The sequence below is a fragment of the Mobula hypostoma genome, chromosome 24 (assembly GCF_963921235.1).
Source record: "Mobula hypostoma chromosome 24, sMobHyp1.1, whole genome shotgun sequence".
Lineage (NCBI taxonomy): Eukaryota > Metazoa > Chordata > Chondrichthyes > Myliobatiformes > Myliobatidae > Mobula > Mobula hypostoma.
The window spans coordinates 6,301,280-6,436,713 of NC_086120.1; the positions used below are offsets into that span (position 1 = coordinate 6,301,280).

General features: G+C 42.0%; 1 protein-coding gene and 1 long non-coding RNA gene across 5 annotated transcripts; both read left to right on the forward strand.

The window, feature by feature from the left end:
* The first annotated feature begins 557 nt into the window (after window positions 1-557).
* LOC134337375 (E3 SUMO-protein ligase PIAS4-like) lies at window positions 558-121,485 on the forward strand. Of its 4 annotated transcripts, none has more exons than XM_063032334.1 (12): window positions 558-647; window positions 14,212-14,730; window positions 65,078-65,450; window positions 80,230-80,311; window positions 80,862-80,903; window positions 88,320-88,410; window positions 104,941-105,072; window positions 105,247-105,352; window positions 105,541-105,614; window positions 108,004-108,164; window positions 109,502-109,641; window positions 119,592-121,485. In XM_063032334.1, exons 2-12 carry the CDS (start codon window positions 14,224-14,226, stop codon window positions 119,669-119,671), a joined length of 1,788 nt encoding a protein of 595 aa, XP_062888404.1. In that variant the 5' UTR covers window positions 558-647; window positions 14,212-14,223; the 3' UTR covers window positions 119,672-121,485. The 4 variants fall into 4 exon arrangements, with proteins under 4 accessions (XP_062888404.1, XP_062888405.1, XP_062888407.1 ...); XM_063032335.1 differs by lacking the exon at window positions 119,592-121,485 and adding an exon at window positions 108,349-108,428 and having other exon boundaries at window positions 109,502-109,635; XM_063032336.1 differs by lacking the exons at window positions 558-647; window positions 14,212-14,730 and adding an exon at window positions 62,543-62,956.
* Window positions 24,729-36,610, forward strand: LOC134337376 (uncharacterized). Its single transcript, XR_010015976.1, has 3 exons — window positions 24,729-29,663; window positions 31,130-31,269; window positions 31,402-36,610. It is a non-coding gene; the product is annotated as an uncharacterized LOC134337376 (long non-coding RNA).
* Window positions 121,486-135,434: the final 13,949 nt, after the last annotated feature.

Consider the following 135,434-nt stretch of genomic DNA (forward strand, 5'->3'; position numbering starts at 1 on the left):
GCATCTGCAGATTTTCTCTTGTTTGTGACTGAACCCATGAACACTATGTCACATTTTATTTCTTTTTTTTTTGCACTACTTTATTTAGTAGGCATATATACTTACCGTATTTCAGTTCTTCTCTCTATATTTCTTTATTGTGTATTTCATTATACTGCTACCCTAATGTTAACAAATTTCACAACATGCTGGTAAAATTAAACCTGAAGTTGCTTTTCCCTGCTGAGTCACAGAGATTCTGCAGAGCTGGAAACTTGGACTAACACACACAAAACGCTAGAGGAACTCAGCATATCAAGTAGCATCTGTGGAGGGAAATGAACAGAGACCCTTCATCAGTTAAGAGTGAGAAGGGAAGGGGGAGGAGGGAGGAGAGGAGATTTTTAATGCACTCCCAGCCGGCGATGTCCCTCCTCGGGATGAATGCCTCGGCGAGGACCGGCCGAGGAAATTCGCGGCCCCTATGTCAACAACGGCAAGGCACGCTGTACCTGCGGCCTCCGGCCACATGGCGGCGCTGCGGAATCACCCCCCCCCTGCCCTGCCCTGCCCTCTCCCGTCACTAGGCGGCGCTGCCGAGCGCGGCCAACTGCAGACAGCATCCCACCCTCCTTCCCGGCTGGCTGGCAACCTGCATGTGAAAAACCGTAAGGAAAATTATTTAACATTTCAATCCGCTCCCTGGTCTCGGTCATTCGCAAAAGTCCCTCAAATCTGAAGCGCCCAACGGAGTAAATAGTTGGGCGGGGCTCTGTGGAGGTGCCGCCTTGGCCCAGGGGCCTGGGAGTAACCTGGCGCCACTGCTGACAGTGGCTGCAAAACTCTCGGATCGCCGACACCCCCGGCACCGGCTCCAAGGGGAAGAATAAGCGAGGGCCGATAGAACCGGGTCTACTTCCGGCAACAGGCGCCCCGGCCCTGGCCTCCGCCTCCGGAAAATAACCAAACCCAGCGGTTCCGCCCTCCCGCTCTGGGCGTCAACCTAACCAAAGGGTTCCCGCCCGCCCCACTTCCGACAAGAATAAAAACAGTGCCTCGTCTTTATTCGCCCCCCCCCCCAACAAACTTTACATTCTTTAGAGTTTTATTCTTCGGATGGTTCCTCTCCTATAATCATATTTTGAGAGAGTTTAAATTTAAGAGAGGTACATATAAACAATCAGTGTTCATCATGACAGAGTTCTGCGATCTAAAGTCGACATGATTGCAATGAGTAAGTTTTGCGGAATGGAGATGAGGTTAATTGGAAGGATTTCATTAGGTTCCCCCCCCCCATTTCCATGCTGCCCATGCAAATACAGGTTGATACATTATTGAGGAAAGTCCAAAATAGAAAAGACCCATCTAATTCTTGAAGACCGTTGATGGAGCCGAGTGTGGGCCATTGGATAGCACATTTGCCTGTTCATGTGCACTGTGCTTGAACAGTAACAGACCAGTCAGTTGAGTAATTTTTTGATTAGTGCACATTTATTTTAAGAGATACAGCATCATAGCAGGCCCTTCTGGTACAACGAGATCGCGCCGCATATTTGCATCCATTAATCAATAAACCAGTACATCTTTGGAAACGGAATGGCCTTTATTAATCAAAGTATTGAGTATAAGAGCTGGAATGTTATGATGAGGTTCTATAAGGCATTGGTGAGGCCGAATCTGGAGTATTGTGTTCAGTTTTGTCACCAAATTACAGGAAGGATATAAATAAGGTTGAAAGAGTGCAGAGAAGGTTTACAAGGATGTTGCCGCGACTTGAGAAACTCAATTACAGAGAAAGGTTGAACAGGTTAGGACTTTATTACCCTGGAGCGTAGAAGAATGAGGGGAGATTTGATAGAGGTATATAAAATTATGATGGGTATAGATAGAGTGAATGCAAGCAGGCTTTTTCCACTGAGGCAAGGAGAGAAAAAAACCAGAGGACATGGGTTAAGGGTGAGGGGGGAAAAGTTTAAAGGGAACATTGGGGGGGGCTTCTTCACAGAGAGTGGTGGGAGTATGGAATGAGCTGCCAGACGAGGTGGTAAATGTGGGGAGAGGGGAAGGGAGGGAGGGAGGGGAGAGGGGAAGGGGTTCTTTTTTAACGGGGGGGAGGGGGAGGGAGGAGATGGGGAGGGGGAGGGAGGAGATAGGGAGGGGAGGGGGAAGGGAGGGGAGAGGGGGAGGGGGAAGGGAGGGGAGAGGGGGAGGGGGAAGGGAGGGGGAGGGGGAAGGGAGGGGAGAGGGGAAGGGGGAAGGGAGGGGAGAGGGGAAGGGAGGGGAGAGGGGAAGGGGGAGGGAGGGGAGAGGGGAAGGGGAGGGAGGGGAAGGGGGAGGGAGGGGAGAGGGGAAGGGGGGAGGGAGGGGAAGGGGGAGGGAGGGGAGAGGGGAAGGGGGAGGGAGGGGAGAGGGGAAGGGGGAGGGAGGGGAGAGGGGAAGGGGGAGGGAGGGGAGAGGGGAAGGGGGGAGGGAGGGGAGAGGGGAAGGGGGAGGGAGGGGAGAGAGGGAGGGGAGAGAGGAAGGGGAGGGAGGGGAGAGAGGGAGAGGAGGGAGGGGAAGGAGGGAGGGGAAGGAGGGAGGGGAGGGGGGAAGGGAAGGGGGAGGGGAGGGGGGAGAGAGGGGGTTCTTTAATGTGGGTTCTTTTTTAACATTTAACATTTAAGAATAAATTGGACAGATACATGGATGGGAGGTGTATGGAGGGATATGGTCTGTCTGCAGGTCCCTGGGACTAGGCAGAAAATGGTTCGGCACAGCCAAGAAGGGCCAAAAGGCCTGTTTCTGTGCTGTAGTTTCTAGGAAACCCATGCAGTCACGGAGAGAACATACAAATTCCTACAGACTGCGGTGGGAATTGAACCTGGGTCACTGATACAGTAAAACATTAGGTTAATCTCTTCCCTACCACGCCGCTCCCTACCCTACCAACCAACATTCAAGGTGTACTGATGCCTTCATAAAACATGGCACAGAAAAGTGTTGACCTCAAATGAGCCATTATTTTCAAGGCAAATTTTTATATAGTAAAATTTGAAATGCTAGAATGGTTATAGAGTAATTGCAAATTTGAAAACCATCAATATATCAGGCAATAATGAAAAACAACAAAATTCCCTGCACATGTCAGACATGAGACTTATAAAAGAAAATTATGAAGCTATTCAGCAGATCAGGCAGTGTCCGTGGAGAAAGGTAAAACAGAGTCAATTTTTAAGGTCAATGACATTTTTCCCATTCAGATGCAAGGCTGAAACCTGAAATGTTAATTCTGTTTCACTCTCTAGAAATGCTGTCTAATCTATGGATTTACTTTTAAATTAAATCTTAGATATTTTTATGTTAATACTATTGTGCAATTAAATTTCTGTTGGTGAAATGGTTAAATTATTTACTTTTTATACAAGAAGTATAGTATGAATGCAATGGGGTATGAACGTATTCTATCAGTTATACTTCGCAGCAAGGAAATTCTGAAATGCTAAGAACTGTAATTGAGGTAATTTGTGAAAGAGCACCTGAATTCTAAAATATAAGGCATTTCACATTCACTGCATGCCTCAAAGCATTTCACAGTAAATTAATTAATTCTGCAATTTAATTATTGTTAATGTCTATCAGTTCATACCTACCTGAGAGAGCACGTCTGACAAGACACTACACGATTCATTGATATCAAAGAACAGCACATAACCCACATTAGAAACTCATGGGTTCAAGATCATCTCTAGAACTTCATAAAATCTTAGCTGATAGTACAATGGAGTAGCCAAACAAAAGCGAATCTATTGAAGGAAAGGGTGGCAGTTCTCTTTGTGTCTCAGCCATATTCAACAAAACATTAATTATTCATTCATTTTATTGCTGATTTGTTGGACTTTTCATAAATTTGCCTGCAAATTAGAGATATAAATATTTATTAACAGTTGGTATTGACAACAATAATGAGTTGAAGGTGTGTCTATCAGAGTATATTACAATAAATAATGTTTGAAGAGTTTAAAGAACACTAACAGCAATAACTTCTGTCAGAGAAAGTGAATGGGGTCATGTATAGCAGGGATAGATTTATCATCTCCACTGTGGCTGGCTATTGTTACAATTACCATAAAATAATCTGCAGATATTTTTGAGGGGGGAATTTGTGCATATACATTACATAAATTTGATTCTTATACCTACTTGTACATTCTAACACTTTGAAAACCTTGAAGTAAATCTTTTAGTGGAGCATTTTCTCTTCTGTATCCAGTAAAGTGGCAGCACATTTGGTCACAGCGACTTCTACAGGGTCAACAAAAGGTGTTACTGGCCTATTTAATTGTATTTTTTATGATTGCGAGATCCTGCTATACATTAAGAATTTAAAGTACTGCAGCTCTGCCACATCAGCAAATTGCTTGTTGGTGGAGAAAGTGAAAGAGCTGCGTGTTGTGCTGCTGCCTGAGTCGGAAGAAGCTCACAGTCTGATAGCGAGTGACTGCCCTGGTTGCTTTTCTTGTGATCGCAAACCCTTTTAGACGTTATTAATGAGGAATGGTGTAAGCTTGATTCACTGATTTATTGGCGGAGGAGCTGTGTGGGCTTGCTTAGAGTGAGGTCTTAACCTGGAGCTGCGGTGTCACCAGGAGAGAGGCGTCGAAGCTAATTTGCTCCGCTGGGGGCAGTGTGGCATAGCGTCCATCTGGAGTTTGTACTACTTCCCCAGTGTTCGCTCAGCAGAAGGCAAGCTGTACAGTGGGGGACTGCAGATTTATGCAGCATTCAGTGGATTCGGGGCCTCAAGCTGTGAATAACCCCTGTGGAACTCCACTTGCCACCAGCAGCCATCCAGAATATGCCCCCTTTATTCCCACTCTTTGTCTCCTGCCAGTCAGCCAATTCTTTATCCATGCTAGTATCTTTCCTGTAATACCACGGGCTATTATCTTTTTGAGCAGCCTCATGTGTGGCACCTTGCCAAAGGCCTTCTGAAAATCCAGATATACAATATCTACTGACTCTCTGTTGTCCATCCTGCCTGTTGTTTCCTCAAAGAGTTCCTACAGATTCATCAGACAAGATTTCCCCTTTAGGAAACTATGCTGACTTTGGCCTGCTTTATCATGCACCTCTAAATACCCCAAAACCTCACCATTAATATCTTGACTACCTTCAGACCTTTCAGCTTCCCGAGCACCACCTTCTGACCAATAGCAACTACACTCACTTCTGCCCCCTGTTACTCTTGAATTTCTGGCATACTGCTTGTTTCCTACAATGAAAACTGACACAAAATACTTATTAAATCTGCCTGACATTTCTTTGTCATCATTACTACCTCTCCAGCAACATTTTCCAGCAGTCTAGTATCCACTCTCGCCTCTCCTTTACTCTTTATATATCTGGAAAAAATCTTTTGTTATCCCTTGATATGCTTGACTAGCTTACCTTCATATTTCATCTTCTCTCTTTTTTATAGTTATCTTCTGTTGGTTTTTAAAAGCTTTCCAATCCTTTAACTTCTTACTACTTTTTGCCATATTATATGCCCTCTATTTTGCCTTTATGCTGTATTTGACTTCCCTTGTCACCCATGGTTGTATCACCCTCATTTTTGTATATTGGGATGGTAACATAATTTGAGATGTATCTATCCTGTGTTTTCTGAATTTCCCCCAGAAACTCCAGCCATTGCTGTTTTGCCATTATCCCTGCTAGTATCCCTTTCCAATCAACTTTGGCCAGCTCCTCCCTCATGCCTCTGTAATTCCCTTTACTCCACTGTAGTAGTGATATGCCTGATTTTATCTTTTGCCCCTCAAAAACTGCAGGGTGAATTCTATCATTATGATCACTGGCTCCTAAAGATTCCTTTACCTTAAGCTCCCTAATCAGATCTGGTTCATTATACAACACCCAATCCAGAATAGCAGATCCCCATGTGGGCTCAACCACAAGCTGCTCGAAAAAACCACCTTGTTGAGCTATTTTATTACAATAATGTGTTGCATAAACAGAAATGCTTTGTTATGTGGTGTCTAGCAGAACTTCCCAAGACACTACAAGGCAGTAAGCCGCTTTTTGGAGCCTAATAATAATTGTATGTAGTAACTTTGGTGGCTATTTTGCTTACAGTCCACTCCACAAACACCACAATTATAGTGACTAGTTAACCTGTTTTAGTGCAGTGGAATGTTTTATTTTCACCTAAGAGCCGTTTGTTATTCTATTCTTATCTTTTCAGCTCACCATTTAAGAGGGGTGATTGATAAGTTCATGGCCTAAGGTAGAAGGAGTCAATTTTAGAAAACCTAACACATCTATTTTTCAACATAGTCCCCTCCTACATTTACACACTTAGTCCAGCGGCCGTGGAGCATACGGATCTTGGACCTCCAGAAAGTGTCCACAGCAGGGGTGATTGATAAGTTTGTGGCCTAAGGTAGATAGAGATGAGTTAACTTTAACTTAAGAGAAGTGTTTCAACAATTAATGTGGAGATCATTATTTCAGTAGTGGAACGGTTGCTGTTAGAACAGAGGAGGAAACAAGTGGTCTAGAGAGAATGTAGGAATTGAAGCAAGGCCCAGTGATCAAACAGGATGCCTAGATTATTTCCCAAAATCTGATTCAAAGAACAGATACAGAAAAATGCCCATATCAAGGGACTATATTTTGTGCTAGGTTTTGATAACATGTAAATTCATTAGTAAGTTGCACCCTTTCAAACACAATTTCTGTTCTATTTAATATGTCAGGTGGTATTCAAAATTATGTAGGTATTGATAAACTGGATGATTCAGTAACTAGAAAAGTTAGAATAAAGATAATTATCATAAAAGTCTGGATGCGAGATGAGAAATATTTTTATACATGTGTTTTTATTATGTTGAATGTTTCTCAGGAATGGTGATGGATTAAGAGTTAGAAGTAGATTTTAAAGTGAAATTGAACATTGAAAAGGAGATATTTGTTGATCAGCAGAGAAAAATAACAGGGTGGCCACATTCATTGGAAAATTCTCAGTTGCTCTGAGTTTCACCTTTTACCATGGTGAGATATGAGGATTAATGTAAAGACAATGACAGAGAGGTAGTAAAGTGGTGAAATCTAGCAGCAGCTCAGGTGGTTGACAATAAATTATCGACTTCTCAGACAAACTTATTATAAGTATTACTGTAAATGTTAAATACATTTACAAATATCTGTATTTTTCAAATGAAATGATTAACTGCTCTTTGACAATACCATATATATAAAATCCGATTGATTTACTTGCAGTAATCTCGCTGCTATTTTCCCTTGCATCTGTCTTTTTTATCTTTGTTCCCACACAATGATTGCTATTTTCCATTCTCTCTTTTTAACTGTAAATTTCATAACATTATAGGGGCCATTTTACCTTATTATGATTTTGCTGTCAATAAATACATGCCTTTTAATTTTTTTTCTGGCTGCTACCTTACTCCTGTAAGGAGTTTGTACTTTCTCCCCATGACCATGTAGGTTTCCTCTGGGTACTCTGGTTTCCTCCCACAGTCCAAAGACATAACGGTTGGTAGGTTAATTGGTAATTGTAAATTATCCCGTGATTGGGCCTCCGTGCTGTATAATCAATGGATAAATAAATAACTCTTTAATAGACTCTGTATTCATCATTGCTATGGTAGAATATACAGTACCATTACAATCGCCCTTCTAAAAATATTTTTCAGTATTCCTTTAGTTCTATTTGTGACGATCTTGAATATATGTTCTAATCTATTTGTTGAGCATTTGAAATAGTTCCTATTCATATCATCAACCTTCATAATGTTCTGATAAGGAAAGGTACGTCGTATCCAGAGTTTCTCCGGTTAGCAGACGATTTCCCTCCACGCCTCTCTGACATAGTGGGGAATTGCGTACGAGGCAAGTTACAGCAGTGGTTTGCCATTGCCTTCTGCCGGGTGAGTTTCCAAAGAGATCACCAGCTCGTAACCCAGCACAGATGGAAAGCGGGCAGGGGAGCTGGCTGGCTGGATTCGAACCTGGGACCTTTTGTCCCAAAGTCTGACGCTGATGCCACTACACCACCAGCCGGGTCAATGTTCTGATAAAGACTATAAAAATTGTCTAAAATTACTGAAATGCTATACCTGCCCATTTATCTCCTCCCTCACCTCCATTCAGGGCCCCAAACAATCCTTACAGGTGAGGTAACACTTCACCCGCAAATCTGTTGAGGTTATCTACTGTATCCAGTGCTCCCAGTGCAGCCTCCTCTACGTTGATGAAAACTGACATAAATTAGGGGACCACTATTTTGAGCATCTTTCCCTGGTGGCCAGCCATTTTAATTCTTATCCCCATTCCCAATCCAACATGCCAGTCCATGGCCTCCTTTTTTCCCATGATGAGACCACTCTCAGGGTGGAAAAGCAACACCTCATACAGTATTCCTTCTCGGTAGTCTCCAAATTGATGGCATGATCATCGATTTCTCGTCTGGTAAACATTTCCTCTTCTATTCCCCATTCTGGCCTCTTACCTCTTCTCCTCATCTCCCCCTACTGCCTCTCCCTTTCTCCATGGTCCACTTTCCTCCTATCAGTTTCCTTCTTCTCCAGCCCTTCACTTTTCCCACCAACCTGGCTTCATCTATCACCTTTTAGCTAGTCCTCCTTCCCTTCTCCCACCTTTCTATTCAGGCATTTTCCCCTTTCCTTTCCAGTTCTAAGGAAAGGTCTTGGCCCAAAACGTCTACTATTTATTGACGTTGCCTGACCTGCTGAGTTCCTCCAGCATGATGTGTGTGTTGCTTTGGATTTCCAACATCTGCAGAAACTCTTATGTTTATCTAGCCGATTGATGTATCTAAAAATGATTGCGATATATTTCGTGTCTCTCAAACCCTTGTTAAGACTGCAATAGTGTCTTTTGCTAAGATTCAGGCACTTTTTAAAGCACGGTGTCTAAATTGTAAGTAATTAGCATTGCCTAAAACTTAGGAGGAGGAGTTGGCCATTTGATCTCTTAGCCACAAAAATTCATGGTTGATGTGATCTATAAATTTGCCTGCAATTTCCTACCCAATTCCTAAATCGTTGATTGCAGTATTGTGCAAAAATCACAATCAAAGGTGAGTTTATTGTCATGTGTACAGGTACGTGTGTGCCCACATGTAATGAAAAACTTAGTTGCAGCAGCATTGCAGGAATTTGGCATCATATAAGCAACATTTGGAGGAAAACATAAGTTATACACAATTTTTACAAAAAAAAGAACACAGAACAAAAATAACAGGAATTCTGCAGATGCTGGAAATTCAAGCAATATACATCAAAGTTGCTGGTGAACGCAGCAGGCCAGGCAGCATCTATAGGAAGAGGCGCAGTCGACGTTTCAGGCCGAGACCCTTCGTCAGGGTCTCGGCCTGAAACGTCGACTGCGCCTCTTCCTATAGATGCTGCCTGGCCTGCTGCGTTCACCAGCAACTTTGATGTATGTTGACAGAACAAAAATAGTCCATTTTAGGGCAAAATGATCAAAGTGGTTGTAGTGTTGCTAAACTATCTCAGCAGTCGATATATTTAATTTCTCGACATTGCAAATGGTCCACACTTTGTTCTGTGTTTAAGCACCCTAGTTCTCGACCCTCTCACAGCCTCAACTGTGTCAGCCCCTAAGAATCTTTTAAGTTTCAAGAAGATCACCTTTCTCTTAAATGTAAGAGTTAAAGGCTCATTAAATACAGAAGGCAATCTCTTCATCCTATCTATCAATCTACTGAACCTTTACTGATATACCTCTAAAACAAATATATGATCCTTGGGTGTGGTCTCATGAAAGCCCTGTAATTATAGATTCATCACTCTTGTGCTCTGTACCCTTTAAACACAGGCAGATTTTCCACATACCTTTCTAATTATTTGTTACACCTGCATATTAGATTCCCTTGTCCTTTGCCCACAGCCCTGTGAACCTCAACATTAAACTGTCTTTGCACTGTTTAAATATTGTTTTGCTTTTATAGATGATTTGCTAATTTATTAATTAATATCCTATCTCTCTTCTACCAGTATTACTATTTTAAGTAACACACCAAAATATGGGAATGGGAAGTGGAATTAAAATGGGTGGCCACTGGGAGATCCCGCTTTTTCTTGCGGACAGAGCAGAGGTGCCCGGCGAAGCAGTCTCCCAATCTGCGTCAGGTCTCACCAATATATAGGAGGCCACACTGGGAGCATCAGACCCAATATATGACCCCAACAGGTTCACAGGTGAAGTTTTGTTTCTCCCAGAAGGACTATTTGAGGCCCTGAATAGTAATGAGGGAGGAGGTGTAGGGGCAGGTGTAGCACTTGTTCCGTTTGCAAGGATGAATGCCAGGAGGGAAATCAATGGGGGTGGGACAACTGGACAAGGGAGTCACGTAGGGAGCGATCCCTGCAGAAGGCAGCAGTTGGAGGGGGGGAGGGAAAGTGTTCTTGGTGGTGGGATCCTGCTGGATATGGGGGAAATTGTAGAGAATTATATGCTGGACATGGACGTTGGTGGGGTGGTAAGTGGGGACAAGAGGTGCCCTATCCCTGGTAGTGTGGTGGGAGGATGGGATGAGAGCAGACGTGCATGAAATGGAAGAGATGAGGTTGAGGAAGAGAAGCCGTATCTCTGAAGGAGGAGGACATCTCCATTCCGGAATGAAAAACCTCATCCTCAGAGCAGATGTGGCCGAGATGGAGGAAGTGGGAAAATCGCTATTTTAAGTGATTGACCTGAATCTCAAAGCTTTTGCATCTGTCCTCCTTTTCGTATACATCCCATTCTGCATTAAATTCCTATTAATTTCAGAAGACCTGGTATCCTCAAGACATTGGCCTCTTCATACTATTTGCTAACTTTGTTATGCAGATTTTGTCTTTTTTTATATACCGATGCCATGTGTAATCCCTAAGAGTCACCTGGTTTATATCTTCTGGTCAAAATTAAAATTTATTGTTGTTCTGTTTTCCAGCATTTGATTAACATTCTGCTAATGCTTGTCACATTTCATTTAAATCCCTATTCCCTAACTTTACCCTCCCCACCTGACTCTCCTAATGATGCCTTATAGAGTACATTTCAAAGATCTGTGGGCACAGAGGCACAGTTTTACAACTGATTAATTTAGCTTAGTTCATCAGATAAAACAATCTGCTTATTTTTTCCTGCTAGCTTCTCAAAGTTCTATTTCTTGCTTTTTAAAATACCTTCCTTGTCATAACTGGTTACTTACTGGGCAATTAATAGGCCCCAGAAGTTTGGAAATGGATGGACAGATTAGGACAATAGCCAAAGAAATGGTAGATGAAATATAGTGTAAAAGTACCTGAAGTTTCGAAGCATGAGTGAGGATCTGAGTGAATTTTACCAAATATTGAAAGGCCTAGATAGAATGCAAACAACAGGAATTCTGCAGATGCTGGAAATTCAAGCAACACATAAAAGTTGCTGGTGAACGCAGCAGGCCGGGCAGCATCTCTAAGAAGAGGTGCAGTCGACATTTCAGGCCGAGACCCTTCGCCTTCAGTTAGTCCTGACGAAGGGTCTCAGCCTGAAACGTCGACTGCACCTCTTACTAGAGATGCTGCCTGGCCTGCTGCGTTCACCAGCAACTTTTATGTGTGTTGCCTAGATAGATTGGTAGAGTTTGGGACCAGAGGCTACAGCCTCAGAATAGAGGGACGTCCCTATAGAACAGAGACAAGGAGAATTTTCTTTAGCCAGAAGATGGTGAATCTGTGGAATTCATTACCACAGATGGCTGTGGAGGCCAAGTCATTGAGTATATTTAAAGTGGAGGTTGATACGTTCAATGGCTATTTTATTAGGTATAGACCATAAGATATAGAAACTCCCTTCAATTCTGCACCAAGGCTGCCCGCTTCTGCTTTTCATTAACTTTAATGTCAGAGAGAATATTTTTTTACTTTGTCTCTGACTTTTTTTGTGTTTAGTTGTTGGCCAGAGGTGAGGGGAAATTTTGAAAGAAAATCTACATGGCAAGTTTTGTTACACAGAGAGTGGGAGATGCCTGGAAAGCACTGGCAGGGGAAGAGGTGGGAGCAGATACAATAGCAACATTTAAAATATTTATACTGACACATGAACTGGCAGGAAATTGTGGGGTGTAAACCTCGTGCAGGGAGATGTGCTGATTAAATTGACATCATTGTCGGCACAGGCATTGTCAGCCAAAGAGTTCCAGTTCTGTGCTGTATTGTTCTATGAAATTTCGTCCACTTTTCTATAGTTTATAACAAAAAGTTTGCCGCAATTTTCCCAATTTTTGTTCCAATTCACCACTTCTACAGTCTCTCTGTAACTTAATTGTCATTGCATCACACCAGGATTCTTGTACTATCACAGCATCCTTGTTATCTATTTAATCATATCTCCGGCTCTGTCTTTCTTTATACAGTGCTTCTAGAAGGTCTGTGAGCCCTGTAGAATTTTCTATTTCTGCATGAATATGACCTAAAATGAGACCAGATCTTCAGGTAAGTCTTAAAACTAGATAAAGAGAACCCAATTAAATAAATAACATAAAAACATTATACTTGTTTGTTTATTTATTGAGAAAAATGATCCAATATTGCATGTATTTGTTGGAAAATGTATGTGAACCTCTGTGGTAATACCTTCTACAAAAGCTATTTGGAGTCAGGTGTGCCAATCAATGAGATGAGATTGGATGAGTGGGTTGTAGAAGTGCTCTGCTCTATACAAAAAACATACACAGTCAGGTTACTGACAGAGCGTGCTCTTCTCAAGAAAGATCTGTTTATGTGCACCATGCCTCGATCGAAACAACTTTCAGAGGACCTTAGAAGAATTGTAGAGACGAATGAAGCTGGAAAAGGCTACAAAAGCATTTCTGATGACCTGAGTGTTCATCAGTCCACAGTAAGAGAAATTGTCTGCAAATGGAGGAAACTCAGTACTGTTGTTGCTCTCCCTAGGAGTGGGCATCCTGCAAAGATCACCCCAAGAGCACAATGTGCAATGCTGATGGAGGTGAAAAAGAACCCAAGGGTAACAGCAAAAGACCTGCAGAAATCTCTAGGACTTGCTAAAGTCTCTGTTCATGTGTTCACTATAAGAAAAAACACTGAACAAAAATGGTGTTCGTGGAAGGACACCACAGAAGAAACCATTGCTCTCCAAAAAAAAATCGCTGCTCATCTCAAATTTGCAAAGGACCGCCTAGATGTTCTACAATGATTCTGGGACAATGTTCTGTGGATAAATGAGTCAGAGGCTGGATTTTTTTGGCAGAAATGCAGATTGCTATGTTTGGAGGAAAAAGGGCACTGCGCGCCAACACGAAAACTCATCCCAACTGTGAAGCATGGTGAAAGGAGCATCATGGTTTGGGGCTGTTTTGCTGCCTCAGGGCCTGGACAACTTGCAACCATTGAGGAAACAATGATTTCAAAATTGTATCAAGATATTTTACAGGAGAACATCAGGATAGCAATCCATCACCTGAAGCTTAGTAGCAGCTGGATAATCCAACAAGACAATGAGCCAAAAGACAAGAGTAAATCAACAACAGAATGGTTTAAAAAGAAGAAAGTTTGTGTTTTGAAATGGCTGAGTCAAAGTCCTGACCTTAATCCAATTGAAGTTTTGTGGAAGGACCTGAAGCAAGCAGTTCATGCAAGGAAGCCCACCAACATCCCAGAATCCCAGAATTGAAGCAGTTTTGTAAGGAGGAATGGCCTAAAATTCCTCCAAGCTGATGTGCAGGACTGATCAACAGTTACTGGAGACGTTTGGTTGAAGTTATTGCTGTACAAGGGGGTCACACCAGTTACAGTTACTGAGAGCAAAGGTTCATGTACTTTTTCCAACAAGTATGTGTAATATTGGATCATTTTTTCCAATAAATAATGAAGTATAATGTTTTTTGTTTCACTTATTTAATTGGGTTCTCTTTACCTAGTTTTAGGACTTCTGAAGATCTGATCACATTTTAGGTCATATTTATGCAGAAATAGAAAAAATTCTACAGGGTTCACAAACTTTCTAGCACTACTGGATTATTTTGCACATTATAGATATATGTGAGTGCGCATGCATTGCTATAAAATATATCTGGATATAAATGTTTTTTTACACTATATATATTATTCCCTAGATTTGGGGAGTTTTGGCTGTGCAAGTTGATAGATAAACTCAATCTTGGTTTTGTTCAAAGCTCCTAATATTTCTTTAAATAAACAGTTCTTTTTCAGAATGGATGTATCATTGTCTTCTGATCAAGAGATTCCATCTAGTGCAGAAGAACATGTGGAAGTTGAAGTATCTGTTTTCCAGATAGAAAGGGAGGAACCTGAAGATGCAATCATACGAATTAGACTGGGTAATCGATTACGGCAAAGAAGGCGACGTCAGCGTCTTCGTGCTGCTAGAAATGAAGCACAGAGAGTGGAACCATTGCAAAATGGATGTCAATTACAAGTTACTGCAAATGAAATTGAACAACCTGAAACTCATTCAGAGATTTTGCAGTTGAACCAAAAACAGCTTGCAAGCATTCCTAATGGTAACAATGCTGAGTCTTCCACTGTTGAAGATACTGCTAATCAACTGGAAGAAAATAGAGAGACTATCGCATTACGTGACTTTGAGCGAATCCTGAGACGTCGAGAGAGTATACGCTTGAGTCAACGAAGGCGGCGAGAACGTCTTCGTAACTTGAGTCGTAGTCTTGAATCTTCTGATCCACTTGCAAGATGTCGAGTGAGTGTAAAGTTATGTAAACAATGGTGCAAAAGTCTTAAATCTATAAATGCCTTTCATTATCTGCATGCAGGGCTATTTTTGGTTCAGTGAGTGCACATGCATATGTATAAAATATGCAATATATCAAACATTTACTTATATCAACGATGTAATTTTGACTTGGGGTGATGGTTGGAAGAAATATACAAGGAACATGTGATTTGACATGAATCATACACTGTTACTCAAAGTCAAATTTATTCCCTTCCATAAATATGATTGAGCTTTTATTCCATATTATTGTACTTAACTACTTTCTCTCTCAATTGTTATTATGGCCCTTCCAATGAGTGTAATCACACAAACAAAAAATCTGACCTTCATCTGCCACTGTACTTCCAGTTCTCTCAGGAATTTTCTAAATTATTCTCCCAAATTACACCAACTAAAAGTATCGGTTTAAACCATTTAAAAAAAGTTGAGATACACCCTGAACCATGTGATGATTAAACACATTCAGTGGGATGTCTCTTAACCCTTTCTTTCAGTGTCTTTCAACATCCTCATTTTTTTATGAAGGTCTCAGCCCCTTTTCTTGGCTGACCTTTTCTTGATTTACAATGCCTTAAACTGAACTTGGATTGTACAATGTAAGCACATAGAGCCAAGTCATGCAGATCGCCAGCTAGGAATTACCAGCCACTCCTGTATTTACCTGACTCAGAATGATGACTGATATTCTGTATCCTAAGATGCAGCTATGTGGTCTGGATTGCAGCAAAGAGGCACCAATGCCTGATAACCCTTGACATCCTGTGACAGTCAGTAAAGTTGAGGTTAGGAGTCCTGGCTGTAACATTTTTAATTGGTCTGAATAGTTTTTGAGAATCTGTAATATTCAGAGACGTGTATTAGAACATAGAAGAGTATAGCACAGAAACAGGCCCTTCAGCCAACAATATTGTGTCAAATCAATTAAATTAGCAATCAAATGGCCAACTAACTAATCCCCTTTACCTACACAATGTCCATATCCCTCCATTTTTCTCACATTCATGCACCTATTTAAACATCTCATAGAAGTTTCTATTATGTCTGCCTCTACACCACCTCAGGTAATGCATTCCAGGCACTCTATGTGTAAAAAATTTGCCCCTCACATCTCCTTTAAAGTTACCCTTCTCTCCTTAAATGCATGCCCTCTGGTATTAGACATTTCAACTCCAGGAAAAAGTACTGTTTTTCTACTCTATCTATGCTTCACATAATCTTATAGAACATAGAACATAGAATAGTACAGCACAGTACAGGCCCTTTGGCCCACAATGTTGTTCTGACCCTCAAACCCTGCCTCCCATAAAAGCCCCCACCTTAGATTCCTCCATATACCTGTCCAGTAGTCTCTTAAACTTCACTAGTATATCTGCCTCCACCACTGACTCAGGCAGTGCATTCCACGCACCAACCACTCTCTGAGTAAAAAACCTTCCTCTAATATCCCCCTTGAACTTCCCACCCCTTACCTTAAAGCCATGTCCTCTTGTATTGAGCAGTGGTGCCCTGGGGAAGAGGCGCTGGCTATCCACTCTATCTATTCCTCTTATTATCTTGTACACCTCTATCATGTCTCCTCTCATCCTCCTCCTCTCCAAAGAGTAGAGCCCTAGCTCCCTTAATCTCTGATCATAATGCATACTTTCTAAACCAGGCAGCATCCTGGTAAATCTCCTCTGTACCCTTTCCAATGCTTCCACATCCTTCCTATAGTCAGGCGACCAGAACTGGACCAGTACTCCAAGTGTGGCCTAACCAGAGTTTTATAGAGCTGCATCATTACATCGCGACTCTTAAACTCTATCCCTCGACTTATGAAAGCTAACACTCCATAAGCTTTCTTAACTACCCTATCTTTAAAAAATTTTTTAATAAAAAAGTTTTTATAAAACTCTGATTTCCCCTCTGCTTCTGCCGCTCCAGAGAAAACAGCCCAAGTTTGTCCAACCTCTCACAATAGCATCTGCCCCCCAACCTAGGGGCAGCATCTTGGTGAACCTCTTTTGCACCCTCTCCAAAGTCTCGACATCCTTCCTATAGTGGGGCAACTAGAACTGTATGCAGTACTCCAGATGCTGCCTAACTGGAGTTTTATAAAGCTGCAACATAACTTCCTGACTTGAACTCAGTGCCTTGAGTAATAAAGGCAAGAATGCCGTATGCCCTGTGAACCACCCTATCAATCTGTAAAGCCACTCACAGGGAGCGATGAACTTAGACACCAAGATCCCACTGCTCTTTAACACTCTTAAGGGTCTTGCCCTTAGCAGTGTACTATTTCTTTATGTTTGACGTACCAAGGTGCAAAACTTCACATTTGGCCCAATTAAACTCCATCTGCCACTTCTCCACCCATATCTCCAACTGACCTATATCTTGCTTTATTCTTTGCCATTCTTCTACGCTATTACAGCACCACCAATCTTTGTATCATCTGCAAACCTACTAACCCACCCATCTACATTTTCATCCAGGTCTTTTATATACATCACAAATAGCAGAGATCTCAGTAGAAATCCCTGCAGAACACCGTTAAGCTCAGACCTCCAGCGGGAATAAGTCCCTTCGACCACTACCTTCTGTCTTCTATGAGCAAGCCGGTTCTGATCCAAGCGGCTAGTTCTGGATGAGCCTCCCATGAGGGACCTTGTCAAATGCCGTACTAAAATCCATGTAGACAACAACTACCGTCTACCTTCATCAATCACCTCATCAAAAAAACTCTAAATCAAGTTAGTAAGACATGACTTGCCCTGCATAAAGATATGTGGGCTCTCTGTAACTGGACTGTGCTCAGAAATCCTATCCCTATTAATTCTTTCCAGTAACCACCCTACCACTGATTTATGAATAACAATATTAATTTGGCAGGGGGAAGGGAACTAGAGTGATAGAGCTAAGGATTGGGCAGTTGGTATATTAGCAGATGCAGTGTGTAGTCTGACTGTGAGAAAGGGCAGGCAGTTGATAGGCTAGAATTGCAGTCAGTGGGATGAGATGAAGTGTAATATGGGGCAAAATAAAAAAGAGTGATGAATATAGGATTGAAAGTGTTATATTTGAATGTACACAATATAGTCATAGTCATACTTTATTAATCCCGGGGGAAATTGGTTTTCGTTACAGTTGCTCCATAAATAATAAATAGTAATAGAACCATAAATAGTTAAATAGTAATATGTAAATTATGCCAGTAAATTATGAAATAAGTCCAGGACCAGCCTATTGGCTCAGGGTGTCTGACCCTCCAAGGGAGGAATTGTAAAGTTTGATGGCCACAGGCAGGAATGACTTCCTATGACGCTCTGTGTTGCATCTCGGTGGAATGAGTCTCTGGCTGAATGTACTCCTGTGCCCACCCAGTACATTATGTAGTGGATGGGAGACATTGACCAAGATGGCATGCAACTTAGACAGCATCCTCTTTTCAGACACCACCGTGAGAGAGTCCAGTTCCATCCCCACAACATCACTGGCCTTACGAATGAGTTTGTTGATTCTGTTGGTGTCTGCTACCCTCAGCCTGCTGCCCCAGCACACAACAGCCAACGTGACAGCACTGGCCACCACAGACTTGTAGAACATCCTCAGCATCGTCCGGCAGATATTAAAGGACCTCAGTCTCCTCAGGAAATAGAGACGGCTCTGACCCTTCTTGTAGACAGCCTCAGTGTTCTTTGACCAGTCCAGTTTATTATCAATTCGTAACCCCAGGTATTTGTAATCCTCACCATGTCCACACTGACCCCCTGGATGGAAACAGGGGTCACCGGTACCTTAGCTCTCCTCAGGTCTACCACCAGCTCCTTAGTCTTTTTCACATTAAGCTGCAGATAATTCTGCTCACACCATGTGACAAAGTTTCCTATCGTAGCCCTGTACTCAGCCTCATCTCCCTTGCTGATGCATCCAACTATGGCAGAGTCATCAGAAAACTTCTGAAGATGACAAGACTTTGTGCAGTAGTTGAAGTCCAAGGTGTAAACGGTGAAGAGAATGGGAGACAAGACAGTCCCCTGTGGAGCCCCAGTTGGATCACTCTGTCGGACACACTGTCTTGCAAGCACACGTACTATGGTCTGCCAGTCAGGTAATCAAGAATCCATGATACCAGGGAAGCATCCACCTGCATCGCTGTCAGCTTCTCCCCCAGCAGAGCAGGGCGGATGGTGTTGAACGCACTGGAAAAGTCAAAAAACATGACCCTCACAGTGCTCGCTGGCTTGTCCAGGTGGGCGTAGACATGGTTCAGCAGGTAGACGATGGCATCCTCAACTCCTAGTCAGGGCTGGTAGGCGAACTGGAGGGGATCTAAGTGTGGCCTGACCATAGGCCGGAGCAGCTCCAGAACAAGTCTCTCCATGATGTGGGAGGGCAATTTTGTATATTTCTGTAAATTGTACACTCGTTTTCCGGCTCTCCAGGGAATAAATTGGCCTGACCATAGGCCGGAGCAGCTCCAGAACAAGTCTGTCCAGGGTCTTCATGATGTGGGAGGTCAATGCCACCGGTCTGTAGTCATTGAGGCCGCTGGGGCGCGGCGTCTTCGGCACAGGGACGAGGCAGGACGTCTTCCATGGTACAGGAACCCTCCGGAGCCTCAGGCTCAGGCTGAAGACATGGCGAAGTACTCCACATAGCTGAGGGGCACAGGCTTTGAGCACCCTGGTACTGACACCATCCGGTCCTGCAGCTTTACTTGGGTTGAGACGTTTCAGCTGTCTTCTCACCTGTTCAGCTGTGAAGCCCACCATGGTGGTTTCGTGTGGGGAAGGGGTATAGTCATGAGAGCAGGGTGGGGGACTGTGAGGAGGGGTAGGAGGGGAGAGTGGAATATGTGTTGGTTGGGGGCCGACAACAGATGTCTCGTGTGGGATGGGGAGGGGCCACACTGTCAAATCTGTTAAAGGACAGGTTAAGTTTGTTGGCCCTGTCCACACTGCCTTCAGCTCCTCTGTTGCTTGTTTGCCAGAACCCAGTGATGGTCCTCATCCCCCTCCAGACCTCTCTCATGTTGTTCTGCTGGAGTTTCCACTCAAGCTTCCTCCTGTACCTCCCTGATCCTGGCTTTCAGGTCCCTCTGTATTGCCCTCAGCTTCTCCTGTTTCCATCTCTAAACGCCCTCTTTTTGGCGTTCAGGATATCGTTAATGTCCTTTGTCACCCATGGCTTGTTATTTGAATAACAAGGGACAGTTCCTGTCAGAACATTGCAGTCCACAGAGAAGTTGATGTAACCAGTGATGCACTCTGTGAGCCCATCAATATCCTCTCCATGTGGCTCACAGAGTGCCTGCCAGTCTGTCACCTCAAAAGAACCCTGGAGCGCCTCATAAGCCTCCTCTGACCATTTTCTCACTGTCCTCGAGGTTGCAGGTTTACTCTTCACCAGAGGCACGTAGCAGGGTTTAGATGCACCAGGTTGTGATCTGACCTTCCCAATGGGGGGAGGGGAGAGCGGCTGTATGCATCCTTAACATTAGCGTACATCAAATCCAGAGTCCTCTCCCCTCTGGTTATACAGCTCACATACTGCGTGAAGTTGGGCAGTGTTCTAGCCATGGTAACCTGGTTGATGTCACCCGAGATGGTAATGAGGGCACTCGGGTGCTGGGTTTGTAGTCTGGCTATGACGGTGTAAATGATGTTACACGCCGATGTCGGGTTGGCCGAGGGAGGGGTGTACACAACAACCACAATTGCATGCGAGATTTTCCTTGGCAAATAATATGGCCGGAGTCCAACAGCAAAAAGTTCAATATCCGGGCTACAGACCCATTCCTTGATCATAATATGCCCAGGATTGCGCCATCTGTTGTTTACCAGAACCACAAGCCCCCCTCCTTTACACTTTACACCGCTCTCAGTGCAATTCCAGTCAGCTCAAAGTCTGGAAGCCCTCTATGGAAACGCTTTGATCGGGTATGTCCTCGTGCAGCCACGTTTCAGTGAAGCACATGACACTGCTTTCCCAAAATGTTCTCTGACTCCTGACGAGCGCCGTCAATTCGTCCATTTTATTCCCCAGCAATCTCACATTTCCCATGATAAGCCGGGAAGATGTGGAATCGATATAGGTAGATCTGCGTAACACTAAGGGGCAGAAGACGCTGGTGGGAGTTGTGTACAGGCCACCTAACAGTAGTAGTGAGGTCGGAGATGGTATTAAACAGGAAATTAGAAATGTGTGCAATAAAGGAACAGCAGTTATAATGGGTGACTTCAATCCACATGTAGATTGGGTGAACCAAATTGGTAAAGGCGCTGAGGAAGAGGATTTCTTGGAATGTATGCGGGATGGTTTTTTGAACCAACATGTTGAGGAACCAACTAGAGAGCAGGCTATTCTGGACTGGGTTTTGAGCAATGTGGAAGGGTTAATTAGCAATCTTGTCGTGAGAGGCCCCTTGGGTAACAGTGACCATAATATGGTGGAATTCTTCATTAAGATGGAGAGTGACATAGTTAATTCAGAAACAAAGGTTCTGAACTTAAAGAGGGGTAACTTTGAAGGTATGAGACGTGAATTAGCTAAGATAGACTGGCAAATGACACTTAAAGGATTGATGGTGGATATGCAATGGCAAGCATTTAAAGGTTGCATGGATGAACTACAACAATTGATTATGGGGAGCAAGGACATGGCAGACCAATTGAATAATTACTTTGGTTCTGTCTTCACTAAGGAGGACATAAATAATCTTCCAGAAATAGTAGGGGACAGAGGGTCCAGTGAGATGGAGGAACTGAGCGAAATACATGTTAGTAGGGAAGTGGTGTTAGGTAAATTGAAGGGACTGAAGGCAGATAAATCCCCAGGGCCAGATGGTCTGCATCCTAGAGTGCTTAAGGAAGTAGCCCAAGAAATAGTGGATGCATTAGTGATAATTTTTCAAAACTCATTAGATTCTGGACTAGTTCCTGAGGATTGGAGGGTGGCTAATGTAACTCCACTTTTTAAAAAAGGAGGGAGAGATAAACCGGGGAATTATAGACCAGTTAGCCTAACGTCGGTGGTGGGGAAACTGCTGGAGTCAGTTACCAAGGATGTGATAACAGCACATTTGGAAAGCAGTGAAACCCTCTCTTATAGAAACATAGAAAATAGGTGCAGGAGTAGGCCATTCGGCCCTTCAAGCCTGCACCGCCATTTATTATGATCATGGCTGATCATCCAACTCAGAACCCCGCCCCAGCCTTCCCTCCATACCCCCTGACCCCCGTAGCCACAAGGGCCATATCTAACTCCCTCTTAAATATAGCCAATGAACTGGCCTCAACTGTTTCCTGTGGCAGAGAATTCCACAGATTCACCACTCTCTGTGTGAAGAAGTTTTTCCTAATCTCGGTCCTAAAAGGCTTCCCCTCTATCCTCAAACTGTGACCCCTCGTTCTGGACTTCCCCAACATCGGGAACAATCTTCCTGCATCTAGCCTGTCCAATCCCTTTAGGATCTTATACGTTTCAATCAGATCTTTCAAGAATCCCTAGATTCTGGAATTGTTCCAGAGGACTGTAAAATTGCAAATGTCACTGCATTTTTAAGAAGGGAGGGAGGCAGAAGAAAGGAAATTATTTCCAGCATCTGCAGAATTTCTTGTGTTTATGATTTGCTGCTCCACTGCGAAGTCTCTTTGAGGGATGTCTACCCTGAAGAAGTTTAAGTCTTCTCTTTGACAGGAGTTCAATGAAACCCTCTCTCACTGCTCCCTCTCTGTGGTATCTGCTGCCCTCTCACTCTTTGACCATATACCCATCCAGTCTCGTTACCACAGCCACGTCCTCTTACCTCTTCTCACCTGCCTATCACCTCCACCTGGTGACCCTCCTCCTTCCCTTTATCTGATGGTACACTCTCCTCTCCTATCCTTCATCTCCAGCCCTTTACCTTTCCATCCCACCTGCCTTCACCAATCACCTTCGAGCGATCCTTCTTTCCCTCCCCCTACTTTTTTATTCTGGCATCTTTCCCCTTCCTTTCCACTCTTGAAGAAGGGTCTCGAGCCGAAATGTCGACTGTTTATTCACTTTTATGGATAATGCCTGTCTTGCTGAGTTCCTCCAGCATTTTGTGTATGCTGCTTTGGATTTCCAGCATCTGCAGAATTTCTTGTGTTTAAAAATTATAGGCCAGTTAGCCTGACATCAGTGATTGGGAAGATGTTGGAGTCCATTATTAAGGGTGAGGTTTTGGGGTACATGGAGACTCATAATAAAATAGGCCAAATTTAGCATTGTTTCCTTAAGGGGAAATCTTGTCTGATAAGTCTGTTGGAATTCTTTGAGGAAATAACAGAGGCAGAATAGACAAAGGAGAGTCAGTGGATGTTGGACTTCGTATTTCAGAATGCCTTTGACAAGGTGCCACACATGAGGCTGCTTAACAAGATAAGAGCTTATGGCAGTACAAGGAATATATTAGCATAGATAGAATATTGGCTGTCTGGCAGGAGGCAAATTGTGGGAATAAAAGGTGCCTTTTCTGGTTGGCTGCCAGTGACGAATGTGGTTTTGCAGGGGTCGGTATTGGGTCCACTCTTTTCATATTATATGTCAGTGATTTAGATGACTGAATTGATGGCTTTGTAGCCCAGTTTGTGGACAATGTAAAGTTAGGTAGAGGGGAAGGTAGCGTTGAGAAAGCAGGGGGTCTGCAGCAGACTGAGAGCTATGAAACACTCCTCATACGTTAACCCTTTCATTCTCAGAATCATTATCGTGAACCTTCTTTGAACCCTCTCCAATGCCAGCACATCTTTTTTTAGGTAAGGGCCCAACACTGCTCACAATACTCCAAATGCGGTGTGACCAATGCCTTATAAAACCTCAGCATTACATCCTTGTTCTTATACAGGTGTCCCCCGCTTTTCAAATGTTCGCTTTATGATACCTCGCTGTTAGGAAAGACCTACATTAGTTACCTGGTTTCGCTAACAGAAGGTGTTTTCACTGTTACGAAAAAAGGCAGTGCGCGATAAAAGGCAGCGCACGAAAAAAGCAGCGCGTGATAAAAGGCAGCGCGCGCCCCGAGCAGCCAAGCTCCTCCTCCGGAACTGCATTCTAGCCGGCATTGCTTAAACACGTGCCTGTGAGCAGCTGTTAGCAAGATGAGTTCTAAGGTATCAGAAAAGCCTAAAAGAGATCACAAGGGTGTTACACTTAGCGTAAAACTAGACATAATTAAGCATTTCAATCGTGGTGAACGAAGTAAGGACAAAGTGAGTTTGGCTTGTGTAAGTTGACGAAGATGATGTTGAAGAGGTTTTGGCATCCCATGACCAAGAACTGATAGATGAAGAGCTGATGCAATTGGAAGAGGAAAGGATAACAATCGAAACCGAATGCAGTAGTGAACAGACCGAAAGTAAAGTCGTCCCGGAACTGAACGTGAAGCAACTGCGTGAGATTTTTGCTGCAATGATTGCAGAAAAGTACAACTTTAATTTTGAAAGGGTACATAGCTTTAGGGCATATTTGCAGGATGGTTTGAGTGCTTACAAAGAACTGTGAGATAGAAAAATGCTCAAGTCTAAGCAGTCAAGCATACTGTCGTTTTTCAAGCCTTCCACATCAGCCATGGCAGACGACGAACCTCGACCTTCGACATCAAGGCAGGCAGACATAGAAGAAGATGACCTGCCTGCCCTAATGGAAACAGACGACAATGAGATGACATCCCAGTGTCCCACCACCCCAACCCCCGGGCCGCGGACCGATACATTGCCGCGGAGAATGCAGCGGTGGCCGGGACGCACCCAACACATCTTTAAGAAAAAAGCCGAAATAAACAAGCTAATTAATTAGGTGCCGCCCAGCACGTAAATGTTAGCCCAGATCAGAGGTGACTGCTGATTGCGTCGCCTCTGATCTGGGCCGACATTTACGTGCCGGGTGGCACCTAATTAATTAGCTTGGTTATTTCGGCTTTTTTCTTAAAGATGTGAAGGGTGCGTCCCGGCCAACGCTGCACCCCTGCATACTTCGCGGATCGGTATCGGTCTGCGGCCTGGAGGGTGGGGACCACTGTACTACCCCAGCCTCCGACGACTCAGCCTAACACACCATCATCAGTGTGCTCGGTGCTGTCTTCCTGATTCTGGTAAGTGAAACGACACTGTACATACATTATTTCCTCTTTATATAGGCTGTGTATTTTTATGTGTTATTTGGTATGATTTGGCAGCTTCATAGCTTAAAGGTTACTAGAGAGAGTGTTTCTGCCGAGAGCGCTTGCGTGAGATTTTGGCTACGGAGAACAGTGCGGCAATGATTGTGGAAAAGTATTTCTACTTTATATAGGCTGTGTATTTATCATATCATTCCTGCTTTTACTATATGTTACTGTTATTTTAGGTTTTATGTGTTATTTGGCATGATTTGGTAGGTTGTTTTTTTGGGTCTGCGAACGCTCACAAATTTTTCCCATATAAATAAATGGTAATTGCTTCTTCACTCTTTACCACATTCCAGCTTATGAACCATTTCATAGGAACACTCTACCTTCGGATGGCGGGGGAAACCTGTATTGTAGTCCTCTTCAAATAAATACTAACATTACATTTGTCTTCCTTACTGCTGACTCAGCCTGCAAGTTAACCTTTAGGGAATTCTGCACAAGGACTCCCAAGTCCCTTTCTTAATCTGATTTATGATCTTTCTCCCCATTTAGAAAATAGCCTATGCCTTTACTTTTTCTACTCAAAGTGACTAACCTTATATTTCCCTCCACTGTATTCCATCTGACACTTCTTTGCCCTTTCTCCCAATCCATCCAAATCCTTGTTTAGACTCCCTGCTCCCTCAACACCTCTTGCCCCTCCACCTTTTTTATTGTCTTCAAACTTGACTACAAAACCACTCATTCCATCATCCAAATCTTGACAAGTGACATGAAAAGAAGTGGTCCCAATACCAGCTCCTGCAGAATACCACTTGACACTGTCAGGTAACCAGACTAGGCCTCCTTTATTCCGATTCTTAGCCTCCTGCCAATCAGCCAATCTTCTATCCGTTAGTATCTTTCCCTATAATATCATGGGATCTTATAAAGCTGCCTCATGTGTGGCAACTTGTCAAAGGCCTGAAAATCCAAGAAAACAACATCCACTGACTCTCCTTTTTCTATCCTCCTTGTTATGTCCTCAAGAAGAATTCCAACAAATATGTCAGGCAAGATTTCCCCTTCAGGAATGTGAAATTTCAAAATAATCCAAAATATTTTTAAGAATAACATCTTTGCGCCTTTAATCTTTGACTTTTAAGCCTCATTGGAACTTTCAGATCCGAGACATTATACTCGGGAATTTCAGCAAGATTAGGTTTTACTGCTATAATCTCAGCAGCAGGATAGCTTTGTGAATGAAGCAGAGCGAAAAAAAAATTAAACATTAAGATGGTAGTTTTGTATACTGTATTTTTAAAATGATGTGTTGGTGTGTGTCTGTAAGAATGGAAGAAATGTCTGCTCTGGTTTCAATTTGTTTTGGTTTTGATTCCATGAACTTTGACAGGAGAGAAAGTGAGTCACAATGTAGGGATAAAGAGAAATTGAAATTGGAGCACTTGGGCTAAGCAAGGGTAAATAGTCCATAAAATGATGTTATTTCAGTTAAAACCTGTTAATGAAGTTGCAATTTAAGTTGTAGTTGCATTTTATGTTGCAGCTTTTACATATTACAGCTTTTTTTGTGTTGTAGCTTTATAACATTTAAACTGCATCTACGTAGTCTGTGATCTACATTTTGGTGGTGTGTTATCGAGCCAATTGAGTGAAATGGCGCTTCGCTGTCTCTGAGAGAGCTCTGGGAGAATTCGAATGAAATGTGTGGCCTCAAGGCCAAGAAGACTGGAGATAGGGCGCGAGTTCACATTATGCTGTGTTTCTTTTTCTGTTGCTATTTTGGGTGACTTTGAGTCAGGGTGGCCTTCAGATAAAGAACACTGAGCTGAACTGAAGTATGTTTGGACTCTTTCGATTTTGTGTTTTCTCACTTGTTTTTTTTTGTTGCCAGTTGCGTGTTTTTTTTCTGTGTGGGGGGAGGGAGAGTTTGCTGTTTCTCTTCAATTGAATTCAAGTTTAATTGTCATTTAACCATATATACATAGTCAAGTTCAGTTTAAATCTTCAGTCACCACAGCTGCTCTACACTGCTCCTGGTAGAGTGCAATGGTTCAGACGTCCCAGCAGCTTGAGACCTGAGTCCATTGAGTGCCACTAAAAAATCTTCAGTCAGCCACAACAGAGCTCCATCGACTCAGGCAGCAGCACGTTCTGGAGCTCCTTTGTTATCTTCACTAGTGAGCAACCTGCTGATGGTGTAGACTTGCAGTCCTTCGAGTTCTTAATGTATAGAAGGATTTTGAGTAGAACGGTAGCACCTTTGGTTGACCCCATAGAAGCCGCTGCAACCAGTAGTGCCGCCACCTTGCCGAAAGAAAAAAAACAGCTTCCATGGTTTTCTTTTATTTGGTGGCTGTCTGTGGGGAAGACGAAGCTCAGGGTTGTATACTGCATTCATAGTTTGATAATAAATGTTCTTTGAATCTGGAATATTGCATTCACTTCTGGTCACCCCATTATAGGAAGGATTTGGAGAGAGTGCAGAAGAGGTTGACCGGAATGCTGCCTGGATTAGTGGTGTGTGCTGAAAAAACAGGGTGGATGGTCTTTGGTTGTTTTTTCCTCAGCGGCAGAAGCTAAGGGGAGATCTGATAGAAATTTATATGATTATGAGAGACATAGATAAATAGCCAGTATCTTTTTCCCAGGGTTGAAATGCCTAACACTGTGTGTGTGTGTGTGTGTGTGAGTGTGTGTGTGTGGCCTCCGTCGGTTGTGGTTGACCATGGGTACTGCGCCTCTGGTAGTCACTGGGGAGTGGCCTCTCCAGGGCACAAGCCAGGGCAGAGTTGATGTGGAGATCCGTCTGTTGCCCATGCAGTGGGACCCCCTTTCCATGCTGATGACAGGTCCAAAGGAACAACGAAAGTCAATACAGTTTGGTGCCAGCAGCATCGCAGGAGTTGCCGTGACGGTGCTGGGTACGGCAGTCAGCCGCCTTCGGGACTCCGACTCCGGATTTTTCCTCGGGGTTTACTCTCAAAGCCTTTCCTGTGAGCGGGTATAGCTTCAAGGCAGCGGAGGTTTGAAATCGGGGTTTTTCCTCTCCTAGATGATCTACCATCCGTGGTTATGAGCCCCATCTGCCCGGAGCAACTGGTTTTAAGGTGCCAGTGGCCCGCCTTTGCCCCTTCTCCTGTCAGTGAGAACAGCTCTGCTGGGCATAAGAACTATGCCACACGTGAAGGCCAGGAGTTGGACTTGGTTATCAGAGGCTGTTTGAGATGCATGCCATGAAGAGCATTTGTTTAGCAGTGGGAGCTCGTCCCCACTACCACCCTTCGGCTGTGACTACCTTTGGAGCGTCTATTAAAGGTGAGGGGGTTAATTAGGTTCAAAGGAGATGTGTAGGTCAAGTTTCTGTTCTTGTGTTGTACTGTCCTATGTTCTAATTAACTCACTTGTATTTCTTTCCATTTGGAAAAGATAATTTTAGTGGCTTATAAAAGTAAGGAAGAACTTTTCATTTCTAATATTGGTGAGGAGACAGAAAGTCAGCAAAAAAAACATATGACCATTTCTTTTCTCATTCTGGTTTGATTTTTTTTATAGAGTTGGATTTTGAAATTTTTTTTTTTAGCAAAATTGACCGGAGATGAAAAGAAAGAAATGAATTGAAGGCTCTGGTGCAACTAGAAGTAAGTTGTGAACTGAAGTTGACAAACCAACTAAGTTAGCCTTCTGTGGGCCAATCATGTTGTAGCCTCTAACTTCATTCATCTGAAGATTGCACATGATATTAACATTGGTCTGCAATTCCAACACAAATAATATTGCAAATATGTTTTTCCTTTCAGCGCTTTCTGTTTCTAAATATCATTATGAACTTACACTCTACGTATACCGCTGCTAATAGGACAGTGTAATGAAATGGGGAATGTAGTTGTCAATAAGAATTTGTAATGAAAAATATGGTCAAAATGTGTGACTTTCAATTCGTACGCCTCGATCCGGTTGGCTGTTGAGCAGCATCTGTGGTGGTGGTGGGGGGAGAAGAATAGTCAATATTTCAGGAGGAGTGAAAGGTAACTGGCAGGTGAGAGGAAAGGTGGAGGAGTTGAGCGACAGCAGCAGAAAGATGATAAGTGTGCCAGACAAGGAGAAAATAAAAGGACGAGAAAGATTGAGAACTAGATGGAGATGAGTGAGAGAAGGTAAGGGGAAGATTGGAGACAGATGCTGAAAAGTGATAAGCAGGAACACAAAATTCTAATTCTGCTCTACTGACCACTACACATAGTATTGGTTGCCTATCTGGAATAGAATGAGAGAAGTCTTTGTATTAAAATCTGTGTGTACCAAGTTCACTGCCTTCTGAAAATGAAAGATGCAATGTGTGTGATTTAACCTTCACTAATTTTATACTACCTGTTTATTTTTATGAGAGCAGCTGTTAATGACCATGTTGCACTGACCATTTTGTTAATTAGCTTGACACATCAGCTTGGAGTCAATTTTATGAGTGATGTTATTCTGTTAGTTACTCTGCACCCACTAAAGAGGAGGCACACTGTAGCTGGTGGTTGTTGCTGTCTGCCTTTCTGCAATCACCTGAGAAACAAAGAAGAATGGCACAACACGGGAGAAGGACGAAGGTTTTCAGCTGCAGCAAACTGCAAAATACATTCTGTGTCAATACATAACCAGGAGGCCGTGCCGCTATTTGTCAAGAAAGAGAAAGATCTGGAATAGAGCATTTGATGTTAACCCTGGGAGACAAGTCTCAAGGACCTGAATGCATTGCCACAAGGAGTTCAACTTCATCACACTTGTCAAGGTCTGTGAGTAATTTTTTAATGTAATATCTTACCAACTGTTTATAAGCAATCCTTATTTCACTATGTCTCCATTTGTTTTGCCAACAGTCTTGATTAATCAAGGCTCATTCCTAACATCTATCTGTGATGCTGCTAGGTTGGAGGTGTTGTGGTTAGTGTAGAAGATTGTTGTAGGTTGCAACAGGACATTGATAGGATGTAGAGCTGGACTGAGAAGTGGCAGATGGAGTTCAATCTATAAAAAGTATGAAGTGTTGCATTTTGAAAGGTCAAAGTTTAAGGCAAAATACAGGATTAATGGCATGATTCTTATCAAGGTGGAGAGTCATAGGGATCTTGAGATCCACATCCATAGACCCCTCAAATTTGCCTTGAAAATTGATATGGTGGGGCCAGCTGGTGGTGCAACGGCATTGACGTTGGACCCGGGAGCAGAGGTTCCTGGGTTTGAAACTAGTCAGGTCCGCTCCGAGTACACTTTCCATGCGTGCTGGGTTGAGTGTCGAGATTGCAACTCAACCTCGTAGGGGAAGGGAAAATACTGTGAAAGTGTCTGTGTGAGGAGTGGCACGTCACAGTCTCTCTCTCACACTCCGTGCCTTGTAAAAGCCATCATCACGGATGCACGCACGGACACACAGACACACGCACAGACTCGCACGCACACAGGCAAACGCCAAAAAAAAAAAGAAAATTGATATGGTGGTTAAGAAGGCATATGGTGTGTTGGCCTTCATTAGTTAAGGATTGAGATCAAGAACTGTAAGGTAATGTTTCAGCTCTATAAAATTCGGGTTAGACCACACTTGGAGTATTGTGTTCAGCTCTAACCACTACATTATAGAAAGGATGCGGAAGCTTTAGAGTGCAGAGGAGATTTACCAGAATGCTAGATGAATAAGAGAGAATATCTTATGGAAAGGTTAAGTGAACTAGGGCTTTTTCCTTTGGAGCAAATGAGGATGAGAGCAAACTTAACAGAGGTTCATAAGATGATAAGAGGCTTTGATAGATTCGACAGCCATCGCCTTTTCCCCAGCAGGAAGATGGCTAATACAAGAGGGTCTAATTTTAAGATGATTAGAGGAAAGTATAGGTGGGATGCCTAAGGTAGGCTTTTTACACAGAGTGTGGAGGATGTGTAGAACATGCTGCCAGGATTGGTGGTAGAGGTAGGTACATTAGGGACATTGAGAATTCTTAGATAGGCATATGTATGAAAGAAAATTGAAGGGCCATGTAGAAGGGAAGTGTTAGATTGATCTTAGAATAGGTTAAAAGGTTGGGATAACATAGTGAGCCAAAAGATCTGTACTGTGCTCCACTGTCCTATGTTCTGTGCTGCAATTTTCATACTGGTATCTCATGGTCTAAACACAGTGAGGTATTCATCCATGATAACTACATTGACCAAACAAGTTGCATGGCACTGAATTTCACACTTCTCTCTCTCTCACTCTTGCAGGGCAAGGTGATGTATAACAAGATGCAGAAGGAACAAACTAAAGCAGACAGGCATGCCTGTATGCCACAGTCATCATTAAAGGAGAGAATACAGACCATTATTAGTGTGTCCATTATTTAGGCCTTGGCTCAAAGATAATGGTATTTTCATGCTTACTTATCACATCCCACATCTCCCCTGATACATTCCTTTCTAATTTACAAGTTGTTAGTAATATAAAAATGTTTTCCCCCACCTAGCACAACCTTACCGTTATTTCTTTTTCATTTCAGATACCCAAGATCAGGCCAAATGAGAAGATAAACTGCACTCAAGTTCCAAATTGGATTTGACAATACACGTAATTTTGAGTATAGCATAAGGCAGAATCTGCATATGGTGATAAATCAGGTACTTAATGACACTGCCAGGTCATCGATAAGGCTGACAATACCAGCAAAACTCTCTTCACTATCAGCCAGCGTGAAGGTGTCCAATACAGAGCTTTGTACAAAGTTTAAAGCCTATCCTTTCTGCAAGGAAAGGGATGGCTAACTCTGGTCTGCATGGACTGAACTGAACTGAATGGTAGTGCAACCCCAGCTGTAAGATTGGGCTTCAGCGCCCACCGCTGCCTGTAAGCAGTTTGTGCGTTCTCCCCATGACCGCGTGGGTTTCCTCTGGGTGCTCCGGTTTCCTCTCACATTCCAAAAACACACAGTTATGATTAATGAGTTGTAGGCGTACTATGTTATCACTGGAAGCATGACGATACTTGCGGGCTCCTCAGCACAATCCTTGCAGATTTGATCTGATGTAAATTATGCAATTCATTGTATATTTCGATGTACATGTGACGAATAAAGCTTATCTATAACACAGCGTCAGAAGGCCAACATTCCAGCACCAGCATTACATACAATCTTGCCTGATTCCAGTGGTTTAGGCAGTTTCCCAGCTCATTCCGCACCCGTGAAGTCCATCTTCTGCCATTTTGGTTGAGCATTACTGTGCAAAGTATATCCTGGTGGTCCAGAAATTAATCGGGTTGCTTGGATTACCATGGTGCCACTCTGGGTAGAGATGGAGCCCAGAAGTCTCACCTCTGTCTCTTGTCTGTGTCATTGCTGTTGCCTTTCAGCCAATTCAACCACCACTGTATGGCCACATAGTATATATGCAGTTGGGTTCTCTTTATCAAGAGCTGTTTGAAGTCATTGTTCAAGGTCATCTACAAGTCTCCCAATAAGCGTCATCCATCATTCACCAGCTGTGCTGGCTACTGGAGTGGTACTGTAAAAGAACATTAGGACGTGCAAAGGCACACCAAAGACATGGACAAAAATAAATTATTTTTGTTGACATTATGACATGATTCCATTCATACATTTGATCTCTATTTTGTATTTTGTTCTTGCATTTACTTTTGTGGCCAAGTAAAATTGATCATTGTCATAAAAAAGATGTAGAGTTGTTGGTGAATAAAGGTTGTTATTATCCTTTTTGCACAAATTAGATTTTTATGGTCAATCCAGGGAGAAAGGGGCCGCACGGGTCGCTCCCTTTTGTTTTTTCTTTGCCATTAGCTGATGGCAAGATTGGCCCTCAAAAAAACATCTTGCTCAGAACAAACCATGCAGTGAAAGCTTCAGGTCTGCTTTTTTACATTCATTGCACACATTTCCAGTATGTTGCAGCGATTGTGCACTGGTCATCAGTTGTGTTGTAAGGAAACACCATTTTTTCCCAGTGTTTCATTTTCATTTTTCCATGTTTGTTCCATCACAATGGATTGTTGTGGAATGAAGATAATGTGATTCACTGTCTGCCAGCGGGATATTGAGGAAATGGAATTCCTTGTGGTTTCTGTGTAGGTTAGTGTTGACAAGTGACTTCCTGAAACTAATTTTGATGGCACCCTGTGTGCAGTAAGGGAAAAGCCATGGCATTGCCACCCGTTTTGTCTGTCTGGAAAGGCAGAACAGAATCCTGAAGAAAATGGCGCCAGTGAACAATGCAACGAAAGGCAACATCCTTCAGACAGTTCACAGAATTACTTAATTTACTTCCTTTACTTCTTCTTTCAAATATGATTCAGCTGTTATTGGAACCTGTGGTCTACAGTTTGATGGTGTATTGAGCAATCTGGCACTTTGTTATCTCAGAGGGAGTTTGGTGAGGTTTCGAATGAAGTGTGCGGCCTGGAGACCATTTCTTTCCGATCTTACCAATTAAAGCACTGAGGAAAATTGAAACCAATGAGGGTGAGAGCAGAAGGCGAGCGGGTGTTCAGCACTGGATGCTTGTGAGTGACCGGTCTCTCCCTTGCTGCTCCCAGAGGAAGGTGCCTGTATTCAATCGGCACCTCTCGCTCATTCCTGCTGGAGAATAGTGCCAGAGTCTCGAGTCTTGGGGAAGGTTCAGTTGACACAGTTTGTGGATTGCGCAATTTGTTGTTTTTCTTTGCATGTTGGGGGTTTGATACTTTGAACAGGTTCCATGGTTTTCTTTGTTTCGTGGCTGTCTGTGGGAAGATGAATCTTTGGGTTGTATACTGCATACATACTTTGATAATAAGTGTACTTTGAATCCTTGAAGTAGTTCTTTCTGAAAAGAGAACCCCAGTGATTAGTATCCAAATTTAAGCAGCAACACAGTATAAGATACTGCAACTATCGTTAGCTTCAGAATGGAAGGAGCCAGCCACATAAAAGTTTATTTCTGGCATCACTATTACAGATACTGACAATGTAGCCTCCATACTTCTCTAATCTTGTATTGGTGGCTGCAGCAGATGGCAGGTTTCAATAAAAATGTTTTAGTTAAATTGCAAGCATAAAACCATTAGATATAGGAGCAGAATTAGGCCATTTGGTCCATTGTGTCTGCTCCACCATTTCATCATGGCCGATCCAATTTCTCTTTCAGCCCTAATCTCCTGCCTTCTCCCCGTGTCCCATTATGCTCTGACTAATCAAGAATCTATCAACTTTTAGCTGAAATATATCCCATGACTTGGCCTCCATATCCGTCTGTGGCAACAAATTCCACATATCCACCACCCTGTTGCTAAAGAAATATCTGCTCACCTCTGTTCTAAAAGGACATTCCTTTATTCTGAGGCTGCGTCCTCTGGTCATAGACTCCCTCACCATAGGAAATATCCTCTCTATGTCCACTCTTTTGAGGCCTTTCAACGTTCGATAGTTTTCAATGAGGTCACCCTTCATTCTCCTGAATTCCAGTGAGAACAGGTCCAGAGCCATCAAACTGTCTTCATATGACAAGCCTTTCAATCCTGGAATCATTTTCAAGAACTTCCTTTGAACCCTCTCCAATGTCAGAACATCCTTTCTTAGATAAGGGGTCCACAACTGCTCACAATACTCCAAGTGAGGCCTTACCAGTGTCTTACAAACCCTCAATATTACATCTTTGCTTTTATATTCTAGCCCTTTTGAAATGAAAGTTAACATGGCATTTACCTTCGTCACTACTGACTCAACCTGCAAATTAACCTTTAGGGAATTCCCATGTCCATTTGCAAACATATCATACATTATTCTTTGTTCAGGTATAGATTGGAGAATTACTGCCTGAGCACAGTTGATTGATGTAATTTCCTGTTGAGAGTCCCTCTGACCGTCTCTCTCTTTCTGTCCTGTTTTATATGTGATTTTATTTTTTAACATTGCTACATTTTATGGAGAATGTCTGAATGCATTCTTGCCTGAAAACACACAAAATGCTGCCTGGCCTGCTGCATTCCACCAGCATTTTGTGTGTGTTGCTTGAATTTCCAGCATCTGCAGATTTCCTCGTGCTTGCCTGAAAACACTGTGTTTATGTGGAACCTTGAGAATTTGCCATATCATTCCCATTTGACAACTGAAGCAATTATAGAAAGCACAAACACATGTAGAAGAAATCAACTAGCAACAACCCTCTAAATAGCTGTTAATTCCTTTTTAATAGGAATAATTAAATGTTATTCTTGATGCTGAGAGTGTTGACTGAAGTGCTAAATTTAAACCAGCATTTATGCTTCACAGTTAGCTAACTTTGCCCACCAGAAGCATGCATTCATTGCAAACACATTACGGCATTCATGCATATGGCATCCAAAGTGGTTTGACGCTTTGGTTTACCAAAACTATGGGGAAATTTGAAAGCCGTATGACTCCCTCAGTAGCACATTGCTATTTTTATTGTAGATCTTTGTGCTCTTATTTCTAGAAACTTGAACCTTCTGGCTTGGGTAACTTAAAAACTTATATAAATAGCACATTTTTAAACATGTTAAACTACTACCAGAGCTACAAATGAAATATGATAGTGGTAAATAGCTTTTGTGGTACATATTTATGTAGCTCATTAGCAATTAACAAATCGCTCTCAGTAATTGGGTCCATCTGTGCCACCAGATGGGATTGCAAAATATCGATATCCCATAGCACATTTAGCAATGCGAGTACGATGCCTGGGTAATGGTAGATTTAAAATAATCACTGTATATTAGGTTTATTTGTCAAAGTCAATTTATTATCAAAATATGTATATGTCACCATCTACTACCTTATATTATATACTTAAGATGGCACCAAGCTGTGACCTCCGTTGAGGTTGTGGCTCAATTTTAGCTGTTTTTTTGGGGGTGGGGATGGTTTTTAGGGACAGGGAAGAGAGAAGTTAGGTTAAAGTTGTGGGGCAAATAGAGGACTGCCCAGAGTCTTAAGTCTCCACTCCATATTTGAAAGCCAGCAACAAGGGCACAGGACATCTGGAGGCTGGGCCATGATGTCCAGCCAGAAGCTGGACTGGCATACCAGCATGGATGAAGGCTGTGTCACCTCCTCCCACCTCCACCCACTATTGCCAGCAAGCTGTCAGTAGGTTTCCAGAGTCCATACGAGCAGGAGAAACGAGGTGAAATGTGTTTGAGAGTCACATGTGGAACTTGGAGATCAAGACCTATTGACTGAAGCCCGGGGTCTACAAATTTCCACAAATCCTCTGGGGTAGTCGAAGGCCCAATGTCTGCATATCTGAGTCTGCTGGAGGCTGGAGGCCAAAAAGAAACTCTGTCTTAGCGTTAGAGGACTGTGTACACCACGGGTGGGAGGAAGAGATGTGGCTTATTTTACTGTTGTTGTTTTACTGCTTGTTGTGTTCTGTTTAGTTGTGCTCAGTGTTGTTCCACCAATCATTGTGGGTATGTTATGTTGACACTGGAATGTGACACTTGCGGGCTAACCCCCGCACACCCTCAGGTGTGTTGGTTGTTAATGCAAACGATGAACTTCACTGTATGTTTCGACGTACACGTGATAAATAAACTTGCATTTTAAATCTTGAATCTTGGGATTCAATTTCTTGCAGGCATTTACAGGAAAATAAAGAAGTACAATAGAATTTATGAAAAAAACTGTACATAAATAAAGACTGACAAACAGCCAATGTGCAAAAGAAGACAAATTGTGCCAAATTCAAAGTAAAATTTATTATCAGAGTACATACATGTCACCTCATACAACTCACACCTGAGGTTCATTTTCTGCAGGCATACTTAGCAAATCTATTGAACAGTAACTGTAAACAGGATCAATGAACAACAAACTGTGCAAATACAAAGATAAATAAATAGCAATAGATAACAAGCATGAAATAACAAGATAAAAGAGTAAGACCATCGGTTGTGAGAACACCGTGAGTAGAATGAGTGTAGTCATCCCCTTTTGTTTAAGAGCCTGATGGTTGAGTGATAGTAACTGTTCTTGAACCTGATGGTGAGAGGCCTGAGGCATTTGTACCTTTTACCTGATGGCAGCAGCAAGAAAAGAGCATGGCCTGGGTGGTGAGGATCTTTGATGATGGACGCTGCTTTTCTAAGACAACGTTTCATGTAGATGTGATCAATGTTTGGGAGGATTTTACCCGTGATGTACTGGGCCAAATCCACTGCCTTTTGTAGGATTTTCTGCTCAAAGGCTTTGGTGTTCTCATACCACCCTTAACGCAGGCAGTCAGTACGCTTTACACCACATGTCTATAGAAGTTTGCCAAGGTTTTTATGACATGCCAAACATCACAGGCGCCTGAGGAAGTAGAAGCGTTGTTGTGCTTTCTTTGCAATTATATATGATATGATGGGTCCAGGATAGGTCCTCTGAGATAGTGACACCCAGGAATTTAAAGTTACAGATCCTTTTCACATCTGATCCTCCGATGATTACTGGCTTATAGATCCCTGGTTTCCCTCTCCTGAAGTCCACAATCTGTTCCTTGGTTTTGCTGACATTGAGTGAAAGGTTGTTGTTATTACACCACCTAGCCAAATTTTCAATCTCCCTGCTGTATGCTGATTCATCACCATCTTTGATACAGCCCGTAACAGTGGCGTCAACAGCAAACTTGTATATGGTTTTGGAGCTGTACTTGGCCACACAGTCATAGCTGTAAAGCGAGTAGAGCAGGGAGCTAAGCGTACATCCCTGTGGTTCTCCTGTGCTGATAAAGATTGTGGAGGAGATGTTTTTAACAATCCAAACTGACTGGGGTCTACAAGTGAAGAAATCCAGGATCCAGTTGCACAAGTATTGAGGCACAGGTCTTGGAGTTTACTGGTTAGTTTTGAGGGGACGATGGTATTTAATGTTGAGCTGTAATTGATAAAAAGCACCCTGATGTATGCACCTGTGATGTCTGGATGTTCCAGGGTTGTGTGAAGAGCCAATGTGATGACATCTGCTGTAAACCTGTTGCTTCAGTAGATGCAACACACATAAAAGTTGCTGGTGAACACAGCAGGCCAGGCAGCATCTCTAGGAAGAGGTGCAGTCGACGTTTCAGGCCGAGACCCTTCGTCAGGACTAACTGAAGGAAGAATGAGTAAGGGATTTGAAAGTTGGAGGGGGAGGGGGAGATCCAAAATGATAGGAGAAGACAGAAGGGGGAGGGATGGAGCCAAGAGCTGGACAGGTGATAGGCAAAAGGGATACGAGAGGATCATGGGACAGGAGGTCCGGGAAGAAAGACGGGCGGGGGGGGGGTATATTCAGAGGGACAGAGGGAGAAAAAGGAGATTGAGAGAAAGAATGTGTGTATAAAAATAAGTAACAGATGGGGTATGAGGGGGAGGTGGGGCATTAGCGGAAGTTAGAGAAGTCGATGTTCATGCCATCAGGTTGGAGGCTACCCAGACGGAATATAAGGTGTTGTTCCTCCAACCTGAGTGTGGCTTCATCTTTACAGTAGAGGAGACCGTGGATAGACATGTCAGAATGGGAATGAGATGTGGAATTAAAATGTGTGGCCACTGGGAGATCCTGCTTTCTCTGGCGGACAGAGCGTAGGTGTTCAGCAAAGCGGTCTCCCAGTCTGCGTCAGGTCTCGCCAATATATAAAAGGCCACATCGGGAGCACCGGACCCCAGCCAACTCACAGGTGAAGTGTTGCCTCACCTGGAAGGACTGTTTGGGGCCCTGAATGGTGGTAAGGGAGGAAGTGTAAGGGCATGTGTAGCACTTGTTCCACTTACACAGGTAAGTGCCAGGAGGGAGATCAGTGGGGATGGATGGGGGGGACGAATGGACAAGGGAGTTGCGTAGGGAGCGATCCCTGCGGAATGCAGAGGGGGGGGAGGAGGGAAAGATGTGCTTAGTGGTGGGATCCCGTTGGAGGTGGCGGAAGTTACGGAGAATAATATGTTGGACCCGGAGGCTGGTGGGGTGGTAGCTGAGGACCAGGGGAACCCTATTCCTAGTGGGGTGGCGGGAGGATGGAGTGAGAGCAGATGTACGTGAAGTGGGGGAGATGCGTTTAAGAGCAGAGTTGATAGTGGAGGAAGGGAAGCCCCTTTCTTTAAAAAAGGAAGACATCTCCCTCGTCCTAGAATGAAAAGCCTCATCCTGAGAGCAGATGCAGCGGAGACGGAGGAATTGCGAGAAGGGGATGGCGTTTTTGCAAGAGACAGGGTGAGAAGAGCCTGAAACGTTGACTGCACCTCTTCCTAGAGATGCTGTCTGGCCTGCTGCGTTCACCAGCAACTTTTATGTGTGTTGGTTGAATTTCCAGCATCTGCAGAATTCCTGTCATTTGCTTCAGTAGATGCATTGGAGTGGATCCAAGTCGCCACTCAGACTGGATCCAAGTCGCCACTCAGACTGGAGCTGATATCCTTGAACGCCAGCCTCTCAAAACACTTCATCAAGCTGGATGTAAGTGCCACTGGACGATATTCATTGAGACAGGTTACCATGCTCTTCTTGGGCAGCAGTGTGATTGAAGCCTGCTTGAAGCAGGTGGGTACCATACTCTGCCAGAGCAAGAGGTTGAAGATATCCATGGATACACTAGCCAGTTGGTCAGCACAGGTCTCCAGTTCTCAGCCAGGTGCCCTGTCTATACTGGATGCTTTCCTTGGATTCACTCTCTTGAAGGAAGCCCGCACGTCATCTTCAGATACTGATACCAAAGGATTGTCAGGAGACATGGGGATATGTGATAGTTCCTCCCTTTTGGTGGTCAAAGCAAGCACAGAAGACATTGAGCTCATCTGGAAGCAAAGCTCTGCTGTCCCCTATGTCGCAAGATTTAACTTTGTAAGAGGTTTAACTTTCTGCGCAAAAAATAATATTCAGAACGATTGCTGTAGAGTCCTTGAAAGTGAGTGCAGGTTATGGATTCAGTTCAGAGTTGTGTCAGTATAAAACAGCATTCTTGCAACCTTCATATTCTTCAGTTTTCTTTCATACAGAGTGGGATTTATTTTGCTTTTCCTTTTCAACTAAACATCTGTTCAGGTCCCTTTCAAAAACATGAACTGTTCCCATTGGAAATTACTTAACTGACACTATAAATAATGAGAGGTATATAGTTTGGAAACAAAAGTTGTAAAGCCTTATGATCAAGAAAAGAATCAAATGTGAACTGAAACTTATTTCTATCCCTTATGCATGTACTGGGATGGACATTCTTATGGCCTTGAAACTGACACTGTAAATGTCTTCCCATTTTATCTCCATGTGGTTAGTAATTTCCTAGTAGACTGGCTGCATTGAATCCTTATTGAACTGTTTCCCTACAGTTTCCTTTGAATAACTCCATTTAAGCTCTCAGTTTGTCTCAGAGTGATACAGTTAACATGTCATATATATGTGGATATGTCTGTGGTGCTAGTAAGTTATGCTTAGTATATTTGGGGAAGAATATTACTGAAACTTGTAACCCGTGGAAGTAGGTTGCTATGATACATGTCTATCAGTACTTACAATGTGGATATGCAGATTATTTTAAAAAATCTTCTTTGGGAGATTAAAGCATAACTGACAAGTCCAAGATTTATTGCCAGTCTGTAAATATCCCATGGGATGCTGATGGTGAGGAGCTACCTTGAACTGCCATGTTCTGTCTGGAGAAGCTATTCTTACACGTTTGTTGGCTAGAAGATGTAGAACCAGGGGCAATGAAGGCATACATGGTTTTCAAGCCAGGATATTGTTCAATTGGAGTGTTGGGGATGTTTCCATATACACAAAGTCTTGTTCTTTTTGCATGAACTTCATGCAAAAGTAAGTCCAAGCAAGTTAGGGAAAAATTGCTAAGGTAACCCAGGCAAGTGAATAACTACAAATGAATTTTGTAGATTTTAAACATTGAAGCCATGATACTCTGATGGAGGAAGGATATCAAGGAGTTGTTTACTCTGTCCTGAAAAGGATTGAGATGGTTGAATGTTGAAACTGAGCATATGTATCAGTGGAGAGTGTTCTGACTCCCTTCTGACTTGTACTTTGTAGATGGAAAAGCTTTACAATGTCAGGAGGTGAGTTGCTCTAAGCAGGATACACAACTTCTGATCTGTGCCAGTTTGTAGAAGACTTAATTAAATTTCATATTATTAGTGAATCCAGACGACATTAACAGCACAACCCACACAAAATGTTGGAGGAGCTCAGCAGGCCAGGCAGCATCCATGGAAATAAACAAACAGTCAACATTTTGGGTCAAGACCCTTCTTCAGGACTGAAAAGGAAGAAGAAAGACACCAGAGAGTCCAGGGGAAGGAGGATAGCTAGGTGATGAGCTAGGTGGGTGGGAAAGGTAAAGGACTGGAGAGGAAGGAATTTGATAGGACAGGAGAGTGGAGCATAGGAGGAGGGGAACAGGGGTAGGTGATACATACGCAGATGAGAAGAGGTAAGAGGCCAGAATGGGGAATAAAAGAAGTGGAGAAAAGGAGGGATTTTTTTAAACTGGAAGTTTGAGAAATCAATATCATGCCATCTAGTTGGATGCTACTGAGACAGAATATAAGGTGTTGATCCTCCACCCTAAAATGGCATCATCATGGCACAAACGGAGGCCATGGATCAACATGTCAGAATGGGAATAGGAACCAAAGTTAAAATGTTTTACCATCAGGACGTTCTGCTTTAGGCGAATGGAGCAGAGCTGCTCAGTGAAGAATTCCCCCAATTTATAATGGGTCTCACCAATGTAGAGAAGGCCGTATTGGGAGCTCTGGATACAATAGACAACCCCAGCAGATTCGCAGTTGAAGTGTTGCCTCATCTGGAATACTGTTTGGAGATGAGGAGGAGGTGAATGGGCAAATGTAGCACTTTGGCCACTTGCAGAAATAAGTGCCAGGAGGAAGATTAGTGGGGAGTGCTGAATAGACAAGTTAATCACGGAGGGAACGATCTCTGTGAAAAGCAGAGTTTTGAGGGGGAGGAGAGGTAAAGATGTATTAGATGGTAGGATCCCTTTGGAGATGGCGGAAGATGCAGAGAATGATATGTTGGATCTGGAGGCTCATGGGGTGGTAGGTAAGGACAAGAACTCTGTTGCTGTTAAGGCAGCGGAAAGCTTGGGTGAGTGCAGATGCCCCGGATATGGAGGAGATGTGGTGAGGACGGTATTAATGGCGGAGGGAGAGATTTGATGATTAAACCTATCTCAAGGATAGATTCACTTGTTGGAGACAGTCATTTGGCACTTCTGTAGCACTAATTTTATTTGCCAGTTATCAGAGTAACAGAGCATTTGCAGACTCATAATCTGGAGTCTTAACAGTTATAGTTACCAGCTTCACGATGTGCCATGATGCAGTCATAACCATGTTCTCAAAGCTTACTTTTGAAAGGAGAAAGTACCACTGATCCCTGAAGGAATCCTTTGGGTTGAAATCTTAAGCACATAATTTAGGCAAATGAGCTGTACAGATGGATTACATAAGGATGGATCAACTGAATGAAGCAGAAGATATGACTTGTGTTATGCTACTGCTTAATCCAAGAAGACAACTGGTACCAGGAGTCAGACTACTGAAACTGTAGGTAGGCTGACATTTTAGCTGTTGTGTACTGTATATTGTTATAGAAGTTAAGTAATCACTTTTCAAGTTTTCTTGCTGTGAGTAATGCAGCGTCAAGTGTTTAGATATTAGTCACCTGCCAACTGTCTGTTAGTTTGTTGATATCCAAGAATTTGCACAGATGATGTTTGCATCTCGCTGTTAAAGAGCATATAAATTAAGGTACCCTATTGCGAGCTTGAATAGTGTCTGAGACCATAATGGCTACAGCACTACTGAAAGTGGTTTTTTTTGGCGTGTGTGTCTGCGTACGTGTGTCCATGCATGTGTGATGTTGGCGGGACGATATCTTTTTCATGCCTTTACAAGGCGCAGAGTGAGAGAGAGACTGTGTGACGCACCACTCCTCACACAGACATTTCGCAGTATTTTTCCCTTTATTTTACGAGGTCGAGTTGCGATCTCGACACTCAACCCGGCTCGGATGGAAAGTGTACTCGGGTGCAGATCCGACTGGGTTTGAACCCGGGAACCTTCGCTCTCGGGTCCAGTGCTGATGTCATTGCGCCACCAGCCAGCCCACTGAAAGTGTTTTCATGGTTGAACATGAATCACCCGAAATCAAGGACTGAGTTTGAGGAAAGAAGAGAGGGGCTGGTAACTGTAGGTCAAAGCCTATGGAATATGGACAGCCTGGCAAACCAGATAAGTGGTGAGAACATTAGATAATATCCTTAAAAAAGATTGGGACCAGGGAAGGGTTGGGGTGATGCTTGAGGTTTCTGCTTTTACAGGGATCAGTGTCAGGTAAAAGGTGATTGATACAGCTTACCGAGGATATAGCCTAGGAGAGGTTTGTACATGGCTGAAGGGGTGGGGGTGGAGGTAGTTTGTAGAGTGAGGTTTGCATGGCTTCCACTGGGTGCCGGATCTAAAAGGAGATGTGAGAGGGGTTCCTGGGTCTTATGGGGTGGTGAGGCAAGGCTTTGAGCACCAGAGATCAGGGCCATCAGAGATTCAGGGCCTGGGCCAAGAGGTACTATATTAGATTGGTGGGGAGTTGTAGGTTTTGTGCCAGATCCTGTGAGTTGGCCTACTGTATCAAAGGTAATTATGGGGGTCCCAGTGTAGTAGTCTTATGTTAAAATGTAATTGTTCCAAGATCAGTGAGTTTTACTTCCACAATAATTGGGTCAAATTAACTGCAATAGGAAACATTCCATTACAGAGTCCCTTGTGCACTGACAAGGCATTTATGTCCAGCACTTAGGGTTAAATTTCTGGACTGACAAGCAACAACCTGGAAATATTCATTGTTGTGCTTCATTCCAGTAGAGTTAATTTACAATTGTGTAACATGATATCTCATAGTTGAATTTCTAAGCAATTGTGTCTGAGAGACACAAGGGACTGCAGATGCTGGAATCTGAAGCAACAATCTGTTAAAGGAACAGCAGCATCAATATTAGGAAATAAATTTGAATATTTCAGTTTGAAACCCTGCATCAGGACTGAGAGTGGAGAGGGAAAATAGAGAGGAGAAACACTTAACAATTTATTTCTTCCCAATAATGCTGCTTACCCCCTGAGTTTCTCCAACAGATTGTTTTATGTTTCATAAAGTGTCTTTTTCGGTTTCTTCAAATTAACAAGTGTTTTTCAAATATCTGTTTCTTTAATAATTGTCAATAACTTGGAGGCATTGCTCTTTCATGAAGCGTGACCTTTACAAGTTTAAAAAGTGAACTGCACTGCATTGTCACAGTTTCATAAGAGACTAGGAAATCTGAAGTAATTGAATGATGTATTCATCCAGCACACCAATGAGTATGAGTAAACAATTGTCTTCTATAGGTGTTGGTAAGAATGATTCCAGACAGGCAATGAAGTGATTGTGATACCTAGCCTGGTCAGTTCAGTCCTAAAGTAGGGAGGTTAAATCCTGAGATGACATTGCATAGAGAATCTTTCTACTAAAAACAAAAGGTGGTGAAACTCCAAAGATAAATGTTCAGGCATTGAGTCCTCAGACCTCCTTTGCTGTTTGATAGCAAATTCAGCATCATTAATAAAAATGGTGGAAGACATTTTTCATTTAGGTTGCCAATGGTGCCATTGAAAATTGACAAGCAATCACTCTGATGCAGAGGTACTTTATTAAACAATGGAGCATACTTATTATAACAAACTTATCATGACTGAAAATCCTTTGGGGAAATAACTTTGTTATTATGATTCTAAAACCTTAGCTCCTAATCCCCTTTTTCCCATTGACAACTGTTTTTATAATACATTTTTATAATGCAAGGTTTCATATGAACACAACTACTGAATTATATGTATATTGCTTGATATATATGACACGGAAGCGAAGCTGGCTCCTGCTGTACTCCTGGGGATTAAGGTTTGCACACATGAACTTGACCAAATATGCTGTATTTAGGAGTCCACTTGTACCTTGTGCTTCTTGAATGCACTCAATGGAACCAAAATATTGAAAAAAGGTGATGCTTGAAAAAATTACTCAGAATCTGTGGCTTTGATCACGAAACAAACCTTTGCATGTCAAAAGTGAAAAGCAGTGACAGCTACTATGAATAGGTACTGTAAAAATATACTTTGAGTTTCCTAATCAGCTAGAAATGATGCAGTTTCAACAAGGCATTGAAATGAGCATTGAAGATATTTTTGTGCAATCTCTAAATGGTGATATTATGTGAGTACTGCAGTACTACTTGGTTTTGCAGGCTACACAGATCACACTATTAATGCTATTCACAAATAATTACATTATTTCCAGCCTAGTATGCTTTAAAATTACCAACGTAAACTTATATGAATGAAACTTTTAAAATTTCTCTCTCATATCAATTTTAACTAACGTTTAACTGAACAAAATTCAGACTGAATGCTACTTAAGAATACTTGTAAATTGTGAATACCACAGTTGCTGCCATTCAAGCAACTGCCTTCAAGTGTTAAACTATAGATACTATAATTCTGAAATGTACAGTGATGCTAGAAAGTTTGTGAACCCTGTAGAATTTTCTGTATTTCTGCATATGACCTAAAATGTGATCAGATGTTAACACAAGTCCTAAAACTAGGTAAAGAGAACCCAATTAAGTAACACAAAGAACATTATCCTTTTACATTCATTTATTGAGAAAAATGATCCAATATTACATTTATTTGTTGGAAAAAGTATGTGAACCTCTGGGGTAGTTATGCCTTCTACAAAAGCTATTTGGAGTCAGGTGTTCCAATCAATGAGATGAGATTGGAGGTGTGGGTTGTGGAGGTGCACTGCACTGTAAAAAAGACACACACAGTCAGGTTACTGACAGAGCCTGCTCTTCTCAAGAATGATCTGTTTATGTGCACCATGCCTCGATCAAAACAACTTTCAAAGTACCTTAGAAGAAGAATTGTAGAAATGCCAGAAAAGGCTACAACAACATTTCTAAAAACCTGAGTGTTCATCAGTTCATAAGAGAAGTTGTCTATAAATAGAGGAAACTCAGTACTGTTGCTGCTTTCCTGAGGACTGGACATCCTGCAAAGATCACACTAAGAGCACAACATGCAATGCTGAATGAGGTGAAAAAGAACCCAAGGGTAACAGCAAAAAACCTGCAAAAATCTCTAGGATTTGCTAAAGTCTCTGTTCATGTGTCCACTATAAGAAAAAACACTGAACAAGAATGGTGTTCATGGAAGGACACCACGGAGGAAACTACTGCTCTCCAAAAAAACATTGCTGTACGTCCCAGGTTTGCAAAAGACCACCTGGATGATCTACACTTCTGGGACAATGTGTGGACAGATGAGACAATAGTTGAACTTTTTGGAAGAAATACACATTGCTCTGTTTGGAGGGAAAAGGGCACTGCACACCATCACCAAAACCTCATCCCAACTGTGAAGCATGATGGAAGGAACATCATGGTTTGGGGCTGCTTTACTGCCTCAGGGCCTGGACAATTTGCAATCGTTGAGGAAACAATCATTTCAAAATTGTATCAAGACATTTTGCAGGAGAGCATCAGGATAGCAATCCATCACCTGAAGCTTAATAGAAGTTGGATAATCCAACAAGAAAATGATCCAGAAGTTAAGAGTAAATCAACAGCTGAATGGTTTAAAAAGAAGAAAATTCGTGTTTTGGAATGACCAATTCAAAGTCCTGACTTTAATCCTATAGAAGTGTTGTGGAAGGACCTAAAGCAAGCAGTTCATGCAAGGAAACCCACCAACATCCCAGAGTTGAAGCAGTTTTGTAAGGAGGAATGACCTAAAATTCCTCCAAGCTGATGTGCAGGGCTAATCAACAGTTACCAGAAACGTTTGGTTGAAGTTGTCAGTAAGGCATTTGACAAGGTACCCCATGCAAGGCTTATTGAGAAAGTGAGGAGGCGTGGGATCCAAGGAAACATTGCTTTGTGGATCCAGAACTGGCTTGCCCACAGAAGGCAAAGAGTGGTTGTAGACGGGTCATATTCTGCATGGAGATCGGTCACCAGTGGTGTGCCTCAGGGATCTGTTCTGGAACCCCTACTCTTCGTGATATTTATAAATGACCTGGATGAAGAAGTGGAGGGATGGGTTAGTAAATTTGCTGATGATACAAAGGTTGGAGGTGTTGTGGATAGTGTGGAGGGCTGTCAGAGGTTACAGCAGGACAGTGATAGGATGCAAAATTGGGCTGAGAAGTGGCAGATGGAGTTCAACCCAAATAAGTGTGAAGTGGTTCATTTTGGTAGGTCAAATATAATGACAGAATATGGCATTAATGGTAAGATTCTTGGGAGTGTGGAGGATCAGAGGGATCTTGGGGTCATAGGACACTCAAAGCTGCTGCGCAGGTGGGCTCTGTGGTTAAGAAAGCATATGGTGCATTGGCCATCATCAATCGTGGGATTAAGTTTAGGAGCCGAGAGGTAATGTTGAAGCTATATAGGACCCTGGTCAGACCCCACTTGGAGTTACTGTGCTCAGTTCTGGTCGCCTCACTATAGGAAGGATGTGGAAATCATAGAAAGGGTGCAGGGGAGATTTAGAAGAATGTTGCCTGGATTGGGGAGCATACCTTATGAGAATAGCTTGAGTGAACTTGGCCTTTTTCCTTGGAGTGACGGAGGATGAGAGGTGACCTGATAGAGGTGTAGAAGATGATGAGAGGCATTGATCGTGTGGATAGCCAGAGGCTTTTTCCCAGGGCTGAAATGGCTAAAATGAGAGGTGACAGTTTTAAAGTGCTTGGAAGTAGGGACAGAGGAGATGTCAAGGTAAGTTTTTTACACAGAGAGTTGTGAGTGTGTCGAGTGGGCTGCTGGCGACATTGGTGGAGGCGGATACGATAGGATCTTTTAGAGACTCTTGGACAGGTACATGGAGCTCAGAAAAATAGAGGGCCATGGGTAACTCTAAGGTAATTTCTAAGGTAAGGACATGTTTGGCACAGCTTTGTGGGCTGAAAGGACTGTATTGTGCTGTAGGTTTTCTATGTTTCTATGAAGTTATTGGTGTACAAGGGGTTTACACCAGTTACAGTTACTGAAAGCAAAGGTTCACATACTTTTTCCAACAAATTAATGTAATATTGGATCATTTTTCTCAATAAATGAACAAGCATAATTTTTTGTGTTATTTATTTAATTGGGTTATCTATCTAGTTCTAGGACTTGTGTGAAGATTTGATCACATTTTAGGTCTCATTTATGCAGAATTAGAGAAAATTCTATAGGGTTCACAAACTTTCTAGCACCACTATAATTAAAACAAGTAATTCAGCTATTTATTGTTATTCAGCTTACTTGAAAAGTTAACGATTTAAGCAAATGATGAAAACATGGCGGTTCATTTCTCACGGATTAAAATGTTCTTTACCGTGATTCTACAGAATCAGCTAATTTCAGAGCTTGGTGCTAAATCTCCTTTGTACTCTCCCTTGTACTAAATACACTCCCAAACAAACATAATTATTTCAGTCAGGTCTATTGTCATATGCAAAAGTGCATACAGTCACAGGTGCAATGAAAAACTTACTTATAGTATCATCACAGGTACATGGCATTATATAAGCAACATTCACAAGAACACCACAATTATATACAATTTTTACAAGAAAAAAATGCCGTTAGAACTAAAAAAGACAAAGTCTGTTTTAGTGTAAAGTGATCCTAGGGTTGTTAAAATAATATAGAGTTTTGCAAGTTGTTTCAAAAGCTGAATAGTTGAAGGGAAGTAGCTGTTCTTGAACCTGGTGGTGTGGTACTTCAGACTTCAGTAACCCCTGCTTATTGGTAGTTTATGAAAATAATGTTCTAAAAGCATTAACATGCATTAATAAACTTACTACAAGGTTTAAATATCTTAAAAGAAATTATATTAGTAAACGAACTACTTCCAATTACAACCAGCAAAAGATTTGAAATCACAAGGAGCTACCATGTAAATATTAAAATAGCACACAGTATTTGACGGAGCAGTATTTGACGGTGTTTTAGTAAAATGGAGCTTTTCTAAAACACTCTCCAGAGTGTGTACATTTGAAAATGATTGTTGCACGTTGTAGTGCCATTTGACAGAAGTAGTCTGGAAACTGATCACCATACTTATAGAATGATTGGTTCCTGAATGTGTACATATATATAGATATATTACTAGAGCCTAGAGCCTATTTCGTAAATATGTGGATAACACATCAGTGGATAATGAACTTTGAGTAACACAAGAGAGAGTTGGAAAAGATTTTCTTAATTGAATTAATTATATGTACAGCTACTTTTGATAATGGACAGTCATCTGGTGGGGTTCATCAAGGATGGTGACCCACTATTCAGACTGAACTTTGCATAATAGTATAGGCATACGAATAGCATAGGCTTGCATATGCAAAACAAGAAAAAATGTTTTTCTGCAGTCAGGCAGAAGGTGAATTTGTTGTATTTGCAAAGAGATCAAACGGATGTGGTGCAAATATGGTAATTAACAGCTCAACTGCTCAAATGGGATGTACAAATGTTTAAATATTATGTAACCATTTACTTGTTCAAGCTGAGTGATATACTGTTATACAAAAGGAGGTGTAATTCCAAAGATAATTGTTCAGGCTTTGAGTCCTCAGACCTCTGACTGTTTCATAGTAGTCAGCAGCAATTAATAACAATGATAGAATACATCTCCATTAGACACTCTTTAGTAGATCATCCACCGCACTTTGTGGGGAGTTACGGCTTTTCAATTCTGTTGGAAATAACTGAGGCTACGTCCACACTACGCCGGATGATTTTGAAAACGAAGCTTTTTCTCTTTGTTTTGACCCTCCGTACACATTGAAACGGCATTTTCATCCCCTGAAAACGGAGCTTTTCTAGAACACTCTCCAGAGTGTGTAAATTTGAAAACGATTGTTGTGCGTTGTAGTGTGGATGGGGTAAACGGAGATATTTAAAAACACTGTCATGACAACACCACAACAACAATGCTTTTTCTGCTTCTACTTGGTACTGCACAGGCACTGCCGGACAGCTGTTATATCGTGCAGTCGGTGTGAACGGCGTGAGAGTAAATTGTAAAGTGAGCTTTTTTGACTAGATCCCCTAAATTGATTTGATTGAGTCTATCTTTAAAAATATTAATGTCAGAAATACTGCGCAGGTCTGGCGGCAGAAGATTCCACTCTCTTGTTGACCTTGGGTAGAGGACGGCTTCATGCGTGTTTTGTTTACTTTATTGTCTACGTTAATAGCTTGTTTGGAGTTAAACATCTCCACGTTCTCCACTGCTTTGCTGACTTTGTAGTCGTTTGTAACTCGCAGAAACAGCTCGACTTCATTGTCTGTCTAAATGAAGAAGTCCAGTCTGCTTTTTCCAGCGGAGATTTTCTTTGTATTCCTCAAAGACATTGTTGAAAACTTTCTTTCGCTGCTCTTGTTGGTACTCTAGTTTTTGACCAATGGAAATAGCACAACGCCGCCGTGGAAACTAAGTATTATACAGGTTCCTCTTCGCTTGTTCTCTGTAGATGTGTTTGCGCATGCCCAGTAGGAGTAGATTCGCCCAAGTATCCGTTTTAATGTGGACAGAGATATTTTGAAAATCGCCTGTCGTTTTTACTCGAAACCGGCGTTTTCAAAATTATCCGGTCTAGTGTGGATGTAGCCTGAGTTGTGCAGATCCAATAGTTTAAACCCATTTTCAATAAAATGGAAAATCTCCAAAAAAATAGGAAACACAAATTAAATGCAATTTTCTATTTCACCAAACATTTTTTAAGGAAGATAGTTATCTAAGGTAGAGAGATTAGAAGGTTAGAATTCTGAGTTTCTTTGTAAGAAAGAATAAGGAGGAAACTTGGTTAAAGTTTAGGAAGCAAGATTCAGTTAAGGTTCTGGAATGTTACAAGGCAGCCAGAAAGGACTTCGAAAAGGACTTGAGGAAGCTGGAAGGGGGCATAAGGCTGCCTTGGCAAAAAGGTTTAAGGAAAACCCCAAGGTGTACTACACTTAAATGAAGTACAAGAGGAGGACTAGACTGAGAGTAGGACCGATCAGGGATAGAAGAGGAAACATGCCTGGAGTTGGAGGAGTTAGGGGAGTTCTTTAATGAATACTTTGCTTTAGTATTCACCAGTGAGAGGGACCTTGAGGTTTGTGAGAACAGCATAAATCAGGCTGAAAGTCGGTAACTAATAGTGTTCCTCAGGGATCTGTTCTTTGTGATTTTTATAAATGACATGGATAAGGATGTGTAAGGGTGGATTACAGACATCCCACCCTGCAAAAACTCATTTCAGGGAGGTAGCATCACCATTTCAGAGAGGTAGCATCCCCGTCCCCCCGCAACCCCATATCCCCCAACCCACCCCCCCCCGTCGACCTCCAAGGGTGTATGTAATACTTTGTTTAGTGATTTTGTCTAATCTGTAAACAAGTTGGGTATATGCAGAAAATGTGACATTAAGCTATGTACTTATATTATCATTTTTATTCTATTACAACTTTAAGCAAGTCTACAGGGAGTTTGGCCTCATCACGTAGGACATCAATAGCATAGCTCCTTAGCAGCCAGCCAGCTAGTTTAAATAATGTTAGCTATGCTAATGAACGAATGACACCTGTTAAACTCACCTCAACATGTCTTTTACATTTTAACCCACCATGGGCAATAGAAGAGTCACTGTTGCAAACAGTGCAGCGAGCAACACTGTCATTATTTTTGAGGTCGACTGTAAAGCCCGCCCACAGAGAAAACTGATAGGTCTACTTGGCAGGGGTCCCCAACCTTTTTTGCACCGCGGACCGGATTAATATTGACAATATTCTTATAGACCGGCTGACCCCGGGGGGGGGGGGCAGGGTGTGTTAATCATGACCGGAATATAGGTGATAAGTCAACTATAAGTCACTTATAAGTGGCTAATACACTCAATTTCGATTCTAAAAGGGTTTATCTAACGAATTTAATATTAAACACAGAGCATATTTTCCTCACATGAATGTAGTGATAGGTCAATTATAAGTCAATAGCATCATACATTTTAAGTAACGTTTGGATATTAAACACACAGTGCATATTTTCCTCGTATGAACATATAAAATCATTGCAACACACCAATATTGCTGAATCAGTGGGAGCCCTGGGCTTGTTTTCCTGCAACAACACATTCCTATTGAGGGGTGATGGGAGATAGCGATACTCAAAGGAGGTTCCTTATGTCCAGTCTATTCCACAATTTATTTTTCGTTGCATTCATTGCAGAAAATCCTGCTTCACAGAGATATGTTGGAAATGTAAGCAACATTTTCAGTTCTTCCGTAGCTATCTCTGGATATTCAACCTTGACTTTGATCCAGAATGCCAGCAGAGATGTTATGTCAAACATACTTTTCAGCCGGCCATCATTTGCAAGCTCAAGGAGTTGACATGGATGACGCTTGCGTAATGACCTCACGTGCGTTCAAGTTCAACAGTGGGTGTGACAGGGAATGAGGAAAAGGTGCAGCTGACTCATATCGTTTCATATCGCCAAATCGTATCGTTTCCTCGCAGCCCGGTGGTTGGGGACCACTCTTAGCATGAAGAGAGACCAATCAGGATGCTCATTCTCCCTCTCCCTCTCTTTCTCAAAAAAATCGATTTCCGGAATATTGTATTTAATTTCCAGGCGTCAGGGAGCCAGTATCAATATGCGGGAGTCTCCCGGAACTTTCGGGAGAGGTGAGATGTCTGGGATTAGTAAATATGCAGATGATACTAGGTTGGTTTAGGTGTGGATGGTGTAGAGGGTTGATGTAGGCTCCAACAGGACACTGACTGGATATAGAGCTGGGCTAAGAAGTGGTGGATAGCACTCAGCCTGGAAAGTTGTGAAGTCAATCACTTTGGAAAGTCAAATTTGAAGACAGAATACAAAGTTAATGGCAGAAGTCTCAGTAGTGTTGAGGCAAAAGGGGATCTTTGGGTGCCCGTCCATAGATCTCTCAAAACTCGCGTGCATGTTGATAGGGTCGTTAAGAAGGTGTATGGTTGTTGATCTTCATTCTGAACTCGAGAGCTACGAGCTAATGTTCAAAGTTCAATAAATATCCCTCTTTGCTGATTCATCACCAGCTTTGATTTGACCAACAGTGCTGACATCAGCAAACTTAAACATGACATTGGAGCTGTACTTAGCCTAACAGTCGTAAAGTGAGTAGAACAGGGGGCTAAACACACAGCCTTGTGGTGCACCTGTGCTATTGCAAGTGAGGAAATCAAAGAAGTTGCAGTTCTTTAAAAACCTGGTTAGATCACACTTCGAACATCATGTTCAGTTATGATAATCTCATTCTAGAAAGGATGTGGAAGCTTTACAGAGGGTGCAGAGTAGATTTGCCAGGATGTTACCTGGATTAGAGAGCATTTCTTCATAAGGATAGGTTGAGCGAGCTAGGGGTTTTCTCTTTCGAGAAAAAGAAGTTGAGAGGTGACTTCATAGAGGTGTACAAGATGATAGGCATAGATCAAGTGGATATCGAGAGTGTTTCCAATGGTGAAAATGGCTAATATGAGGCAGCATAATTTTAAAGTGATTGGAGGAAAGTACAGTGGAGTGACAGAATTAACATTTTTTTTACTGAGTGGTGGGTCCATGGAATGCCCTGCCAGGGGTGGTGACATAGGCAAATACATTATCGACATTTAAGAAACTCTGAGATAGGCAGATGGATGATAGAAAAATTGAGGGCTATGTAGGAAGGAAGGCTTAGATTGACCTTAGAGTAGGTTAAAAGATCGGCACAATGGAACAATGCTGTGAGCCAAAGGGCTTGATCTGTGTTATAATGTTCCTTTGTTCAGACAAGAAAGGATGGTGGGATTGATGTAATATATTTGCATTATAATGGTACAATGACAGGAAGGTTAAATATAGCATGACAAATTTATATTGGAAATTTTCAAGTAAGTACATCATAGAATTATATACTGAAATGAATACAGAAAAAAAAAACAATATAAACAACCTCCTGGACAGTCAAGATTAAATTAGGATTTAAGGTGTAGTGTGGTCAGATGCTGAGATAATGGAATCAGATTAACAAAGTAATTGAATCCTCATTTCAAAGTTATACATTCTACTCTAATTTTTATTTTCTGCCAGTTAATTCCTGATGCTGCACTCAAGTAATTTAAGATGACATGCAAGTCCGTTGTTGCCTGAAAGTGCCAGAATGAAAAGAGTCTGGTAAAGAAGGTCCAATTAGAAACAAGAGAAAATCTGCAGATGCTGGAAGTCCAAGCAAAACACACAAAATGCTGGAGGCACTCAGCAGGCCAGGCAGCATCTATGGAAAAGAGTCAAACTGTTGAATATAAAAAGTTTGGAAGTCATGTTGAAGCAGTATAAAACTTTGGTCAATATTTGGAGTATTGTGTGCAGTTGTGGAAGGAACTTGAACAGGCAGGAAATTGGGGAGGGGATGGATAGAGACCATGTGCATGCAGGTGTGATTAGTTTAGATTGGCATCATGGCCAGCTCAGCAATGGTGACATGAAGAGTCTGTTCCTGCACTGTACTGTTCTATGCTGAATGTAATCTATAGGTGAAATCTGCATCGCAGTCCATCGGGCTAATTACATCAAGACATCTGAATTGTTTCAAGCTCTATTTTAAAATTATACATCTTATTATTGTTTCTATTGGAAATTCCTTCCCTAGCACCTAGATTTCTCCTTTGACAGACTAAAACATTGTGTGTAGCAATAACACCAGGTTTAGCACCAAGTCCTGATGAAGGGTCTCAGTCTGAAACGTTGACTGTTTATTCCTTTCCTTAGATGCTGCCTGACCTGCTGCGTTCCTCCAGCAATTTGTATGTGTTACTTTGTAAAATCAGTTGGCGGCTAGCATGCAACCGATTGGTATGAGTTTCAGTCAAAGGTACATTAAGTTGTCATGAGTATAAGTCTCCATGGGATCATTCGGTTTTATTACCACTGTCATCAATTTTTTGCACCGCAAAGAAACTTCAAACAAAACACACAAAATGCTAGAGGAACTCGGCAGGTCAGGCAGTCGAAAATTCAGACCAAAACCCTTCATTAAGACATCTGCCTCACCTGCTGAGTTCTCCCAGCATTTTGGGTGTGCTGTTCTGGATTTCCAGCATCTGCAGAATGTCTTGTGTTGACCAGTCTTAAAAGACACTTTTCCCATGGAAGCAAAACAGAAACCGAATCAGTATGGCTACGTAAAAGAGACGTAGGCTGGAGAGGACTCTGTTCTCTTGAGTGAGAGAATGAGATATATGTCATGAAAGATTTCCCATATATAACAGAAAAATAAAATTAAAGAACAATGAACTATAGATTTTAGAACTCTAAAACAAAACAGAAAAAGCTTGTAGGCTACTTAGGTAGCTTCTGTAGGAAGAGGTAAAATATCATATAATAGGTTTATATCAGATTTGAGAAAAGCTAGAGATCTAACCTATTCAATTTGCAAAGAGAGACCTGCAAATAGAGTAAAGGAATGTCAGTGATACTTACTTAAGCCGGCAGTAGCTCGCCAGAGCCCTCCGTCCTGGGCCACTCCTTCATGTTGTCTTCAGGTTTAGCCTATCTTCTTGGTGTATCCTTCATCTCCCAGGGATGAGGGCTTTGGAGCTTCATTTGGCATTTCTGTAGCACTGTGTTTTTAAGGGGATGGGCTGCGAGCCCCATGCCCAACCTTCCTCCTTTCGCAGCCAGGCTTCAGACCATCTATGGCGGAGTTATGTCAGTAACAGGCAGGAGATAAAAAAAAGACCAATTGGTGATACTGGATAAAGGTTATTAATCACACTGATCTGTGTAAATAATATGCAAACAGAAGATGGATGGAAACAGGGAAAGAAAAGAAGCCATGTTGGAGCTGAGATACAGAACAATGCTGATGCCAGGAATTTGAAATAAAACAGAAAGCTGGAAACAGACCATAGATCAGGCAACCTCTGTAGGATAAGAAAAACTGAATTAACATTACAGGTTGTAAAAGTGTTTCTGAAACAAACTGAAGTTGATTCAATCAAGATGGCAGTGTGTCCAGTTGTAGTGACTATTTCAGCTCCAGCAAATGGTGTAATTGTTCATCCTTTACACCTTTCTTATGATCACAAGACATTGCTGGATATAAGGACACCAAGTACTGCAAGTCTACCTCACTAGTGAGTGATTGGGAAGCAAATAGGCTCAGCAGCAGAGCTTATTGTGCACTACGTTGTCACCTGCTACAGCCACCCAGGGATATGCTGTCCGAAGCCATGCGCAAGGGAACAAATGAGAGGAAAGCACGCTGGTATTCGTGCAAGACTAAAGGTGAAACCATTCAGACCAGCTCTCCCATCAATTCTGCTTTCAAACATTTGATTGCTAGAAAATAAACTAGATTACCCGTGTCTGAGACGGAATCAGCGTGCATTCATTCTGATGGAAACATGGCTGAAGCAGCCATCCAGCTAGCGGGTTTCATCTCTTTTCGGGCCAACAGAATTCCCACGATCTCTGTTAAGACCTGCGGTGGAGGTATATGTGTCTGCATTAATAAGAACTGGTGTGTGAACGTTTCAGTAGTGATAACCCACTGTTCACCGATGTGGAGTTCTTAATAGTGAAGTGCAGGCCCCTCTGATTACTGAGGAAGCTCACTGCTATTGTGATTGTGGCTGTATACACCCCACCCCACTGCTAATAATGCTGGTGAAGTATAGCATGACTTCTATGGCACCATCAGTGATTTACAAACAATGGTTTCTTTATTGTTGCTGGCAACTTCAACCATGCTAACTTAAAAACAGTCTTGCCTAAATCCTATCAGCATATTGACATTGCTCCCAGAGGTGAGAACACATTAGACCTGGTTTATACCGACATCCCTAGGCAATACAAAGCTGCACCCCATCTTCACTTTGGATTCCCTGACCACTTACCTATTATGCTAATTCCAGTTTGGGGACCACTGATTAAACTGTCAAACCAGTTCAAAGGAAGATAAGGCCTGGCCAGAAGGAGCAACTTCAGCATTACAGGACTGTTTTGAAAACGTGGACTGGAATGTGTTCAAGGAGACAGCTACCTACAACTGTCACACTAATATCAATGAATATGCAAGATCTGTGACTGGCTACATAGAGAAGTTCATTGAGGATGTCACCATTATTAAACACATCTGTGTGAGGGCAAATCAGAAGCCATGGCTGACAGCAGAGGTCCGAGCATAGCTGAGAAATGGGGATGCCGCCTTCAGATTGGAGGATAAGACAGCTCTCAGGTCAGCAAGAGCTGTGCTTTCCTGTGCCATCAGGAAAGCAAAACAGGATTATTCACAGAGAATATTCAGCCATTTCATACAGCCAGAGACATGAGGTGCATTTGGCAGGGCATTCAGGCCATAGTGGTCGACAAATCCACGCTGTGCGTCAACAACAGTGACATTTCTGTTCCTGAAAGACTGAATGTCTTTTACACTCAGTTTGATGCATGGAAGGATGTGCTGGTGAGGAAAGCCCCCCCTTCCCCCCAAGGAGCAGGCACTCTGTCTGGCCACAGCTAATGTGAGGAAGACCCTAGCCAGGGTCAACACATGTAAAGCTGCAGGGCCTGATAACTTGACTGGTCAGGTGCTGAGGTTCTAACAGACATCTTCACCATCTGTCTGGAACAGTCCACTGTCCCCTCAGGCCAACATTATCCCTGTGCCCAAGAGGGTGACAGTGACCTGCCTCAATGAATACCATCCAATGGCACTGACCTCAATAATGAAGTTCTTTGAGCATCTGGTTATGGATCACATCAAAACTCCCTGCTACATTGGATCCTTTCCGGTTCGGTTATCGCTCAAATCGGTCCACTGTTGATACCATAGCCTTTGCACTCAATTCCATCTTGTCCCGCCGAAACATAATGCCTCATATGCCAGGATGCTTTTTATTGACTTCAGCTCAATGTTTAATAGATCATCCCTCAGAAGCTGATGGGCAAATTGTCCTTGTTGGGTCTCAACACCGCTCTATGTAACTGGATCCTGGTCTTCACAGAAAGGCCATAAGCAGTCCATGTTGGCAGAAACATCTCTTGCTCCATCATGCTAAGCATTAGTGCTTCCCAGGGCTACTTGCCCAGCCTGCTGCTGACACATTTCTGCACTGCTGGATTGAATTGAATTGACTTTATTTTTTACATCCTTCACATACATGAGGAGTTCACATACATGAGGAGTAAATATCTTTATGTTACATCTCTGTCTAAATGTGCAATTTATAGTAATTTGTAATAAATAGTATGTACAACAGGGCATTGAATATAGCATAGAAATACAATTGTATTAGCATGAATGAATCAGTCTGATGGCCTGGTGGTAGAAGCTGTCACAGAGCCTGTTGGTCCTGGCTTTTATGCTGTGGTACTGTTTTCCAGATGGTCGCAGCTGAAACAGTCTGTGCTTGGGTTGACTTGGGCTCCCAATAATCCGTTACTTTACTTTATACTTTATTGTCGCCAAACAATTGATGCTAGAACGTGCTATCATCACAGCGATATTTGATTCTGCGCTTCCCGCTCCCTGGAGTACAAATCGATAGAAAATATTAAAAATTTAAATTATAAATCATAAATAGAAAATAGAAAATGGTAAGTAAGGTAGTGCAAAAAAAGCGAGAGGCAGGTCCAGATATTTGGAGGGTACGGCCCAGATCCGGGTCAGGATCCGTTCAGCAGTCTTATCACAGTTGGAAAGAAGCTGTTCCCAAATGTGGCCATACGAGTCTTCAAGCTCCTGAGCCTTCTCCCGGAGGGAAGAGGGATGAAAAGCGTGTTGGGTGGGTGGGTCGTGTCCTTGATTATCCTGGCAGCACTGCTCTGACAGCGTGCGGTGTAAAGTGAGTCCAAGGACGGAAGATTGATTTGTGTGATGTGCTGCGCTATGTTCATAATCTTCTGCAGCTTCTTCCGGTCTTGGACAGGACAACTTCCATATCAGGTCGTGATGCACCCTAGAAGAATGCTTTCTACAGTGCATCTATAAAAACTAGTGAGGGTTTTAGGGGACAGGCCAAATTTCTTTAGTTTTCTCAGGAAGTAAAGGCGCTGGTGGGCCTTCTTGGCAGTGAACTCTGCTTGGTTGGTCCAAGTCAGGTCATTTGTGATATTGACCCCGAGGAACTTAAAGCTTTTGACCTGTTCCACTTGTGCACCACCGATGTAAATTGGGTCGTGCGGTCCGCTACTCCTTCTGAAGTCAACAACCAATTCCTTCGTCTTGCTGACGTTGAGGGATAGCTTATTGTCTTCGCACCATGCCACCAAGTTCTTAATTTCCTCTCTGTACTCAAACTCATCATTACCCGAGATACGGCCTGCAATTGTGGTGTCATCAGCAAACTTATATATTAAGTTTGATGGAAACTTGGCTACACAATCATGGGTGTACAGTGAGTACAGCAGGGGGCTGAGTACACAGCCTTGTGGGACACTGGTGCTCAGAGTGATTGTAGAGGAGAGCTTGTCCACTATTTTTACAGCCTGGGTCCTGTCTGTGAGGAAGTTGAAGATCCAGTTGCAGATCCTTTGGGCCCTTTTTAAGTACCTGTCTCTGTAAATGTCCTGAATAGTGGGAAGTTCACGTCTACAGATGTGCTGAGCTGTCTGCACCACTCTCTGCAGAGTCCTGCAATTGAGAGAAGTATAGTTCCCATACCAGCCAGTGATTCAGTCAGTCAAGATGCTCTCAATTGTGCCCCTGTAGAAGGTCCTTACATTTGCGGACTCATGCCAAACTTCTTCAGCCGTCTGAGGTGAAAGAGGCGCTGTTGTGCTTTTTTCACCACACACTGGTATGCACAGACCACATGAGTTCCTCGGTAGTGTGTATGCCGAGGAATTTAAAGCTGTTCACCCTTTCAACCCCAGATCCATAGATGTCAATAGGAGTCAGCCTGTCTCCATTCCCCCTGTAGTCTACAACCAGCTCCTTTGTTTTTGTGACATTGAGGGAGAGGTTGTTTTCTTGACACCACTGTGTCAGGGTGATGATTTCTTCTCTGTAGGCTGCCTTGTTATTATTTGAGGTAAGGTCAATCAATATAGTATCATCAGCAAATTTAATTAGCCGATTGGAGCCGTGAGTGGCGACACAGTCGTGGGTATACAGAAAGTAAAGGAGTCGGCTTAGGACAGAGCCCTGAGGGGCATCTGTGTTGAGGGTCAGAGGGGCAGAAGTGAGGGAGCCCACTCTTACCACCTACCGGTGATCAGACAGGAAGTCCAGGATCCAGCTGCACAAGGCAGGGTGAAAGCCGAGGTCTCTGAGCTTTTTGCCAAGCCTGGAAGGAATTACGGTTCAAACCAAATCAAGTTCACTGTCACAACAGTGGTGGCCTCATCAACAACGACCATGAGACAGCATAGAGACAAGTGGTAGAATGGTGTGAACATAACAACTTGACTCTCAATCTGGACAAGACCAAAAAAATTATCGTGGACTTTAGTCTGACCACTCCTCCCTGCACATACTCAGCTCCTCCATGGAGAGAAATAGGAGCACCAGGTTTCTGGGAATGCACATAGCTGACTATCTTACCTGGTCCCTCAACAACACCTCTTTGGTACAATGCACAACTGCGTCTGCACTTCCTGAGGAAATTGAAATGAGTGAGGCTCCCTTCCCCCCCCCCCACCGAACCATTTTAATCATTTTTTTATAGAAGCACCACTGAGTGCCCTGACCAGCTGCTTTATTGTCTTCTATGGGAATTGCAAGGCATCTGACCGCAAGTCCCTGCAAAGGATAGTGAGTACTGCTTGAGAGGGTCACTAGGGTCTCACTTCCACCCATCAGAAATATTTATCAGAAGCCTTTAGCATTGTCAATGATCTCTTCCATACATCCAACAGTCTCTTTGGCCTACTACTATCAGGCAGGCGGTTCCATAGCATTAGGACAACAACTGTAAGGATGGAAAACAGCTTCCCCTGGGCAGTAAGACTACTGAACTCCCTTCCACCACTTAGGTCTCTTCACTTATGAAGCACCTGTAGTGTTATACTGTTTACCTATTAGCTCGCATTGTAAATGCATGTTATTGTAATTTTATACGTGGTAATGTTACTTTATGTCAGGGGTTCCCAACCTGGGATCCAAGGACCACTTGCTTAATGTTGTTATTCCCATGGCATAGAAAAGGTTGGGAGCCTTTTCTTTTTATATCATGTGGGTGAGTTATATGTACTGTATTGTGCACCTTTGTCTCCAATTCAATCCAATAACAGCATATCCTTTCTTAGATAAGAGGCCCAAAACTGTTGACCATATTCCAAGTATGCAAGACAGTGATAAAAACATGAACAACAAAAGATATGTGTGTGGGAAGTTTATTTAGGAATGAAATGCAATCTCCAGGACATGAACTGATGCAAGACTGGTTATTGGAAATAGCAGAAGAGTCTAGAACAGGGGTTCCCAAACATTTTTGTATCAGCCTGACGTCGGGCTCTGAGACAGAGGTCAGAAGTCACTGGGTGCTGCAGGATCCTCATAACTGTAGTTTTATTCTCCCTTTCAAAGCGAGCATAAAGGCATTGAGCTTTTCTGGGAATGAAGCATTTGAGTTTTGCTTTGTAGGAGGTGATAGACTGTAAACCCTGCCAGAGTTGATGTTGCCTGCAACCTCGTTCAGAATTGTGTTCCTTGGCTCTTGAAATAGCCCTCTGCAAGTCATACCTGGTTTTTTTGTACAGACCTGGGTCACATGAATGCAACATGTGTTAGGCCTGATTTTGACATTCTCAGGCCACAGTGGGGTCAAGATGGAGAATTAAAGTCACAAACAGCACAAGCTCAGAATCACCCTGCAGACTGAACAAAGGTGTTCCAGAAAGTGTTCACCCAATTTGATTTCTTGAATGTACGCACAAGAAACCACAATGTGAACATCAAATGCAGTACATTAGTCTGGAAGAAGTGTAAGTGAATCATGTACTTCACCTGGACAGACTGGGTTCCTGGATAGCTGGAAAAGAAAAGGTGAAAAGGCAAGAATGAATCACCTGCAGTTAAATGGTAAAGTGCCATGTTAAGGGGCAGAGAAGAAATGGACCAGGGAATCAGGAATCAAGGAATGGTCCCTGCAAAACGCTGAAAAGAAAGAGAAAGCTGGAAAACAATGATGCCAAAAGCAGTTTTAGTCCAATCTTCCTTAACTCTTTGCCTAAAATGATGGCACACTATGTAATAGTGGAATGGAGAATATAGGTTTTGAAAAGAGAATTGGATCCATTTTACCTTCAAAAAAGGGAAAGTGACAGCAATGCAGATGATGGAAATCTGAAGTTTAAAACAAAATGAAACATGCAGGAAGCACTTAGGTCAGGCAGTATCTGTGGAGTGAGATGCAAGGTTAAAACAAGGCTTCTCTCTCCACCCACCCTACCCGTCAGATGTATTTTCAAAGTCAATTTATGTCAAGTGCATATATGTCACGAGACCCTGACTCATTTTCTTGTGGGCATTCACAGTACAAGTCATTCATTCACCGTCTAGAGGCATCGGCATTTTCCGTGTGCTACTGCAGATTTCCAGTACTTTGCTCTTGGATGACCGGCTGCGGAGAGGAGGCAACCTTAACTGAACGCCCCTGAACTGTCAGTCAACCCGCTACCTCACGGGTTCATTTTAAACAAGGCAATACAAAAGATTAAATGAACATGTATGCGGATGTTCAGCCGCTGAAGGAACGGCGTCCGGCGTACCACACTACCCGGAGCCGGGGAGGCAGCGGCGCGCCGGGTCGGGTCGGACCGGGCCGGCCGGCGGTTCTCCTTTAACGTCCGCCCGTCCGCCAGTCCGCCGGCGCTGACGGATCGCCTCCGCCTGATTGGTTCCCGGGCCGGGCCGGGGCGGAGTGATTCTGCGCGGGGCTCAGCTCACTGAGCGGCGAGCGGCGAGGAGCGAGGAGCGCGGGGCTCGGGGAGGAGACGGGAACGCAACATGGCGGAACAAAGCGCGGCGAAGGTAACGGCTTGGCGTGCTGGCGCGGCGGTCGCTGTCAGGCCGGGTCGGGTCGGCACACAGCCGGCGGTTCCAGCGGCACGGTGCTGGGCTTTGGATGAGTTCCGCTTTTGATTTTTTTCCTAAGGTGCTTCGGGAGTGAGCGACCCCCACTCCCGTTATTGAGCATGCTCAGTTCAGCATTTTTTAAATATGCCTTTAAGTTTCCCGCCAGATACTTCCGCTTGTTTGTTGGACGGGGAGTCCAAGGAAAGAGATGGCTTTCGTCCCGAGGGAGACAATAACTTCTATGCCATTTCAGTGAGGTTCTCCTTTAACTGGGAAAGGCAGTCCGACTAAACAAAACTCCGATAATCCGGCAATCCCCGAGACGCTGCCGATTTACCTTTTTTCCGATCTATTGGATGGTGTTCTCCATTCGTATTCCATAACTCATAATACAGATGGTATTATTACACACACCTTTTTAACTTCAGTTTATTACTATATAAATTTAAACTGTATTTCCCAATGAATCAAGTAAGTTTAAAGTGAGTGTGGGAACCTGAACCTTGAAAAAATGAATGAGAGTTTGGGAGTTGGGATTTCAGTTGTCTCTTGCTGATAGTTCTGAATTTCTAGTATCAATCATATAACTGTGATAGCCTAATGACTGCCAAGAATCTTAGCCCTTGATTATTTACTGTTTATATTAATGACCCTGGAGAAGAGGGCAGAATGCAAAGTATTCAATTTTCTGGTGACACTAAAATAGGTGAGAGCACATATTGCAATGAGAATGGTTGAGCTGTGCAGGAGGACGTATATAGGATGAATGAATAATCAAAGACAGGGGAAATTGTATTTATTGTGAGAAAGAGCCAGGTCATGCACTTCAGTAAGGAATAAAAAAGTTTAGGGTATGTGTTAAATTGGATCCAAAATTAGTTCAGTTGCAAGAAGCAAGCTGTAATATTTGCTGAGTGTTTTGTGACTAGAAAGTTGCTCCCTTTGGAGTTCCATAGTATTTGTATCTTTTTTTTGTAGGATAGGTTGAACATCCCTTATCTTGCCTTACAAAGTGCGAAACGAGAGCGCACCACTCCTCACACAGACAGTAGGTGGCCATTGACTCACAAAGAGTTCATCTGCCCTTTGACAGGTTTTGTTTTCAGCCCTGCTGTGTGCCTACACATCCTCTTCCCTGGTTAACCGAAGTGCACCAGGGGGTGTGCCAGTTGAGTCGCCGACAACCCGACCCGAGACAGGTAGTACTGGGCTACGTGGTACCAGTAGCGAAGCAAGGCCCTGACCTGACCTAGTAGTAGCAGTAGTATCCCTTATTTGAAATGCTTGGAGCTGGAAGTGTTTTGGAATTTGGAATATTTGCATCTGTATAATGAGATAGCTTGAGGTTGGGACCCAAATCTAAACACAAAATCCATTTACATTACATACATAGTTTATAAATATACCCTGAAGATAGTTTTATATATTATTTTAAAAAATTTATGCATGAAACAATGTGTACATTGAACCATCGGAAACGATTGTATGTCACAGATCCTTAAAGAAGCAGTGAGATGATTTAAATGGTATGCTTTCTTTCAGTAGCCTAGATACAATGGAAAAGATGACATAATTTTGTAATTCTGAATAATCTGAATTTTGTATATGAATATATGGAAGGAATTATACTAGAGCACTATACAACATCAGTCAGGCCACAGTTTGAATCTAGCATAACGTTCTGGTCACTACATTACAGGACTAGACAAGATGAAAATGAGATTTATGAGATGTCAGTAGAAAAACTTGTGGTAGGATTGGATAAACTGGGATTTTCATTTTCCTTAGGAAAGATTGAGAAGCAACTTAATTAAGGTACATAAAATTAGAGTAATTAATTAAAGATAAACTGCTCCAAAATCATGTTTTGTTAGTTTTTTGATCCCTTTTCCAAATTCTCAGATATTTGGAGGATTTTTTAGAAAAACATTATTTAAATCTTCAATTTTTTGAAATCATGGCTTCATTTTCCTATTATTTAGTGTGTGTATTCTACTTTGTAATTTCAATGTGCTAATCACCAGAACTATATTAATAACCTTGTTTATTCTTCCCCCCCCCACCCCACAAAAAAAGAACATGATCCTGGGCTTTAGGATATCTGAGCTTCAAGCACTTTTAAGATTTGCAGGACGTAACAAAAGTGGGCTGAAACATGAATTGGTGTCACGAGCATTACACCTGGTAAGGACCAACTGTTCATCGGAGATTCTAAAGAAGATTCAAGACTTGCATGCTCAGAGGAACAGTTTAGCTTCGACAAATGCACAGAGTCAACCGCTTCTGTCTGCACCAACGTTTCCTTTGCATTCTTCAGAAGCAGCTTTGAATGCAAGAACATCAATTCCAATTTGTCACGCAGGAAAGGATGATACAAAGTCTAAAGTGAGATTAACAGAATTGCCTTTCTATGAAATATTGGATAATCTCATGATACCTACAGAACTAGGTAGGTTAATACTTTGTTAGATTTTCAACATGCGCAGACATGATGCAATGATGAATGGCCTCCAGAGTTATAAATTTTCTTTGATTTGCGTTTGTTTAAAAATAAAGCCCAAAATTAGGAATGTCTTGGTGATAGAGTTTCCTCAGATAGATCTTGATCATGTGCTTGGGTTATCTGGGAGATATCTGTTTATTTTCAAAATTTGCTCTTAACTAAACATTTCAATAATACGTAGATGCATCAATAATATGAACAAAAGAAGTTTTTACAGATTTCAAAATCCTTTTGTTTCTGTTTCACATTGAAGTAGTGGTTTAAATATTCTCACCTTTCAAAATAGCAATTTTACATTATCTCAGTTCTTTTTGTCATTGAAGGCAGTGACTCATTTCATTGTGCAGTGCCTTAATTTTTTTAGGGAACTAATAATTATAAATTACTTCACTAATTAGGCCATAGTAGTCAAGCAATTTACAACTATCTGTAACCTAAAAAATTATAGTCAAGTTCAGGTGTAGTGTAGAAGTCTTCAATGCAGTCCTTCCTTAACGGTCTCTCTTTTCTACTTCAACCCAGTCTCTTGTAGATTATTACTTCTGACTGGTGACTAAATAAAGTAAAATGAAAACATTGTATGGAGGCCATAGGATGACTGATGTGGGAAAACAGAAAAACTGCCTTCAGAGTAAAAGACACTGTTTCCAGCATGAACTCTGCTAAGTTAACTTGGTTAATAGTGCAGCTTGTTTAATAACTGGAACGTATACTTCTCTCCCTAACATCTCTCATTTTGAAGAGCACAAAGGTGTTAATAAAAATTCAAAATGATGTACAAAAGACATTTAGCAGCCTCTTGCCTTGAAAGAGTCGTCACTTTTGTAAAAGGTATGATGAATTCCAACATATATTTACAAATTTTGATGTTGATCCCATTGATTCTTGGGAATCCCTGGCCCATTATCATTCATGGCAAATTAGCTTTTCAGCTGCTGTAGAGTAGTGGTCACCAAACTTTTTAAGCCCAAGATCCCCCACCTGGCACGAATTGCGCTCTTTGGGGGGTAGGTGTCTAAATTTCTGGTGGTTGCTGTTGTGGTGCTGCTCCAGTTCCCTCTTTTAGTCAGTGCTTGTGTTTGGTGGCACAACATACATACGCACTTGTCTTTCACCAAGGTACAGGTTTCCCCCGTCATCCAAAGGTAGAGCGTTCCTATGAAACAGTTCGTAAGCCGGAATGTCATAAAGCGAAGAAGTAGTTACCATTTATTTATATGGGAAAATTTTGTGAGCGTTCGCAGACCCAAAAATAACCTACCAAATCATGCCAAATAACACATAAAACCTAAAATAACAGTAATGTATAGTAAAAGCAGGAATGATATGATAAATGCACAGCCTATATAAAGTAGAAATACTTTTCCACAATCATTGCCTGCACTGTTCTCGGTAGCGAAAATCTCACGCAAGCACTCTCGGCTAAAACACGGCGCAAGCGCTCTCCAGTAACCTTTAAGCTCTGAAGCTGCCAAATCATACCAAATAACACGTAAAAATACACAGCCGATATAAAGTAGAAATAATGTATGTACAGTGTAGTATCACTTACCTAAATTGGGAAAGCGCGGAGCACACTGATGATGGTGTGTTAGACTGAGTCGTCGGAGGCTGGGGTGGTGCAGTGGCCCCCACCCTCCAGGCAGCGACCCGATACCGATCCGCGAAGCATGCAGGGGTACAGTGGTGGCCGGGACGCATCCAGCACATCTTTAAGAAAAACCTAAATAAACAAGCTAATTAATTAGGTGCCGCCTGGCATGTAAATGTTGGCCCAGATCAGAGGCGACGCAATCGGCAATCGTCTATGATCTGGGCCGACATTTACGTGCCGGGCAGCACCTAATTAATTAGCTTGTTTATTTCGGCTTTTTTCTTAAAGATGTGCTGGATGCCTCCCGGCTACCGCTGCATTCTCCGCAGATCGGTATCTGTCTGCAGCCCGGGGTTTGGGGTGGTGGGACACTGGGGTGTCATCTCATCGTCTGTTTCCATGAGGGTAGGCAGGTCATTTTCTTCTATGTCTACCTGCCTCGATGTCGAAGGTTGAGGTTCGTCGTCTGCTGTGGCCGATGTGGAAGGCTTGCTTGACTGCTTAGCCTCGCGCAATTTTAGATCATACAGTTCTTTGTAAGCACTCAAACCATCCTGCATATATGCCCTAAACCGACGTACCCTTTCAAAATTAAAGTCGTACTTATCATTGCAGTGAAAATCTCACGTAGTTGCCTCACATTCAGTTCCTGGACAACTTCACTTTCGGTCCGTTCGCTACTGCATTCGGTTTTGATTGTTATCCTTTCCTCTTCCAATTGCATCAGTTCTTCATCTATCAGTTCTTGGTCATAGGATGCCAAAACCTCTTCAACATCATTTTCGTCAACTTCCAAGCCAAACTCACTTTGTCCTTACTTCGTTCACCATGATCGAAACGCTTAATTATGTCTAGTTTTACGCTAAGTGTAACACCCTTACAAGCTCTTTCAGGCTTTTCCGATACCTTAGAACTCATCTTGTAAACGGCTGCTCAAAGGCACGTGTTTAAGCAATGCCGGCGAGAATGCCGTTCCAAATCGGGGGAGAGCGGCTGCTCGGGGCACGTGCTGCCTTTTTTTGCGCGCTACTTTTCTTCGTAACAGTGAAAACACCTGTTAGCGAAAGCAGGAAGCTAATATAGGTCTTTTGTAACAGTGAGGTTTCGTAAAGCGAACATTCAAAAAGCGGGCGACACCTGTAAATAGAAATTCCTCTTCCCATTCTGGATGGAATTTGTACGTTTTCACCTTCTTTCGTGGAGCCTCCGCCATGCTATCAGGATATCACGAGCGAGTGCCGTATATTGATGTTTGCGACAGTCTGTACTCTTATCCAGTAGTTCCCAAACTCCAGGCCGCGAAGAATGCAGCGGTGGCCGGAACCCACCCAGCACATCTTTAAGAAAAAAAGCCAAAATAAACAAGCTAATTAATTAGGTGCCACCCGGCACATAAATGTCGGCCCAGATCAGAGGTGATGCAATCGGCAATCGCCTCTGATCTGGGCCGACATTTACGTGCCGGGCGGCACCTAATTAATTAGCTTGTTTATTTCGGTTTTTTTCTTAAAGATGTGCTGGGAGCATTCCAACTACCGCTGTACCGCTGCATTCTTCGCGGCCTGGTGGTTGGGGACCACTGCGTATCTAATTTAATTGATCACTTTGATGCAGCACAAGCCACGCTGAAAACGCAGTTCATGGAGAGGGTGCTACACACATGCGCAGTGGGCAGAAAGAACGGAACTAAAACCCCGCAACCGGGAAACAATCTCTCTTTACAAACAGCTTCGTGGCAAAAGTATTGCTATATTACCATTATCCTAATTAGTATTACTTATTTTTATAATGCTCACATTACAACAGTATTTGTGTATTTATTTTTGATTTTTTTTCGGGATCTACTGGGAAAGTCTCAAAGATCAACGGGTTAGCGACCCCTACTGTAGAGAAACTTGTGAGCATGCATCAGGACTACGCAGAAGTTCTATTTAAATATAAGAGTATGCAGTCTTAAACTACCCACCTGCCTAGCCCACCAATCATCTTAATTTATAGATCAGTTTGCTTTTTCCATGTTGGCTTTGTCAGTCACTTCATAATCGACAAAACTGGAATGGAGGCAGATATTCCTCGATCCCAAGGAAATGCCCAAGAAGAAAAGGCATTTAAGGTGAAGCCATATAAATATATATGGGGAGAAAGGAATTGAATGTTATTGCAGTTGGGCAGATTAGATCAGGAGCCTTTAACACAAATAACAAGAACTCTTTCCAATATGGTTAAAAATGGTAATATATTAAGAATAGCAATGCAATTGATGTGAATAATCAAGTAACAAAACAGACTAGTAACTGTGTTCACCTTGGTTAGGATGACCAAAACACTCTGAAGAAGATACCTTCATAAATGTAGTTTAGTCATATTTAAAGTCACATGCTGTGAATCTTGCTACTCCCATCATTAAATCTGATCTCTTTTTCCCATCAAATCAATCACCTCAACTTAAAATTATAAGACATAGGAGCAGAATCAAGCCATTTGGCCCATCGAGTCCATTCCACCATTTCATATGGCTGATCTTGGATCCCATTCAACCCCATACACCTGCCCTCTCACTATGTCTCTTGATGCCCCGACTAATCAGGAATCTATCAGCTTCCGCTTTAAATATACCCACAGGCTTGGCCTCAACCGTAGTCTGGCAGAGTATTCCACAGATTCACCACTGTTTGGCTCAAAAAATTCTTCCTTACTTCTGTTCTAAAAGGCCATCCCTCAATTTTGAGGCAATGCCTTCTAGTTCTGTATACTCCACCCCCCCCACCCAGAAGAAACATCCTCTCCACTTCCACCTTGTATAGTCCTTTCAGCATTCAGTAGGTTTTGATGAGATCCCCACTCATTCTTCTAAATTCCAGTGAGTACAGGCCTAAAGCTGCTAAATGCCCCTCATATGTTAACCCCTTCATTCCTGGAATCATCCTCTGGGAACTCCTCTGGACCTTCTCCAATAACAACGCATCCTTTCTGAGATAAGGGGCCCAAAACTGTTGACGGTACTCCAAGTGTGGCTTGACTAGTGTTTTATAAAGCTTCATCATTATCTCCCTGCTTTATATTCTATTCCTCTTGAAATAAATACCAATATTCCATTTGTCTTTTTTGCCACAGGCTCAACCTGAGAATTAACCTTCTGAGTCTTCTAAGTCCCTTTGCACCTCTGATGTTTGAATTTTCTCCCCATTTAGATAATAATCTGCACTTTTGTTCCTTTTACCAAAATGCATTATCATATATTTCCTAGTACTGTTTTCCATCTGCCACTTTTTTGCCCATTCTTCCAATTTGTCTAAGTCCTGCTGCAATCACGTTGCTTCCTCAGCACTACCTACCCCTGCACCTATCTTTGTATCATCCGCAAACTTAGCCACAAAGCCATCAATTCCACTATATAAATCATTGACAAGCAATGTGAAAAGTAGCGGTCCCAATACTGACCCCTGAGGAACACCTCTAGTCACTGGCAGCCAATCAGAAAAGGCCCTCTTTATTCCCACTCGCTGCCTCCTGCTTGTCAGCTGTTCCTCCAAACCATGCCAGTATATTTCCTGCAACACCATAGGATATTATCTTGTTAAGCACCTCCATGAGGCACCTTATCAAATGCCTTATGAAAATATGAGTAACTGACATCCACCCTGCTTGTTACTTCTTCAAAGAATACCAACAGATTTGTCAGGCAAGATTTCCCTTTACAGAAACCAAGCTGACTTTGACTTATTTTATCATTAGTCCCCAAGTACCTCAATACCTCGTCCTTAGTAATGGATTCCAACACTTTCCCAACCACTGAGGATAGGCTAACTGGCCTATAATTTCCTCTCTTTTTAAAGAGTGGAGTGACATTTGCAATTTTCCAGTCATCCAAGACCGTGCCAGAATCAAGTGATTGTTGAAAGATTGTGACAAATGCATCCGTTATCTCCTCAGCAACCTGTTTCAGGACTCTGGGATGTAGTCCATCTGGTCCAGCTGACTTAGTCACCTTAAGACCTTTCAGTTTGCCTAGCATTTTTCCTTTGTAATAGCAATGGCACTCACTCCTGCTCCCTGACACTCACAGACCTCGGGCATACTGCTAGTGTCTTCCACAGTAAAGATTGAAACAAAGTACTTACTGAGTTCATCTGCCATTTCTTTGTTCCCCATTACTATATCACCAATGTAATTTTCCAGTGGTTCAATATCAACTCTCACCTCCCTTTTATTCTTTATTTAACTGAAAAAACTTTTAGTATCCTGCTTTAGTTTGTCGGCTAGTTTGTCCTCATATTTCATCTTTTCCCTCCTTATACCTTTTATAGTTGCATTTTGTTGAATTTTAAAAACTTCCCAATCAACTAACTTCCCACTCACTTTTACTACCTTATATGTCCTTTCCTGGGCTTTTATGCAGTCCTTAACTTCCCTTGTCAGCCACAGTCGCCTAACCCTGCCATTTGAGAACAACTTCTGTTGGACATATCTATCCTGCGCCTTGTGAGCTATTCCCAGAAGCTTCAGCCACTTCTGTTCTGCCATCATCTCCGCCAGTATCCCCATCCACCTACCTGGGTAAGCTCTCTCGTGCCTCTGTAATTCCCTTTATTCCATTACGATACTCATTCGTGTGAGTTGTGCTTCTCGCGCTCAAATTGCAGTATGAATTCAATCATATTATGATAACTGCCAGCTAAGAGTTCCTTTATGTTAAACTCCCTAATAAGATCTGGGTTATTACACAACACCCAATAGCTTTTCCCCGAGTATACTTGAGCATAAGCTGCTCTAAAAAGCCATTTCATAGGCATTCAATAAATTATCTCTCTTGCAATCCAACACCAACCTGATTTTCCCAATCCCCTTGCATATTGAAGTGTCCCATTACAATCGTGACATTACCCTTACTACATATTGATCCCTTTCAGATTCAAGTACAACCCATTCCTTTTGTATATAGGTCACACCTGCCCCAGAAGAGGCCCCTATGATCTGGAAATCTGAATCCCTGCCCCCTGCTCCAATTCTTCAGCCATGCATTTATCTGCCACCCCATTCTCTTCCTATCCTCCCTGTCAGGTGGCACAGGCAGCAATCCTGAGATTACTACCCTTGAGATGCTGCTTCTCAACTTCCTTCCTAACTCCCTGTATTGTTTTAAGGACCTTCTCCCTTTTTTTTTTACCTATGTCATTGGTATCAATATGTACCACGACTTGTGGCTGCTCACCTTCCCTTTTCAGGCTATTGTAGATGCGTTCAGAAACATCGCGGACCCTAGCACCTGGGAGGCAAACAACTATCCATGTTTCCTTTTTGTGTCCACAGCATCACCTGTCTGTCCCCCTAACTGTAGACTCCCTATTACTGTTGACATCCTCTTCAGTTTCCTGCCCTTCTGAGCCACAGGGCCATACTCAGTGCCAGAGGCACAGGCACTATTGCTTCTGCCAGGTAAGTCATTGTTCCCCTCCCCTCTCTTCCCCCCCTCCCCCCATTCTCTTAAAACTCAGCATGCCAGGCAACAAACAGGGTTAATGTTTCAGGGAGGTGGCTTCTCATATCTCTCCAAGCTGCTAGCTGACTTTAGAATTCTTAAATTTTTCTGTTTTATTTCAGATGTCCAGAATCTGCACTGCCTTGACTCTTTGAAAAGCAGTTAGGCTACCTTCTGATGTGACAGAGGTCTTTACTTTGAAAGGTCTGAAAAATGGTGGCTTGGACCTGAGGCAAACATTAAAGCAATACTCCAAGCCATTCAGAATTTTTAATTTTAACAATTAATTCCTTTAAACAGAAAGCTTATATAGGTATAAATATAACTAAGATTTTTGCACAGTCCTGTAGTTCTTTCTAAATAATTAAATATATTTGAATGCATAGAAACTAAAAACAGTAGTAGGCCACTCAGACCTCAAAGACTGCTCCACCTTTTAATATAATTGTGGCTGATCTGTGCGAACCTTTCATCTTCATTCTTATCTATCTGGGGTGTCCTTTCACTTCCTTACTCACTGACTTTCTATCTACCTCTGACTTAAAATAAGTAAGGACTTTTTTCCTCTAAGAACAAGGGAGCCACAGTTCCAATGACCCAGATCTGAGAGAAATTATTTTCATGTTGGCTTTGATTTAAATTGCTTTCTCCCTAATTTTAAGCAGTGATCCCTAGTTGTAGATTTTCCCACAGGAGGAAGCATACGTTCCACGCCCACCATGTTAAGATTCCCTTTAATTCTCATCAAGGATCTTGTACATTTACGTTGAATCCCTCTCACTTGTCTAAACTCCGTCAAATGTAAGATAACCTGGATTGGTCTATTTAATCTTCCCTAACTACCACTCATGTAGTAACATCATTCATTAAATAAGGAGGTCAATAGTGTGAACGATACAGGGCTCCCTTAGAATATGAATGACCTAATTTGCAGAAATATGATTATGCAAATTCTTCCATACATTTTAAAGCTTTTTTCAGACCGGTGATAGTAGATAGCTTCATGTCATTCATTTGTTGCTGTCTATCGTTTCCGACAATGACAAAAAACCTGTGAGGGAGAGATTTTAAAGTGGAAAAGCTATTGCACTGGAGCAGTTGGACTCTCTGGACCCTAGAAATCCAGGTGCAGTGGTATGAACAGGCATCACAAACTGGGGTATTCCTTGGTTGCAGTGGATGACCATGATGTTTTCTATGCCCTTTGCTTTCCATGGAGCATTGCAGTACCTTCCTGGCCATTGGAGCTCACTGTAGATTTTATCCACCTAGTCTGCCAGAGCTGACTTCATGTGTTAGGGCAGGCATACCCCTATCTCACCGGGGTATGAGGCTGCCAGCTACACTCACATGGTATAGCCCAGGAGTCCCCAACCTTTTTCGCACTGCGGACCGGTTTCATATTGACAATATTCTTGTGGACCGGCCGACTGGGGGGCGGTGGTAGGGTTGCCAACGAACAGGAGTGGCTGAGACTGTGCATACAACAACTGTTCCCTGGGTGCTTCACCAATTGTAGCTTTTTGGGAGAATGGCAGAAAGAAATGAAATCTCAGCTAGAGTTTGCCAGAAAGCATGTGGTAGCCTCTGAAGTCAGCTGAAAGAAGGTTCTATGGTCTGATGAAACCAAACTTGAGCTTTTTGGCCAACAGGCAAAAAACTATGTTTGGTGAAACACCTCACATCATCAAAAACACACCATCCCTACTGTGAAGCATGGTGGTGGCTGTATCATGCTGTGAGGATGTTTCACTGCAGCAGGCCCTGGAAGGCTTGTGAAGGTAGAGGGTAGAATGAATGCAGCAAAATACAGGGAAATCCTGGAGGAAAACCTGATGCAGTCTGCAAGAGTACTGTGACTTAGGAGAAGTTTTGTTTTCCAGCAAGACAATGACCCCAAGCGTAAAGCCAGAGCTACACAGGAATGGCTTAAAAACAACAAAGTTAATGCTTTGGAGTGGCCAAGTCAGAGCCCAAACCTCAACCCAACTGAGAATTTGTGGCTAGACTTGAAAAGAGCTGTTCACTCACGATCCCAAAATAATCTGACAGAGCTTGAGCAGTTTTGTAAAGAAGAATGGGGAAAAATTGGAGTGTCCAGATGTCCATTCACACAGACTGAAGGTTGTAATTGCTGCCAAAGGCACATCTACTGAATACTGACCGGGGTGGGGGGTGGGGTGTGAATACTTAAGCAATCAATTATTTTGTTTTATATTTCAATTCATTTAGATCACTTTGTAGAGATCTGTTTTCACTTTGACATGAAAGTGTCTTTTTATGCTGATTAGTGTCAAAAAAAGCAAAATTAAATCCACTGTGATTCAGTGGCGTAAAACAATAAACTTGAAATCTTCCAAGGGCGGTGAATATTTTTTATATTTTTTCTGAAAGTTGAGATGTGTTGATTTAAAGGTATACAGGTGTCTCTGCTTTTCGAACGTTTGCTTTATGAAACCTCACTGTTACGAAAGACCTACATTAGTTCCCTATTTTTGCTAACAAGGTGTTTTTTTTTAATTTTATTTTTATTTGGATAAGGAATTCACAAATATCATGTACTTTTTTCACACATATAACCTTTTCCCTTTTTTATATGTATAAAACTATAATTATTTATACATTTTTAAGTACACATTGAGATGATACAAAAGGAAATTAGACACTTAAATAGATAATTATGTACTGTGGTAATTCTGATCTATTAGGCTAAGTAATGGTATTAGTTGTTAAGAAAAATGGTAATAATAGTTTCCATATAACTCTTCTGGACCATTTCCACTGGTCCAAAATATTGTATATAAGCCTATGTAACAACCATTGTAGGTGTTTTTTTCTCCTAATTTGTTCATGCTTGCTCCTGCCCGCAGACATAATTATCCAATCCCTATGTACTTATTTACTTAATTTTTTCATTTTTTATCCCTTTCCCAAATCTTTCCCTTTACTTGTGTTAATTCTCTATTTTCCAAAAGAAAACCAAAAAAAAGACATTTAGACTAGGGGTGCTTACGTTAGCAATATTACTGTGTTGATGAGAAGAGCAGTATAAATCATTAGGAGAGTCATCTAAAGTCTGCTCGCATTGGGGTTATATATTCAATCCATTTATTCCAGATTTGATAAAATTTTTCTTTTTGAATTCTCAGGGAGTAAGCCAACTTTTCCATTTTAAATATTTCCAAGATAATTTCGTGCCAATCTTCTAATGTAGGTGGTATTGGATTTAGCCACTTTCTAGTGATTGATTTCTTACTTGCCGCTAAGAGGGCCTGCAGCAACTTTATATCTTCCTTCTGTTCAAGAAACAATACATGCCCCAAATAGAGCGTCTCAAAGTTCAGAGGTATCTGGGACCTAAGTACCTTAACTAATGTTCTATGAATACCTTCCCAATATAGACTTAATTTAGGGCAATCCCAGAAAATATGAAAATGATTTGCCTCCTTGGAGCCGCACCTTCTCCAACACGTCACATTTGTATCTTTATATTTTTCCTGATATGGGGTCTTGAAGTATCTTATGTTTTTCCAACAATGTTCTCTCCAAGTCAAAGAATTAGTCGAGGACCATTGAAAGCTGCAGATTTTCCCCCAGGCCTCCTCTGAAAGTACCAGCCCCGCTTCTTTCTCCCACTTCTCTTTAATATAGAGTGTATTTACATTTTTAGCATGGAAAAGTGCATTATATAATCGAGAAACTGATTTACTAGGTATTGAACTGCAAGCCGAATTCAGAATCTTGAAAAATTCTAATTCTACTGTTGATAGGTCTGTATATCTACAACTCTGGTTAACATAGTTTCGTACTTGAAGGTACCTAAAAAAAGTCATTATGTTCTAGGCCATGTTTGTCCTGCAGGATTTGGAAACTTTGTAATACTCTTTTATCTATAAATGAGAGGTAGGTTGTAAGACCTTTCTTTATCCATAGCTCAAATCTTTTATCTCCTCTGTTGGGAAGGAATTCGGTATCATATGCACACCATCTAAAGAGTTTTAACATGTTATTAATTCCACATGAATTAACCACCTTCTGCCATACTTTTAATGTAAGATTTATCCAACTGTTCAGAAGGTGCTTTCACTGTTATGAAAAAAGGCAGCGCGCAGAAAAAGCAGCGGTGAAAAAAGGCAGCATGCGAGAAAAAAAAATCAGAGTGCACCCCGAGCAGCTGCTCTCCCCCGGATTCAGAACGGCATTGCTTAAACATGTGCCTTTGAGCAGCCGTTTGCAAGATGAGTTCTAAGGTATCAGAAAAGCCTAAAAGAGCTTGTAAGGGTGTTACACTTAGCGTAAAACCAGACATAATTAAGCATTTTGATCGTGGTGAACGAAGGAAGGACAAAGTGAGTTTGGCTTGTGGAAGTTGACAAAGATGATGTTGAAGAGGTTTTGGCATCCCATGACCGAGAACTGATAGGTGAAGAACTGATGCAATTGGAAGAGGAAAGGATAACAATCGAAACCGAACGCAGTAGCGAACGGACCGAAAGTGAAGTCATCCAGGAACTGAATGTGAAGCAACTGCATGAGATTTTCGCTGCAATGATAAAGTACAACTTTAATTTTGAAAGGGTACGTCGGTTTAGGGCATATTTGCAAGATGGTTTGAGTGCTTACTAAGGACTGTATGATAGAAAAATGCGCGAGGCTCAGCAGTCAAGCATACTGTCATTTTTCAAGCCTTCCACATCAGCCACAGCAGACGACAAACCTCGACCTTTGACATCGAGGCAGGCAGTCACAGGAGAAGATGAACTGCCTGCCCTAATGGAAACAGACAATGATGAGATGACACCCCAGTGTCCCACCACCCCAACCCCCAGGCCACGGACGGATACCGATTCGCGGAGAATGCAGCGGTAGCTGGGAGGCACACAGCACATCTTTAAGAAAAAAGCTGAAATAAACAAGCTAATTAACTACGTGCCAGGCGAGACCTAATTAATTAGCATGTTTTTTTCAGCTTTTTTCTTAAAGATGTGCTGTGTGCCTCCCGGCTACCGCTGCATTCTCCGCGAATCAGTATCAGTCAGTGGCCTGGCGGGTGGGGGCCACTGCACCACCCCAACTTCCAACGACTCAGCCTAACACACCATCATCAGTGTGCTCTGCGCTGTCTTCCCGATTCCCGTAAGTGATACTACACTGTACATACATTATTTCTACTTTATGTATAGCCTGTGTATTTTTACATGTTATTTGGTATGATTTGGCAGCTTTCATAGATTAAAGGTTACTGGAGAGCGCTTGCTTCATGTTTTTGCCAACAGCGCTTGCGTGAGATTTTCGCTACAGAGAACAGTGCAGGCAATGATTGTGGAAAAGTATTTCTACTGTATATAGGCTGTGTATTTATCATATCATTCCTGCTTTTACTATATGTTACTGTTATTTTAGGTTTTATGTGTTATTTGGCATGATTTGGTAGGTTATTTTTGGGTCTGCGAACGCTCACAAAATTTTCCCATATAAGTAAATGGTAATTGCTTCTTTGCTTTACGACATTCCAGCTTACGAACCGTTTCATAAGAGTGCTCTACCTTCGGATGGCAGGGGAAACCTGTATTAAGCCCTTGGATCTGAGCCAGCTCTAGAGAGGCAAACCTGCACTCACTTAAATTTTAGACCATGTATGTATTTTGTGTTACATAATAAGGTGCTGCTCTATTCGTAAATCTATTGATCTCTGCAGTACATCAACATGAATAAATTTGGTAGCGTATCCTATGAATTCCCAAAAGTCTTTCATCTTTTAAGTGACAAGTCAAGAGTGTAATGGACTAGAAGAATAGTTTAATTCAGCTACTCTCTAGTGATCCACAGGCTAGTGGCACTACTGAAGAGTGCATTAACTTTGTTAGTAACATTTTTTGGCATTGTACCATACATGAATTTACTTCTATTAAGAAAAAGTTATTTTAACTTTAATTCATTTGTACATTTAGGCAAGATGCCTTCTTTAATGCAGTCACCAGTATGGTTGATTTCAATAATTAAGTTCTTTGAAATAGTTTAATTCTAATTGTAATAATTATAGATGGCCTGTTTGAAAAATATTGTTTTAACTCCCTCTGTAGTTTGTAGGATATCTGAAATAGCATGAGCGTCCTCATAAGACCAGACTTCTAAGATGATTGTTCAGATCTAGATCAACTTTATTGTGGTGACAAGTTTGTGTCCCTTAACTTCGCTAGTGTTTTTCCGTTGTTAGGATAACCAAATACTTCAAGTTCAATGTTACTTATGTAAAAGTACAGCAAATCTGATATTTGTGAAAGAAAATATCTTTGAGAGCAACGGTATCACTTGTGTGATATTAAGCTAAAATACTTCAATATATTTTTGCCATTCACAAAGATAATCTTGAAAGCTTGAAAACAAGTTCTTAACTCAAGATATCATTGGCTGAACAGCTGTTCACCCTTTATAAATTACTTTATCCTTTTAGTTACAATTTTGCCTTTGCCAGATTTTCCATGAATTGGATATAGTTTTCAACCTCTCAGTCTGAAAGGAAATGTGAGAATGATTTTGTTGCAAGTTTAAATTTTTAAGTCAGACTGGTGGTTTTATGACAAATTGCTGTGAATCCAAGCCAGGTTGGACATGGACTTTAAATTATACTTTTGAGTTGCTAATTAAAAATAATGAAGTTATGGCATAAATATTTTGAGGTCTGTGGTTCTTTAGACTTCTGTCCCTCAAAGATTAATGGAAGCAGTCCTAAAAATTTTGTAAGGCAGACTTGCATTCATGATGATCCATGATCTTATTGAATGGAGATGGCTGGGTGTCAATTCCTCCAAGTTTATATTTATATACATATATTTAGCATTATTAATAAGCATAAAGTCTTTACTGTAATTTTTTTCACACTCTTGTGGTACCTACATGCCACATTCTTAAAACAATCACATGTACCTAATAGATCCAATAGTAAGCAACACACATCAAAGTTGCTGGTGAACGCAGCAGGCCAGGCAGCATTTTTAGGAAGAGGTACAGTCGACGTTTCGGGCCGAGACCCTTCGTCAGGACTAACTGGTCTCAGCCTGAAACGTCGACTGTACCTCTTCCTAGAGATGCTGCCTGGCCTGCTGCGTTCACCAGCAACTTTTATGTGTGTTGCTTGAAATTCCAGCATCTGCAGATTACCTCGTGTTTACGAGATCCAATAGTAATGTGACTGAGTTGGGAAAAGAGAATACATGGAATAGTAAAAATGCTGACATCAGGGGTTGATCTTGCATATGTGGTATTATTATCCCCTGCATTTTTATCATAGAAAGAATAACTGGTGTATTCACTTTATTTATACAATAATTAAAGATAAGCATTTTTGCAAACAATTACCAAAAAAGCCCTAAAACACAAAACTTTTAAAAAAAAACAGAGGATAATTTGACTGTTTTGTTCTTCTGTTATAGTAAATCATACTTAATAAACTGTTACTCTGGTAAAATGAAATTATTTCTTGGATAAAAAGGGAAATTAGCATTTTGATAAATTTAAGAACTAAAATTTACTCTTGATTAAGAATGTATATACAAAAGGAGGGTATATAATTCCATTCAGGAATGCTGAATTTCTTTTCAGCTTTGATTGCGGTGTGAAATAATTTAATTATTGGCATTTTTTGTTTTAAGTCCCAACCAGCATAGAGAGGATTCAATCAAATGAGTTTCGTTTTGCATTAACTGAAAAGCAGAGAGAGCAGATTATTGCTGGGTAAGTTTCTAGATTTGTGTATTTTTCAAAATGGCTCATGTTACTAATCACAGTTAAATTTTCAGAAAATGAAGTATCTCTCTTTGGCAATATATATATGTATCTTCCCTACCTTCAGGTGTATTTTTCTGTACTATCAAATTTGAATGTTGTCAAAAAAATAACTTCATTTGTCCTGAAGTGTACTTTAACCAGCTTTTCTGTCTCATCTGTGGGAAAATAGTGAACTGGGAATCTGCAGCTGTTGCCAATTTTGTCTTTTAAGTATTGCTTTGCCTTCATTAAACTGGTTTAATGCAGCTAAGTTCAAGGTTATTGTCTCCAACTTATAGCAGACATGAGAAAGCTATGACAGTTGTCTGCTGATTATCACAGGTTGAACTAATGAGCTCACGAGTGATATAGCTTTGGTGACCTAGTCTTCCCATTTTGTACACATTTTACTTCTTAGATATGAACTTTGATACAAAAATATTTATTTTGTGCACATGTGTGTAATTTCTAAATTTTGGTTTGCTGAAAAACAGGAAATATATTTTATTTTCTCCAGGTGCTCTAAAACTGGTGTGCAGACAGTTCAAGTTCAGTTAAGGTAAGCAGTACACAATTTACAGAACAATATAGTTTGGTTTTGTAAGTAGATATGAAATATTTTAAAAGTAATCATAGGCACAGTAGCTATTGTTCTTGCTTTGTAAATGGAGACAGCATCTTAATGACCTACTGGTACCTTAACAATTGGAACGATAGATATCCAGTATATATTTTAATTTATTGAGTATGACTTCTATATGTAAAGAACCTATCTAAAATATTTTGAATTTTAGAGTAGCTTTGGGCTTTAATATTAATTAGAAGGAGCAACAAATATTTCAGCGAGTCAGACAGCATCTGTGGAAAGAAACAGATTTGACGTTTTAGGTTGTTTTCCTTTATCTAGAACTCATGAACCCAAAATATGAAATGTGTTTCTCCTTCCATAGATGCTGCCTGTTTCTGAACATTTCCAGCACTTTTCTGTTTAAGATTTACAGCATTTGCAACATTTTGTAGTTACATTCTAATGTAGGAATAAAGGGATTTGATAATGAGGAACTGTTCTGTCATCCAGTTACGTTCTTGGCCAAGATGATTGAGAAGTGAAATGATTGCCATTTTTCAGATTCCAGGAACTAGATAATGTAAAGTATGATGAACTATTTACCCATTGTCCAGAGAACTGAGGGATTTTTGAGTAGAGAGAACTCAAAATTAATCTCCAGAAATATTTCAGTAAGCATTTCTTTGGAGTATAATTCAATGACAGCAGTAGAAAAAGCAATTAATTTTAATTCATATGAGTTATTAGTCTTGGAAATGTTCTGTTTGTTTAAATGGAGAAGTAAAATATGGTGGATAGAGCACATAACTTCTCCTCCTGTTTCTGCTGTTTGCCTTAGCCAATACAATGCATATTTTTAAAAACAAAACATCTCAAAATCTGATTTTATATCCTTCTCAGTACATTTACTGTTAAAATTGGTTGATACTCAAATGTGGTATAACTTCAGCTCCACAAGATGTAAAACAGCATGTGGTATGTTGTTTACTCACAGATAAAATGCCACAGACTGGATCCTTAGTTTCTCGTATTGATGTGTGTTTTTAAGAATTCACTTTTGTGGTAAAACAACATTCGTTGAATATATTGTGCAGAATTTACATAATGCAGCCTTTAAGTTTCCCATCTCCAAAGTTAAAACATCAAGTTCACATTGTAGAGATACTATTTTGGAGAGCATTTTTGAGACAATTCTTTCACTACCTAAGTGAAATGTGTACTTGCGGTGAGGAGTACAGTAAAAATCCACACCCAGTAAACTAATACCAACATTTATCCCACAAAGAAACTTGTATTGCCTTACATATCAATGTATAAGTTGTTCTTCCTTGTTAGGCAGCTCCTTGGTGTAGGGTATGACTTGCATCTCTGGTTTTGTGGGTTCTGAGGTAACCAATGTGGCCAGAGTAGCATATGCAGATTCGTCCACTGTTGGAGCAGGGTGTGTCAGTTAGGGTGGCAGGGAAGTTTTTGAGATGGTGTGCATCTGCCAGTTACACATTCATTTGCTCCCAGTGCATGGCTTCAGGATTTACAGGCCCAAATATGTCTTCTCTACTTTGAGTGATTATGGACCAGGGATTTGCAAGAGTGCATAGGAATTGCATTTTATTTCAGAGGCTTTGAGTATATCTTGAACTGTTTCCTCTCTCCAACTGATAACCCCTTTGCATTGCAGATTAGTGTCTCAGTGGATAGAAAATTGGTTAATTGCAAAGGGTTCATAACCTTTTTTGTCTTGCAACTCTACTTTTGAATTACTTTGGCTACAATCTGTAAATTTTCTAACAACGAACTTCTGAATTACGTCAATGATCTTCAGATCTCACAATTGATGAAGGAACGCAGATCAGTCAAGCACGGTGCCTGTAAGGGACATTGCCATGGTTGGAAGCGTGGCAGATGAGGGGGAATCCAAGCCAGGCTGAAACACAGAGGGATGAGGCCTCCTCTACCCAGCATCTTGTTGGCAAGTGTGCAGTCGCTAGATCTGTCCTGTGGGCAGCACTTCTGTATCAGAGGCAGATCTCAATTGTTTGCAATGCCGAGACTTGGTTATCTGCAGATGCTGGACACAGCAGAAGGATTTACAATTTTCAGAATGGAGCAAACTGCATATTCTGGTAAGGCAAAGGGAGGTGGCATTTGTTTTATGGTCAATTCTCGTTGGTGTTCTGAAGTGGCAATTATGTCAAACTGATTTTTCCCCTGACTTGGAACACCAAATGCAGACCAGTCTATTTGCCTCACGAGTTCTCATTTGAGATCCTGACCACCTGTTCTAAACCACTAGTGGCCAGATATAAGCAAGCACTCACGACTCTGCACTTTGTCATCTGTAGACAAGGAACAGCCTATCCGATCTCATTTCATATTGTAGTTGGAGACTTCGACCACACCTGTTTGAAGAAAACCCTGCCAATTATCACCAACATATAACCTGCAGCACCAGAGGCTGCAGCACACTAGACTACTGCTACACTACAATAAGGAATGCTTATTGTTCCTTGCCTAGGGTGCACTTTGGTAAATCAGACCACTTGGCTGTCCTCTTACTACCTGAATACAGACTTAGCCTAAAAAGCAAGGCTACAGCGATTAAAACAACTCAGAGGTGTTCACATGAGGCAGAGGAATATTTACAGGATTGCTTTGAGTCATAGACTGGGCTTTGTTCAAGCATTCATCTGTGGATCTGAATGACTATATTAACAGAGTTTTAAATCAGAATCAGGTTTATTATCACCGGCATGTGTAAAATTTGTTAACTTAGCAGTAGCAGTACAATGCAATAAGTGATAATATAGAAAGAAAAAAATAAATAAATCAATTACCATAAGTGTGTGTGTATAGATACGCGCGTGCGCGCGCGAGCACACACACACACACACACAGATATATATGTGTGTGTGTGTGTCTATATATCAAATAGATTAAAAATAGTGCAAAACAAAAATAATATACATTAAAAGATTTGAGGTACTTTTCATGGGTTCAATGTCCGTTTAGGAATCATATGGTAGAGGGAAAGAAGCTGTTCCTTAATCACTGAGTGTGCACCTACAGGCTAGATGAGTGTGTTCAGAGTCTTCCCCATTCAGAAGCCCTAGATGAGCCATGAAATTTGAAATTTGCCAAGTTGCCAGATCGGAGGCATTCAAGTCTGGAGACCAAGAATGCTGGTATGATCTCGGAAAGCCATTTCATGGGCAAAGTGGAGATACTGCGACAAATTTGAATCAACATAGGATGTTCGACAGTTATGACAGCGCTTGAATGCGAGAACCTCCTTCAAAGTTAAATCAAGCGACATGGGGACAGCGGGGCTTGCTTTCAGATGCCCTCAATGCCTTCTCTGCTTGCTTTGACCATCAGAACATGAAGGAACCATCGTGAACCCCCACATCTCCTGATGATCCTTTGATCTCAGTATCTGAAGCTGATGTGTGGGCTGCCTTCAGGAGGGTGAATCCAAGGAAAACTTCCGGACCGGACAGACTACCTAGCTGCATACTAAGGACCTGTGTTTGCCAACTGGCTGTTGTGTTCACTGATGTTTACAACCTCTTACCTTGGCAGTGTGTGGTATCTGCCTGCTTGAAGTAGGCTTCAATTTAACCAAGAATAACATGGTGACCTGTTTCAATGACTACGCCCAGTTGCACTTACATCCACAGAGGAAATGTTTTGAGAGGGTGGTGATGAAACATATGAGCTTTTATGTGAGAGACGACTTGTAGCTGCTCCAGTTTGCCTACCGGAGCAACAGGTCTACAGCAGCTGCCATCCCACTGGCTCTTCACACAACCCTGGAACAGCTGGACAACAAAGGTGTATGCATCGTGATGCTCTTTACAGCTCAGCATTTAATACACAATTCCTTCAAAACTAATCAGTGAACTCCCAAGACTTAGTCCTCAGTACCTCCTTGTGCATTTGGATCGTGGATTTCCTCATTTGCAGACCTCGGCCAGTTCAGATTGGCAAAATCTCCTCCACAATCTCCCAACAGCACAGGTGCACCACAGGGCTGTGTGCTTAGCCCCCTTTTCTACTTACTTTGAACCTATGACTGTGTGGCTGATGAGACCACTGTGTGGGCCATGTTAAGGTTGGTGATGAATCAGCATACAGGAGGGAGATTGAACATTTGGCTGAGTGGTGTCAGAACAACAATGTCAGCAAGACCAAGGAGGTGATTATAGACTTCAGAGAGGGAAACCAGAGGTCCATGAGCCAGTCTTCATCCAAGGTTCAGAGGTGGAGAGGGTCAGGAACTTTAAATTCCTGGGTGTTACTATCTCAGAGCACCCATCCTGGACCCATCATAGAAATGTAATTGCAAAGGAAGCACGACAGCACCTCTACTTCCATAGGAGTCTGCGGAGATTCAGCATGACATCAAAAACTTTGACAAACTTCTATAGATGTGGAGAGTGTATTGACTGACTGCATCATGGCCTGGTATGGATACACCAATGCCTTTGAAGGGAAAATCCTACAAAAGATAATAGATTCAGCCTAGTACTTCATGGGTAAAGCCCTCCCAAACATTGAGCACATCTAAGTGACACACAGTTGGAGGAAAGCAACATCCATCATCAAAGGTCCTTGCCATCCAGGTCATGCTCTTTTGCTTGCTGCTGCCATCAAGTAGAAGGTACAAGAACCTCAGGACTCACACCACCAGGTACAAGAACCTCAGGACTCACACCACCAGGTACAAGAACAGTGACTACCCTCAATCATCAGGCTCTTAAACAGAAGGGGATAACTGCACTCAATCTGTACGAGATGCTCCCACAACCAATGATCTCATTTTAACGATGCTTTATCTTATTTCATGTTCTCATTATTTATTGCTATTTATTTATGTTTGCATTTGCATAGTTTGTTGTCTTCTACACTCTGCTTGATCTTTCATTGATCCTGTTATAGTTACTATTCTATAGATTTGCTGAGTATGCCCTCAGAAAAAAGAATCTCAGAGTTGTATGTGGTGACACATATGTTCTCTGATAAAAATTTACTTTGAACTTCAAGTTAAATGATTTTGTAGTGACAGGATTGATGGTAATATTCCAATACCTTAGGTGTCTGGTATAAGTAACATTACTGTGACTGTGAAGCAGATGGAGGGTCCAGCGATCCTGCTGCCTAGTATATCACAAGTTTTATGCCAGATCTAAGGTCTTGAACTTCAATTAACAATTGAGGAAGATGGCAGGAATATTAATCTACAGTTGCTGCAGTCAGACTAATTTCTCTTCTTGAAGATTGCGCTTATGACTGAAGTCCTACATATTTTACAACTTCAGCTGTTTTTTCGTGAGTCCTTGTTATTTAGTTAGGATAGGGTCTTGACTTGTTGCAGTGAAATTGAACTAAATGGTTTGCTCTGGGATGATGTCAAGGGTGCTCATGTCAAAACCAAGTTACAGATAAGAAGTTCTTTGAAGTATTTATTTTGGCAGGCATTGACTGGCTTTCTGCCATGATGACTTTGTCTTTAACCCAAGGCCTTAGATGTTTGGGATCTGGATGCCCTGAAGAGTACTGAAGAGACCACACACTCATGGCTGTCAGCAAGTTGTGATTTTTCTCTATCCACTATCTGTTCTTTATATCGCACAAGACATCTGCCTTCAGGTGCCTACTGGACTGCTTGAACTTTGAAGCTTCCAATCAGGAAAGCTCAACATTTACTGATAATTAGCTCTTTGATCGTTCAGTGACTCTCATCAGACTTGTCATGGTTGCTCTTGATAGAGCCAAATGTGTCTTTGCAGGATGATTATGATGAACCTGACAGTAGTCCATAAGATGTGGACATTCTAGCTCGTGTCAAAGCTGGGAGTTGACAGGTCAACTGTGAGGCACTAACTGATGAGCATTACCTTTTGTGTATTGGGGCTGACGTTGACCTTCTAGCAGTAGCTCTTCTGTTGCTGATGATGTTTTGAGCCAAGCTGATGGAGATACTCGAGTGGGTTTGGTGATGGACAGTGCAGTAATTTTCAGTATCTGCCTTGGCAAAGGCAATGAGGTCATGTTAACAGCCCCTGACTGAAATTATGATTTAGTTTATCAGCTGCCTTTTCTCAGACTGAAAGTGTTGCTGTTATGTCTTGTAATTACCCTTCAACTAAAACAAAATATTTGTCATAACCTCTGAATTTTTCCTCAAACATGTTGGAAAATTGCAAAATAAAATTTTAAATGAAAACTGTAGATGCTGGAAATCAAAAATAATACCAGGAGGACACAAAGTCAGGGACGTCCTGAGTGGTGATAAATGCGCTGCCTATATAAAAGCAGACAGCTCATCTCACAGTGGATATAACTTTTGGCATTCCTACTGGCATGTTAAAAGCGAGTGGAAGAAGCTAGTTATGATCTCTTGATATTTATTGTTTTATTAGAATGGAGTTTAATCAAAAGCATAATTGGGTGCATATTACAGAAAAACAAAAATTCTGCAGATGCTGTAAATCTGAACCAAAAACAAAACTGCTGGAATACTCCGAAGGGGGCATCTGTAGAGAGAGAATTAACATCTTGGGTCAATGGGAGGTCATCTGTTTCTCTCCAGAGATATTGCCTAATTCATTGAATATTTTCAGCATTTTCTGTTTTCATGCATTATAAGAGGTGTGCGCAATTTCTAATGTAGCAACATTACCTGCTTTAATAGTGGTATAATTTTGTTATCTAATAAAGGCAATGGATAGCTGAAGTTGTGCTTATGCTATGCAGGACAGATTTTCAGAATGTTTCTGTGGTCATGACTACTAATATTCGGGAACTTTGTATTCCAAAAATGAGTTGGCGTGACTACATTGTAAATTTTGATTTAAGTACATCGACTCTGCACTGAAGGTGTTGAGACTAGTAATAACTAATGACTGTCTGTTTATCATATGTGAAGCCAATGTAAGATTAAATCCTAGTTATTTATTGTAGATGAGAGCTAAGATAACTATTTGAACATCTAGTGTTTTGGTAAGTATATCCCCGAATAAGATAGATGGAATAATGGTCCGATCCACTTTTTTTTAAACAAACAATTTTTTCATCTTTTCTCATTTTGTAAGTGGATACATACTGCAATCAGAAATTGAATGTACTACAAAAAAGGGGAAATACTCTGATTTTTCTCAGTAAGCAGCAGTATTGACTTGTCAAGAGAATTTGTTTTCTAATTGCCAAATTACTGATTGTAACATGGAAGACAGATGGTTGGAACTAACATAATTTTAATTCTAGCAATGATAGAACTAATATCGGAACAGCACCTTTTGTTTTCTGACAAGAGTATTAAAGAGTGTGTATTGTTAATGCTCTTGAAAAAGCTTGCAATTCTTTTTCTCAGTTAACCCTGAATGTATATGTTACTTCATTTTTAAGGATTTGTCATACAGATACTGAATTGATTCAGGAAGACCAGTATCCCCCCTACCTGTCAGTAAAAGTAAACTCAAGAGTGTGTCCTTTCACGGTAAGCTTTTGTCATCATCTTGCATGGGAGAAAAGAAAATTTCACAACTGGTTGTAAAACTTTAATAAGCAAAGTAGTATCTTTTTATTTTACATGTCTATTTACTTTTTAAAAGGAATTGGTAAAGGTAATAGCATAAAAACAGTTGCTAGTAACAATGGAATGAAACCTAACACATTCTGAAATCATCTTTAAATACCTGTAGCTTATGTTGCTATCTTGCATTGACGTTTTTAAGTTCATATTTGTTGTACAATGCTCCCTGCTCCAACTTTGTTTTTCCTCTGCTTTAATTTTTTAGTTAGTAATGAGCGTGAACACACGACGACAATTTTCGGGCCAGGCAGTTGAATTTTTTTTTACATTCCCAAGATGTGGATGTTGTTAAGAAGGCCAGTACTTAAGCCCATATTTAATAGACCTTGGAAAAGGTAGAGGTGTACTATCTTTAATGACTGCAATCTTTGTGGTGAAAATACTCTCACAATGTTGTTAAACTTTCTAGAATTTTGAACCTCTAAGGGTAAAGAAATGGCAATTGTATTTCTAAATCAGTGTAGTATGAGGCAATGAGGAGAAGTTGCTAATAGAGATATTCTTCACGTCTTTCTGTGCAGTGGAGGTTGTGCACTTGGAAAATGCTATGTAACATCTTTGCCAGGCTGATATAAGGCATTTTCCAGATGGTATGCACTACAGCTACAGTGCTCTGGTGGTCAGTTATGATACTCTGTCTTGGATACTTTGAGCTTTGTTAAAGTGAGTAAAAAAATACCCCCAAGTTCCTGACATGGTTTGTGAAACATCTTTGAGAAGTTATTAATGGATGACTTATGCTAATAGTTACACAGTTTATGTGGCTGATCCTGTAAAGTTTCTGGTTACAAGTTATTCACCTCACTGTCAGAATGTTGGTCACATTATTAAATGTCATAGAGGAGTGATGGCCTAATACTCATGTAATGAATTGTACTTTGCATTTATCAGCCCATACCTATTGTTCAAGTCTTGCTGCATGCTGGACTATCTGAGTAGTTGTAAAAAGCACTGAAAATTACGCAATTGTCCATAAACAATACAACCAACTTCCTCAGCTAATCTAATTTTGCGCTAATGATGGCTAGTTACTAATGATGTGGCTGGCTGGGCCTAAGACATTGATGTCATGAAACCAAGTTGATTGCTTTTCACAGTTGTGACCATTTTATGTTGTGTTTGTTCTGACCAACAACCACAAATGATAATTATAGTTGGGCTAAAGACGTCTTGTTAAGATCTACATCATAGATATGAACATGCTTGAAATTGATGGCTTTTCACTGACATTTCACTGATTTGAAAGGGCTTTGAAAACTTCTAATTTTGGATTTGTAACTTTAAAATTTTGTAGTAAGGGATCTGTAATTTTTATGTCAGCAGCAAAGGTAATGGATTTACTAGTCCCCAGTGAGAATCAGAGAGTCAATTGCTAAGCTACTGTGGTATTCATCAATCTCACAGGCATTTTTAAAAAACCACGACATCACTCCTAAATAATGATACAGATATTTCCTACATTTGGCTGGATTTTGATAATTAAATGTTTCTTGTTAAGTTCCAAGTGAGATTGTTTTTGATTTTTAAACCAACAATAGAGTACACAATAACATTGAAGGCACGTAAGTAATGCTTTTTACCCTATTCTGTCAGAATGAATAGGAAATGATTTGACAAGGAACATTGGAGTTGACCAGTGATTTTATTTTATCAGTGTACATTCTTATCTGTTTTGTGTATGGACGAATCCTGATATTTCAAAAACATTCCTGTGGGCTTTTACCCATTGGAAAAAAGAATCCAATGAAACAACATGGTAAATCACAGCTCCCTTTTAAGGCTAATTGAGATGAAAGATGATGTTTCTGCTAAAGTGTCAATGGTTCAATTTAATATCAGAGAACATATACAATGTACAGCCTGAAATTCTTACTCTTCACAGACATCCACAAAACAGAAAAAACCCCAAAGAATGAATGACAGAAAACATTAGAACAACTTACATGTACAAACAGCAGCAAAGCCCCAACCCTCCCCCTCCCTCCACTTGTTCCAGCAGAATCATCAACCCCCACCACCCACCATACAAGCAATAGTAAAGCCCCCAAAGAAACCATGATCTAGAGTTCATCAAACATTATTGTCCATCCCAACTCTTCGACATCTCAGACAGGCTCTTTCACTAGCGAGAGAGAGATTGAGATCGCTCCTGCAACAATGAGAGGGGAGACCAGCAGCTCGCTGTTTCAATGTTACAATCTGCCACATCGCTTGTCCAAGACAGCAACTCAAGGACCAACAGACTTGCTTACCATCGAGAGAGAGGGAGAGATCGCTCGGGTGCAGGGGTCTTCCAAAAGCAGTGCACACCACTTGCTCTCTCAATACTTCAATCTCGTGTGATGCTTCAGCCTGCAACATCGGCAAGGAACTGAGTCATCCATGGGGCTGCCCCAAAGGGGCATGGCATCCAGGCCACACAGCGAGTCTAAGAATAAGAACCCACCTCCCATGCAGAACCATAGTTTGAGGTGCAGTTATAGATCACACACTGTGACAGGACTCCAGCCATCTAGAAAAGAATAGACAGGCATGAAAGAAGAATAAACTGTTTCGCTAATGAACTGGAAGAAGTCGCCTGGATCTTCGGAAACATCTGCTTCTTTGCTTGATATTTTGAATTATGTTATTTGTTAATTTTTGAATGCTTGCTTGCTATTTGAATGTTTTGCACCTTGGTCCAGAGGAAGGCTGTCTCATTCTGTATCTGAATTGAATTAACTTTATTACTTAGATCCTTCATATATATGAGGAGTAAAAATCTTTGCGTTACATCTCCATCTAAATATGCAATTATAGTAATTTATAATAAATATTATGTACAACAGGATAGTCAATATAACATAGAAATACAGTTGCATCAGAATGAATTAATCAGTCTGATGACCTGGTGGAAGAAGCTGTCCCGGAGCCTGTTGGTCCTGGCTTTTATGCTTCTGTACTGTTTCCCGGATGGTAGCAACGGGAACAGTTTGTGATTGGGGTGACTCGGGTCTCCAATGATCCTTCGGGCCCTTTTTACACATCTGACTTTGTAAATATCCTGAATCATGGGAAGTTCACATCTACAGATGTGCTGGGCTGTCTGCACCACTCTCTGCAGAGTCCTGTGATTGAGGGAGGTACAATTCCCATACCAGGCAGTGATGCAGCCAGTCAGGATGATCTCAATTGTGCCCCTGTAGAAAGTTCTTAGGATTCGGGGGCCCATACCAAACTTCTTCAACTGTCTGAGGTGAAAGAGGCACTGTTGTGCCTTTTTCACCACATAGCCAATATGTACAGACCACGTGAGAATCTCGGTGATTTTTATGCAAAGGAACTTAAAGCTGTTTACCCTCTCAACCCCAGATCCATTGATGTCAATAGGATTTAGCCTGTCTCCATTCCTCCTGTAGTCCACAACCAGCTCCTTTGTTTTTGCCACATTGAGGGAGAGGTTGTTTTCTTGAAACCACTGTGTCATGGTGATGTCTTCTCTGTTGGGTTCCTCATTATTATTTGAGATTAGGCCAATCAGTGTAGTGTCGTCTGCAAATTTAATTATCAGATTGGAGCTGTGGGTGGCGACACAGTCATGGGTATACAGAGCGTAAAGGAGGGGCTTAGTACTCAACCCTGAGGGGCACATGTGTTGAGGATCAAAGGAGCAGAGGTGAGGGAGCCCACTCTTACCACCTGCCGATAATCTGATAGGAAGTCCAGGATCCAGCTACACAAGGCAGGATGAAGGCCTTGTGTATGGTATTGAATGATAATTAAACTTGATTTGATTTGATTTGAACATCTGCCGCCATTGCAAAAACGTCTGGCATTGTAATACATATTTTAAACTATTGGACAATAAGACCAGCGTAAATGAAATGAAAAGGTTCAGATGGGCAGTTCAATGAAAGGAAACAGAATTGGAAATGATATTTAGTAAATTCTATGGGTATATATTTGCAAGCTATTTCACTGTTTTAGGCTCCTTTGAAAGGGGTCACGCTAGGTTACAGAAAAACATCCCAGGTTCATAAATGAAGAATTGCTGAGTAGGTGAGGCTTCAAAGGGATGCCCTTAGCAGTGAAACCTTATCTAAGCAGGCATCAGAGTCTGCAGAAGAGATGAACTGGAAAGGTGAAAAAGCAGAAGATTAATTTGCATGAGCATGTCATCCAGATAAAAAATTTGCAATTAGTGGGTAATTGTTTTCAGCTCTATGATACTTCATTAAAGTACTTAGATTGAGGTTTTTTTTATCACGTACATACAGCATCATGTGCATTAGTGAACACACCTAGGAATGTGCTGGGATCAACCTGCAGGTGTCCCACATTCTGGTGCCATCATAGCATGTCCACAATGCTTGGCAGAGCAACACAAAACACAATGAAACAGAACACAACAAAATAACAACAGCAAACTAAGCCCGTTTCCTTCCTCCCTCCCACTCAGCCCAACACACACACCACACACACAGACTGCCTTGCAGTTCCAGGGCAAGTCTCCACACTTTGGCCATCAGGATAAGATTTTTGAACTTCCAGTCAACTTTTAGCCTCTGATTGTGGGTATCAAGCTCCAGAGTAGCTGATGATGGGATCCCAAACTCCAGAGTAAAACTGTGGGTGTGCTGACTATCTGGCCTTCATGCCAACTCTCACATGGGCACCTGATCCTGGAAACAACCTGGGACAGCCCAACATCCACAAGTGTCCTCACTACCTGTCCACTGGCCTTCATGTAGAGTGGAGGTGTAAACTGTGGATGTGTTGCTACATTTTGCAATGCATGAGCCATTTGAAAACTGTAAGTCTTGCCAGGAGTGAGTCATTGTTTCAGCCAATAAAAAGAAAGGAGGTGTAAGCCGAGCGGCTATTGTTTGAGCAGGTCAGTGTTAGTGGTACGCTTTGGCTCAATAGGCTTGGACAAGAACAGGCGGAGGCTTTAAGTAAGTGTCTAGTAAGTTTTTCTGTTAGAACTTACCTAGTGCACTGAGAATGGATCCAGAGTTACTGGAATGTTCTGTTTGTGAGATGTGGGAACTCTGGGAGACCTCCAGTTAGGTGGCCTTGAGGAGGTGATAGATCGGAGCTACAGGGAGATGGATAGTCACCCCTAAGCTACAGGAGGTAGGCAGCTGGGTGATTCTCAGGAGAGGGAAGGGGAATAGGCAGCCAGTGCAGAGTACACCTGTGGCCATTCCACTTAGTAATAAGCATACCACTTTGGGGGCAAGCAGGTCTCTAGCACTGAGCCTGGTTCTGTGGCTCAGAAGGGAAGCGGGGAGAAGAGGCAACCTGCAGAGATAGGGGATTCATTGGTTAGGGGAACAGAAAGCAGGTTCTGTGGACGAGAACAAGATTTCTGAATGGTTTGTTGCCTCTTGAGTACCAGGGTCAGTGACATCTCAGATCAAGTCTACAGCATTCTTAAGTGGGAGCGTGAACAGCCAGAGGTCATGGTCCATGTTGGTACAAATGACATGAATAGGATGGGTGATGAGGTCCTGTAAAGCGAGTTCAGGCAGTTAGGTGCTAAGTTAAAGGACAAGACCTCCAGGGTTGTAATCTCATGATTGCTACCTGTGTCACGTGCTAATGAATTAGGAAAATCATACAGTTTAACAAGTGGTTAAGGAGTTAGTGCAGAGGTAGGGCTTCAAATATTTGGATCATTGGACCCTCTTCCAGGGAAGGTGGGACCTGTATAGATGGGACAGTCTGCACCTGAACTGAAGGGGAATGATATCCTATCCCAGAGAGAAGGTTTGCTAATGCTGCACAGAAGGAGTTTAAACTAGAGTTGCAGAGGGATGGGAACCAAAGCACCAAAACAGATGGTGGAGTAATTCTGGTGAAAGATGTTATTAAGCCTGCGTGCAAAATCAGCAAACAAAAGGTTGAGCGTGTTGGGACTAATGTTCTGAGCTACATATATTTCAATGCAAGGAGTACTGTAAGAAAGGCGGATGAGCTTAGGGCATGAATCAGCACATAGAATTATGATGTTGTAGCCAATAGTGAGACTTGGTTGCAGGAGGGCTAGGACTGGCACCTAATGTTCTGGGGTTTCGTTGTTTCAGACGTGATAAAGCAGAGGGGATTAAGGAGGGCAGGGTGGCATTACTAGTTAGGGAAAACATGGCAGTGCTCAGTCAGGGCAGACTGGAGAGCTCATCCAGTGAGATTTTGTGAGTAGAACTGAGGAAAAGAAGGGTTATGACCACATTAATAGGGTTATATTATACACCACCCAACAGTCTGCGGGATTTAGAGGAGCAAATAAGTTCAGAGATTGCAGACTATTGCAAGAAACTTAAGAGTTGTTAGAGTAACATACATCAAAGTTGCTGGTGAACGCAGCAGGCCAGGCAGCATCTGTAGGAAGAGGTACAGTCGACGTTTCAGGCCGAGACCCTTCGTCAGGACTAACTGAAGGAAGAGTGAGTAAGGGATTTGAAAGTTGGAGGGGGAGATCCAAAATGATAGGAGGGGGAGGGATAGAGCCAAGAGCTGGACAGGTGATAGGCAAAAGGAATACGAGAGGATCATGGGACAGGAGGTCTGAGAAGAAAGACGGGGGGGGGGGTGACCCAGAGGATGGGCAAGAGGTATATTCAGAGGGAGAAAAAGGAGAGTGAGAGAAAGAATGTGTGCATAAAAATGAGTAATAGATGGAGTATGAGGGGGAGGTGGGGCCTTAGCGGAAGTTAGAGAAGTCGATGTTCATGCCATCAGGTTGGAGGCTACCCAGGTGGAATATAAGGTGTTGTTTCTCCAACCTGAGTGTGGCTTCATCTTTATAGTAGAGGAGGCCGTGGATAGACATGTCAGAATGGGAATGGGATGTGGAATTAAAATGTGTGGCCACTGGGAGATCCTGCTTTCTCTGGCGGACAGAGCGTAGATGTTCAGCAAAGCAGTCTCCCAGTCTGCGTCGGGTCTCGCCAATATATAAAAGGCCACATCGGGAGCACCGGACGCAGTATATCACCCCAGTCGACTCACAGGTGAAGTGATGCCTCACCTGGAAGGACTGTTTGGGGCCCTGAATGGTGGTAAGGGAGGAAGTGTAAGGGCATGTGTAGCACTTGTTCCGCTTACACGGATAAGTGCCAGGAGGGAGATCAGTGGGGAGGGATGGAGGGGACGAATGGACAAGGGAGTTGTGTAGGGAGTGATCCCTGCGGAATGCAGAGAGAGCGGGGGAGGGAAAGATGTGCTTAGTGGTGGGATCCCGTTGGAGGTGGCAGAAGTTACGGAGAATAATATGTTGGACCCGGAGGCTGGTGGGGTGGTAGGTGAGGACCAGGGGAACCCTATTCCTAGTGGGGTGGCGGGAGGATGGAGTGAGAGCAGATGTACGTGAAATGGGGGAGATGCGTTTAAGAGCAGAGTTGATAGTGGAGGAAGGGAAGCCCCTTTCTTTAAAAAAGGAAGACATCTCCCTCGTCCTAGAATGAAAAGCCTCATCCTGAGAGCAGATGCGGCAGAGACGGAGGAATTGCGAGAAGGGGATGGCGTTTTTGCAAGAGACAGGGTGAGAAGAGGAATAGTCCAGATAGCTGTGAGAGTCAGTAGGCTTATAGTGGACATCAGTGGATAAGCTGTCTCCAGAGACAGAGACAGAAAGATCTAGAAAGGGGGGGAGTTGTCGGAAATGGACCAGGTAAACTTGAGGGCAGGGTGAAAGTTGGAGGCAAAGTTAATAAAGTCAACGAATTCTGCATGCGTGCAGGAAGCAGCGCCAATGCAGTCATCGATGTAGCGAAGGAAAAGTGGGGGGCAGATACCAGAATAGGCACGGAACATAGATTGTTCCACAAACCGAACAAAAAGGCAGGCATAGCTAGGACCCATACGGGTGCCCATAGCTACACCTTTAGTTTGGAGGAAGTGGGAGGAGCCAAAGGAGAAATTATTAAGAGTAAGGACTAATTCCGCTAGACGGAGCAGAGTGGTGGTAGAGGGGAACTGATTAGGTCTGGAATCCAAAAAGAAGCGTAGAGCTTTGAGACCTTCCTGATGGGGGATGGAAGTATATAAGGACTGGACATCCATGGTGAAAATAAAGCGGTGGGGGCCAGGGAACTTAAAATCATCGAAAAGTTTAAGAGCGTGAGAAGTGTCACGAACATAGGTCGGAAGGGATTGAACAAGGGGTGATAAAACAGTGTCGAGATATGCAGAAATGAGTTCGATGGGGCAGGAGCAAGCTGAGACAATAGGTCAGCCAGGACAGGCAGGTTTGTGGATCTTGGGTAGGAGGTAGAAACGGGAAGTGCGGGGTGTGGGAACTATAAGGTTGGTAGCAGTGGATGGGAGATCCCCTGAGCAGATAAAGTCAGTGATGGTGTGGGAGATAATGGCCTGGTGCTCCTTAGTGGGGTCACGATCGAGGGGTAAATAAGAGGAGGTATCCGCGAGTTGTCGCTGTGCCTCGGCAAGGTAGAGGTCAGTACGCCAGACTACAACAGCACCCCCCTTATCGGCGGGTTTAATAATAAGGTTAGGATTAGTGCGGAGGGAGTGGAGAGCAGAGCGTTCCGAAGGTGTGAGGTTGGAATGGGGACAAGGTGCGGTGAAGTCGAGACGGTTGATGTCCCGTCGGCAGTTAGCAATAAAGAGATCCAGAGCAGGCAGAAGACCAGAGCGGGGTGTCCATGAAGAAGAGGAGGGTTGAAGACGGGAGAAGGGGTCATCGGTGGGGGTGGAAGAGTCCTTGCCGAAGAAGTAGGCTCGGAGACGGAGACGGCGGGAGAAGAGTTCCGCATCATGGCGAACACGGAACTCGCTGAGGTGTGGGCGAAGGGGGACAAACGTGAGGCCCTTACTGAGAACAGAGCGTTCTGCCTCCGACAGTTGAAGGTCGGAGGGGATGGTAAAGACCCGGCACGGATGAGAGCTGGGATCAGAGGGGGGAGGGGGGAGGCTGGTGGTGTCAGTGGAGAGGGGAGGTTTGGGGTGAGAGGAAGATGGAGCCTCTGAGGGCCCAGGAGTTGACGGTGGGATCTGAGGAAGACGGGGCTGCGGAGTGGTGGTGGAAGGGGAGATGGGAGTCACAATAGCAGCACATAAAGACCCGGCCTGGAGTTCAAGGCTGGAGTCGCAGTTGGTGGTTGCGCAATCACTTCGAATGTGAATTTATTTGTTATAGTAGGTGATTTTAATTTTCCACGTATTGATTGAGACTCCCATACTGTAAAAGGGCTGGATGGGAAAGAGTTTTTCAAATGTGTTAAGTAACGTTTCCGTAATCAGTACATAGAATACCCAACTTGAGAGAGGGTGATACTAGATCTCCTGTTAGGGAATGAGACAGAGCTGGTGACAGAAGTTTGTGTAGGGGAACACTTTGAACATAATACCATTAATTTCAAGGTAATTATGGAACAGGGTAGGTCTGATCCTCCGGTTGAGATTCCGAACTGGAGAAAGACCAATTTTGATGGTATCAGAGACAATCTAGCAAGTATGGTTTGGGACAGGCTGGTTTCTGGCAAAGGTGTAACTGAAAGGCCTTCAAAAGTGAAATTTTGAGAGTACAAGAGTTTGGATAAAACACAAGAATAACAGGTTTTTGAGGGATATTGAGGTCCTGGTTAAGAAAAAGGAGGTGCAAAGCAGATATAGGCAGGCAGAAATAAATGGAAGTACTTTAGGTGTATATGAAATGCAAGAGAACATTTAAAGAACGAAATCAGGAAGCTAAAAGAAGAGAGATTGCTGTAGCAGATAAGGTAAAAGAGAATCCTAAGCATTTCTACAGACATATTGAGAGCAAAAGAATAACAAGGGACCAAATTGGTGCTCTGGAAGATCAGTGTTAATCTATGCGTGGAGCTGGAAGAGATGGGGAAATTATAAATTGATTTTTTGCATCTGTATTTACTCGGGAGATGGATAGTCTATAGAAGTGAGACAAAGCAATAGTGAGGTCATGGACAATATACAGATTACAGAGGAGGAGATATTTGGTGACTTGAGGCAAATTAGGGTGGACGTTACCTCAGACCCTTTCGGAGGCTAGTGCAGAAATTGCAGGGAGCAGAGGTATTTAAAACATCCTTAACCACAGGTGAGAAGCTGGAAGATTGTAGGATTGTTGTTCCATTGTTTCAATAGGTACATTTAATGTCAGAGAAATGTATACTATATACATTGGGGGTGTTGTGGATAATGTGGAGGGCTGTCAGAGGTTACAGCAGGACATTGATAGGATGCAAAACTGGGCTGAGAATTGGCAGTTGGAGTTCAACCCAGATAAGTGTGAAGTGGTTCATTTTGGTAGGTCAAATATGATGGCAGAATATAGTATTAATGGTAAGACTCCTGGCAGTGTGGAGGATCAGAGGAATCTTGGGGTCCGAGTCCATAGGACACTCAAAGCAGCTGCGCAAGTTGACTCTGTGGTTAAGAAGGCACACAGTGTATTGGCCTTCTTCAATCGTGGAATTGAATTTAGGAGCCGAGAAGTAATGTTGCAGCTATATAGCACCCTGGTCAGACCCCACTTGGAATACTGAGCTCAGTTCTGGTCGCCTCACTACAGGAAGGACGTGGAAACCATCGGAAGGGTGCAGGGGAGATTTACAAGGATGATGCCTGGATTGGGGAGCATTGCTTATGTAAACAGGTTGAATGAACTTAGCCTTTTCTCCTTGGAGCGATGGAGGATGAGAGGTGACCTGATAGAGATGTATAAGATGATGAGAGGCACCGATCGTGTGGATAGTCAGAGGCTTTTTCCCAGAGCTGAAATGGCTGCCACAAGAGGGCATAGTTTTAAGGTGCTTGGGAGTAGGTACAGAGGAGATGTCAGGGGTAAGTTTTTTACACAGAGAGTGGTGAGTGCATGGAATGGGCTGCCGGCAGCGGTGGTGGAGGTGGATACAATAGGGTCTTTTAAGAGACTTGGATAGGTAGAAAAATAGAGAGCTGTGAGTAACCCTAGTAATTTCTAAGTTAGGGAGATGTTCGGCACAACTTTATAGGCCGAAGGGCCTGTATTGTGATGTAGGTTTTCTATGTTTCTACATCCTGAAATTCTTTTTCTTCACAAACATCCACAAAAACAGAGGAGTGCCCCAAAGAATGAATGACAGTTAAATGTTCAAACCTCAAAGCAACACCCACCACCACCACCAGCAAAAAAGCATCAGCACCTCCCATCGAGCACTCAAACGTGCAGCAAAGTATCAATAAAGACACAGACTTGCAGTACCCCAAAGTCTACTCATTCACCAGCAATTCAACATACCACAGGCTCTCTCTTTCCCTAATAAGAGAAGAAGAGGTGTCCCCATTTCACAGCGAGATGGGAGACATAACAAAGCAACTCACTGATTTATGGTATTAAAAGTCTGTTGCGTTGCTTTTTCCAAACTCTGTGCCCAAAGAACTCAGGTCTCTAGGCACATAACCAGCAGCCAGCTTGCTGCTTACAATCTTCCATCTCCCACGAAGTATCAGGCGGCAGCACTGGCCTTGAATCCGCCCGTCTCCAGAGCCCATAAAAATCTGACACCCTGAAGGCACGCTTGTCTTCTAGGCTGCATCCTTGGCATATCGAAAAGCAGCTGGTGGTGAAGTCCCAACAGCGGGTCCCATTTCTGCAAAGAATTGAAGTCAGCGTGTAACTCCAGGTCGGGGTCTTCAAAAGAGACTTGAAAGGGGAAAAAAGAGCTATCAAAGATAAAATAGAGCTGTTTCTGAAGATGCACGCAAAGGAGCTGCTGTTAGGCGCCGTTGTCTTCATAAACTCAGCCTCCTGTCCTGTTTAAGGAAGGCTCTAAGAAAAAGCCAGAAAATTATAGGCTGGTGAGCCTGACATCAGTAGTGGAGAAAATATCGGAAGGCATTCTAAGGGACCAGATGTATAAGTATTTGGATAGACGGGCACTGATCAATGATAGTCAACATAGCTTGTGCGTGGTAGGTCGTGTCTAACCAATCTTATAGAGTTTTTAAGGAAGTTACCAGAAAAGTTGATGAATGCAATGCAGTGGATGTTGTTTACACAGACTTTAAAAAGGCCTTTGACCCGGTCCCGCATTGGACATTGGTCAGGAAGGTTTAGTCACTCGGCATTCGCAATGAAGTAGTAAATTGGATTAGACATTGGCTTTGCAGAAAAAGCCAGAGAGTGGTTGCAGATGGCTGCCTCTCTGTCTGGAGACCTGTAACTAACGGAGTTGACCAAGTAGCTGTTCTTTTGTGGTGGGAGGAAAAAAAGCTTTAATTATAGGAAATATGGGTTTGGAGACAAAGAGTTCACTGACTCTTGGCTATTGTTGCTTAAAATTTGTAATTGACAATAGAATTGAACTTATTGGGTTTGCATATAAGTAGCTGGTATCAATAGAACATAGAATAGTACAGTACAGAAACAGGCCATTCAGCCCACAATATTGTGCTGAACCAGCTAAAAAGCAAATCAAAAACACCCAAACACTAATCCCTCCTACTTGCACATTGTCCCTATCTGTCACCTTCCTTACATCCATATTGACTATCCAAACATCTCTTAAAAGCCTGTAATGTATTTGCCTCTACCACCATAACTGGCAGCACATTCCAGGCATCCACAACTCTTGCTCCTTACGTCCCCTTTGAGCCTAACCCCTCTCACATTCAACACATGTCCTCTGGTATTAGACTTTTCAACCCTGAGAAACAGCTATTCCCTCTCTACTCTATCTGTGCCTCTCTTGTAAATCTCTATCTGATCTTCCCTCAGCCTCTGTCACTCCAGAGAAAACAACCCAAGTTTATCCAGCCTCTGATGATAGCACATGCCATCTAAACCAGGCAGCATCCTGGTAATCCTCTACTGCACCCTCTACAAAACGTCAATATCTTTCCTATAGTGAGGCGACCAGAACTGTATGCAATAATCCAGATGTGGCCCAACCAGAGCTTTGTAAAGTTGCAACATAACTGCTTGACTTTCGAACTCAATCCCTCGACTAATAAAAGCAAGCACTCCATAAGCATCCTTATCAACGTGTGTAGCCACTTTCAGTGAGCTATGAACTTGGATCCCAAGATCTCTCCACTCAGAAACACTGTTAAGGATCTTGCCCTTAACAGTGTCTGTCTGTTTGCATTTACCCTACCAAGGTGCAACACCTCACATTTATCAGGGGTAAGTTCCATCTGTCATTTCTATGCCCATAGCTACTACTGATCTACATCACACTGTATTCTTCGTCAGTCTTCAACACTATCCACAACTCTACTAATCTTGGTATTATCCACAAACTGAACAACCCACCCATCTACATTTTCATCCAGGTCATTTATATACATCTCAAATAGCAGAGGTCGCAGCACAGATCCCTGTGGGCCTCCACTGATTACAGACCTCCAGCTCAAATAAGTCCCTGCAACCATTACCCTCTGTCTTCGATGTGCAAGCCACTTCTGAATCCAAACAAACAATTCACTATGGACCCCATGCATCTTTACCTTCTGTATTAGCTTCCCATGACGACTTTGTCAAAAGCCTTACTAAAATCCATGTAGATAACATCCACTGCCCTACTCTCATCAAATCTCTCGTCACCTTGTCAAAAAACTCAATCAAGCTGGTAAGACACAACCTGCCCTGCACAAAGCCTTGCTGGCTTCCCCTAATTAGGCCATGGGTTTCCAAGTGCTAATATATCCTATCCCTAAGGATTTTCTTCAGCAATTTCCCTACAACTGATGTGAGACTCACTGATTTATAGTTCCCAGAATTTTCCCTTGTTTCCTTCTTAAATAGAAGTACATTAGCCACTTGCCAGCCCTCCAGGACCTCACCTGTGGCTAGACAGTACACGAAGATACTGTCAAGGCCGCAGCAATTTTGAATCTTGCCTCCTTCAATAATCTAGGGTAAATCCAATCAGGCCCCAGGGACTTATCTGCCTTAATACTCATTAGGAAGCCCAACATTTCCTCCTCCTCAACCTCTGAATGCCCTAACATATTTATACACTCAGCACTGATCTTCTGGTCCTCCGTATCCTTTTCCTTGATGAATACTGAACTAAGGTACTCATTAAGTACTTCACTCACTTTCTTTGCATCCAAACATCCCCCCTTTATCCTTGTGATCCCACTCTCTCCCCAGTTATCCTCTTGCTCTTGATGTATGTATCGAATACCTTGGGATTCACCTTGATCCTACTTGCCAAGGACTTCTTGTGGCCTCTCTTGGCTTTCCTGATTTCCTTCTTCTTTTCTGGCTCGTTTATACTCCCTGTGTGCTTCGTTTGATCCTAACTTCTGAAGCTTTATGTACTTTTCCTTTTTATTCTTGATTAAATTCATCACCTTTCTGGATATCCAAGGCTCTCTTATATTTCCATCCCTGTCCTTCCTCCTAACAGGAACATAGCTTTCCTGTACTCTCTGCAATTGATCTTAAACACCCTCCACTTATCTGATGTGGACTTGACAGAGAAAAGGTGTTCCCAATTAATGCTTCTTAGTTTCTGCCTAATTTCCTCATATTTTGCTCCACTGCAGTTTAGAACTCTCCCACAAGGACCATACCTATCTTGATCTGTAGCTATCCTGAAAGTTGAGGAGTTGTGGTCACTGTTCCCTAATTGCTAACCTCTGCCTCTCTGTGGCTATCCATCCCACAGGATGATGATGGTTCCTTTCAGTCAGTTAGTGGGGTGGTACCCCACTCCTCAGAAAGGAACAGCGTGTGCGTGAGTGGATTTTAGGCGTGTAGGGGGTTGCGCAGGTCCAGACCCACCCTCTCGACATCCCCTCCGGAATCCAGCGGCATGGTGTGCAGTTTTGGTCTCCAAATTTGAGGAAGGACATTCTTGCTATGGAGGGAGTGCAGCGTAGGTTCACTGGGTTAATTCCAGGGATGACGGGAGTGTCATATGTTGAAAGACTGGAGCGACTAGGCTTGTATACACTGGAATCTAGAAGGATGAGAGGGGATCTGATTGAAACATATAAGATTATTAAGGGTGCACACACCTGCCGAAGGGTCTCGGCCTGAAACCTTGACTGTACCTCTTCCAATAGATGCTGCCTGGCCTGCTGCGTTCACCAGCAACTTAAAATTATTAAGGGATTGGACAGACTAGAGGCAGGAAACATATCCCCGATGTTGGGGGAGTCCAGAACCAGAGGCCACAGTTTAAGAATAAGGGGTGGACCATTTAGAACAGAGTTGAGGAAAAACTTTTTCACACAGAGGGTTGTGGAACTGTGGAATGCTCTGCCTAAGAAGGCAGTGGAGGCCAATTCTCTGGATTCTTTCAAGAAAGCATTAGATAGAGCTCTTAAAGATAACGGAGTCAAGGGATATGGGGAGAAGGCAGGAACAGGGTACTAATTGTGGATGATCAGCCATGATCACAGTGAATGGCGGTGCTGGCTCAAAGGGTTGAATGGCCTACTTCTGCACCTATTGTCTGTTGTGGAGTCCAAGACGGCTGGGGGAAGTTCTGTTGCAGTGAATGGCCAGAGCAAGCTTTGATGCAAGGGATGCCCTTTCCACGCTTCACGGCACGTGTTTGCTAGATGGCCGTTGACTCTACGAGAGGGTTCATCCGCCCTTTGACAGGTCTTATATTTTGTCCTGCAAGCCTGGAGGGGGAGCCGGTTTAGTGGCCAACCATGCAACAGGTAGTACTGGGTTACATGATACCAGTAGCACTCTGACAAGTGACCTGACCAGAAATGGCCGGGCCCATTACCCAATACCAGATCCAGTACGGACCCGCCGCTCGTTGGACCATCCACATATTGATTTAAAAATCCTTCCTGGATGCAGAAATTCTGCCACATTTAAAGCCTTGCCCTAAGAAGGTGTATATTAGGAAAGTTGAAATCTCCCATGACAGCAACCCTATTATTTTTACACATTTCCTTAATTTGATTACATATCTGTTTTTCAAAGTCCCAATGGCTATTTGGGGGGTGGGGGGGCATCTGTTGTACAATCCCATCAGTGTGATTGCACCCTTTCTATCACTGAGTTCTTCCCAAATGGACTCGATATCTGAACCCCTCCATTATGTCCCCCATGAGTGCAGCAGTGATATTGTCCCTGGTTACTAGTGTAATTTATAACTTGTGTTAATAAATCATAAAATTGTGACAAGGAAAATTTTTTTTTCTACTTTGAAGCAGCAAAGAAGAATCATCACTTTGGTGCCAGCATCCGACTTGCATGCTACGGTATTGAATTTGTCTTGCAAACATCCATAAAAGGATAGCCTTTGCCATCAGACAAAATTCTAACCTTTGTTCTAAAATTGGCTCAGACTTGCAAGCTGAAAGTATAGCTTAGTGTTGCGACAGATATGTTGGCCTAAGGTTTGGATCTTTGAAAGCTAGAAGCAGCTTGAATGTCAATTGCTTTAATAACAATGGTTGGACTTAAACTTTATTGCCAGATATTTTAATCCTCTGTATTTTTCATTTAAGAGTTACTTTTCATCAAGAAGACCTGGAGTAGAACCAAAAAGACCTTGTCGACCCATTGATGTTACACCTCTTCTCAATTTGACATCTCGTGGAGCTAACTATGTAAAAGTATTTTGGGGCCATTTTACTCAGGTATGATTATGTGCGATGTGATCATTTAGAATCGATACTTTAGCAATAGTATCACCAGCCTCTAGTATTGCAAGTAATACGTTAACTGGTGTAGGGACAGAATCAGGATTTAATTTGAAGGAGATTTGTGGCTGTTCAATGAATGAAACTATCCTCTTTGGTTATTTCTTGTAGCGATATTCTGTGGTACTAAACCTGGTAAGGCAGCACAGAGCTGCAGAATTGTTGCGTAAACTTCAAGTAAATGAAACCCGAGCCTCTGAAGTGTCCAGGGAGCTAAGTAAGTACTTAGTCCCATTATATTAAGTGTGTGCAATGGAGTAATTAGTAATATTGTAACTTGATTTTGCTTAACAAAAAAAAAATCATACTAGGAGCACCGTTTCTCGGTTAAGCTAGGATAATTGCAATTTTGCTTTTGTTGAAAAGTTTTGGTAAATTAAATTATCTTTTTTTTCTTCATTAAAGTTCGCAAAAAGCTTCAGCTGGAACCTGATAATGACGTTACCACAACTGGCCTTCGTGTCTCTCTTATGTGTAGCGTATGTATTCCTTCCTGTGACAATATGTCTTAAAATTAGTAAAAGATTTGCAAAAATTACTTTAATACTTAGACACTACTTTTAAACACTACTGACAAGGTAATAAATATAATTGCTTTTTTAATTAAAAGAAAAACTAAATATTTCTTCACATTTGAAATACTACTTGTAAAGATCATGTGTAACTTAGATTGAGAGCAATCATTTTTTTTCAATTTGCACTCCTTAGTAAAGAGAGAGTTTAATGTTATCAATAATATACTTTGGAAATCAATGAAAGAATGGGGGAACTAGTATCTGGTAGGGGGATTGAGGTCTTGAATGAATTCCTTGCATGAAGCAGTGTATATGCTAATAAGAATGAATACAGCGATGAGCCTGGTGGAAATAATAACTCAGGTTAAGAGTCCGAGAATATGGCAGCGTCAGCAGGAAGGAAAAAAGTTTAGATTTCAGATTTATTTATCATATGTACATGGAAATGTACAGTGAAATACATTTTTTTCATTAACAAACAACACTGAAGGCTGTGCTGGGGGCAGCCCACAATGGTCACCACACATTCTGTTGCCAACATAGCATGCCGACCATGCTCGGTGGAATTACACAGAACACAATAATACTGGACATACCAAGCGATAAAGCAGCAACAGAGAAACAAGCCCTATTCCTCCCTACCTTCAACTCACCTACACACATATACAGTACTCTAACCCCAGGACAGACTATCTTCGGGCTCCAGACTTCAGCAGACTTGTGGATCGCAGATGTTGGGTCTTCAACTTCCCCAGTGGACTTGCAGAGATTCACAGACCCAGGATTCAGCCATCGGGCCTCACTTCTGGACTTGCAGTCAATCTTTGGGCTTAAATCTGGCCTTCCACGACCTTCAGGCTTTGATCTTTAGTATCAACTCAGGACTCACTAATGACAGGACCCTAAACACTAAGTCTTTAACTCTGTTCTCACTATTTGCATGCCTGCCCTCATCCTTGACAGTCTGCTGGCCCGATATCCAATCATGTATGTATTGCTGGTCTTCAAATGCGGAGCAGAGGCTTAGACTCCAAATGGTCATCTAATTCCCCCACCTCCCAGTCCCTAACCCTAACTCGACCCCTAACTCCCCTCTCTGTCCTCAGAACCATCCTTATGAACCTTAAAAAAAACTAAACCACGAGCTTGACGGAGACCACAGCTCAGTGCCATCTTGAGATGATTGTTTCAGAAGCTTTGATAGCAGTGGAGATGAAGCTGTGATAATGTCAGGATATCTTGGCTTTCACACTCCTGTGTCTTCTCCCAGAAGATAGAAAAGACAAAAGGGAATGACCAGGGTGGTTGATGTCCTGGATTATATTATTGGTCTTCCTGAAGCAATGCATCCTGGAGGTGGACTCCATGGAAGGAAGTGACAAGCCTGTGATGAACTGGGCCATATTAGCAACTCTTGGCAGGTTCTGTCGGTTTAGAACAGAGAAGTTTCCATTACCAGGCTGAGATCCAACCTATCTAGATACTTTATATGATGCATCTGTAGAAATTCAAGAGAATCCTTGTAGATAAGTTACATCTTCTCAGACTCCTGAAAAAATAACTACACTAATGCACTTTCTTGATAACCACATCAATGTGGAAAAATCACGTGAGGTTGCTGGTGATATGGATGGGAAAGAACTTGAATCTGTTTCAGTTGATGAGGGCTGAGTTGTGTTCATCAAACCAGCTAATCCTGCTTGTTTAGGTCAACAACTAACTTCCATTTTGATGTTAAGGGCGAGGTGACTGTTCTGATACCATGACACAGGTTCACAATCTGCTTTCTGTGTACTCTATCTCATCATTGCCAATAGTAGTGGTATCATCAGCAAACATGAAGGTCATGTTTACACTGTAACTGGTCACAGAGTCATTGGTATACAGTGAGTAGATCAGGGATTTGAGCATACAACTCTGGGAATCGGATCACCAGGATGATGCAATATGACCTGGTTGGCTGAAATAATCAGGTCAACCACAATCTTAGTAAATGATGGAGTGGTTTTAGGGGTCCAAGAAGCCCATTCCTGCTTTGAATTTTTATGTAGTTTTGCTGTCTGGAAATTAGTACTTACCCTATTTATGCCCCTCATAATTTTGTATATCTTTATCAGGTCTCCCCTCAGACTCCTCAACTCCAAGGAAAACAAACCCATGTGGTCCATCTTCATAACTGAAACATTTTTTGCCAGTACTAGATAGTTGTAGGAATGGGGCAGTGCTAGATCTAATCCCAGGAAAGGAAGCCAGGAAAGTGGATATAGCAGTTCAAAAATCATGTTATTGAATCTTACTGCATTAATAAAAGGGGACTCGTTTCTAATCTTTTTCTAATTTTGTTGCTTAACAGCTTGGTAAGATGCGTCTTTCAGTGCCCTGCCGTGGTATTACCTGCACACATTTACAGTGTTTTGATGCAGCTCTATATATTCAGATGAATGAAAAAAAACCTACGTGGATGTGCCCCGTGTGTGACAAGCCAGCCCCTTATGAACTGTTGTTTGTAGATCAGTAAGTATTATTATTGCAAACCTACAGTACTGTTTTCAATGCTATTCTGGAAGTGACTGGTTTCACACTGGCTGTTTGATTGGGCTATCTGATGAAATGGATAAACCAAGTTTTCCCTCCATCTCCCCTCCACAAAAAAGAATATGTTAACACTTCTATGTGCATCTTCTCATTGTCCAAACAGACTGTACCTCTTGCGTGACCAGCTTCAGGTCGGGAGGCAGTTGGACAAAGCATCTCTAACCCAACAGCACCCAGCACCAGGTGGGATTTTTGTGGCTTTATTTTCCACAAGCACTGATTTAGTGGGGACTGTCTGAAAGAGCGGATCAGTGAAAGGCTAGGTTGGAAGCGGTAGTTCACCTGGGTTAGTTTTGACTCAGTTGAAGTGAAGCTTCTCCTATGTGTGGTCATCCTTTTATTGTGAACTATTTCACTGCAGTCTCATTGATTACCCCACATTGAAATGCTAGAAAAAGAAGGAAAATTTCATTCTTAAGGGAAAATTGGACAAGATCCTTTATGGAAATGCTAATTTATTTTTCTCTCTCGGATTCATTCCACCAAAGTATTCAATTCACTGTATTCCCAACAATTTTACCTCTCCATTGGTTAAATTTGTGGAACCTTTCTGTGAACATAGCTGACCTATTTATGATTCATATCGTACAGAGAATAGTGAAACGTGTATAATTTAATCTATTAAATGTATAGTTTGTTTTTCCTTTCTTCCATTTATAATTTATTCACCTGTAGGATTAGCCTCTTTAGTACATTCTTTTTTGGTGATGTACCTTCCAAAGAGCTAGAAAGCTATGTCCACTTGTTCCTCCTTATCTGTTCTGCTAGTCACATCCTCAGAACCATAGCAGATTAGTCAAACATGATTTTCCTTTCAGAAATCTTCATGGGTTCTGCTCAGTTCTGTTATTCTTTTGTAGAAGTTTTACTACTTTCTACTGTTACATCACTATTTTGTTTACTGTGTGCCACCATCTGTGGTGGTTTTATTCCGGCATTGGTACAAATCATATGAATGATGATTGAAGTGCTTGGAGTTCTGATTGAAAAATGCAGTTTTGCTTTAATGGCGGACTAGCCTGAGAGACAGCTCTTTCAATTTTGATGCAAAGGTTCCAGGTAAAGGTAAGGAGGTCTTTGCTGGATTAACAGGCTGGATCTACAAATGATGTGTTAATGTACGCAACATTATGTGTAACTTGTTATGTACAATGCCATGATTAGGAAAAAAATCACTTTGCTATCTCCTCAGAGTAGAGTTGAGATGATGGTGATAATTGGATTGCTTGAAGAATAAACACATTTTTATTTTCTAGGCTGTTTTTAGATATATTGAAGGAGTGTGAAGATGCTACTGAAGTTCAGTTTAAGGATGATGGCAGCTGGTCTCCAATAAAGCCAGACAAACAGCCTCAGAAGAACTTCGGAACCAAATGTTCAGTAGTGGAATTAGATGGTTTGTCTCTTTTTAACTTCTGTCCTATTGATGTGATAATTGGTGAAACATGATTTATAAGTTACAAATCAGCTACTCTATAAAGAAGGGAACAGAAATTTTTGTGCTTACGAAGGTGTTGTAAAATACAACACACTTAGTGTTCCTTACTGTTGTGACACTGCTTGATGCTGAATATTGCTCCTTCATTATATCTTCTATCTTGAAATTAACTTTGAGATACTTTTGATTGTATTGATGTGGTGTTTACAGGAATAGCTATTCCTTTTGTATCTGAAGGAAGCTGGGGGAGTTTTTGTGCTGTAGTTTCACACCAGAAAAGGAATTGTGGTGACTGCATATTGGCTCTTTTTCACTTGCTAATGTACTGGTATGGAATCACAATAGATTGCATTTCAATCCAGATGCCAACATGAAAGAAGCAATATGTAATGTTCCTTTGGTTGCTCATTTTTAATTTCTGCCCATTTTTACTCTTGATTGCTTTCCTGGCATGCTAGTACACTTACTGGATATTAGATGTACCACAGTTTGCATATAATTGACATCAATCCAGTGCTTCCTGTCATTTTCCCCCTCTTCCCTGCTCATCTTTGGAAGGGAAAACATGTGCAATTGATACTTCTGTGATTATCAGAGAGCAATTATTTTAATCGAGATGTGCCAGTCATTGCAGTTGTTCCACATGACAGCGTGCAGAGCTTAGTCACAATTGGCTGTTGTATATTTGGCATTATTCAACCAGGTGTTGGATTGATTAATGATCGAATTATTTGTAATTGAATATTGAAGCAGTCTAGTTAAAATTTGGATAACTTAATGGGCTGATTGGTGGCAAGTAGCATTTGCGCTGCCCAAGCATCTGACAATACCATAACCAATTGGCCACTTCCCCATGACATTATAATCACTGTGGAATTCCAATCCTAAATTAACATCCTATCATTATAGACCAGAAACTTAATTAGGGTCAAACCCTATCTACTGTTTACTACAGGCAAAAATGAGATAAATTGTATACTATGGCTCACCTGATTTCCCAGAATCCTTTCATTATCTACAAATTAGGATGCTGAAGGAATATTATCACCACTGTCTGGATGAGTGAACTTGAAACAGTATTAAAGACTAGAGACGTAGGCTATTTTCTAAACAGAGAGCAATTTAGAAATCAGAGGTGTCCTAGTGCAGAATTCCCTAAATGTTAGCTTACAGGTTGAGTCGTTGATAAGGAAGGCAAATGCAATGTTAGCACTCATTTCGAGGGGACTAGAATATAAGAGCAAGGAGGTAATGCAAAGGTTTTATAGGGCATTGATCAGACTGCACTTAGGAGTATTGTGATAAATTTTAGGCACCTGATCTAAGAAAGCATGTGCTAGCATTGGGTCCAGAGGAGATTCACGAGAATGATTTTGGAAGTTAAAGGATTAAGCTATGAAGTGTTTGATGACTCTAGGTCTGTACTCACTGGAACTGTACTCAATGAAACTTAACTATTGAAATGTCGAGATAGAGTGGACATGGAGAGCATGTTCCTAAAGTGAGGAAATGTAGGAAGGGAGGATACAGCCTCCGAATACAAGAATTAAAACGCATGAGGAGGTATTTCTTTAGCCAGAGGGTGATGGATCTGTTGAATTCATTGCCATGGAGGGCTATGGAGGCCAAGTTATTGGGTATATTTAAAGTGGAGGTTGATAGGTTCTTGATTAGTAAGGAGGTCAAATGTTGTGGGGAGAAGGCAGGAGAATGGGGTTGAGAGGGATAATAAATTAGGCAAGGATAGCAGAACATACTTGATGGGCCAAATGGACTAATTCTGCTCCTATGTATTATGGTCTTAAAGAACGAGACAAAGCAACCACTTTGTCCCGAACAAAGGTCTCAGCGTGAAATGTCGACTGTTTGCTCTTTCCATAATACTGCCTGGCCTACTGAGTTCTTCCAGCATTTTGAGTGTGTGTTGCTTTGGATTTCCAACATCTGCAGACTTTCTCGTGTTTGTGCAACCACTTAATTGCCACTCAATTGGCCATCTGCAGTGTGTACCATCCACATAGAAGCAACTGACAAGATCTTACTGATAGTATCCCCAAAAACCTCAGTCCCTCCCATTAAGAACCATAAAATGGCGGAGCAGACTCGACAGGCCGAATGGCCGACTTCTGCTCCTTTGTCTTATTGTCTTGTGGTCTAAAATATGATTTGAAAATGTATAACCATTCCTCATTGTTGCGTCATCTAAATAATAGAAAACTCTTCCTAAAAATACTGATAAAATCCTTCACTATTTTCTCAAAAGTAACTAGAATACAGCACAACAACAAGCCCTTCAGTGCACATTGTCTGCACTGATCATCATGCCGATCTCACAAATTCCATCTGTCTGTGTGTGGTCCATATCCCTCTATTCCCTGCCTGTTAATGTGTCTTAAACATAGCTGTCATATCTGCTTCTACCACCTCCCTGGTAGAGTGTGGCGGGCACCTATCACTCGCTGTATAGATAAATAAAAATGCCTCTCACATCTGCTTTAAGCTTGCCCTCTTTTACCTTAGAGTTCAAAGTAAATTTATTATCAAAGTGTATATACCATATACAACCTTGAGACGCATTTTCTTGCAAGCACCCACAAAGAAAAGAAACACAATAGACCTATGCCCTCTAATATTTGCTGTTTCCATCCTGGGGGGAAAAGACTCTGGCTATGTACCAAACCTTTGCCTGAATAATTTTATATGCTTCTTTTGAGTTTCCCCTCAGCCTTCGATGCTTCAGAGAAAACAATGAAAGTTTGTCCAGTCTCTCTTTATGGATAATGCTTTTCAACCCATGCAACTCATCTGGTGAACCTTTTATGCACCTTTTCGAAAGCCTCCATATCCTTCCTACAATGTGGTGACTGTAAACCTGTACACAGTAGTCCAAATGTGACCTGACAAAAGTTTAATATAGCTACATCACGACTTCCCAACTTTTTTTACTCAATAGTCAAACCGATAAGGCATTATATCCTGCCTTAACTGTCCTGTCTACTTCTGTTGCTATTTTCATGAACTATAGATTTAGATTTCTTTGTGCATTAATAACATTATGGGTCCTGCCATTTACTTCATACTTTATTCTTTCACTTGACCTCCCAAAATGGTCCTTCCCTAACACTTTTCCTTAATAAGCTCAACTGCCATTTCTTAACCTAAATATCCAGCTGATATTCTGCTGTAACTGACACCATTCCTCACTATCCACAACTCCATCAATTTTTGAGTCACTTGTAAGTTCACTAATCAGATGACCTACATTTTCATCCAGACTATATATATATATATATATATGCGTGAAAACAGCATACAAGTTCATCATGTCGATGGTGCTGCGACCCAAACAAAAACTGAACTGTGTTGCAGGGAGGTTCTCTTCTGATATGCTGGTGATCAGATTGTTGAGAATTATACAGGTCGGAGCTTTCCTGACGATGGACAAGTGTGAGATGCCTCAGTACTTAGCACAGGCAGCTTTGCTTCCCTTCTTTTTGAAGAGCAGGACGATTGTCGCATCCTTGAAGTCTTCAGGCATGTTGCATGTTGTCTTCTTCCCAGATGCTGGTACGAATGCTGTGGAATCACAGATGGAGATGAGAGGGCGTACAGGAGCGAGATATACCAGCTAGTTGAGTGGTGTCACAGCAACAACATTGCACTCAATGTCAGTAAGGTGAAAGAGCTGATTGTGGACTTCAGGAAGGGTAAGATGAGGGAACACAAACTAATCCTCTTAGAGGGATCAGAAGTGGAGAGAGTGAGCAATTTAAATTGCTAGGTGTCAAGATCTGAGAATCTAACCTGGTCCCAACATATCGATGCAGCTATGAAGAAGGCAAGACAGCAGCTCTATTTCATTAGTAAGAGATTTGGTTTGTCACCCAAAGCACTTAAACTTCTATAGATATACCATGTAGCGTATTCTGACAGGCTGCATCACTGTCTGGTATGGGCAGGCAGCTACCGCACGAGACCGAAAGAAGCTGCAGTAAGTTGTAGAGTTAGTCAGCTCCATTCTGGGTATTAGCCTCCTTAGTATCCAGGACCTCTTCAAAAAGCAGTACCTCAGATAGGCGACGTCCATTATTAAGGACCCCCATCACCCAGGGCATGCCCTCTTCTCATTAATTACTCAAAATCTGGTCTGATCTTCATCTAAGTCACAATAAGAAACAAATACAATCTGCCTAAACTAGTAACACACAAATAATTGTATTTCTCATCAATACAGAGTACACCATTTAAACAATCAGTCTGTTTGAAAGAAGTATGTGAATCTCTGGGGTAATGCCTTCTACAAAAGCTATTTAGAATATAGAATAGTACAGCACATTACAGACCCTCAAACCCTGCCTCCCATATAACCCCCCGCCTTAAATACCTCCATATACCTGTCCAGTAGTCTCTTAAACTTCACGAGTGTATCTGCCTCTACCACTGACTCAGGCAGTGCATTCTATGCACCAACCACTCTCTGAGTAAAAAACCTTCCTCTAATATCCCCCTTGAACTTCCCACCCCTTACCTTAAAGCCATGTCCTCTTGTATTGAGCAGTAGTGCCCTGGGGAAGAGGCGCTGGCTATCCACTCTATCTATTCCTCTTATTATCTTGTACACCTCTATCATATCTCCTCTCATCCTTCTTCTCTCCAAAGAGTAAAGCCCTAGCTCCCTTAATCTCTCATCATAATGCATACTCTCTAAACCAGGCAGCATCCTGGTAAATCTCCTCTGCACCCTTTCCAATGCTTCCACATCCTTCCTATAGTGAGACGACCAGAACTGGACACAGTACTCCAATTGTGGCTAACCAGAGTTTTATAGAGCTGCATCATTACATCGCGACTCTTAAGCTCTATCCCTCGACTTATGAAAGCTAACACCCCATAAGCTTTCTTAACTACCCTATCCACCTGTGAGGCAACTTCCAGGGATCTGTGGACATGTACCTCCAGATCCCTCTGCTCCTCCACACTTCCAAATATCCTGCTATTTACTTTGTACTCTGCTTTGGAGTTTGTCCTTCCAAAGTGTACCACCTCACACTTCTCCAGATTGAACTCCATCTGCCACTTCTCAGCCCACTTCTGCATCCTATCAATGTCTCTCTGCAATTTTGAACAATCCTCTACACTATCTACAACACCACCAACCTTTGTGTTGTCTGCAAACTTGCCAACCCACCCTTCTACCCCTACATTCAGGTCGTTAATAAAAATCACGAAAAGTAGAGGTCCCAGAACAGATCCTTGTGGGACACCACAACATATCCCTGCAGAATGGGGCTTTCTGCAGTGAATGCAACGAAAACTAAATTGCGTAATAGACTGGACATAAGGAACCCCCTTCGCTGTCTCCCGTCACCCCTCGACTTGTTGCAGGAAACAAGCCCAGGGCTCCCACTGATTCAGCGATATTGGTGTGTTGCAATGATTTTGCATGTTCACACGAGGAAAATATGCGCTGTGTGTTTAATATTCAAACATTACTTAAAATATTATGATGCTATTGACTTATCACTATATTCATCCAAGAAAAATATACACTGTGTTTAATATTAAATTCGTTAGATAAAGCCTTTTAGAAATGAATTTGACTACATTAGCCGCTTATAAGTGACTTATAGTTGACTATATTCCAGTCAGTGTTAACACCCCCCACCCCAGTCAGCCAGACCGCAATGCAAAAAAGTTGGGGACGCCTGACTTAAATGATTAAGGCATCTCACATCCAATTTACCAACTTGCCATGGATCTGTTGTGATATCTGGACCGGCCTACCACCAGGAACCCTGTCAATGTTTTAACCAAAATTTATGCAGCCAACATCGACTACGAATTATATTTGCCAGTTCTATCATTTCTTCAAAAAAAACCTTTCATTTTTAAAACTAGGCCACATCTGCACAAAGCCGTCCTTATTTGTCCTAATAAATCCATGTTGTTCCAAATGCAAGTAAACCCAGTCTTCTATAACTACCACTGATGCAAGAGCCACTTGCCTGTAATTTTGTGGTTTGTCTCTTGCTTTTAAAGAAAGGAACAATATTGGCTATTACCCAGTCTTCTGAGACCTAACTCATACCTAAAGAAAATACAAAGATCTCTGATATCGAGCACCTTTACGCTATGTAATATAACAAAAAACAATTAACTCAGAATGGATCAATCATATGTGCATTTATTTTACTTACAGCAAGGGAAGACTAGCGCTGCACAGGAGCTGGTGATAGCTTTGTTAAAACAGACAGCATAGTTACTCCTTTATATACAAGTTCAAGGATATGATGCATTCTGTTAGTCTGCTTGATCAGTGTATTTAGCATTCTTCCAGTTACTTCTGGTCTGTAGTTTTTCAAGGACTCAGATTCCATCGGCATAATGTTGCAGGAGCGTTATTAGCAAAGCACTCTACTATAAAAGTTCAAAGTTTAACGTACATTATTATCAAAGTACGTATAAATTACACAACCTTGAGATTTATCTGCTTCCAGGCAGCCAAAAAACAAGAAACCCGAAATAACCCAATTTAAAAAAAGACCCAACACCCAATGCGGAGGTGGGGGCGGGGGAGAACCACAAAACATGCAAACAACAGCATTCAGAGTGAAATTGAATCCATTGTCCTGGAGCTGGAGTACGTCCATAGCCTCAGTCTCAGTTCATCACACAGCAGGGCTAATCACAGTGAAGCTCACAGATGCAAAGCCTGCAGCAGTCTCACAGCCTCAGTGCCATGGAAGAGTGAGCAGAATCGGTTAATTCTCACCTGCAGTCCTGACACACTGCCTTTTCAGTCTTTTTTAACATTTAAGAATAAATTGGACAGATACATGGATGGGAGGTGTATGGAGGGATATGGTCCGTGTGCAGGTCAGTGGGACTAGGCAGAAAATGGTTCGGCACAGCCAAGAAGGGCCAAAGGGCCTGTTTCTGTGCTGTAGTTTCTATGGTTCTAAAACAGGGGTCATGTCCTACACTAGGACCCTGGCCCTGCTGTAGCGATACACTCTGGACCTGTGTGAGGCCGTACATGATCTTTCCAAATCAGCTTGGCGCTTAGATCGATCTTAACCTCACTCCCAATTTAGATGGACAGGCTCTGAAGCTTCTCCGCTCTGATTGCTTTCAAAGTCGCTCATTCCAACTCCCATCTCTGACTCCTTGACGTGTCTCAACCTCGCTCTGACCACTTCTCGAACATACCACGCTCCAACTTTGCATCACGCCCGCACACCTCGACCCTCGGGTCAGCCTCACCTTTTCTTGCCTATTCATCGTTTGTGGTGATAGTTTACCACAAGTTACCACAGAAAAAGTGTTATTAGTGGTATTTAGTTGTATTTTTTGCTTTGTGAAGCACCACTACGCTGTCGCCCTACTTCGGTAGCACCATCTTAAACAGGTTCTATTTTGTTACAGACAAAAATGCCATTTTGTTACTACAAGTAAAATACATTTCCATACTGGCAAGGCCCCAACACCCTCTTCCCTTATGAACGGACTTCATATACAGTGTATATATGACCTAACAATGGCAAGAGTAGAGAAGAATTCTGTTAATGGAGGTCAAAATCTGTGGTTTTGTTATTCAACAAAATGTGGATAAATAACTCAGAACAGGATCAGATGTGACAACAAGGTTGTGCAGACTTGTTTAGTGTGAGGCAGTAGCTGGCACGATGGATGTCATTTGTAAAAAAAAAGCTTCTGATGAGGACAAACAGTACTGTTTGGTCATATTGTAGTTTTTAATGAAGGAAAGTGTCTCATCCAATAGTGGAAGCAGATGAATGGACTGAGAGCACAGGATATCAAGGTAACGATGGTGTCCCCATGCATTGTGTATACTACTGCATGTAGCAAACAGGAGAAAATCTGCAGATACTGGAAATCCAAGCTCAACACACAAACTGCTGGAGGAACTCAGCAGGCCAGGCAGCATCTATGGAAAAAAGTACAGTTGACATTTCGTGCTGAGATCCTTCGGCAGGACTACATGTACTGCTACTATTAGAGTTCTGTAACTTCAAATCTAAATATATACTAGAGGATTATGGTAACATCCTCTAAACAAGAGTGTGCTAAATTCGGGACAAATCAAAACTACAAATAAAAAGTCAAAAAGTGGTCAAAGTGCCAGGACAATTTTTGCAACTGTGTTAGTGTGTTTATAATTGGCTGTGCTGCATAATTTTAATCAAAGGTTTGGAAAACAGTTTGGAGCCTTTTTGGAGCTCCTCTTTACTGTTTGTCACGTTGCTCCTGTTTAAATAAATATCAAGGGCAGTGAATGCCATTAGTTAATCATTGAACAGATTTGAAAAAGAAAATGGACATTTCATTCTCAACTATTTTGTTTTAATGTTTACCCACTTATCATCTCCCCATTTTCATCTGTGCATTGAAAGTTTTCTGTTAATAGACATTTTTGAAAGCATTTAACAAACCTCTGATACTTCCTTCTACCCTTTTTCTGTGGCCTTTTTTTTTAAGGTTTTTTTGTTTGCAGTGGAAGACCTGGATCTGAAATACAGACATGTATTTTCAATATTCATAAATTATATTTCATATTCACATGGTTGTACAATTCCTTGTTCCTATTTGTGCCTATTCAGTAGCTATTTGAGAAGGGATGACAGATTGAGTCACTTTATAATTGCTTTGGTTTAACGTGAAGGTTTCATTGGAAGATTTATACTTGATCCATCATCCATTTTGCATTTTAAAATGATGTGTAATACTTACATTTTCTTGGAGTAATCAGAATCACCGGCATGTGTCGTGAAATTTGTTAACTTGGAGGCAGCAGTACAATGCAATACATGATAATGTAGAAATAAATAAATTGCAGTAAGTATACTGTATATATGTATATTAAATAGATTAAAAATAGTGCGAAACAGAAATAATATTTTTTTTAAGTGAGGTAGTATTCATGGTTTCAATGTCCATTTAAGAATCATATGGCAGTGAGGAAGAAGCTTCCTGAATCGCTGAGTGTGTGCCTTCAGGCTTCTGTACCTCCCTTCTGAGGTACCACTCTTTGAAGATGTCTTGGATACTACGGAGGCTAGTATTCAAGATTGAGCTGACTAATTCTACAACTTTCTGTAGCTTTTCAGTCCTGTGCAGTAGCCACACCAGACCAGGCACTGATGCAGCCTGTCAGAATGCTCTCCACAGTACATCTATAGAAGTTTTCGAGTGTTTTAAGTGACAAACCAAATCTCTTCAAACTCCTAATGAAATACAGCCACTGTCATGCCTTCTTTGTAGTTGCATCAATATGTTGGGACCAGGTTAGATCCTCAGAGATCTTGACACCAGGAACTTGAAATTGCTCACTCTCTCCATTTCTGATCCCTCTGAGGATTGGTTAATCACATTCCTCTTCAAGAAAGGAGATAAGACTTGTTTCCACACAGCTGATGTACTTATTTGATGTGTCCAAAGTGTCCAATAATTTACCCAGCCAGAGATGCTCCTTTCCTTTCCTCTTTGTATGATGCTTTTTTTCTCTCCATTTAGCTCTGACTCTGACATGTCTGAGGATTTAATTTTGCATCTGGATCTGATACCATATTTTAGAGTTAGGTTTTATTGATTCTGCACTGATTGAAAGTTCAAGATAGAGATAAAGTTAACATTTTAGATAAGCATGAACTGGTAATGTCCATGGAAAACAGTGTGTGACTTTGAGATATTTTTGAGGTAGCAATGAGTGGATGAGGAGACTGTAAAATTCCATTAATCTAGCACTCCACTGGTGGTGTTGGATTGACATTTAAAGGGCTATTATGTTTTGGAAAGCCACTGTGTTGGAAAAAAGTTCTCTGCAAATGGGTCCTTATACACAGTGTTTTTATACCTGACTCACCAGTTGTCAATTTTGTATTTTACAGACTCCAGCAACAATCAATTTAGTAATCCTGCAAATGGCAAAAGTGATGTGGACATTATCGACCTGACTGTAGACTGTTAATAAGGAGGATCGGCTATTCAAAAAGAATGTTACTGTGAATGTTGGAGAAAGTTCAACAAACATGAAGGATGCATTACGGAAAGATCCATTGAAAGAAGTCTACCTCTGACATTGTAGGCTTTACTTTCTTTGAGGCCCTCCAGCCATATCTACCTCTTGAAAGGATTAGTACAGTAAAAGATGACAAATAGTCTGTTTGGAGAAATGCTGCTCTTGAAGAGTGCATTGTTGTAGATGCGAAGGACTGATACATAGTTTATAAATTGTTTGGAGAAACAAGTACAGTACCCCATAGTTGGATTGCTTTTAAATTATGCTGTATTAACTCCTGAACAAACATTGATACCTGGTCATGTTCTTGTTCTTAGAATGAAACATATAGAAATGAAGTTTGACTGGCCTCTCCTGTTAATTGCTTTCACTTTTAATTTCCAAAGCAAGTGCTTGTGTCACGCAAGCCCAAGAGTTTATAAGTTGATTTTAGAAGCTGAAACAGCCCTTTTCCATCTCATTGTTTGATTCTAAACACCTTGCGAATATATTGGTATTGGTTGAAACTGAGGTAGCTATAGACAAACAGTGTTGATTACAACTTTCTCTTTAGTTTAAACAGGTAGTTTGGAGAAATATATTGGCTGAGGTGCAAAAGAACTTGACTACGTAATCCTTTTCCCACTCCCTTGCAAAAATGGTAGGTTTCCAGGAAAGTATGACATGAGCGTAAGCCCTGCTCTCAAGATGGGAAGGCTTGAGAGAGGAGTGTTTTGCATTTATAAATCTTTTAAGTAGTTAACTGGATGGAAAGACTTTGAAATTTGTCTGCATCCTCCATTATCAACGCAGGAAAATAATAATACAAAATAAAAGCTACAAAGAATATCCAATCCAAAGATTCAATACTTGAAATTTTTCTTCCTGAAAAGGGTGCAAACATGGAGGCTCCATTTTTTTTGATGGAGCAGTATTCCTTGTCAACTACACTGCCCATATTTATTAATGTTTAATTTTCCAAACTTATGGGCACCACATTAGCAAACATTGAGATTGTGTGGATCAACGAGTGGATTTTGCCAATGTATTTTCTGTTCATTTCCACCATGAGGCACTCTAGAATTAGCAAAGAGGCTGCCCCGTTTTCTTTTCCTTCCTTGGACAGGAAAATTTGCTGATTGGGAATCCAAATACTAGTCCAAGTTTACCTTGAACATTATCGAGCCCGTTACTTTGGTGCTGTAGCTACTGATGTACCACATGATTGACAGTTGTTATTCCTTTGTTACTTTGAATATGTTGCTGTACAAAGTTGTACATATTAAATAGTTTATTTAGTTTATTTGTAACACTCAAATTAGTTATTATGTCACAATTCAGATTCCAAATGAACAAATTGTTTGGGCAACAAGCAGATCTTTGGGATCTTCTACACATCAGGTTCATCACTGATTCCAATAATTATTGTGATGTGAAAAGATTGAACATTGCTAACAATTAATAATTTCTCAGCAGTTAAGTGAGAATTAATCCTGGAAAATTTAGATTTACTGCAAAAAGATTCCGAAGAGAAATTATTTAGGTTAATATTAATTTTTGCCTGTCCCAGATTCTATGTACTGTATTGGCATTATTTCTGTTGAAAGCATAAATCACTTTGGGTGAGTTTACTACTTTCACAGAAAATTTTACTTGTCATCTGGTTATTAAAATGAAATGTGGTCAAGCAAATTTATTTGACAATAACAATGGTTTTGCACCATGATTTTCATGTGAATATCAGTGTATATGCTATTGTCTCTGCCATGAAATTAAAGCTTTGGATCACTAACATTTCTGGCTAATTCTTTTGTTTCAAATTAATGCACATTTGGGTGGAAGGTAGACAGAATTAAATATAATGAATTTAATGATGAAGGTTTGTGAATGGTGAAACTAGGCAGCTAATTAAAACAACACACATCAAAGTTGCTGGTGAACGCAGCAGGCCAAGCAGCATCTATAGGAAGAGGTACAGTCGACGTTTCAGGCCAAGACCCTTCGTCAGGACTAACTGAAGGAAGAGTGAGTAAGGGATTTGAAAGTTGGAGGGGGAGGGGGAGATCCAAAATGATAGGAGAAGACAGGAGCGGGAGGGATAGAGCCAAGAGCTGGAGAGGTGACTCCAACTTTCACCCTGCCCACAAGTTTACCTGGTCCATTTCCGACACCTCCCTCCCCTTTCTAGATCTTTCTGTCTCTGGAGACAGCTTATCCACTGATGTCTACTATAAGCCTACTGACTCTCACAGCTATCTGGACTATTCCTCTTCTCACCCTGTCTCTTGCAAAAACGCCATCCCCTTCTAGCAATTCCTCCGTCTCCGCCGCATCTGCTCTCAGGATGAGGCTTTTCATTCCAGGACGAGGGAGATGTCTTCCTTTTTTAAAGAAAGGGGCTTCCCTTCCTCCACTATCAACTCTGCTCTTAAACGCATCTCCCCCATTTCACGTACATCTGCTCTCACTCCATCCTCCCACCACCCCACTAGGAATAGGGTTCCCCTGGTCCTCACCTACCACCCCACCAGCCTCCGGGTCCAACATATTATTCTCCGTAACTTCCGCCACCTCCAACGGGATCCCACCACTAAGCACATCTTTCCCTCCCCCCCCCTCTGCATTCCGCAGGGATCGCTCCCTACGCAACTCCCTTGTCCATTCGTCCCCCCCATCCCTCCCCACTGATCTCCCTCCTGGCACTTATCCGTGTAAGCGGAACAAGTGCTACACATGCCCTTACACTTCCTCCCTTACCAGCATTCAGGGCCCCAAACAGTCCTTCCAGGTGAGGCAACACTTCACCTGTGAGTCGACTGGGGTGATATATTGCGTCCGGTGCTCCCAATGTGGCCTTTTATATATTGGCGAGACCCAACGCAGACTGGGAGACTGCTTTGCTGAACATCTACACTCTGTCCGCCAGAGAAAGCAGGATCTCCCAGTGGCCACACATTTTAATTCCACATCCCATTCCCATTCTGACATGTCTATCCACGGCCTCCTCTACTGTAAAGATGAAGCCACACTCAGGTTGGAGGAACAACACCTTATATTCCGTCTGGGTAGCCTCCAACCTGATGGCATGAACATCAACTTCTCTAACTTCCACTAAGGCCCCACCTCCCCCATCTGTTACCTATTTTTATGCACACATTCTTTCTCTCACTCTCCTTTTTCTCCCTCTGTCCCTCTGAATATACCTCTTGCCCATCCTCTGGGTCCCCCTCCCACCTTGTCTTTCTTCCCGGACCTCCTGTCCCATGATCCTCTCGTATCCCTTTTGCCTATCACCTGTCCAGCTCTCGGCTCTATCCCTCCCCCTCCTGTCTTCTCCTATCATTTTGGATCTCCCCCTCCCCCTCCAACTTTCAAATCCCTTACTCTTCCTTCAGTTAGTCCTGACGAAGGGTCTCGGCCTGAAACGTCGGCTGCACCTCTTCCTACAGATGCTGCCTGGCCTGCTGCGTTCACCAGCAACTTTGATGTGTGTTGCATGAATTTCCAGCATCTGCATTTTAGAGCATTTCTTCAAACTCTAAACAAAATGCACAAACATAAACAAAGCTTCATAATGTTTCTAAGAAATTCCACATAACTATTGGGCATGTGGCCAAGTGGTTAAGACGTTCGTCTAGTGACCTGTAGGTCACTAGTTCGAGCCTCAGCTGTGGCAGCATGTTTGTGTCCTTGACCAAGGCACTTAACCACACATTACTCTAGTGTCTGTGTGAGGAGTGGCGCCCCACACAGACTTCCAATCTGCGCCTTGTAAGGCATGAAAATGCCTGACGCAGGGGACCTTCTCATGGTCTGAGTCGACGTTCCCTTCCCCCTGTTGAAACTTTGGAAGTTTGTTGTGGAATAGAATAAACGAGTTTCTGGAAGGTTTTCTTTTACTTTAAACTGAATAAAATCACACAGTAAGACTGAATATCACAAAACCTGAAGATCTTTTGCCAGTTTTTGTGGACAGTTTCACTTACTGCTCCAGTGATCAGATAAACAACAACCTTAAAACTCCCAACAGTCTGCTTTGTGACTGGTCAGAAATCCCACTGTTTGGGAATTAGGCTCTTGTGGCCCTGGTTACCCCACACACTTTAAATTTATTCTACTGTATATATATGTATTTTTTAAAATTAAATTGAGAGTATTAGTGAATTAATTGGAACAACATCTATATTCTGGGAATTCTGCATGGCAAATAACTCTCATTCAACTACTTCCAGGTAAATTTGAAAATGTACATCAAATTTCAGAGGTTTAATGAAAGTCCTGGACTGTTGTGAAAGTCTTTCTGCTTCAATATTTCTTTTCCTTTAAGGGTATCTATATCATTCTGACCAATGTATGACCCAGACCCTCCATTGTGGTTGACCCTTAACTGTCCTCTGCAATAGCCAAGCAAACCACTTTAATTCAGGGAACTTTTATGGATGGTCAGTGGGCTGGATTGTATTTGGTTCAAATCGTACTGAGTGTCCTTACAGACCAATAGTTACCCTAGTGGATTCAATAAGCTGTGAGTAAGCTTCAGGTGATTCAAATAATCAAATGCATTTCAAAATATTTAAAAGATTTTAAAATTGAATTAATTTGTATCACTGAAATGATTTTGAATTAAATTAAAACAAGATACTAAAGTAAAATGTGTGGTAAAATCAACATTTATCTGTAGCTACCTTTTCAATCCTGATCAGTGACTTGTTCAAATGAATGAGCAAAGGGATTCACACAACAGGGGCATTAAGAGGCTGAATAGGTCACTTATCCAGTCCCTCAGTTCCACATAGTTTTAGCTTCATCATGTGACCTAGTGCTGAGTCCTATATCAGAGCAGGTCAAATGAGCCAGCATCAGATCTCCAGCAACACAAAAATGCTGGAGGAACTCAGCATCTATGAAAAAACAGTCAACATTTCAGACCAAAACTTTTCATCAAGACAGGAAAGGAAGTGGTCAGAAGTCAGAAATAGGTGAGAGAGGAGGAAGGAGTTCAAACTGGCAGTTTATAGGGGAGGGGTAAGAATCTGGGAGGGAATAGGTGGAAGAGATAAAGGTCTGAAGGAAAAGGAAGCTGATAGGACAGTAGACTATGGAAGAAAAGGAAGGAGGAGGGGAAGTAGAGGGAGGAGATGGCAAGGGAAGAGAGGTGAAAGGGTAATCAGAATAGGGAAGAGAGAGAACAAGGGAGGGGTGGAATCTGGAGAAATCAATGTTAATGCCATCAACTTGGAGGCTAACCAGATGGAATATGAGATTCACCTCTCACCTATAAACTGCCAGTTTGTACTCCTTCCTCTCCTCCCACCTATTTCTGGCTTCTGACCACTTCCTTTCCTGTCTTGATGAAAAGTTTTGGTCTGAAATGTTGACTGTTTTCTCATATTCATACCCTCCGTCCTGAGGAAGGGTCTGGGCCTGAAACGTCGACTGTACCTCCTCCTAGAGATGCTGCCTGGCCTGCCGTGTTCACCAGCAACTTTGATGTGTGTTGCTGGAATATAAGATGTTGCTCCTAAAACTGAAGTTTGAACTTGATCAGACAGCAGAGGAGGCCATGAACAGGCAAGCCAGATTGGGAAAGAAGTTGAATTGAACTGGGGGCCACCTGGAGAAGAATGTCAGATTTACCACTAACGCCCACCTTATAACCATATAACAATTACAGCACAGAAACAGGCCATCTCGGCCCTTCTAGTCCGTGCCGAACTCTTACTCTCACCTAGTCCCACTGACCTGCACTCAGCCCATAACCTTCCATTCCTTTCCTGTCCATATAGCTGTCCAATTTAACTTTAGATGATGACATCCAGCCTGCCTCAACCACTTCTGCTGGAAGCTCGTTCCACACAGCTACCACTCTGAGTAAAGAAGTTCCCCCTCATGTTACCCCTAAACTTTTGCCCTTTAACTCTCAACTCATGTCCTTCTGTGACTGAATCAAGACAATTTACAGACAAGCTTTAAACCTTTCTCCTCTTAGAACATAGAACAGTGCTGCACAGGAATATGTTGGATAAGTGCAAAGTGTTGTATTTTGAGGAATCAAGCCAGGGTAGTGCACTCACAATGAACAGTAGGGCCTTGAGGTGTTTTGTAGAACAGGGGTCCTAGGAGTACAAGTAGTAGGCAGGTCAATGAAGAATGCATTTGACATGCTGGCCTTTTCAGACGGGTCACTGACTTTAGAAGTTGGGACATTATGTTTCAGTAAGACGTTGGTGTGACTGCACTTAGTATATTGTCAAGTTTTGGTAACCCTGTTATCAGAGTACATCATTAAGCTTGAAAGAGTGCAGAGAATATTTACAAGGATGCTGGCAGGTCTCGCTGGCCTGGGTTATTGGGAATGGTTAGACAAGCTAAGACTATTCCTTGGAAAGTAGGAGTAGTAAGACATCTTTGCCATAGAGGGAGTACAAAGAAGGTTCACCAGATTGATTCCTGGGATGGCAGGACTTTCATATGAAGAAAGACTGGATGAACTGGGCTTGTACTCGTTGGAATTTAGAAGATTGAGGGGGGATCTGATTGAAACGTGTAAGATCCTAAAGGGATTGGACAGGCTAGATGCAGGAAGATTGTTCCCGATGTTGGGGAAGTCCAGAAAGAGGGGTCACAGTTTGAGGATAGAGGGGAAGCCTTTTGGGACCGAGATTAGGAAAAATTTCTTCACACAGAGAGTGGTGAATCTGTGGAATTCTCTGCCACAGGAAACTGTTGAGGCCAGTTCATTGGCTATGTTTAAGAGGGAGTTAGATATGGCCCTTGTGGCTACGGGGGTCAGGGGGTATGGAGGGAAGGCTGGGGCGGGGTTCTGAGTTGGATGATCAGCCATGATCATAATAAATGGCGGTGCAGGCTCGAAGGGCCGAATGGCCTACTCCTGCACCTATTTTCTATGTTTCTATGGGGTGACCTTATAGAGCTGCATAACATAAGAGGGATACAGATGAGGTGGATTCACGTAATTTTTCTTCCAGCAAAGGGGAACTAAAAGCTGCAGGGAATAGGTTTATGGAGAAGGGTGAAAGATACAAAACAGACTTGAACAGCAGCTTCTCCGTGCAGAGGGTAGTACTTATATGGAATGAGATGCTAGAGGAATTGGTTCAGACAGGTAAAATAACATTGGATTACTAAATGGATAGGAGGGAGATGGGCCAAACCCAGGCAAGTGGAACTAGCTTGGTGGGGACCATGGAAAGCATAGGCCACAGGCAAAGATGATTTGACTCATAAGTCTTTCAGACTTGAACTCTTTTATCTTATAGTTAAAGTCAATTATTTAATTGTAATCTGTAGTTGGCTATCTAAAAATCATCGCATTCCAACAATAAAGCAAAGGTTGTGGAGGGTTTGTTGAAAGGGTGTGTTGTGCTTTGGCCATGTGATTTACATTGTATAACAGAAAACCCTAGAAGCACAGGCCACACTGCCCTCTGTACTGTTGGCATTGAGTAAATGATATTAAATAAGTCAAAAAAAATGCATTGTTACTTTTCAATGGCAAAGGTAAATTGGAACCACGAAGGTGATAGGCACAACGATAGTGGAACAATATGCCTTTAAGACAGATAGTTGAGGAACATTTTCCCATGGAGCAAAGGAAGAACAAACTAATTCAGACCTCCCTGAATGAGGAAAGACATACACTTTATTTATTTATGGAAGACAAAGCAAAACAAGTTTTGGGCTGCAAGAAGCAGGCTTACAAAAGGGAGAAGTGAAAATAAATAAAACTGCCAAGAGCATATGAGAAAAGAGTCAATGTAAACAGGAAAACATACATTCTTTGACTGAAGTTATAAATAGGTAAGTCACCAAAACTAGATTGGATGAGAAGCACAGAAGGAAGGTGCTGGGGCACTGACCATAATCTTTTAATGCTCTCCGGATACAGGAGAGGTATCAAGCGCTGGACAGGAAGATTGTTTTAACCTTCAAACAAGGAATTCAGTTCAGCAACTATAAACCAAACAATTTAATGTCAGTGGCATGAAAGTTTCTCCAAACATTGATCAGGGACAGTATAAAATGGTCATCTGGAGGAGAATGATTAGTTAGAGAGCACGGATTTGTCGTTTACACTGACCAATTTGATAAAATGTTTTTGATGAACTAAGATGGAGTAGATGGGAATATTGTGGGGTATATGGGCTTTCCAGAAGGATTTACTGCATGACCGACTTGCAGCAAATTGAAGTATAAAGGAGAGCACGGGTACAAAGCAGGAAACAGGGCTGTAGTGAATAGTTGTGTTGGAACTGGAGAAATGTGAATGGTGGTGTTAACCAGGGATTGGTGCTTTTTGGTCTATATTAATGGCTTAGATTTGGGGGTGTGGTGAGAGGCTCATGGTTATAAGCCACAACTTGCAGATGTTAAAAAATCTATCAATTTTGCAAACTACTAGGAGGACAGTGATAAACTGCAGCAGGATACAAGCAGGCTGGTGGAATGGGCAGATGAGCAGCAGGTAAAATTTATTGCCGGGAAATGCAAGGTGCTGCACTTTGGTAGGAGTAGTAGAGACAAAGGATATTGTTATTAGAGAGGTGTGGAAACAGAAGGGCCTGCAGGTATGGATGCACTAGTCATTGAAAGTGGCAGGATATGTTGAGAAAGGTGGTAATAAGATAAATGCAATATCAGGTTTTATATAGGAGGGAAATCATGCTCAATCTTTATGAAATATTGTTCACTTCATTAAAGAAAGTATGTGAAAGAAATAGAGAAGGTCCAGAAAGATTTATGAGATTGGTCTTGGGATGATTATAAGGTTAGAAGCTGGGTCTGTTTGCTTCAGAGAAGGGAAGTGTGAGGGGGAAGCTGATGTAAATGCTTTGAAGGGTCTGGGCAAAATGGAATATGGCAGGCAGTTTTCATTCATGGGGGAGCTGAAGACTGAGATGGCAAATAATATAAAGGGGAAAAAATCTAAGAGTGACATGAGGGTAAACATTTTGCACAGCACGTAGTTGGAACTGGGATTACGTTTCCTGCAGGTGTGGTGGAAAGAGGTTCCATTGTAGCCTTCATGAGGGAAGTGGATAAATATATTTTGGAGAAAGAATTGCAAGGCTGTGGAGAAAAGGCCAGGGGGAGCGAGTACATTGCTCTGGTTGAGAGCTTGTGTAAATACAATGGGCTGAATGGCCTCCTGCACTGGAACCTTTCTATGATTCGAGGGTCTGTCAGTTGAATAAAATGAATTTTAAAAGCACCATGGAGTCATCTTTACTATTATATTTTAAAAGGTAACAGAAAAAAATCAACCCCAGAGCTCTTTGAATAGCTAGCATTTGATACCTTCCTCTCAGAGGTAAAGGAGCCCTACTTCTGTCAGGAAGTTGGTCACATGTAGTCTCCGTGCACCCTCAGAAAACAACATTTCACATCATCAGCTTTATCTGGAAATCCCACCGTTCTCAAATACATCCACTTCAAACAGAAGGACATCAGAGGAAGGCCGACTGGCAATTCAAATAATCTTTTCTGCATTGTTCACCACTGCTGTTGAAAAATTGTCTTTTAAGTTGTAGTTATTGCCATCAGGAGAGCGGGATCCATCAGGGCTGCATGAAGAATTGAAGCGAAAGCTTTGTGCCTGTCAGTACTGTACCCCAGTGTTATATAGTGACAGCCTTGCAGCCTTCATTTGTTATGACAGGCCTGAATGTCTATGTCTCAAGTTGACCTGGATAAGAAAGGACTGGGTATTACTGGATCTCTGGTCTCTGTGGCCCAATACTGGGTGGGACCAAACTACCCAGGTCTGATGGAGTGGATTCCAGGGACTGGATCGACAGCAGTGGAAGTTCTGACCTTAAGTCAGTGTACACAAGCCACAATAACAACAACTTATCACTCAACCTCAGTAAAACTAGAACTTATTGTTAACTTCAGAAAAGAAATATACATTAGTCTACCTTGGGGGAATCAGTTGTGCAGAGGGAATCGGCAGCTTTAAATTCATGGGCATTAACATATTGAATGACCTATCCAGGGCCCAACACATAGAAGCAATGGAAAGAAATGCAGATCAGCGACTCTACTTTCTTCAAAGGTTACGGAGGCTCAGCGTGTCACCAAACACTCTAACAAACTTATACTGATGAAGGGTCTCGGCCAAAACATCAACTGTTTATTCCATCCATAGATGCTGCATGACCTGCTGAGCTCCTCCAGCACCTTGTGTGTATTACTCTGGATTTCCAGCTTCTGCAGTACCTCTGGTGTCTATAACAAACATCAAATGTAGTGTGAAAATATCTATCAATGAGCTAAGAAATTGAACCCCAAGATCTCTCTACTCAGCAACACTGTCTGCTTGCATTTACCCTACCAAGGTGCAACATCTCACATTTATCAGGGTTAAATTCCATCTGCCATTTCTCTGCCCATATCTGCAACTGATTTACATCACACTGTACTCTTTGACAGTCTTCTTTACCATCCACAACTCCGCCAAACTTGGTATCATTCACAAACTTACTAATCCACCCACCCACAACATCCTTGATCTCTAAATGCCCTAACATATTTATACCCTCAGCTCTGATCTGGTCCTCCATATCCTTTTCGTTGATAAGTACTGAATCAAGGTACTCATTAAGTACCTCACTCACGTTCTCTGCATCCAAGCAAATGTTTACCCCCTTTATCCTTGTGATCCCACCCTCTCCCCAGTTATCCTCTTGCTCTTGATGTATGTATTGAATACCTTGGGATTCACCTTGATCCTACTTGCCAAGGACTTCTTGTGGCCTGTCTTGGCTTTCCTGATTTCCTTCTTTAGTTCTTTTCTGGCTTGTTTATACTCCCCGTGTGCTTCGTTTGATCCTAACCTCTAAAGCTTTATGTACTTTTCCTTTTTATCCTTGATTAAATTCATCACCCTTTTGGATATCCAAGGCTCTCTTATATTTACATTCCCGTTCTTGTCACCCAGTGGGGATCTGGCCCAACTGCCGAGTGAGAGACACTGAAGCAGGTCGATAGTTCACAGACTTTAATGCGAACAGTGTTAAAGGGAAAAGAAAACAATAAACGCTAGGCTAAACATGGCCGTTAACTAAAACTCAAATGAAAAATGAAGCATACACTGTGGCTGAAAAGAACAACAAAGAATAAAATGAATACCACTAATCTTCACAGTCAGTTGACGGGACCGTCCAATTTCTCAAGCAAGGTGGAATGCAAGCAGGCAACAAAGTGTTGCTGTGCCCAAGTCTTGACAGATACTATGCTGGAATTAATAGGGTTAAATACTATCACAATGAAATAATAATTAGCTGACATGTGCATATTCATGAGCGCAATTGCTGAATCTGCTGTGCTGCTGAATCCGTGGGTGTGACTGTCCTTCCTCCTAACAGGAACATACCTTTCCTGTACCCTGTGCAATTGATCTTAAACACCCTCCACATATCTGATCTGGACTTGACAGAGGAAAGGTGTTCCCAGTTAATGCTTCTTAGTTTCTGCCTAATTTCCTCATATTTTGCTGTACTGCAATTTAGAACTCTCCCACAAGATCAATCTTGATCTGTAGCTATCCTGAAAGTCAAGGAGTTAGAAACATAGAAAACCTGCAGCACAATACAGGCCCTTCGGCCCACTAAGCTGTGCCGAACATGTACTTACTTAGAAATTACCTAGTGTTACCCATTGCCCTCTATTTTTCTAAGCTCCATGCACCTATCCAGGAGTATTTTAAAAGACCCTATCGTATCCACCTCCACCACTACCACCAGCAGCCCATTTCATGCACTCACCACTCTCCGCATAAAAAAACTTACCCCTGACATCTCCTCTGTACCCACTTCCAAGCACCTTAAAACTGTGCCCTCTCGTTTTAGCCATTTCAGCCCTGGGGAAAAGCCTCTGACTATCCACATGATCAATGCCTCTCATTATCTTGTGCATCTCTATCAGGTCACTTCTCATCCTCCGTCGCTCCAAGGAGAAAAGGCCGAGTTTACTCAACCTATTCTCATAAGGCATGCTCCCCAATCCAGGCAACATCCTTGTAAATCTCCTCTGCACCCTTTCTATGGTTTCCACATCCTTCCTGTAGTGAGGTGACCAGAATTGAGCACAGTACTCCAAGTGGGGTCTGACCAGGGTCCTATAGAGCTGCAACATTACCTCTTGGCTCTTAAACTCAATCGCATGATTGATGAAGGCCGATACACCGTATGCCTTCTTAACCTCAGAGTCAACCTGTGCAGCTGCTTTGTATGTCCTGTGGACTCAGACCCCAAAGATCTCTCTGATCCTCCACACTGCCAAGAGTCTTACCATTAATACTATATTCTGCCATCATATTTGACCTACCAAAATGAACCACCTCACACTTATCTGGGTTGAACTCCATCTGCCACTTCTCAGTCCAGTTTTGCACCCTATTGATGTTTCCCGCTGTAATCTCTGACACACTATCCACAACACCCCCAACTTTTGTGTCATCAGCAGATTTACTAACCCATCCCTCCACTTCCTCATCCAGGTCATTTATAAAAATGACCTGTTGTGGTCACTGTTTCCTAATTGCTCACCCACTGAAAGCTCAGTTACCTGGCTGGGCCCGTTACCCAACACCAAGTCTAGTTCAGTACCCCTCTTGTAAACATATTGATTTAGGATACACTGAACACACTCAGCACCGTTTATACCCCTTGCACCGAGAAGGTCCCAGTTTATATTGATGATGATGGCATCTATCTGTCTCGAAGGACAATGGATAGCGGCACTGGAGTGACCTCTCCTAGATCCCCCTCTTGGCCTCACCGGTGTTGTCCAAAGGAAAATGAAGCAATATGCTTGGCACCAGCTTGGCTGCAGAAGCTGCCGGAAGGATGTTCAATGATATCCAGCCACCTTAGGGGCTCCACTCTGGATTTTCTCCCGTGGCCTTTTGTCTCTACCGAGGCTGCCCACTAGGCAGTGGGGCAGCTGGGGGTCTGGTTCCCGAGCGCCAAGGCGTGACCACACATCGGTGGGCCTACGTGCTACGCGTGCAGGGGCCAGACCTCCTCCCCATCCCCAGAAGTTCAGCCTGAGTCTGAAAGGAGTTCAGTCTGTCCGTGTGTTGCCAGCGAGGAGGCACTACATGAGGCTTGCTGTTGGAGAGCTACGTAATGACATGGAGAAACATACGCATTCAGCTCTCCCTTTCATGAGACTGTGGCGCAATAGGGGCCAAATTTAATTTTCCCCATTGAAAATTTATGAGATTTTTGTCCTATATATTTATGAGGTAGTAAATGGTTAAGTGGATCTGACCAAAGTAACTGTGAAGCAATAAGAAATGGAAAATTTGTACACTGACTTTCTGCAGGAGATCAGATATGATTTAAACTAGTTAGACAAATATAGCTAAAAGAAGGAACCGATTAAGTGAGATACCAGATTCTTAGATGGTATCAGATAACAGTCTTAGATACTTAGATCATCATCAGCATTGTTGTCACCATCATCATCATCATCATCATCATTGTCCTCATCATAAGACCATAAGACAAAGGAGCAGAAGTAGGCCATTCGGCCCATCGAGTCTGCTCCGCCATTTTATCATTAGCTGATCCATTCTCCCATTTAGTCCCACTCCCCCACCTTCTCACCATAACCTTTGATGCCCTGGCTACTCAGATACCTATCAATCTCTGCCTTAAATACACCCAATGACTTGGCCTCCACTGCCACCCGTGGTAACAAATTCCATAGATTCACCATCCTTTGGCTAACAAAATTTCTTCGCATTTCTGTTCTAAATGGGATGTTCTGTTCATCATCATCATCATCACGTGCTGTGTTGTATGACGTGAGTAATAACAGTCTCATGACCATGATTGTTCTTGGCAAATTTTCTACGGAGGTGATTAGCCATTGCTGCCTTCTGGGCAGCATCCTTACAAGATAATTGACCCCAGCCATTATCAATACTCTTCAGAGATATGCTGCCTGGTATCAGTGGTTGCATAAGCAGGACTTGTGCTATGTGCACCAGCTGCTCATATGACCATCCACCAGCTGCTTCCATAGTTTCACGTGGCCCTGATCGGGGGGCTAAGCAGGTGCTACACCTTGCCCAAGGGTGACCTGTAGGCCAGCGGAGGGAAGGAGTGCCTTACGTCTCATTTGGTAGAGACATATCTCCACCCTGTCACCCAGGTACTATTACAGAAGCTGATAATGACCAAGGAATCATCTTCCCAGATGAAAAGAGATAAACTTTCCTTATTAATCTACTTTTAGCTAAGTTTGAACACAAAGCATAATGACACTAGCCATGGCTTCATGCATCATTGCTTCAACGTATTTGACAGAGGGTAAAACTAAAAATTTGTCATTTAAACTCCCTTTAAATTTGTCATAAACTGTATACAGACTCCAAGATGTAACATTGATCGGGGAATTGCAACGGGAAAAATTCTAAAAGATTGTAGATCTGTTGTCTGGGATCAATGTACAATGACTGATTAGTTTAAAGTTCTTACACACAATAATAAATTAAAGGGTGATGTTACTTTGCTGCTACCTGGAGATTTTCATCAGACACTACCAGTATTTCCATGAGGTGCTGAATGAAGCATGTGTTGAAAGTCCGTATTAGAATATCATGTTAAACAATTATACTTCAAAAATTCAAAGCAAGTTTATTATCAACATTTGTATGTTACCAGAGTCACACTACCCTGAGATTCATTTTGGTGCGGACATTCATGGTAGAACAAAGAAATACAATAGAATTAATGAAAAACTGCACACAAAGACTGACAAAACAACCAATGTGCAAAAGACAAACAGCAAATCCTAAATAAATATTTAGGCTGTACCCTCCAAATATCCGGACCTGCATCTTGGTTTTTTCGTACTACCTTACTTTCCATTTTTCTAACTTTTCTATTTATGATTTATAATTTAAATTTTTAATATTTACTATCGATTTGTAATCCAGGGAGCGGGAATTGCAGAACCAAATATCGCTATGATGATTGTACGTTCTAGCATCAATTGTGTGGCGACAATAAAGTATAAAGTATAAAATATTTAGATAAATAAATAAACAGATTGATTGACAGATAGGTAAATAATACAGAGAAGTTGAGTTGTAGAGTCCATAGGTTGTGAAATCAGTTCAGTGTTGGGGTAAATGAAGGTCTCCACACCAGTTCAGAAGCCTGATGGTTGAAGGGTAATAACTGTTCCTGAACTTGGTAGTGCGCAACCCTAAGGCTCCTGTACCTCCTTCCCAATGACAGGAGCAAGAGGAGGGTATGGCCTGGATGGTGGGGGCTTCGATGATTGATGTCACCTTCTTGTGGCAGCGTTCCCTGTCGATGTGCTGAATGGTGGGGAGGGCTATTCCTGGTATTGAGGCACCAATGAACGGGGTCATAACAGGCCACAGAGGGTTGTAAAGTCAGCCAGTTTCATCGCTGGCATAGCCAATCCTGTCATCAAGGACAGCTTGAAGAGTCAGTGACTGAAGAAGACAGCATCTATCACTAAGGACCCTCACCATCCAGGGAATGCCTTCTCTTGTTCCTGCCTGAAGACTCACACTCAACAATTCAGAAACAGCTATTATTATTTCTTTTACTTTGAACTATTTATATATTTTGTAATTCATAATAATTGTTATATCTTTGTGCAGTATTTCTACTGCAAAACAACAATTTCCATGTCCTAAAAGCAAGAAATGCCAGGAATAATGGAA

Bases quoted from the DNA above. Each gene is read 5' to 3' on its own strand.
- LOC134337375 (XM_063032334.1), top strand. From the start codon at position 14,224: ATGGATGTATCATTGTCTTCTGATCAAGAGATTCCATCTAGTGCAGAA. The intron at 88,411-104,940 runs GTAAGCTTTTGT...TTTTCATTTAAG, and splicing joins CAAGAGTGTGTCCTTTCACG to AGTTACTTTTCATCAAGAAG. The intron at 105,353-105,540 runs GTAAGTACTTAG...TCTTCATTAAAG, and splicing joins TGAAGTGTCCAGGGAGCTAA to TTCGCAAAAAGCTTCAGCTG.